The sequence below is a fragment of the Oncorhynchus nerka genome, linkage group LG5, assembly GCF_034236695.1.
Source record: "Oncorhynchus nerka isolate Pitt River linkage group LG5, Oner_Uvic_2.0, whole genome shotgun sequence".
Taxonomy (NCBI): domain Eukaryota; kingdom Metazoa; phylum Chordata; class Actinopteri; order Salmoniformes; family Salmonidae; genus Oncorhynchus; species Oncorhynchus nerka.
The window spans coordinates 56,771,755-56,898,221 of NC_088400.1; the positions used below are offsets into that span (position 1 = coordinate 56,771,755).

Genomic DNA, 126,467 nt, shown 5'->3' on the forward strand with positions numbered 1-126,467 from the left:
GTGTCTATGATAGAGAAGCAGAGGCACAGAGACCTGCTTCTTGGGCTTAGTAGCCTCACACGTAGAGAACGTGTCTATGATAGAGAAGCAGAGGCACAGAGACCTGCTTCGTGGGCTTAGTAGCCTCACATGTAGAGAACGTGTCTATGATAGAGAAGCAGAGGCACAGAGACCTGCTTCGTGGGCTTAGTAGCCTCACATGTAGAGAACGTGTCTATGATAGAGACGCAGAGGCACAGAGACCTGCTTCGTGGGCTTAGTAGCCTCACATGTAGAGAACGTGTCTATGATAGAGAAGCAGAGGCACAGAGACCTGCTTCGTGGGCTTAGTAGCCTCACATGTAGAGAACGTGTCTATGATAGAGACGCAGAGGCACAGAGACCTGCTTTGTGGGCTTAGTAGCCTCACACAGAGAACGTGTCTATGATAGAGACGCAGAGGCACAGAGACCTGCTTCGTGGGCTTAGTAGCCTCACATGTAGAGAACGTGTCTATGATAGAGACGCAGAGGCACAGAGACCTGCTTCGTGGGCTTAGTAGCCTCACATGTAGAGAACGTGTCTATGATAGAGAAGCAGAGGCACAGAGACCTGCTTCGTGGGCTTAGTAGCCTTACATGTAGAGAACGTGTCTATGATAGAGACGCAGAGACGCAGAGGCACAGCGACCTGCTTCGTGGGCTTAGTAGCCTCACATGTAGAGAACGTGTCTATGATAGAGAAGCAGAGGCACAGAGACCTGCTTCGTGGGCTTAGTAGCCTCACATGTAGAGAACGTGTCTATGATAGAGAAGCAGAGGCACAGAGACCTGCTTCGTGGGCTTAGTAGCCTCACATGTAGAGAACGTGTCTATGATAGAGAAGCAGAGGCACAGAGACCTGCTTCGTGGGCTTAGTAGCCTCACATGTAGAGAACGTGTCTATGATAGAGACGCAGAGGCACAGAGACCTGCTTCGTGGGCTTAGTAGCCTCACATGTAGAGAACGTGTCTATGATAGAGACGCAGAGGCACAGAGACCTGCTTCGTGGGCTTAGTAGCCTCACATGTAGAGAACGTGTCTATGATAGAGACGCAGAGGCACAGAGACCTGCTTCGTGGGCTTAGTAGCCTCACATGTAGAGAACGTGTCTATGATAGAGACGCAGAGGCACAGAGACCTGCTTCGTGGGCTTAGTAGCCTCACATGTAGAGAACGTGTCTATGATAGAGACGCAGAGGCACGTGGGCTTAGTAGCCTCACATGTAGAGAACGTGTCATGATAGAGAAGCAGAGGCACAGAGACCTGCTTCGTGGGCTTAGTAGCCTCACATGTAGAGAACGTGTCTATGATAGAGATGCAGAGGCACAGAGACCTGCTTCGTGGGCTTAGTAGCCTCACATGTAGAGAACGTGTCTATGATAGAGACGCAGAGGCACAGAGACCTGCTTCGTGGGCTTAGTAGCCTCACATGTAGAGAACGTGTCTATGATAGAGAAGCAGAGGCACAGAGACCTGCTTCTTGGGCTTAGTAGCCTCACACGTAGAGAACGTGTCTATGATAGAGAAGCAGAGGCACAGAGACCTGCTTCGTGGGCTTAGTAGCCTCACATGTAGAGAACATGTCTATGATAGAGACGCAGAGGCACAGAGACCTGCTTCGTGGGCTTAGTAGCCTCACATGTAGAGAACGTGTCTATGATAGAGACGCAGAGGCACAGAGACCTGCTTCGTGGGCTTAGTAGCCTCACATGTAGAGAACGTGTCTATGATAGAGACGCAGAGGCACAGAGACCTGCTTCGTGGGCTTAGTAGCCTCACATGTAGAGAACGTGTCTATGATAGAGAAGCAGAGGCACAGAGACCTGCTTCGTGGGCTTAGTAGCCTCACATGTAGAGAACGTGTCTATGATAGAGACGCAGAGGCACAGAGACCTGCTTCGTGGGCTTAGTAGCCTCACATGTAGAGAACGTGTCTATGATAGAGAAGCAGAGGCACAGAGACCTGCTTCGTGGGCTTAGTAGCCTCACATGTAGAGAACGTGTCTATGATAGAGACGCAGAGGCATAGAGACCTGCTTCGTGGGCTTAGTAGCCTCACATGTAGAGAATGTGTCTATGATAGAGACGCAGGGGCACAGAGACCTGCTTCGTGGGCTTAGTAGCCTCACATGTAGAGAACGTGTCTATGATAGAGACGCAGAGGCACAGAGACCTGCTTCGTGGGCTTAGTAGCCTCACATGTAGAGAACGTGTCTATGATAGAGACGCAGAGGCACAGAGACCTGCTTCGTGGGCTTAGTAGCCTCACATGTAGAGAACGTGTCTATGATAGAGACGCAGAGGCACAGAGACCTGCTTCGTGGGCTTAGTAGCCTCACATGTAGAGAACGTGTCTATGATAGAGAAGCAGAGGCACAGAGACCTGCTTCGTGGGCTTAGTAGCCTCACATGTAGAGAACGTGTCTATGATAGAGACGCAGAGGCATAGAGACCTGCTTCGTGGGCTTAGTAGCCTCACATGTAGAGAACGTGTCTATGATAGAGACGCAGGGGCACAGAGACCTGCTTCGTGGGCTTAGTAGCCTCACATGTAGAGAACGTGTCTATGATAGAGACGCAGGGGCACAGAGACCTGCTTCGTGGGCTTAGTAGCCTCACATGTAGAGAACGTGTCTATGATAGAGACGCAGGGCACAGAGACCTGCTTCGTGGGCTTAGTAGCCTCACATGTAGAGAACGTGTCTATGATAGAGACGCAGAGGCACAGAGACCTGCTTCGTGGGCTTAGTAGCCTCACATGTAGAGAACGTGTCTATGATAGAGACGCAGAGGCACAGAGACCTGCTTCGTGGGCTTAGTAGCCTCACATGTAGAGAACGTGTCTATGATAGAGACGCAGAGGCACAGAGACCTGCTTCGTGGGCTTAGTAGCCTCACATGTAGAGAACGTGTCTATGATAGAGACGCAGAGGCACAGAGACCTGCTTCGTGGGCTTAGTAGCCTCACATGTAGAGAACGTGTCTATGATAGAGACGCAGAGGCACAGAGATACCTGCTTCGTGGGCTTAGTAGCCTCACATGTAGAGAACGTGTTTATGATAGAGAAGCAGAGGCACAGATACCTGCTTCGTGGGCTTAGTAGCCTCACATGTAGAGAACGTGTTTATGATAGAGAAGCAGAGGCACAGAGACCTGCTTCGTGGGCTTAGTAGCCTCACATGTAGAGAACGTGTCTATGATAGAGAAGCAGAGGCACAGAGACCTGCTTCGTGGGCTTAGTAGCCTCACATGTAGAGAACGTGTCTATGATAGAGACGCAGAGGCACAGAGACCTGCTTCGTGGGCTTAGTAGCCTCACATGTAGAGAACGTGTCTATGATAGAGACGCAGAGGCACAGAGACCTGCTTCGTGGGCTTAGTAGCCTCACATGTAGAGAACGTGTCTATGATAGAGACGCAGAGGCACAGAGACCTGCTTCGTGGGCTTAGTAGCCTCACATGTAGAGAACGTGTCTATGATAGAGAAGCAGAGGCACAGAGACCTGCTTCGTGGGCTTAGTAGCCTCACATGTAGAGAACGTGTCTATGATGATAGAGACGCAGAGGCACAGAGACCTGCTTCGTGGGCTTAGTAGCCTCACATGTAGAGAACGTGTCTATGATAGAGAAGCAGAGGCACAGAGACCTGCTTCGTGGGCTTAGTAGCCTCACATGTAGAGAACGTGTCTATGATAGAGAAGCAGAGGCACAGAGACCTGCTTCGTGGGCTTAGTAGCCTCACATGTAGAGAACGTGTCTATGATAGAGAAGCAGAGGCACAGAGACCTGCTTCGTGGGCTTAGTAGCCTCACATGTAGAGAACGTGTCTATGATAGAGACGCAGAGGCACAGAGACCTGCTTCGTGGGCTTAGTAGCCTCACATGTAGAGAACGTGTCTATGATAGAGACGCAGAGGCACAGAGACCTGCTTCGTGGGCTTAGTAGCCTCACATGTAGAGAACGTGTCTATGATAGAGACGCAGAGGCACAGAGACCTGCTTCGTGGGCTTAGTAGCCTCACATGTAGAGAACGTGTCTATGATAGAGACGCAGAGGCACAGAGACCTGCTTCGTGGGCTTAGTAGCCTCACATGTAGAGAACGTGTCTATGATAGAGACGCAGAGGCACAGAGACCTGCTTCGTGGGCTTAGTAGCCTCACATGTAGAGAACGTGTCTATGATAGAGAAGCAGAGGCACAGAGACCTGCTTCGTGGGCTTAGTAGCCTCACATGTAGAGAACGTGTCTATGATAGAGACGCAGAGGCACAGAGACCTGCTTCGTGGGCTTAGTAGCCTCACATGTAGAGAACGTGTCTATGATAGAGACGCAGAGGCACAGAGACCTGCTTCGTGGGCTTAGTAGCCTCACACGTAGAGAACGTGTCTATGATAGAGAAGCAGAGGCACAGAGACCTGCTTCTTGGGCTTAGTAGCCTCACACGTAGAGAACGTGTCTATGATAGAGAAGCAGAGGCACAGAGACCTGCTTCGTGGGCTTAGTAGCCTCACATGTAGAGAACATGTCTATGATAGAGACGCAGAGGCACAGAGACCTGCTTCGTGGGCTTAGTAGCCTCACATGTAGAGAACGTGTCTATGATAGGGACGCAGAGGCACAGAGACCTGCTTCGTGGGCTTAGTAGCCTCACATGTAGAGAACGTGTCTATGATAGAGACGCAGAGGCACAGAGACCTGCTTCGTGGGCTTAGTAGCCTCACATGTAGAGAACGTGTCTATGATAGAGAAGCAGAGGCACAGAGACCTGCTTCGTGGGCTTAGTAGCCTCACATGTAGAGAACGTGTCTATGATAGAGACGCAGAGGCACAGAGACCTGCTTCGTGGGCTTAGTAGCCTCACATGTAGAGAACGTGTCTATGATAGAGACGCAGAGGCACAGAGACCTGCTTCGTGGGCTTAGTAGCCTCACATGTAGAGAACGTGTCTATGATAGAGACGCAGAGGCACAGAGACCTGCTTCGTGGGCTTAGTAGCCTCACATGTAGAGAACGTGTCTATGATAGAGAAGCAGAGGCACAGAGACCTGCTTCGTGGGCTTAGTAGCCTCACATGTAGAGAACGTGTCTATGATAGAGACGCAGAGGCACAGAGACCTGCTTCGTGGGCTTAGTAGCCTCACATGTAGAGAACGTGTCTATGATAGAGACGCAGAGGCACAGAGACCTGCTTCGTGGGCTTAGTAGCCTCACATGTAGAGAACGTGTCTATGATAGAGAAGCAGAGGCACAGAGACCTGCTTCGTGGGCTTAGTAGCCTCACATGTAGAGAACGTGTCTATGATAGAGACGCAGAGACGCAGAGGCACAGCGACCTGCTTCGTGGGCTTAGTAGCCTCACATGTAGAGAACGTGTCTATGATAGAGAAGCAGAGGCACAGAGACCTGCTTCGTGGGCTTAGTAGCCTCACATGTAGAGAACGTGTCTATGATAGAGACGCAGAGGCACAGAGACCTGCTTCGTGGGCTTAGTAGCCTCACATGTAGAGAACGTGTCTATGATAGAGACGCAGAGGCACAGATACCTGCTTCGTGGGCTTAGTAGCCTCACATGTAGAGAACGTGTTTATGATAGAGAAGCAGAGGCACAGATACCTGCTTCGTGGGCTTAGTAGCCTCACATGTAGAGAACGTGTTTATGATAGAGAAGCAGAGGCACAGAGACCTGCTTCGTGGGCTTAGTAGCCTCACATGTAGAGAACGTGTCTATGATAGAGAAGCAGAGGCACAGAGACCTGCTTCGTGGGCTTAGTAGCCTCACATGTAGAGAACGTGTCTATGATAGAGACGCAGAGGCACAGAGACCTGCTTCGTGGGCTTAGTAGCCTCACATGTAGAGAACGTGTCTATGATAGAGACGCAGAGGCACAGAGACCTGCTTCGTGGGCTTAGTAGCCTCACATGTAGAGAACGTGTCTATGATAGAGACGCAGAGGCACAGAGACCTGCTTCGTGGGCTTAGTAGCCTCACATGTAGAGAACGTGTCTATGATAGAGAAGCAGAGGCACAGAGACCTGCTTCGTGGGCTTAGTAGCCTCACATGTAGAGAACGTGTCTATGATAGAGACGCAGAGACGCAGAGGCACAGCGACCTGCTTCGTGGGCTTAGTAGCCTCACATGTAGAGAACGTGTCTATGATAGAGAAGCAGAGGCACAGAGACCTGCTTCGTGGGCTTAGTAGCCTCACATGTAGAGAACGTGTCTATGATAGAGAAGCAGAGGCACAGAGACCTGCTTCGTGGGCTTAGTAGCCTCACATGTAGAGAACGTGTCTATGATAGAGAAGCAGAGGCACAGAGACCTGCTTCGTGGGCTTAGTAGCCTCACATGTAGAGAACGTGTCTATGATAGAGACGCAGAGGCACAGAGACCTGCTTCGTGGGCTTAGTAGCCTCACATGTAGAGAACGTGTCTATGATAGAGACGCAGAGGCACAGAGACCTGCTTCGTGGGCTTAGTAGCCTCACATGTAGAGAACGTGTCTATGATAGAGACGCAGAGGCACAGAGACCTGCTTCGTGGGCTTAGTAGCCTCACATGTAGAGAACGTGTCTATGATAGAGACGCAGAGGCACAGAGACCTGCTTCGTGGGCTTAGTAGCCTCACATGTAGAGAACGTGTCTATGATAGAGACGCAGAGGCACAGAGACCTGCTTCGTGGGCTTAGTAGCCTCACATGTAGAGAACGTGTCTATGATAGAGAAGCAGAGGCACAGAGACCTGCTTCGTGGGCTTAGTAGCCTCACATGTAGAGAACGTGTCTATGATAGAGACGCAGAGGCACAGAGACCTGCTTCGTGGGCTTAGTAGCCTCACATGTAGAGAACGTGTCTATGATAGAGACGCAGAGGCACAGAGACCTGCTTCGTGGGCTTAGTAGCCTCACATGTAGAGAACGTGTCTATGATAGAGAAGCAGAGGCACAGAGACCTGCTTCTTGGGCTTAGTAGCCTCACACGTAGAGAACGTGTCTATGATAGAGAAGCAGAGGCACAGAGACCTGCTTCGTGGGCTTAGTAGCCTCACATGTAGAGAACATGTCTATGATAGAGACGCAGAGGCACAGAGACCTGCTTCGTGGGCTTAGTAGCCTCACATGTAGAGAACGTGTCTATGATAGAGACGCAGAGGCACAGAGACCTGCTTCGTGGGCTTAGTAGCCTCACATGTAGAGAACGTGTCTATGATAGAGACGCAGAGGCACAGAGACCTGCTTCGTGGGCTTAGTAGCCTCACATGTAGAGAACGTGTCTATGATAGAGAAGCAGAGGCACAGAGACCTGCTTCGTGGGCTTAGTAGCCTCACATGTAGAGAACGTGTCTATGATAGAGACGCAGAGGCACAGAGACCTGCTTCGTGGGCTTAGTAGCCTCACATGTAGAGAACGTGTCTATGATAGAGACGCAGAGGCACAGAGACCTCGTGGGCTTAGTAGCCTCACATGGGCTTATGATAGCCTCACATGTAGAGAACGTGTCTATGATAGAGAAGCAGAGGCACAGAGACCTGCTTCGTGGGCTTAGTAGCCTCACATGTAGAGAACGTGTCTATGATAGAGACGCAGAGGCACAGAGACCTGCTTCGTGGGCTTAGTAGCCTCACATGTAGAGAACGTGTCTATGATAGAGACGCAGAGGCACAGAGACCTGCTTCGTGGGCTTAGTAGCCTCACATGTAGAGAACGTGTCTATGATAGAGAAGCAGAGGCACAGAGACCTGCTTCGTGGGCTTAGTAGCCTCACATGTAGAGAACGTGTCTATGATAGAGACGCAGAGACGCAGAGGCACAGCGACCTGCTTCGTGGGCTTAGTAGCCTCACATGTAGAGAACGTGTCTATGATAGAGAAGCAGAGGCACAGAGACCTGCTTCGTGGGCTTAGTAGCCTCACATGTAGAGAACGTGTCTATGATAGAGAAGCAGAGGCACAGAGACCTGCTTCGTGGGCTTAGTAGCCTCACATGTAGAGAACGTGTCTATGATAGAGAAGCAGAGGCACAGAGACCTGCTTCGTGGGCTTAGTAGCCTCACATGTAGAGAACGTGTCTATGATAGAGACGCAGAGGCACAGAGACCTGCTTCGTGGGCTTAGTAGCCTCACATGTAGAGAACGTGTCTATGATAGAGACGCAGAGGCACAGAGACCTGCTTCGTGGGCTTAGTAGCCTCACATGTAGAGAACGTGTCTATGATAGAGACGCAGAGGCACAGAGACCTGCTTCGTGGGCTTAGTAGCCTCACATGTAGAGAACGTGTCTATGATAGAGACGCAGAGGCACAGAGACCTGCTTCGTGGGCTTAGTAGCCTCACATGTAGAGAACGTGTCTATGATAGAGACGCAGAGGCACAGAGACCTGCTTCGTGGGCTTAGTAGCCTCACATGTAGAGAACGTGTCTATGATAGAGAAGCAGAGGCACAGAGACCTGCTTCGTGGGCTTAGTAGCCTCACATGTAGAGAACGTGTCTATGATAGAGAAGCAGAGGCACAGAGACCTGCTTCGTGGGCTTAGTAGCCTCACATGTAGAGAACGTGTCTATGATAGAGAAGCAGAGGCACAGAGACCTGCTTCGTGGGCTTAGTAGCCTCACATGTAGAGAACGTGTCTATGATAGAGACGCAGAGGCACAGAGACCTGCTTCGTGGGCTTAGTAGCCTCACATGTAGAGAACGTGTCTATGATAGAGACGCAGAGGCACAGAGACCTGCTTCGTGGGCTTAGTAGCCTCACATGTAGAGAACGTGTCTATGATAGAGACGCAGAGGCACAGAGACCTGCTTCGTGGGCTTAGTAGCCTCACATGTAGAGAACGTGTCTATGATAGAGACGCAGAGGCACAGAGACCTGCTTCGTGGGCTTAGTAGCCTCACATGTAGAGAACGTGTCTATGATAGAGACGCAGAGGCACAGAGACCTGCTTCGTGGGCTTAGTAGCCTCACATGTAGAGAACGTGTCTATGATAGAGAAGCAGAGGCACAGAGACCTGCTTCTTGGGCTTAGTAGCCTCACATGTAGAGAACGTGTCTATGATAGAGAAGCAGAGGCACAGAGACCTGCTTCGTGGGCTTAGTAGCCTCACATGTAGAGAACATGTCTATGATAGAGACGCAGAGGCACAGAGACCTGCTTCGTGGGCTTAGTAGCCTCACATGTAGAGAACGTGTCTATGATAGAGACGCAGAGGCACAGAGACCTGCTTCGTGGGCTTAGTAGCCTCACATGTAGAGAACGTGTCTATGATAGAGACGCAGAGGCACAGAGACCTGCTTCGTGGGCTTAGTAGCCTCACATGTAGAGAACGTGTCTATGATAGAGAAGCAGAGGCACAGAGACCTGCTTCGTGGGCTTAGTAGCCTCACATGTAGAGAACGTGTCTATGATAGAGACGCAGAGGCACAGAGACCTGCTTCGTGGGCTTAGTAGCCTCACATGTAGAGAACGTGTCTATGATAGAGACGCAGAGGCACAGAGACCTGCTTCGTGGGCTTAGTAGCCTCACATGTAGAGAACGTGTCTATGATAGAGACGCAGAGGCACAGAGACCTGCTTCGTGGGCTTCGTAGCCTCACATGTAGAGAACGTGTCTATGATAGAGAAGCAGAGGCACAGAGACCTGCTTCGTGGGCTTAGTAGCCTCACATGTAGAGAACGTGTCTATGATAGAGACGCAGAGATGCAGAGGCACAGAGACCTACTTCGTGGGCTTAGTAGCCTCACATGTAGAGAACGTGTCTATGATAGAGAAGCAGAGGCACAGAGACCTGCTTCGTGGGCTTAGTAGCCTCACATGTAGAGAACGTGTCTATGAATTGGCACATCGAAACAACATCCCTGTCGCAGACTTAAAGGCTTCAAAATCCTTCTTTAACCTCTCCTCCCCTTCATCTACACTGGTGGAAGTGGATTTCACAAGTGACATCAATAGGGGATCGTGGCTTTCATCAGGATTCACCTGGTCAGTCTATGTCATGGAAAGAGCAGGATTCACCTGGTCAGTCTGTCAAGGAAAGAGCAAGTGTTCTTAATGTTTTGTATTCTCAGTGTATGTCTGAATGTTTATATATTAAAGGCATACATTTAAGATATACAATATACCACCCCCCCCCATTCCATCAATTAAACTTTGAAGCTACCTCCCCTACTGACACAGGACACCATCGCCCACTTACTGGGGTAAGTCAATGAAAGAGGCAGCTTTTTTTGGACCACATTTTTTTCAAAACTGTTATGTTTCCGGGTTATTATTTCCGGGGATAAACAACATCCTGAAATATATGTAGATATCTTTGTTAGAAAGAATAATGTATCTCCCTAGACGTAGTGATGCTGAATGTAAAACATGGCTCAACAGTCCATTCGGAAAGTATTCAGAGCCCTTGACTTTTATCACATTTTGTTACGTTACAGCCTTATTCTAAAATGGACTAAATGTTTTTTTCATCATCATCAATCTACACACAATACCCCATAATGACAAAGCAAAACCTTTTTTTATTTTTTATGTTTGCTCATTTATCAAATAAAAAAATTGAAATTTGACATTTACATAAGTATTCAGACCCTTTACTCAGTACTTTGTTGAAGCACCTTTTGGAAGCGATTACAGCCTTGAGTCTTCTTGGGTATGACGCTACATGCTTGGTATACCTGTATTTGGGTTGTTTCTCCTATTCTTCTCTGCAGACCCTCTCAAGCTCTGTCAGGTTGGATGGGTAGTGTCGCTGCACAGCTATATTCAGATCTCTCCAGAGATGTTCGGTCGGGTTCAAGTCCGGGCTCTTGCTGAGCCACTCAAGGACATTCAGAGACTTGTCCTGAAGCCACTCCTGCGTTGTCTTGGCTGTGTGCTTAGCTTCATGGTCCTGTTGGAAGGTGAACCTTTGCATAAGTCTGAGGTCCAGAGCGCTCTGGAGCAGGTTTTCATCAAGGATCTCTCTGTAGTTCACTCCGTTCATCTTTCCCTTGATCCTGATTAGTCTCCCAGGCCCTGCTGCTGAAAAACATCCCCACAGCATGATGCTGCCACCACCTTCCTTCATAAGGATGGACCCAGGTTTCCTCCAGACGTGACGCTTGGCATCAAGGCCAAATGGTTCAATCTTGGTTTCATCAGATCAGAGAATCTTGTTTCTCATGGTCTGAGAGTCCAAGAGGGCTGTCATGTGCCTTGTATTGAGGAACGTCTTCCGTCTGGCCACTCTACCATAAAGGCCTGATTAGTGGAGTGCTGCAGAGATGGTTGTCCATCTGGAAGGTTCTCCCATCTCCACAGAGAAACTATGGAGCTCTATCAGAGTGCCCATTGGGTTCTTGATCTCCCTGACCATGGCCCTTCTCCCCTGATTGCTCAGTTTGTCTAGGCAGCCAGCTCTATTCCGTTGACCTCATGGCTTTGCTCTGACATGCACTGTCAGCTGTGGGACAGGTGTGTGCTTTTCCAAATCATATGCAATCAATTGAATTTACCGCAGGTGGACTCCAATCAAGTTGTTGAAACATCTTAAGGATGATCAATGATCAACAGGATGCACCTGAGCTCAATTTTAAGTCTCAAAGCAAAGGGTCTGAATACTAATGTAAAATAAGGTATTTCTGTTTTGTATTTTTTTCGCTTTGTCATTATGGGGTAATGCGTGCAGATTGATAAGGATAATTTAAAAATAAAATGTTTTAGAATAAGTCTGTAACGTGACAAAATGTGGAAAAAGTCAAGGGGTCTGAATACTTTTCGAATGCACTGTACGCACTAATTTATTAGAATTCTATTTTGATAAGATTTCCTTATGCTCCTGTAAATGGATATGAAAAACATCTCATGAACATGATCATGTTGTGTATCATAAATAATCTGTTTCTATCATGACACAGAAGACATCATGTTCAATGTCTTCTGGTTGCCAAGTGTCCTATGGCTCGTTACTGCTCTCTAGTGTCAATAAAGTTGGCTCCAAACTGAGTATTTTTACATGTATTTAACCAGGCAAGTCAATTAAGAACAAATTCTTATTTGCAATGACAGCCAAACCCTAACGATGCTGGGCCAATTGCGCGTCGCCCTATGGGAATCCCAATCACGGCCTGTTGTGATACAGCCTGGAATCAAACCAGGGTCTGTAGTGACGCCTCCAGCACTGAGATGCAGTGCCTTAGACCGCTGCGCCACTTAGGAGCGAGCAGACACTCAGGAGCAGAATAGAAAACATTAAGAACAGAGTCCATGACAACTGACCAGGTGAATCCAAGTAAAAGCTATGACCCCTTGTTGATTACACTTGTTAAATCCACTTAAATCAGTGTAGATGAAAGGGAGGAAACAGGTTAAAGTACGATTTTTAAGCCTTGAGACAATTGAGACATGCATTGTGTATGTGTGCCATTCAGAGGGTGAATAGGTAAGACAGAAAATGTAAGTGCCTTTGAATGGGGGGTATCATAGTAGGTGCCAGGTGCTGCTGAGTTTGTCACGCTCAACAATTTCCTGTGTGTCAAGAACTATCCACCACCCAAAGGACATCCAGCCAACTTGACACAACTGTGGGAAGCATTGAAGTCAACATGGGCCAGCATCCCTGTGGAACACTTACGGCACCTTGTAGAGTCCATGCCCCGACGAATTGAGGCTGTTCTGAGGGCAAAAGGTGTTCCTAATGTTTGGTGTTTATGGCCAATTATAGCCACATACTAAATTGTTTTGATGTATAGTAAGCCTCTCTATACTTCAATCCAGTAATCAACTAAATTTTATTCTAGCATTTGGGGCGGCAGGGTAGCCTAGTGGTTAGAGCGTTAGACTAGTAACCGGAAGGTGGCAAGTTCAAATCCCCAAACTGACAAGGCACAAATCTGTCCTTCTACCCCTGAACATGCAGTTAACCCACTGTTCCTAGACCGTCATTGAAAATAAGAATTTATTCTTAACTGACTTGCCTAGTAAAATAAAGAAATACATTTCAAGTCCTTGCAGTTAAAGTTTTGGGTTTACCTTGTGATAGCATCATTGGTGGTCGTGCTATGATGGCTAGCTGTTGGATAGGCCTCAGAACTCAGACCATCGCTAAAGCCAACTCAGATCTCCATAACTTCTCCTTAATAGAGTCAACAACGCATAACTATTAGACTATCCCTAAGGGTTGACAGAGAGAGGCACTGTCTGAAAAGCTTCAATTAAAGACTTTTTCAATGTATAGTTTGTAGTATTGTTATGCCTACATGAAACAGTTTACTTTATATACGCACCAGTGTGATGAGCATTATTTTGTTAGTTTGATGATTTACTTTAAATCGCTCAGTGTAAAATACTTGTACTACACTAAACTTATTGAGTTATGTCTCCCCCTGCAGCTCAAAATAATGCAATACCAGTGATGCCTAGTGTGAAGAGACAGGTGCAATTTGTTGCATTCCTGCATGTGGGCATTCCTGTATCTGCAGGAACCCCTCTTTAAACTAGCATTTTTAAGCTGGACTCCGGTACACAGGCGGGGACACTCCAATGGGTGGCGGTAATGCACCATAACGTTGGATGCCAATCGCCGATAAACCCCACAGAAGAAGAAGAGGCACTGGCAGGCCGTGCTTTCCCGCAGTTCTGCGAGGGCAGATGTTTGGCAGACGGAGGCAAAGGACAGACGGAGGCAAAGCACAGTGTCCTTTGCTTCCACCTGCCGAACACCTGGCCTCGGCGTCGTTCAGAGAACTGTGTTTGATAGCTAGGACTCCGGTAAACAGCAGGAGGGAGACAGGGGTGACACCGGTAGCTAGCTAGGACACGGGTAGGCAGTGTCCTTCGCCACCCAAAAACTCTGATAATACTTTGATTTTCCTTTATGACCCACATTTTAATTGCATCGACAATCGGGAAATCCAGAAAATCAAAATGCCACACAAGCGTGATGATGTCGTGCTCGGGGGGCGTTCATGCAGGAACCAATGGGATGCAAGAACGCCCCGAATTGCGGGCCGCAATCACACACTACTGGGGGTGAAGATAAAAAAAAAAAACATTACAAGTTTGGATACGTTGCGGTGAAACTGCCACAGTTGTTTGTGATATTACAACAATGAAACGACTTCAAACAACAATCACGGTCTTACTCCCTCGGACATCACTGCACATGCCACAGAACAGCAGAGTGTGTACTACTCCTATTCAAAAACGATAACAAATGTGCCTGGGGTGACCAGTGGCAACGTTTCACCTTTCACAGATCCCAGCTTTAATTATGCAGTTCTACAAAACACTACACTATTACATTACACTCAGAGCACCACCAAGAAGTGCCCTACCCAATACCCTGAAGTAAGAAAATGAGGTAGCCTAGTGGAATCTGCAGCCAAGCTCTAAGGGCTCACAGTGGAGTCTGACTAGATTTGGGGAGACTCATACTCACAGTAGTGTGTCTGTAGAGTGATGTCACAGGGTCAGCTCTGCCGCCGAAAGGATTCCTGATGCTGTGAGCCTCTGAGGACGTGCAACTCTCCTCTCAACAATGAGCAGCCGGAAGACCTTCCACTGCTGCGTGGAAGCCGTATCCCCACGTCAGCCCCGCACAATGACCAGCGACCTGTCTTCCTCAACAGGCGTTAATCCCCTTTCTCTCCCCCGGGTCGTTCCCTCGCCGTGGACTCGCCTTGCACCATTCAGGGCCTGGCCCTTTCCACCGCCACAGCCCGCGATGCAGCTAGCTTGGCGCTAATAACAATGGCGCTAATAACGCCAGCGAGTTTCCCATCCCTAAAACAAGGCTCTGTCAAATGGCCCCCGGTTCAAGTTCTGTGTCCTGTGTCTGCTCAACAGAAGAGCTGCTTGTTGATATCAAAGAAATAGAGAGAGGGAGAGAGAGAGGGCTTTTCTGAATGAATGCAGAGGGAATGGCAATTGAATAAATGAAGACAAAATGAAACAATGAGGCGTTTATTGCTTTCCTGAATGTGACAAATAAACACTTATTGAATTAGCAGCACACAGGCCTAAGCCTGGGACAGAATAGAGAGGAGGGAGTTCACTGGAAGCTCTGGGCAGGCAGGCCTTTTACTGAGTGTTTATGGGGGCAGGACAAGGACTGGAACGTCTTAGTCCACTGAGATGTGACTGGACCAAAACAAAAGGACTCATCTGGATCACTTAAGTGTGACCTTCCCTTTTCCCTGGTCCAGTGTGGTGTCTCAGACTCTCAGTCAGGATAACAACAGTGATATGGATTGTCTGGTGGTCGCTGGTTCTCACACTGAAACACGTGTATGCAACGGGATGAGACAAGTGGTCCAGCGTGTTGCCAATGCATGTGAATGAATAAACAGCCTTTAGGGTGTCAAAGAGAAACAGACTCTCTGTAGTACCAGGAACAAAAGAGCACATAAGAGTGGCTGAGTCCATCAAGAGGTTGGCAACAGGTGAACATGATGCCACCATCAATCTATGCATGTGATCATGGTTCCTTTCTAGGGGTCTTCTTAGGTTCCTGCCTTTCTCGGGAGTTTTTCCGAGCCACTATACTTCTACATCTGCATTGCTTGCTGTTTGGGGTTGTAGGCTGGGTTTCTGTATAGCTCTTTGTGATATCTGCTGATGTAAAAACAAAGAAGAAGAAAAGTGCTTTATAAATAAATTTGATTGATTGATCATTATAAAACTACTGGCTGAGAATGTTATCATGGATATATATATACAGTGGGGCAAAAAGGTATTTAGTCAGCCACCAATTGTGCAAGTTCTCCCACTTAAAAAGATTTTCCACCATAATTTGCAAATAAATTCATTAAAAAATCCTACAATGTGATTTTCTGGATTTTTTTATGAATTTTGTCTGTCATAGTTGAAGTGTACCTATGATGAAAATTACAGGCCTCTCTCATCTTTTTAAGTGGGAGAACTTGCACAATTGGTGGTTGACTATACTTTTTTGCCCCACTGTATTTTACTAGGCAAGTCAGTTAAGAACAAATTCTTATTTTCAATGACGGCCTAGGAACAGTGGGTTAACTGCCTGTTCAGAGGCAGAACAACATATCCGTACCTTGTCAGCGCAGGGATTTGAACTTGATTTGAATCTTTTTGTTACTAGTCCAACACTCTAACCACTAGGCTACCCTGCCACCCCATATGACAGCCACAATACTCTAAGACAGTCCACACATCAAACTATGGTGTTCAAGTATGTTTAAACAAACAGAAATGCCACTGAAAATGCCTGGTGGTTACCGACACAGTACATACACAAGAACTAAAACGTTGTCCTACTTGGTGCTGGTCGAAGATACAGTACGAATGACAAAGTGCCATCTCACGAGTACAACGTCATAGATTAAAACCGTTCATACAGTAGTCCCCATCTTGTCCCTGCAGACTGCAGCCTCCACCTGGTCTAGCAGGCTGAAAGAGAAGACAAAAGGAGAGGAGACAGAGTGTGTGTGTGACAGAGCCCAGGCCAGCCAGGCTGAGTCAGTCAGTCGGTGTGTCAGCACCCATTGTCTCTGGTCTCACTGGGCTGGGCCTGCCGTCCCTTGTCCTCGTCCCTCAGAGTGGCAGCTCTGCCCGTCCTGGCGTGGCGCCAGCCGGCACACTCAAGGGGGAAAACAGAGAGTGCTCTCTGTGATCTGTGGGAACTGTATTGCTGGCAGGAAGTTGAATAGATGATGGCAGCGGAGGGCATACTCCTTTCACACCCCTGAGGACACCAATGCGTCATTTGTGTCTTTGTTGCTGAACGCCCTGATCCGGAGGTTTTGTAAGAATAAATCTGAATCTGAGGTTGAGATTTCTGTGCATAATGTGTATAGTGTAGTAGTCTGAGCGTCATGATCTAATACAAAATACATCATGAACGTGTGCTAATTGCATTCTACTTTACAAAAGAGGACAGAACAGAGAAAAAATATACTGGACAGTGAAGGATGCATTCATTCCTTGTGTCTTTGAACCACCTTGAAGAGAATGTACCCATTCAGCAGATTTCACTATTCTGTATCTGGTTTTCACAGTGACGTAACATCATCCCACCCTGGTGAAATGACACCACACAATCAAATGGTACTGTGCTGTGGGTCTGCTGCATGGTGGATCAATCTCAATCCTGTGCCAGCGTTAAGGTCAACAGTGTGGCTCACTCATAACAAACATGGCTGAGTCAATTACCAATTACCATGGAAAATGTGCAGGTCACCTGGGGTCAAGTAAGACAGGGTGTTATCCATGCAGCCTGGCCAGGCAGCATATCTGATACAAAACACACTCGGCCAGGGCGTGCGTGTATGTGTGTGTCTGTCAGGGGCACAAAGAAATCTCTGCGGATATTAAAGGTCAGAGGTCATCCAGCATGTGATCAGGATCTAAGGTTACTGAAGACTAAACTCTACCCATCCATCAGGTAAATTAGCCAAGATTCATTACAGATTTACATCTTTGATCACAGATCCACCCTTATTTCATTTAATTGCCATTTTTCTATGTGAATTGGAACATTTAGTAAACGTGTTTAAAGAACTGAAGTTATCTTCTGAATACCCACTTTAAAATGGCCAATGATGTCATTCAAATTGCAGCAACCGTATATTAACTTCACTGTACACCTATTGCCATTAGTGTCCTTTCTCTGTGCACTGTGAGTGATTGTAATACCACTAGATGGAGACTTACTAAAGGATTTCAGGGACTATTCAGTTCATAGAACTTATAATAGTCTGTCTGGATTCCTGCTGCATTACTAAGATAGTTCATCTAACCCTTTCACCCTCTCACCATGGCTTACAAAAATGATCACTCTAGGCTACCATAATGGACAGTGCCTTCGGGAAGTATTCAGGCCCCTTGACTTGTTCCACATTTTGTTAGGTTATAGCCTTACTCTAAAATGGATTCAATAGTTGTTTCCTCTCATCAATCTACACACAATACCCCATAATGACAAAAGCAAAAACAGGATTTTAAAGATTTTTTGCTAATATATTGAAAATAAAAAACAGAAACCTTTACTCAGTACTTTTTAGAAGCACCTTTGGCAGCAATTACAGCCTGGAGTCTTCTTGGGTATGACACTACAAGCTTGGCACACCTGCATTTGGGGAGTTTCTCCCATTCTTCTCTGCAGATCCTCTCAAGCTCTGTCAGGTTGGATTTGGAGTGTTGCTGCACAGCTATTTTCAGGTCTCTCCAGTGATGTTCGATCGGGTTCAAATCTGGGCTCTGGCTGGGCCACTCAAGGACATTCAGAGACTTGTCCTGAAACCACTCCTGGATTGTCTTGGCTGTGTGCTTAGGGTTGTTGTCCTGTTGGAAGGTGATCCTTCGCCCCAGTCTGAGGTCCAGAGTGCTCTGGAGCTGGTTTTCATCAAGGATCTCTCTGTACTTTTCATCTTTGCCTCGATCCTGACTAGTCTCCCAGTCTCTGCCACTGGAAAACACCCCCACAGCATGATGATGCCACCACCATACTTCACCGCAGAGATTATGCCAGGTTTCCTCCAGACTGGACACTTGGCATTCAGGCCAAAGTGTTGAATCTTAGTTTCATCAGACCAGAGAATCTTATTTCTCATGGTCTGAAAGATCTGAAAAACCTATTTTTGCTTTGTCGTTATGGGGTATTGTATGTAGATTGCTGAGGATTTGTTTTTATTTTATCCATTTTAAAATAAGGTTGTAACATAACAAAATGTGGGAAAAGTCAAGGGGTCTGAATATTTTCCGAATGCACTGTATACTAATATATTCCATTTAGCAGACACTTTTATCCAAAGCGACTAACTCTAATGGGCATATACATTTGAATTGCACCCACTACTGGCATTGCAAGCGCCATGCTCTTCCAACTGAGCCACAGAGGACCAGATACTGAAGCAGTAGTAACGCACTCAAGAACAGAAATATGGTTAATGAATATCTCAGTAAGGGTCAACGTATCAACAACAGGAGACTTTCTGCCGCTACGTGGTGTAATATGGAAGAAACATGAGTAATTCAATTGTATCATGCGGTGCTAGAAACCATTTTTGCTTTTCATATTGTTTTCCAATACATGCTAAAAAAACACAAATGAACGGACTTTGAAAACCCACAGCTGCACGCAACATTGACTTCATTGGCTCTATCTGTATACAGGAGGCGGTGGTGCTGTTTTAGGAATGTGTGAGATCATACGGAAAAATCTCACAAGTATGATCTCACAATAACTTCACTGTGCAACCATCAACCACACCCCGACTCTGACACCTCTTTGCCTCTTCCCTCCCAAGGCCTCTACCCCTCCTCTCTCTTGTTTTATTTTCTTCTGATGACAGGATGCCAAGATACTCATTAAAATTCCTGTCTTTACGATCTTCTGGCACAAGAACAAGGCCCGAAAGTCCCTTGGTACTTGGTGAACAAACCTTTAAAAACAGTCATGGACACACAGTGCACTGCTATGGCCTCTATATGAGTTCTAAAGTAGGCCCTGTGGATTGTAGAATGCACCGATCTCTACCATGATGGATGGGGTTACTTAGAATACATTGCATTTGATTTCAAATGTTCTGCACTGTAAACTACGGAGGCTCTAATTGCCTAAGGTAGACAGACCTATTGACAGCTCTCTAAATGTCTTTGTCCATGCAAGTTATCCATCGCTCCACTAGATGTCATTGTTTTATATGAAATGACCATATTCAGCTTTGCTACTGGACTATTGGTTAAATATATCAATTGATTAATATAATTTTTTAAAGAATGCGGTATGAAGGTAGCCTAGTGGTAGCCTAGCCTAGGGGTTAGAGCGTTGCGCCGCGCCAGTAACCGAACGGTTGCTGGATCGAATCCCCAAGCTAACAACAACAACAAAAAGCTGTCGTTCTGCACCTGAACAAGGCAGTTAACCCACTGTTCCCCGGTAGGTTGTCACTGTAAATAAGAATGTGTTCTTAACGGACTTGCCTGGTTAAATAAAGTGACAGACCGTAGGCCTACCTGTATGCTTGTTTTTGGAACACTGACTGAATTTGAGACTGGAACTCGTCTGAATGGTTAGAAAGGAAAAGGGCCCGTTCTGTGCTGTCAGCAGCAATCACGGCAGTTACTGGAAAATATGTCAATGACCACCAGGCCTATACACAATAAATACAGTTCTGCCATGTAAATAATAACATTTCAATGGTCTAAGAAGGGATGGACATCATACAATTTGAGTTAGAATCAATTCTAGAAATTACATAAGCCTATATTCTCCAAATGTCCAATATCTTTAGTTCGATTGATTAATAACTGCTCAACAAAAAACATAATCCAATCACAGGTTAATTATAGTATAGTTAGGGTAATTATCTTGTTATGGCAGATTTTTGTTTCTTGGCTCCAATATTCCAAATAGGCATTAATGATCATATTTGTTATAATTTATGTAATTAATTGAATGAATCGTTAAGTTAAATGGGGCTACACACGTTTCAGTGTCTGCACTTCGAGGTAATAAGAAGGGCTGGAATTCGGGTGGTAAGGACGTTGGTTGTTTACTGTTGAGGATAAAAACATTGCATACATTTCAGCACACAAAATGACTCAAGTTTGTTCATTTATCTAAATGTAATGTTATTATTATGCAATTATTTCGTATTTTTAAATCCTATCTACACATACAATATCCTACACATACAAACCCTAGTCTAATATGTTTTAAAAATATACATATAAGTATATTTAAAACATGTCTATTTTAATTGGCTGAGACACTAAAACCTTATGGGGAGCTTGGATGCAGGTCAAACTCTTAATATTAAACAATGGTGAAACGTTACACAACTTTTCCCTAAACCTTGAGCCTTAGTTGGTTTGGCTAGCCTGGCCCATCTGGTACAGCAAATGGTAATACTCACCAAAGAGCTAGCGAGGAGTGAGAGAAGAGAGAGAGGGGGGAGAGAGAGAACCAGATTGAAAACATACCAGCCTGGCGTCTCAATACCACATTTCTGACGAAGAACGAACCACCCTCAAACCTTTTAGACCTCTTCAGGCTACAAAGTTCGATATCGTGCAATGTTTTCTTAGTAAGGGAGGATCGATTTCAAAAACTTGTTTCGTTTATTCTCGGTGATGGATTGTAAAAAGTTGAGTCGACACACATAAAGTCTTACGGTGAACTTTTTGAGAAGTTGGGAAGAGGAATGTAGTTAGTCTTGATCGTGTTTAGGCTACTAGAATATAACTTATGGATTTCATCCTTGCATCGGAAGGAGTTTGTTACTTCTTGCTTTTTGACCGAGAAAGTTTGACCTAACGGTAATCTTCGATCGCGTTGCTTGTACAGAACTAGTGGGCAAACAGAACCGAGGGAGACGCACCGGGTCAGACCATACCGACCACAGGCATCACCACTGAGGTAGGTGGACTGGACATGCATGTGATGATGAACTCTGGAAATCATATTTCTTATTCATTATTAGAATATTATTCTTATTGTGAATAGGCTAGTCAGTCATTTGAAATATTCATTTCAGTGCAAATTTGAAATTGTTACTTTGAATTGCCTAAAAGGGTATTTAAAACGTAACCTATTAAAATAGCGTTTTCTTTGGAATGTTGACCATACAGAATAAATACAAAACTATGAAAAGTGGGAACATGAATCATATAGATATAGACAAAACGTCCCATTCGGAGTTACTTGAAACATCTCCACTTTCAACTTAACTGACTTCACATTGGAATGTCACAAACGCTGCGCGGCAACTTGATCTATTTGTCAGTAGATGCGCTCAGAGCTGTGCACGAGACATCATAGCCCTATGGTTGCATAGCGAGAATCCTTAATTGCTACATTAAAAAATGTACTTATATTTTTTTTAATGATATACCCATTGATTTTTGAAGAATATAAATTTTGTTCAACTGTCGTACCCCATCATAACCCCAAATATAAGCTTGTTTTAGTCCAATATTTAGTCCCTATATTTGTAAAAAAATGTAAATGTAAACAAACGCTGTAAAACCTCAGAACATGGTTCAAACTATAATGTTGACATCATGGATGGTCAGTCCTTGCATCCATAGCTGTGAATATGAATTTGAGCGTGGTTACATGTCTCCAGGCCCATCCCTCAGCTTTTTACCAAAACAGAGTCTGGATGTTCGCTTTGTTATTGTTTCAATGAAGGATTCTAGCTTTAACTTGAGCCTTCGTGACTTTAGCCTACTTGATTGAAAGATACCGTTCCTAAATCCCCTGAATCTGAAAGGTATCCAACTAGCAGAAAATGTGTGTGTTTACTACTGAGAGTCATTAGCAGTCACACTCAATGCAGAACATCTACATTGCTGTGCATGGGAATTTACAATCAAACTACACTAAATCACATCACATGACTAACCCCATCCCTCTCTCATATGAAATGAAATGTCATTTGTCACATGCTTCGTAAACAACAGGTGTAGACTAACAGTGAAATGCTTACTTACTCTCCCCTCTCTCTCCCCTCCCCTCCCCTCTCTCTCTCTCTCTCTCTCCCTCTCTCTCTCTCTCTCAGAGGTTCCCTTCTTCCCACACAGCAAAGAGTAGTAATTGCTGCCATACCCTCCATAAAACTAATATTTTGGTTTGTTCAGAGAGGCCCCTGACCACAGCAGTCTGCCCTGGAGGCTGTGTGTGTGTGTGTGTGTGTGTGTGTGTGTGTGTGTGTGTGTGTGTGTGTGTGTGTGTGTGTGTGTGTGTGTGTGTGTGTGTGTACTATGGCTCTATCGACAAAGGCAGCATTAACTGTCTCTGTCCTAAGGGGACAACACTAGAACCACTAAAAAACAGTGGCTCACCTCACATATTTCTTATGGCACAGTCCTTATGGATTACATCATGTGATGTGAGTCAATTTTGTCAGGTTGTGTAAACTATGCTTTCCTCTGTTTCAGAGGGAAAACTCTGACCGCAAAGTTTGAATCTGTCAGTTTTAATACCATGAATTTTCACCTTTGTGTAAATGGTATTATACCGTTATCCAGCTTGGCTGTTTCTACAGCTTTGGCTCAGACAAAGGCGTGAACATTGTTGTACTATTCCTCTCAACACCACATCACATCTGGCTCAGGTCAAACCAATTGCTATCTTTGGAGGGAATTTGAATATTAATCAAACTTTGTTTAATTCCATTGTTTAACTTAGCCTCCATCAACTATTTATCTGCTCGTTACACTGCCTTGTCTAATATAAGTTTTCTTTCATTTGAAAAAATGTTATTAAAAAAAAGAGGCCAATATCCCAGCCAGCACATAACGTTCTGAGAACCATATGTTTGTTAGAGCTTGGTGAGAGTGTGTTTGTCCTATGGTTATTTTGCGTACAACCTTCCCACAATGTTCTGGGAATGGTGCAGGGTGCCCAGCTAGTGCATAACATTCATGTTTCTTAGGTGTGAATTTCAGTACTTCAGCATAACTTTTCTTACATGTTTCCTTATGGTTCTATTTAAGTAATGTTCTCAAAATGTTCCGAGAACATTCCTGTGCGGCAATTTGAGTAATTCAGCATAACGATTTCTATAGGTTTCGTCATGGTTTTATTTAAAGTCGTGGTCTCAGAACATTTAGAAAATGTTCCATGAAAACCCACAAGAAAACGTTAGTATCATTCAAAGAACGTTCTAAGAATGTTATTTAAAACATTTACTTTCCGTTCTCAGCGTAAACAAATCTCTCTCTATCCTCTATCTTGTTAAATGTGTTCAGGAGTGTTGGCCACGCCCACTAATTGGCCACACTTGATCTTATAAGTGCTTGTTTCCTTTGAAATGAGGTCTGTTTGAATAGACAAAAATGACCAGCTCTGTATGAGTAAAAAAAAACACATGGCATGCTAGCTGAATATTATAGGTTCGAATCTCCCTGAAATCATTCCACAATAAAAAAAATACATGTGTTTGCATGATTAATACTTAAGCAGATTCATTTCTGTCGGAGATCAAAACTATTAGCTCAAGTTAGCAGTATTTTTAAGTCTTATTGAAACATGTTCTAAGAACGTTAAATGATTATCTTCAAATAACCAATAATATTCGTTCTCAGAACATGAATAAAACCTCCCAGGAAAACCTTCAGGGAACCACCGTAAAATGTTCCAAGAACTTCCCTGCAACCTAAAAATGTACTTTCCCAGAACAGGCCAAATTTTCACTTCTGTTCTCAGAACATTTAAAAAACGTTCACTTTTACCAGTCAGGAAACTTATGGTTTCATTCCCAGAATCAATGGAAAACCAAAAATGTACGTACCCACAACTTCCAAGGAATCAAATGTGCTATCTGGGATGTATCTTGCATTATAAGACCATCTTAACAACACATTCAAATTTTAGCTCAATCACTGTAGATATCTACAGGTCATACTTATTTTATTTATTTAGATCAGACTGCCTCTATATTCTCTCTCTCTCTCTCTCTCTCTCTCTCTCTCTCTCTCTCTCTCTCTCTCACTCTCTCAATTTTAATTAAATTTGCTTTATTGGCATGACGTAACAATGTACATATTGCCAAAGCTTACCTTGGATATTTACAATATGAAAATAATAAGAATCAAAATTGTCAACGGGACAACAGTAACAACAATATCCAAGGGTCAAAATAACTGAACAATAACAATAAGCATACAGTAGAGTACATGTGCAGGTTGATTGGTCTGTCAAACACTGTCCCTCATCTTATGGCAGGCAGCAATGTAGTGCGCTGCCAACCCACAAGTCTCTGCGTCCTCCCCCAACAGGACTGGTAGCCTACTCTCATCACAGAGGTCTTTGAAACCTTGAATTAGGGTTTCAAATTTGGTTAAATGACACTCTCTAATTGTTTTATATTTTTGACATTTTCTCAGGAAATGCAGCTCTGTCTCAGGTTTCCTCTACAGGGAGCCAGGTTTTCCTGTGTCTACCCTTCTCAATGGCAAGACTGTGCTCACTGAGCCTCTCTCTCTCTCTCCATATACAGTATATATATATCTTTCTCTTACTCTATTTCTCTCTCTTTCTCTCCCTCTTTCTTGATTTCTTTCTCTTTCTCGCTCTCTCTTGCTCTCTCTCTCTCTCTCTCTCTCTCTCTCTCCCTCTCTCTCACATATCTTTGTTTTTGCATAATCTAGATTCTAATTGTTATTAATCAATCCCAACCAGTTGTGCCCCTCATACCAAGATACTGTATCATATGCAGAAAAATCTATTTTAACACAAATGCAATTATACATGATGAAAACAGAGCTCCGTTTCATGCAATGGCATCACAGATTACACACACACACACACACACACACACACACACACACACACACACACACACACGAGAAATCAAAGGTCCGGACCAGAGGGCCACAGGGGACATGGGCCTCTCTCCTCCTCTCATCCTCTGCTCCTCAGTACTGTATTTAATGTAGTGTGACTCTTAGTTCCTATGGCTCTGCTTTGATTCACCAGTTAATTCATTCCTGAAGGGACGCTATAACCCTGATGATCTCTCCTCACTCCTTTTGACAGCAACAGGGAGTGTGTGTGTGTGTGTGTGTGTCTGTGTGTGTGTGTGTGTGCGTGTGCGTGTGCGTGTGTGTGTGTGTGAGAGAGAGAGACCGATATCAGTAATAGAAATGTCCTCGTGCAGTGAAAAGAAGTAAGCAGAATCAACAACACCAACCATTTCAAATGCAGCCTAAAACCAGTGACTGGTGCCAGGGAATCAGTGGGCTTTGAATGGTGTCAGAGGGTAAGGGGTCGTTTTGATTTCGCATAAAGAAGTGCATTCATGATTTGGCCATGGCAAGGGAAGAAACTTGAGATGTGATAACTTATTTGTCAGCGCTGAATAGCTTCAAAGCAGGCAACCCAAATCCTGCCTGTAGGGGTTCTGTATTAGATCAGGGCGACAAGTGATGACATTGGAAAAGAGCTGAAACGCTGCCAAGCCACAGACTCCTTACTGACAGACTAGAGAACCCAGGACAGGGCTTGTCTTACATGTTGTATACACCCAGCCCATGTGTTATCCCTTAGCAATCAATCCCCTTTACCATCTTCTCCCCACACGGCAGCACACTCAGCTCCCAGCTCCTACAATCAGGCGCAGGGTCAGGATCTGGTTGAGGCTCTCCGTGGGCCCTATGAGGCCTCGCTCCTCCCTGTAGAAGTCAAGGACTGCATCCTAAAGGGGCGCCCTATTCCCTATTTACTACTTTTGACCAGGGCCTATAGGGTAGTGCACTATATCGGGAGTAGGGTCTCACTTGGGACGCAGCCAAGGACTGTCGGGGGCAGTAGCAGTCTTCATCCTGTGGGCCCTCATGCCTTCACACTGAGCACCAGAGCCTCGCTGGGGTCACTGGGCCTTCCACTGTGTCAGTAGCCATTAGTACTGCATGGATTTTAAGGTGAGCTGTGTGTGTTTCACACTGTTATGCCGCTGTTTGGCAGCTGTGGCTGGTGGACTGGAGAGTGGTTACAGCCATGGCTTAAGGGTGTTTGAAGAGATCTCTCTGGCTGTGGCGTTTCCCTGTCATGGCGACAGCTTCCTCTGAGCAGGAGCTTACCGGTTGGTTAAGAGGTTAATGTTGTGCTAAATAGGGAGATCAGGGCGTTGCTGATCAGGGTGGCGTTTTGGGGATAAACAGTTACTCACCCTTTTAGAGCCTCAGCTGCCAACAGCAGAGATGACGGAAGGAGTCCAAACTGTGGCTGTAAAACATGAGGTGTGTAACACGGTTTAACACACCATTTGGCATCCGGATAAAAAGACAGCGGTGATACCAAGTGGTTAATCAATGCCCACATGCCACTTCACTGTTGCTCAGGGCGCAACCCTCGTTGCTCTGGGTAATACACATAGCGGAGCGAGCCCTGTTTGCTACAGTGAATCTGTGTTAGTCATGCGAGTGCCTCCTCCTCCTCCTCCTTTGCCTGAAGAGGCCTCTATCTCTAGCAGACGAGAGAGGAGCAGTCATTCTTTGGGCTGAGTCACGGTGACAGGCTAAATCCTCTAGTAGGTGGTTTCTCCTCTGAAGTGGAGTTGGAGCCGTAAGCTCAACATCTGTACGACATTGCCAGGACCTGAAGGGATCGCCCACAGGATACAATACTTACAGGCAGGGGATGGGTTCTTATCCACGGGGCTGCTCTCTTCGTCTCGCCTCCTCTCTGCTTCGTCTGACCACAACAAGCCAACCAACCAATTTCCTCTGATCCTATAGAGAGAGAGAGAGAGAGAGACAGAGACAGAGACAGAGACAGAGAGAGGAGCATCGCTGCCCCTCAGGACCACTCAGTCTCAGCCATTCTCGGCATGAGGACTGTGACTTTTACTTTGCTTCGTTTCTCTATTGTTTCACTTCACTAATTGAAGTGAAACACCAATTGAAGTGAAATAATCATGATATGTATCGTGTGATAGTGAATAGCGGTGATTCAGTGTGGATTCCCAGTGTGGGTAAAGTCACTGGGGAAGCCAAGCCAGGGGAAAAAAGCCATATTACAACCTACTGTATGTGTTGTGATAATTGTGTTGTTTGCTCTATATCCTGTTAGTTCATATGCCTTGACACCGTGATACATAGGCCTAAGGCTGAGACAATAAGAAGACACAGTGGCAGAATAAATTCAACCACACCTGTGTTTCATCACATAACCGGAGAGCAACCTCTTTTCGGTGAAGTCCACAAACAGTTACATGACCTACAGCATGTTCAAGTAAGTTCATGTTTTTGACATTTTCGGACGACTAAACAACTATTGATTTAGAACCACAGAGAGTTACCGCAAGTTGCAAAGAAAACATGAGCCGCCACCGCTATTCCCGCACCATTTACACTTCATCAAATCACCTCTGCTTAGTCTAATACAGTGACATCTAAAATATACGAAAACCTATTTAGTCCAATCAACATAAGCTAAATATGATGTGGCTGTCCATGGTTCTGATTTCTGTGTGTGTGTGTGTGTGTGTGTGTGTGTGTTGTCAAGCAGAAAAAACACGTTGACTCACCCTACATGTAGAGAAATGCCAATTACCATCCTCCTCTCTTTCATGTTGACGGAACGATCTGTGATCTGTGACTATTTTTTTTGTTCCATCCTCTCGGGCCAGGGGCACAATGTTTGAATTTATGGTTGAATCAGAATCAATGTTACATTAATTGGCCAGTATTGAGAATTAAGTAAAACCATAAGTCCAAATCCCTATCTCCATCCATGGCTAATTTAGAAAGGGCCAATTTTAGCTAGCTAGCTAGCCACCGGACAACAACGCAACAAGATGCAACAATTCAAGTTGATTCTGTATGCTCTCGATGTGACGTGATTGGAGTGAAGCCAAATCCAAACTGGCTTCCCTTGACACTTTTTGTTTTGGTTTTGCCAGGACCATTCACGTTTGACCTCTCTCAATTTAGTTCAACGCTGGTTGGCTATTATTATAACTTCTTTTTATCAAGGGAGGCCGAATGCTCGCTGGCTTCCCTTGAATTCAATGCTACGGGTGGCAACAATGTCCTTCTCTTTTTTGACCAGACAGCATCAGATAGATGGCCTACACGTACAGAGACAGAGGGGCGCCGTTTCGCTCGCTCGGATGCTTCCTCTGGTGAGATACATTCGGCCTCTTGCAAATTGAAGGAATATTATGAAACACGGAGAGACAAAAGATACATTATTTAATGGTGGGTTTTCAAAAAAATGTCATGGTAAATGTTTTGGGGGATGCCCGGCTTCCCTTGGCATCCTTGAATACACGCCACTGCTCTTGTGTCTGTGATAGCCCTTGTTGTAATGAAACGCTTCTAGGCTAGAGACTCATCCAGTGACTACTATACTCCTCAGAGAGTGTTCTCAGAAGATCCTTGGTGGGCCTTTTGAGAGGGGATTTCACCTATTCAAATGGTTTGGTCTCCATTGTTAGACACAACAACCCCGTTTAAACTTGAACATTTTCTGCATATAGTCTACGTTGCAAACATACAGCGAGCCAAATAGTAAAGATTCTTCACGCCACCACAAGTGATCTCCCTACTTGTGCCAATATTCATAAACAGTATGTGGGCTGCTTTTACGAGATTTAAAATTTTTCAGAAGGGGGGGACACGTAACCATAAATTCAAGAAAGTGCCCGACGCCCGGGCTTCAGTCCCTTCAGAGAGAGGCTCGGTAGTGGGCCTGACTCTGCTCTGTGATTTTACTGCACCACCGTGACCTTTCAGTGTTCAGTCACAGCCATTTGTTTGGCTGACAGCTCGCGGTGTAATAACTAAGCGTGGTGATGGTTTGCGGAAAGCTGTAAGTAATACTCTGTGATGTGCCAAACTGCACTCTGCTCCGGTAAAGCAGGAAACCAGCACCTGGAATGCAGAGACATTCATTTTTCAAGACACGGGGAATACCCTTTTCTCTCACGGCCATTTTGAATCCTAGGTTTTATTCTGGGTTTCTCACAAGAAAAATACATGTATGTCAGAGTAACTCAGAACGACAGTTAATACACCCAGATATTTTTGTTGCTCATAATTAACCATATGATACAATACTTTTTGTCCAAGACTCTTTTTCATACAACTATGGCTAACGGTCTAACGATCATGGCTAATGTTTATGTAACGGATGTGAAACGGCTAGGTTAGTTAGCAGTGGTGCGTGCTAAATAGCGTTTCAATCGGTGACGTCACTTGCTCTGAGACCTTGAAGTAGTAGTTCCCCTTGCTCTGCAAGGGCCGTGGCTTTTGTGGAGCGATGGATAACGATGCTTCGTGGGTGACTGTTGTTGATGTGTGCAGAGGGTCCCTGGTTCGCGCCCAGGTATGGGCGAGGGGACGGTCTAAAGTTATACTGTTACATTTAGTTCATATCTGCTCTTGGAATTAAGACCTTGTTAGTGAAAGGAGGATTAGAACAACAAGAGGAACGTCCCCATTGGTTTAGCTATGAGGGTTGAAGCTGTGTTTTGCCTACTTGAGTTTGCACACAGGAAGTGGACTGGACAGAGGGTTAACTAGATAACTGTACTCAATCAATTCTCAGTCTCTTAGAGGAACATCTTTCCATTCCAATCTTATTCAGACAGTTTCCCGATTATTACGCTTCAATGACTTGAAACTACAATGACTCATAAGTACCGAGGCCATGTTAAATACACAGTTGAAGTCTGAAGTTTACATACACTTAGGTGAGTCATTAAAATTTGTTTTTCAACCACTCCACAAATTTCTTGTTAACAAACTATAGTTTTGGCAAGTCAGTTAGGACATCTACTTTGTGCATGACACAAGTAATTTTTACAACAATTGTTTACAAACAGATTATTTCACTTATAATTCACTGTATCACAATTCCAGTGGGTCAGAAGTTTACATACATTAAGTTGACTGTGCCTTTAAACAGCTTGGAAAATTCCCAAAAAATTATGTCATGGCTTTAGAAGCTTCTGATAGGCTAATTGACATCATTTGAGTCAAATGGAGGTGTACCTGTGCATGTATTTCAAGGCCTACCTTCAAACTCAGTGCCTCTTTGCTTGACATCATGGGGAAATTAAAAGAAATCAGCCAAGACCTCAGAAAAAAGTTGTAGACCACCACAAGTCTGGTTCATCCTTGGGAGCAAATTTCCAAATGCCTGAAGGTACCACGTTCATCTTTACAAACAATAGTACGCAAGTATAAACACCATGGGACCACACAGCCGTCATACCGCTCAGGAAGGAGACACGTTCTGTCTCCTAGAGATGAGCGTACTTTGGTGCGAAAAGTGCAAATCAATCCCAGAACAACAGCAAAGGACCTTGAAGAAACAAGTACAAAAGTATCTATATCCACAGTAAAAACGAGTCCTATATCGACATAACCTGAAAGGACTTTCAGCAAGGAAGAAGCCACTGTTCCAAAACCGCATAAAAAGCCAGACTACGGCTTGCAACTGCACATGGGGACAAAGATGGTACTTTTTGGAGAAATGTCTTCTGGTCTGATGAAACAAATATAGAACTGTTTGGCCATAATGGCCATCGTTATGTTAGGAGGAAAAAGGGGGAGGCTTGCAAGCCGAAGAACACCATCCCAACTGCGAAGCACGGGGGTGGCAGCATCATGTTGTGGGGGTGCTTTGCTGCAGGAGGGACTGGTGCACTTCACAAAATAGATGGCATTGTGAGGAAGTTATTATGTGAAGTTATTATTATTATTAAGTTATTATGTGAATATATTGAAGCAACATCTCAAGACATCAGTCAGGAAGTTAAAGCTTGGTCACAAATGGGTCTTCCAAGTGGACAATGGACCCAAGTATACTTCCAAAGTTGTGGCAAAATGGCTTAAGGACAACAAAGTCCAGGTATTGGAGTGGCCATCACAAAGCCCTGACCTCAATCCCATAGAAAATGTGTTTGCAGAACTGAAAAGGGCCTGCAAACCTGACTCAATTACACACCAAAATTCACCCAACTTATTGTGGGAAGCTTGTGGAAGGCTACCCGAAACGTTTGACCCAAGTTAAACAATTTAAAGGCAATGCTACCAAATACTTATTGAGTGTATGTACACTTTAGGCCCACTGGGAATGTGACATTTTACATTCTTAAAATAAAGTGGTGATCCTAACTGACCTTAAACAGGGAATTTTTTACTATGATTAAATGTCAGGAATTGAAAAACTGAGTTTAAATGTATTTGGCTTAGGTGTATGTAAACTTCAGACTTCAACTGTACAATAGTTGAAGAGTAGGAACAGAACACAGCGCATTAAATCTTTACCTTTGTAGATCTAGTAGGGTGGGGGTTTAGTGACACATGGGATATACTCTGTACAAAATTGCTTGAGCTTCTTCTCCTCTCAGAGCTCCTGAAAGGAAATGAGAGCTGAACCGTATTGGAGGGAACTTCAGTTCAAGACCGAGGTGCTAAAACAAACAGGCATGGGTTTCAACACAAAGACAGAGGCTGAATGGGAAAGTAGTTTGAGGAGTTGCTGTTCTTCTGTCATAAATAACCTTTTTGTTAGGCCTTGCATTGTTCGATTTTCACGGTTAAATGGATCATTGTGTGTCGTGTTTAAAGGTAATGGCGGTTAACTATAGGAGGTAGAAGTTCATTATTTCTCACAGCTGTGTATCTAAATCTACTGCTGGGTTTATTATCATGGTAATTAACCATCTCCTAGCTTCTAAAATAATACTTGTCTATTCCCTCACATTTAGTTAGCTTTTCAACTTGAATAAAGGTATGGTTTATTGTTTCTACCATCAACAGATTTAGCCACGCCTCTCAAAGATAAGACATTCATACAGTGCCTTGCGAAAGTATTCGGCCCCCTTGAACTTTGCGACCTTTTGCCACATTTCAGGCTTCAAACATAAAGATATAAAACTGTATTTTTTTGTGAAGAATCAACAACAAGTGGGACACAATCATGAAGTGGAACGACATTTATTGGATATTTCAAACTTTTTTAACAAATCAAAAACTGAAAAATTGGGCGTGCAAAATTATTCAGCCCCTTTACTTTCAGTGCAGCAAACTCTCTCCAGAAGTTCAGTGAGGATCTCTCAATGATCCAATGTTGACCTAAATGACTAATGATGATAAATACAATCCACCTGTGTGTAATCAAGTCTCCGTATAAATGCACCTGCACTGTGATAGTCTCAGAGGTCCGTTAAAAGCGCAGAGAGCATCATGAAGAACAAGGAACACACCAGGCAGGTCCGAGATACTGTTGTGAAGAAGTTTAAAGCCGGATTTGGATACAAAAAGATTTCCCAAGCTTTAAACATCCCAAGGAACACTGTGCAAGCGATAATATTGAAATGGAAGGAGTATCAGACCACTGCAAATCTACCAAGACCTGGCCGTCCCTCTAAACTTTCAGCTCATACAAGGAGAAGACTGATCAGAGATGCAGCCAAGAGGCCCATGATCACTCTGGATGAACTGCAGAGATCTACAGCTGAGGTGGGAGACTCTGTCCATAGGACAACAATCAGTCGTATATTGCACAAATCTGGCCTTTATGGAAGAGTGGCAAGAAGAAAGCCATTTCTTAAAGATATCCATAAAAAGTGTTGTTTAAAGTTTGAAACAAGCCACCTGGGAGACACACCAAACATGTGGAAGAAGGTGCTCTGGTCAGATGAAACCAAAATTGAACTTTTTGGCAACAATGCAAAACGTTATGTTTGGCGTAAAAGCAACACAGCACATCACCCTGAACACACCATCCCCACTGTCAAACATGGTGGTGGCAGCATCATGGTTTGGGCCTGCTTTTCTTCAGCAGGGACAGGGAAGATGGTTAAAATTGATGGGAAGATGGATGGAGCCAAATACAGGACCATTCTGGAAGAAAACCTGATGGAGTCTGCAAAAGACCTGAGACTGGGACGGAGATTTGTCTTCCAACAAGACAATGATCCAAAACATAAAGCAAAATCTACAATGGAATGGTTCAAAAATAAACATATCCAGGTGTTAGAATGGCCAAGTCAAAGTCCAGACCTGAATCTAATCGAGAATCTGTGGAAAGAACTGAAAACTGCTGTTCACAAATGCTCTCCATCCAACCTCACTGAGCTCGAGCTGTTTTGCAAGGAGGAATGGGAAAAAATGTCAGTCTCTCGATGTGCAAAACTGATAGAGACATACCCCAAGCGGCTTACAGCTGTAATCACAGCAAAAGGTGGCGCTACAAAGTATTAACTTAAGGGGGCTGAATAATTTTGCACGCCCAATTTTTCAGTTTTTGATTTGTTAAAAAAGTTTGAAATATCCAATAAATGTCGTTCCACTTCATGATTGTGTCCCACTTGTTGTTGATTCTTCACAAAAAAATACAGTTTTATATCTTTATGTTTGAAGCCTGAAATGTGGCAAAAGGTCGCAAAGTTCAAGGGGGCCGAATACTTTCGCAAGGCACTGTATCTTGACACAAAGACACACTCAGGAACACGAATGCGCGCACACACACACACACACACACACACACACACACACACACACACACACACACACACACAAACACACACACTTGACATGAACTGAACTTTTTGTGCCATTCTTGAGAACCCATTTAGTTTTCACAGACTGAGTCACAAACAGTTGACATGGGGAAACAGTTAAACAGACCGGACAGACAGTGAGTTTGTAGGTCTACATTGTTAAAGCACAGTTTACTGCCCCTTGAACAAGCTGGGAGGGTTGGCAGGAGGTAAAGGCCTGATGGACAGCTTTGTCTACTGTCTTTACTGCTGTGGTGTCTCTTTGAGACAGTCTTGCAAGTGTGGGGGGCCAGGGGCCCTTTTTCTCCACTGACGCTGCTTTGTGGGGAAGGTGGTAAATGTGGCACATGAGAGCACTAGTGTCGTGTCATTCATTCATGCCCCTGTCAGCCAGTCCTTTGGTGTATTTTGGTTTTCATTAGTTAACATCAGTCAGTCGAGGAGAGGGGAGGAGAGGGGAAGAGAGGACAGGAGAGGACAGGACAAGAGGAGTCGAGGAGAGGGGAAGAGAGGACAGGAGAGAACAAAGGAGTCGATGAGAGGGGAGGAGAGGACAGGAGATGAGAGGAGAGGAGAGAACGATGAGTCGAGGAGAGGGGAGGAGAGAGTAGAGGAGTGGAGTGGAGAGAACAAGAGGAGTTGAGGAGAGGGGAGAGGAGAGGGCCCTGGTGACCAACAGGAGAGATCAAGCGTGCCCCTGGTCATTTGTTTACCTTGGTTTCCATCTGTCAGTGTGGTGTCTGACACCTGTAGCGTCCCATAGCCCTGGCTCTTCTGTCTCCTCTGCCTCCCGTCTGTCCGGCCAGTCTACGCTGGGGGAAGATACGACCATGTGTCGCAGCACTTCAGAGGAGGGACAGTTTTACCGCTCCTCCTCCCCCATCTCCACATACCTCCCACATACCCCACTTACACCTAGTCTTGGCAGGAGTCTTATTAATAAGACAGCCATTACGATCTAAATACACTACTTGAACACGTTCAAGGAAAAATCTTGCCTATATTGTGTAAAGCAGGTGTTAGCAAACTACAACATCAACTGAACTGAGGCCAGCCTGCAGTGTGCAAATCTCTCAAACAGCCATCTAAACGTAGAATGACTTGGCAGGCAGCGCGCCGCTTGTTTACCTTTGTTGAACCTAGCCGCTTATCCTTTGCACTGTAACGTGCAAACATGTCGTGGTTTTGTCCTGAGCGAAGTCTCATTTGAGTTGCTGCTTTCTTCCAGGACCCCAGTGATTCGTGCTACGGTTTGCTGTCTCCAAAGGTGGTTTGGCGTTAAACTAGCCTGGCTGGCATCCAAGTTTATTTAGCTGTGGATCTTTTCATCCAGCGCTATTTGACCTGATTGTTCAGCCTCGCTTGCAAAGAATAATACACCCTTATGTTCAAACGTGTTGCGAAAAAACAGTGGATTTCTTCAGAGGATGCGGCCTACAGTATAATGTGTCCTGCTGTATACATATCACTGGCCTACTATGTATACATGTCATATGATGATATGATAATGACAATGCCACCTCATGTCGTTTCCTTCAGAGCTTCTGATGTCCAGAATGGAGACCTCTGCCCCGACGACCACAGAGAAGAAAGGCTCTGGACTGGATGGAAACGGCTTCACTGGCCTCCCGAGGAAACTCTCACCTTCAGCTGTCACCAGAGGTACTGTACACTTTTCTTCAATGACTTTTAAAGAAGAAGGGAGGAAACGGTTTTAGTTTTACTGTAAGGATAAGGGTCCCTGCATCCCTACATACTGTAAGACTGTCACACCAAGCCAAGGACTTACAGAGACTGACAGGGCCCGGGGGTAAGGAGGAGGTTTGAGAGAGAACATGCACACGAACTATACATATCAAAGATAAAACGCTGTCTTGGGAGAAGTTGCTCTGGGCTCTAATCGTCCCCGATAAGGCTCTTCCTGTAGCACCTGGAGCAGTCAGAGGTGACTTACAGTAGAGCTGATAGGAATCAGTAATGTAACGTAGGGCCCTGTTAAAGAGCATCATTAATACTGAACAGGTATTGTAGCATAGCTGTGTGTGTGTGTGTGTGTGTGTGTGTGTGTGTGTGTGTGTGTGTGTGTGTGTGTGTGTGTGTGTGTGTGTGTGTGTGTGTGTGTGTCACGGGGAGAAGTTCATAAAGACTAAAGACAGTGACGTGGCTCGATTTGGGGGCATAATCTCTGATTAATGGTTTGTATAACTACATGGGGCTGGCCTGGGAAAGGTCAATTGGCTGTGTTTGTTGAAATTAATGAAAAGTAGCAGTGTGCCTCTTTCATCGGGCGGTCGGGAGAGACAGAGAGAGAATGCATGTTTTAAAGATGTCAGTGAATGTGTGATGAAAGGCCAGTATAATGAGGTTGAAAGACCTTGTTCTTACCTCCAGAGTATCACACTGATAAATTACTAAAAATGTCTGGTAGAGTAGAGTTGCAGTGTGCGACATGGCCCTTCCTTCAAAGATTGACAGAGATGCAGATTGACGGCTACCTTTGAAATGGTAATAGAACTTCTTGTGATTTAGTGACAATTTTACTCTTTAATGAAGGGCTTGGTGGCCTGCCATGATAAAGAAATATCCATTAATTGTTTAAGGAAGAACAAAGATAAAAATAGGCCATTCATTTTTTTGTCCCTAACGACTGACATCAGACCCAATTTTTTTGAAACCTTCTATAGACCTCAAGTTTGTTTTCATAGCCTTGTGGAGTTTGCAGAGCACGGCCCGTTAGTCCAACAATAATTGAAGGATTTTGCGTGAGAATATGGAAAGACAATTTGAGTTGACAAAGAGTTCAAATAGTAGGGGTCTATAAGGGCGATTCTGTGATGTCCTAAACGTCTACTAAGAATTCTTGCTACAGAATCCAGTAGTTTTTCTCCTAATTTAATTCAGAGTGAATCCTAATCTTTAACCTATCAGAAGGGCCAAAGCTAATTCGTTAATTAGACCCATTTCAAGATGTCACTGATAACCTCAACTAATACACATGTATGAGGACACTAATAACACGGATAGTTTTGTCTTTGAAATGACGTTCAAGACTAGTGTCCACCGCGATGAGTAGAGACAGACAGACAGAGAATGCATGTTTTAAAGATGTCAGTGAATGTGTGATGAAAGGCCAGTATAATGAGGTTGAAAGACCTTGTTCTTAACCTCCAGAGTATCACAGTGCTGGTAGAGCAAAGCTCCGTGGACAACATAGCCCTTCCTTTAGAGATTGACAGAGATGCAGGTTGACAGAGGTGCAGGTTGACAGAGGTGCAGGTTGACAGAGAAGCAGGTTGACGGAGATGCAGATTGACAGAGGTGCAGGTTGACAGAGATGCAGGTTGACGGAGATGCAGGTTGACAGAGGTGCAGGTTGACGGAGATGCAGAGATGCAGGTTGACGGAGATGCAGGTTGACAGAGGTGCAGGTTGACGGAGATGCAGGTTGACAAAGGTGCAGGTTGACAGAGATGCAGGTTGATGGCTACCTTTGAAATGGTAATACTACTTGTGATTTAGTGACATTTGTATTATTTAACGAAGGGCTTGGTGGCCTGCCATTATTAAGAAATGAAAGATTAATTGTTTAGTAGGCTAAATCAATCTAGGACGTATTTTACATACACTATAAATGGGACATGAATCAAGTGGGACTTTGTTTTCAATAACTTATTTCATGTCGACATCTATATAGTTAATTCAATTCTATTTTATTTCCAGCTAACTCACTCATTTTGTATTGCTCTACAATGACTTAAATCATATGACTGGCCATGAATAAGCATTTCTAATATGGAGCTTGGAATGTCTGAACAATGGTTCTTTTGTCGTGAAGGAACATGGTTCCAGACCTGAGCCTTCTGGCAATTAAGAAAACGTTTGATCGCCTACGAACCCGAAAATCCTAATCTGTTAATGTGATCACCCTCTCGAATTTAATCTCAGTATGCCTTCCTCAATGGAGCCAATTCACACACGCTGAGGTCATATGTTAAAAATACTCTCGGCCGCAGCGAGCGATAGAGAGGCCCTTCTGTTTGGGCCAATCGTCTTCTGTGGATAAGCTCCCTCAGCCCCGTAGAGAGGGTCTTGAAAGTAGGTTGATTTCCCTTTCAAAGGGGCCTGGAGAGAGGTAACAAGGCAGGCCCCCTGTGTCACCCCACCCTCTGTCTCCTCCCGGCCCTGCTATAACTATGCTTTCCCCTGGTCTGCAATGGCTCAGGTTCTGCTGGGTCTCTGCCTGGTGCTGTGTTCCAGGCTTGTGTTTCTCTCTGTCCTCCCTGGCTGCGGATCTAAAGTGGAGCTGCTGTGTTAAACCCGCATCCATCGGCCTCTCTCTTCCATTAACTCCTTTACCCTATCACCATTAGAATAGTGTCACGGTCCATATTTGAATCGTAATAACACCACACACTCACACCCTCAGTCCAATAGAATCCGGTCTGGGTAGAACCAGCTTACCGAGTTACAGCTTCATAGGTCTCAAAATCTGCCAGCACACCAAGACAGGGCAATTACTTATCTCAATAACATGCATTATTATTCCTGTTTGCCAGACACAGATAAGTGAGTATGCAGTGTGAGCGCAGCCAAAAGAGACAAGGTCCTTGAACTTAAAAAGCACATTCCCGAGCAGAACCGCCTCCTGCTTTGGAATGAAAAGTAGACCATTGTAATATACCGCCCCTGTTCCCGGCGCTGTAGCTTTATTGTCCGTGTGTAGTTTACTACGGGCTGGTGGATCCTTGTCAGCTAAGTCGGGCCCACCTCAGAGGACCAGACATGGCCGACCGGCTCCATTATAGAATCCCCCCTGTTTTATTCTCCTGTCTGTGTTATTTATTCACAACAATATCTTCTCTATCAGAGGACAGGGCTAATGCAGAGTTTTAATATGTTATTTACGCGTAAAATAAAATGTAAAAAAACAAGCGCTCTATGCGTGCAGGCCGGAAGCGTGGGGGTGCAATGAATGGGCCGCTCCGCGCTCCCATCTTTTATATCAGAGTTTAACAATCTGGATTGCTAATAGAACCATTTATCACGGAGCGGTCATTTATTTGATGTGAACATGCAGGCAGCCCAGGTCTGGTCTCCGATCCCAGAGGTCTATGGAAATGCGTGCACACATTGGATCTCAAGTAGGAGTCACTTTGTTTAAAATGGGGGCCCAGGTGCACCGACCGACCAGCCTGGTCTCTGTCTGGTCCTGTTGATGGGGGGGGGGGGTAGTTGCTGCTCCTGTCCACAGTCTGTATTTTATATTGGTGGAAGGACCAGGAAGGTGATGTTAACTGGACCTATAAAAAGTCTGGAGTTGAACTTCTGGACTGCAGCCCACGTTGTTTACTGAAGCATGGCTGGCCTCACTTTCTGTGTGTGTGTGTCTGTGTCTGTATGTGTGTGTTCATTGGTAACTGCCGGGCCTGGACACAGCACAGCTAACCCTCACCACTGGGCCGTGCACAGGGTTTTGGTTCAATTTAATGAATTGAAATGAGCTCCTGTATTTTCTGTGACAGCCCGCATCTGTCTGGTTAGCGGTTATAAAGGCTGCCGGCCCGGGCAGACCGGGTGTATAGGTTTATGAGGTTTCATGCATGACTTTTATGATTTCAAATCCGTTTCATAATTTGCAAGGCATTTACAGACATCATACATTGTCGAAATTGTGCTGAGATTTTCGGGAAGAGGTGAATATTTGCCTTATAATGTTATTCAACTCTTATTGATATGTGTTGATAAATATAATTTTGTTATTTGAATTAAAAAATTGAAAAAAGAGTTGTATGCTGGTGAAATATAGGAAGGTCTGTAACAGGGGCTGAGAAACCGGAAAAGAGCAACGTTTTTGTTTTCAAAGGATTAAGCTATTTGTATACCTTTCTCACCTCTCTATCCATGCTTTCTAAACTAAGCCATGGGGGCCAGAGCTGGCGCTATTCTGCTGGTAATGTTTGATTCACTGGCTTTGGTGGCTGGTGACATACATCTTGCTGAGAGTGAGTTTGTCATTGGAGAGGGTGATTGATGTGGCGCGGCGAGTGCCTCTCGGCCCCCTGGTTCCCCCCTGCAACGCTCCGGCTCTTTCTGCTGAGTCGGGCCGCCCGTAGGGAGGATGCCAAGTACTTAGCACCTCCCGGTCTGGCCCCCTGGACCCGGGGCCAGGCCTAAACAGAGTCCCACAGCCCCCACAGGCCAGGCCTAAACAGGCTCAGAGAGTCCCACTGCGCCAGAGGAGAGGAGTGGAGAGGGAGAGGAGCGGAGAGGGAGAGGAGAGACCAGGGACAAAACAATGAGATATATTTTCTTCTGAGCCTGTTTCCTCTTACAGACGATGACTTATGCCTATGTTATTCTTGAGGTAATGAACAGAGGTAATGGTCAATGACGGGCGGCACTGTCGTAGCTATCTTTACTGGGCTAAACATTGCTGGCTGTTAAAGTGCTTAGGTCCTATCATGCCTTAGTTGGTATGAAGGTGGCTAGAGCTAACAGTAACATTATTTAGATTGGATAGGAGAAATGGAATCCCAGACCCTGGTCAATGGGTCCTCTGCTAGATGGATGGAGATGGAGGATGGGTCTGGGCTGTGTAAATAGTGTTTTAAAGAGAGTTGTGTTAGCGATAAGGACGCTTTCTTTATCACCTCCTTGATGTCTGGTCCTAGGGCCGGGGGCTGCCTGGCTACAGCAGGGAATAATTGATGGGGGCTGAGGCTGGATCGAGGATGTACGGGCCCCAGCCCCCGGCCCCCACCACTGGCTCCCTCTGCAGCAGCAGCACATGAGCTACTGGGGGACAGGCAGGGAGCACTCGGGGGTCAGGCCGCTGGCAGAGAGAAATGCGGCAGAAAAAGCCTCTGCGTCCCCCAGTCCACCTCTTCCTACTAGTCCAAAAGGATGGCCACTCTCTCTCTCTCTCTCTCTCTCTCTCTCTCTCTCTCTCTCTCTCTCTCTCTCTCTCTCTCTCTCTCTCTCTCTCTCTCTGTCTAAATGAGGCCTTCTCAGGGAGAGTTCAGAGAGGAGAGACAAGCCCCCTGACACTGGGAACTAAGGTTTACTTACAACTCAGACAGACTAGGATCTCTCATTCTGAACATCCTTGTGGCATTTTATATCCATATATCCATATCCAAAAATGCAATTAACAGTGAACAGTAACATATACTGTGCTTTTGAGAGAGGATAAAGAAACAGGAAGTCACACTGCATCGGTAGTGTCTAATATGAGCATGTACTGATGAAGAAGTCAATGGAATGAATTACAGTGCTCTCAGGTAGTAGTGGCTGTAGTCTTTCAATAGAGCGTACAAGTCTTTCCACATGGAAACGCTCGGTTGTTCTGAGGACAGAATAATCGGGCTTGGTAATGGGATTTCTTTCTGCACAAATACATTTCTGTGGCATTTTATGTAAACATTTAGCTAGTTGGCTTTCCAAGATGCCGTCTTCCTTCTCCCTTTTATGTGAACTTGGATCTGGGGGACTGGCTAGCCATGAAGATTAGGTAGACTAAGTGAAAACAGAAGTGTTTTCTTATTTTTTTTACAGGCAGGGCAGTAGATCGCCCAGATAAAACCTACTCTCTCTCTCTCTCTCTCTCTCTCTCTCTCTCTCTCTCTCTCTCTCTCTCTATTTCAAGAAGTTGTTTCTTGTTGTGCTGGGATATGCTTGTGATTAGAGCGAGTTAAAAGTTTAAAGATGAATGGCCTAGATACTCAAGATATCAGATATATGTTATGTTGTGTGATTTTTGTTTCCCTCAAGCGAAACAGCTCATGGAAACAAAACCATAGCCACTGCAGCTGTATTGAATGTCTAAGACTGTGAATTATTTCAAAATGTGAGACCTCTGTTATTAAAATACAACTATGCCAAGGTGACAATAGTAAACTATCAATCTAGGTATTGTTAGCTGAAGGCTTGGTTTTCCGGTTTATCACTGTGAATAAAGAGGATCTTTCTAGACCTTCTTAACAGTCCCTGTAATAATGTGTATCAAACAATACTTGTCCCATTGGTTTACTTCTATTCCAAGTTCAAAGTCTAATGTAATAGTGAGCTTTGGGCAACAACGTCTATCTCTCAAATCCATTAGACTTAGTTAGCATGCACTGAGCACCAAAAACAACATACTACATTCCTGGAGATTTACAAGTGTTGGAGGAGAGGTTGGGAGAGGTTGAGAGAGGTTGGGAGAGGCTGAAGAGGTTGAGAGAGGTTGGGAAAGGTTGAGAGATATTGAGAGAGGTTTTGAGAGGTTGGGAGAGGTTGAGAGAGGTTGAGAGAGGTTTTGAAAGGTTGGGAGAGGTTGAGAGAGGTTGAGAGAGGTTTTGAGAGGTTGGGAGAGGTTGAGAGAGGTTGAAAGAGGTTGAGAGAGGTTTTGAGAGGTTGGGAGAGGTTGAGAGAGGTTGGGAGAGGTTGGGAGAGGTTGGGAGAGGTTGAGAGAGGTTGAGAGAGGTTGGGAGAGGTTGAGAGAGGTTGAAAGAGGTTGAGAGAGGTTTTGAGAGGTTGGGAGAGGTTGAGAGAGGTTGAGAGAGGTTGGGAGAGGTTGAGAGAGGTTGAGAGAGGTTTTGAGAGGTTGGGAGAGGTTGAGAGAGGTTTAGAGAGCGATATATGGATGCTTCAGGGGATTAAGAGTCTAACTCCCCCACTTTTCCCCCCCTTCTTCTTCTTCTTCTTCTTCTTCTTCTTCAAGAAGCGGCATACCATTCCCAGCAGGTTCTGATTTAGCGCTGCTTTCCCTGCCGTGTGTTGTGTTCTTATAAGTTCAAATTACTGCCCTTGTAGGCTGCAGTACAGGCCCAGTGAGCTACCCTTCTCAGACAGAGAGGAGAGGGTTCTGCAGTCCAGAACATGGGAATCTGCTGCCACTACCAATGCTCCAGTGATCCCTAGCCCACTGCTCTGAGTTAGGGATGCAGCCCAGCCCTAGACTGCCACTGTTAGCTTACTGTCTGACAGTGTAGCCACAGGGCCTGTGGATTACCCAAACCATAATAAACAGATACAGGGGAAGGGGAGCACGTGGGAAGGGAGACGGTACACACACACACACACACACACACACACACACACACACACACACACACACACACACACACACACACACACACACACACACACACACACACACACACACACACACACACACACACACACACACACAGACACACACTGGACCGGGGACAGCTAGCGTGGTGCACTCCTTGTGTAAACAGATCAGGGCGTGGGATCCTAGCGAGGGGCAGACGGGTCATCTGGGCTCAAACCAGACTGACTAAAGTTCTCATAACGGACCTCAGCTTAGACACATCTGCCCTCCGCAGAATTAAAACACAACACGTGTGTGTGTGTGTGTGTCCGATTAGCTCGTAACCTCATACGGTCAACTGAGGTTCACTTTACCATGACGCTGTGTGTTTATCTGGAACATGGAGTCTTCATTGCAGTGGGCTGGGTCAGTTGCTCAAAGAAGAGGCAAGCTGAGGCTACACCTCTCTCAGCCTCTCCCCCACAGAGCCTCTCAGAGCTCCCGCTCCGCATGTTCAGTAGTTAACTGTTGGGGTCAGGACTGGAGCACCAGGCAACAGGACAGCAGATGTACTCATGTGGTACTGATCTGTGATACTCACTCATCCAGAAGAGAACACATCAGGAGTTATTGAGCATTGCACATCACTGTGGCTGCAGCAACAGTCTGTGTTTCAGGCGCTTTTGTCGTGTGCGGGTGCTTGCCCTGCTGCACACATTGCTCATTTGCATGATGAGGGGAGGATAAATGGGGTAAAGGGGAAGAGAGTGAGAGGGAGGAGAGGAGGAGACAAGAGGACAGCCTTGGGTGAGTCCTGACTGGGCCGTGCGAGACACCATCCGAGTGTTTGTGTTGTGGTGTAATATTGCTTTGTTTTTCTCTCCTCCTCTGTTTTTCTTCACTCGATCGTGTTGTGTTTTGTAGACATTACCCTGCCAAGAGTAGTCTGGCTGGCAGCCAGTTGTCCCTGGGCTCCAGGTGAACCCTCCCTGCCTCCATTAGTCAGTCAGGCAAGCCTCACCCTGCTGGGGGAGATGAGGAGAGGAGACTCCCAGGCGTCTTGGCTCTGTGAGGGCCGTCACGGCTGTGCCAAACCCCCAAAACAAGCTCCCGTCCCCCCACATCATTCTGCCTGGTGGTGCTGGTAGGATCAGTCTGACAATGCTAAGTGTGGAGTGGATCCGTTCACACCTTCATGCACACTACAAACATTGAGGTTAATACAGTACAGTGAGGGGAGGAAGTCTAAACATACATAGACACATGTAATCACATTAATGCAAGTAATTTAAAAAATGTATTTTACCTTTATTTAACTAGGCAAGTCAGTTAAAAACATATTCTTATTTTCAATAACGGCCTAGGAACAGTGGGTTAACTGCCTGTTCAGGGGCAGAACGACAGATTTGTACCTTGTCAGCTCTGGGATTTGAACTTGCAACCTTCCGGTTACTAGTCCAACGCTCTAACCACTAGGCTACCCTGCCGCCCCATGAATGAATTAGGGCTCCCTACATTTTGTTAATTGGACCTGAAAGAGTTTCAATTCACTTGATAACTGGGTACTTTGAATAGCTTGTGGCTTGACCCAAGTCATTGATTAAATCCCCCGATACTTTTACAAAGATTTAAAATGAACAAATAAAGAAATGCTTATTCATTTAAGCAATGATAATAAAGGCCCAAAGTGTTGACATGGAAATATTGCCCATCCCAGCATGGGCCCGTTCCTAACTCCATCTGACAAAAGAGAGAGAAGGAGGAGGGAAATAGAAGGAAAGAGGCGGCAGGACATGAGAAATCTGTGGGCTGAAGCAGAGAGGCAGAGAGAGAGAGAGACACAGGAGACTGGATGGGTGGGTGTGGAGCAGGGTGGCGAGTCGGAGGGGGTTCCGTTTGGATCAACAATGAGACCCCCTCACATCTATTCAGGCCTCCTGCTTCAGTTGTCCATCATAATGACATGTGATTTTGTTTGGATTTAAGACTGGTTAGTGGTAACACCAGTGTTTCCCATGCGTATTCAGCCCCATACAGTGAAGAAAATGTAGCTTCTATGAAGCAATTTGTCTTTGTAATGTTATCAAAAAGGAAAATATGAGCTATGAGGTGGGATATTGGATATTTCATTAAATAAATAAGGTCATTTTTTGGGACATGTATCATCAACTCCTAGCCACTTCAGTTCCCTCAAACTCCTTTTTTGAGGCATTACCATTCATAGGAAAATAAATATTGTAGCAAAGAAATGTGGGGGACCTTTTTTATACAAAATAATAATAATTTGTCCCCTTTTGTGTTTCAGTTGCAATATTTAACTGCTTTAGTAGTAGTGCAATAAAGTTGACCTATTATCACACTGCTTAAAGGGATTTGAAATAAGAGAAGGCGGACTGATTGCCTTGTGACTATGGAGACAAACAGCTGGAGATGAAGCAATAACATCTCATTAAGACAGTCAAGAGTTTACTACGCAAATCAAACCTCAAGTTAGGATAAAACACCACAGCAGTGTATTTGTCCGCTAATTATGAATCGTTACAAAAAATACCAGGTAACAGTACATTTATGGATTTGAAATCAAATATTATAACAGTGAAACCTTAGGTGTTCCACCTCTGTTAAAAGGTCTTGTATTTTTAAAATAGTTTTACTGTAAAACCTATAACACGTCCAGTCCACACATCACCAGTGGCCCTTGGCCAACTGCTAATGACTATAAACAAGTGCAGGTGGTTAAATTCCCTGATTGAGCCGTATTTTCCCTCATAAGCACAACGGGCCCCTATTAGCAAGCCTTGTTCTCTCTCTGAGAGAAACAGAGAGAATTTAAAAAGACTTCAATAAAAGGCTCTTAGTAGGAGTAGGAATCCAGACCAAATCCAAATGGATATTTACTATACATTTCTTGAGCACACAATTCAATGCTCTCACATACGTGTATAATGCACACGGATAATGTCAAAGCAATCATCTGATAGTTTAGTTCATCAATCGAGCTGTAGTCCATGAAACACAGAACAGGAACACCCTTGCAAGTATTGGAACTTCAAGTCAGTCAGTCTCCAAAGTTACAGCGAGACCCCAGTAGAGCTGGGAAGTCCCACCAACCTCCAGTGGAACTGCCAGAACTAGACCCCAGTAGAGCTGGGAAGTCCCACCAACCTCCAGTGGAACTGCCAGAACTAGACCCCAGTAGAGCTGGGAAGTCCAGTGGAACTGACAGAACTAGACCCCAGTAGAGCTGGGAAGTCCCACCAACATCCAGTGGAACTGACAGAACTAGACCCCAGTAGAGCTGGGAAGTCCCACCAACCTCCAGTGGAACTGACAGAACTAGACCCCAGTAGAGCTGGGAAGTCCCACCAACCTCCAGTGGAACTGCCAGAACTAGACCCCAGTAGAGCTGGGAAGTTCCACCAACCTCCAGTGGAACTGCCAGAACTAGACCCCAGTAGAGCTGGGAAGTCCAGTGGAACTGACAGAACTAGACCCCAGTAGAGCTGGGAAGTCCCACCAACATCCAGTGGAACTGACAGAACTAGACCCCAGTAGAGCTGGGAAGTCCCACCAACCTCCAGTGGAACTGACAGAACTAGACCCCAGTAGAGCAGGGAAGTACAGTGGAACTGACAGAACTAGACCCCAGTAGAGCTGGGAAGTCCCACCAACCTCCAGTGGAACTGACAGAACTAGACCCCAGTAGAGCTGGGAAGTCCCACCAACCTCCAGTGGAACTGACAGAACTAGACCCCAGTAGAGCTGGGAAGTCCCACCAACCTCCAGTGGAACTGACAGAACTAGACCCCAGTAGAGCTAGGAAGTCCAGTGGAACTGACAGAACTAGACCCCAGTAGAGCTGGGAAGTCCAGTGGAACTGACAGAACTAGGCCCAACGAAGGTGACCGTATTCCCCTCCGGTAATGAACGTCTCTTCCCCTCAGGGTTGACGAAAGACTTGCCTCTCAATGAGACCCTTTGTACTTCCCCCAAATGGGGGTTTCTCTCCCTCTCCTCTCCTCTCCTCCTCCCATCACTGCCACTTCTCCTGATCCCCCATCATCAGTCAGTCTGCCTGCCTTAAAAAAAGGCCTGGGACGAGAAGGGAAGGGGAAGGAGATTCCAATGAGGACAGAACAGACATGGAGAAAGTCTAAATACCCAGTGGCCCTTGAGTGAAGTGGCAGGGAGGGCAAACCGAGGCAGAGGGGCATCCCAAAAGGCAGCATTTTCCCTATTTAGTGCACTACTTTTGACCAGGGCCCATAGGGTAGTAGGGTGCCATCTGAGTCGCACACAGGGTTTCCAATGACGGCGGTGAAGTGGAGGATGTCGAAAGTCAGAAGGTGAAAGGAGACTAAATAGTGAGAGATTGATCTGTTTTCACTAGCTAATGACTTGGCTAGCAGTCCTGCAGGTTTCACTGAACAGTGTGCTAAAAACAGGGGAGGGATGGATGGACCTTTTCTACATTGGCTTGAGTTCAAGATCAACTGCCGATACGCAAATTTAACAAAATAATTTGACCAACAAAATCTGTCTGATTTAACTTACTTCATATGCTAGCTTTTTCATTTAAATATTATCTCTACCCCATGTGGTTGGAACTCAACTTAAAACACAGCGGGAACACATTTTAGAAAAACTCGTCTCTGAGCTGTGGGTGTCATGACACATTTCTCATTGAAGGCTAAACTCAATCATATCTGACAACCTGTCATCTCTATTACCTTGTAGTGGTTGGAGGTTGTAGTTGTACAGAGCCGACCCAGCGTCTGGGGTGTAACAAGAGTAGAACTGATGGTCCCGCACAGCAGCACTCTCTCTGCTTTGGCTGTGGCCCCATACTCATGCACACACACACACACACACACACACACACACACACACATGCATTCACGCACACACACACAGGTGGGATGCAGCAAGCAGGGTTTAGGGAGACGCGCTCTCCACGTCAGCAGGACCCATGCTTGGCCCCTCATATCACAATCAAGGGGATTCCTTCCTCTCTCAAATGATACTGGAATCACTGAGCTCTACTGCATGTAATTATGAGAGCCTGGTACCCAGGCTTGGTAAGATTGATAGTAGCTGAGTCTGAGGACAATTCACAATCAGGGTCTCAGTTGGTAAAAACCTTCACTGTTCTGTTCTTTCTTTTGAGAGTGCAGCTCAAGATTATAGTATTATTTGGAAAACTTGGATGAGGCTACTCCATTGTAGCCCTTTACTGCAGTCAATGACCAAAATTATAAAATGATAAAGATATATTTTTTTAAACAACGAAAATCCAGTGTTTCTATGTCAAACCTTTTTGTTATATTTCAGCCTTCGGTGATGTATATAAAGTATACTATTGGGATGCAAACTCAACTCTATATCTGACATGGTACAGGTGTCTTCTTTGTTCAAGCCCTTAACCATGTGTGTGAGGCGTACACTTCTGTTTTAAAGTAGATTGGTTCAAGACTCCCAAGAAACACTCGGAGACCCCGATTTAGCCCACTGCAGTAAAAGGTTAAAGCCCGAGCAGCAGAATTCTGAGTGTCTTTTATTTGACCATGGGATTATACATGTCGTTAATGTTCTTTCTGTACAGTAGGCATGTTAATTAAGGTATCCGACAAATGGACGAAATGAGTGTAGTGTTTGTTGTTACTGTCTCTGATGCGCTCAGTAGGCCAATGGTCCTTCTGTAGACTAATTGTTGGTGTAACATGGTTTGTCTTCCACCCAACGCTTGAGCGTGTACACACTAATTAACTAGCTAAGCAGGCCCGGACTAGAATAAGGTCACAAATCACGTTGTTCATTTATCCTTTTCTAACGGCGGAATTTCACAAGTCATGGATACATGGTCTAATTATAATGACTGAGGGAAGAGGTTTTCAACAACGTCTCACTTTAATGACCACACAATGACACAGTCTATCATACTGCATAGCTTGTCTCATGGGCAATGGGTGGCCATTGTGTTGTTTGCCTCGGGATGTCAAAAGCACTAACCTTTTAGTTCAGGACCAGGCAACCCTGCGGGACTTCGTGCCTTTGATTTAACCGACCGGGAAGACCAGGTGTGTTGAATTGAGGCAATCACTGAACTGATCATTTAGCTCAGTTGGTCAGGTGTGGTGCCGAGTTGAAACAAAAGCCGGCAGCACCCACAACACTCCAGGAACAGGGTTGCCTACCGCTGCTTTAGTTGATTGCTTAATAAAACGGAAATTCAAAACGGTGATTTCTCCACGGATTGAATTCCTTGTTAAAATATCCCTTATCTGATTGTGACTCGTTCCGATCTCCGTTAATCTCATACTCGGTTAGATGTTAGAGGCTTGAGTTTCGTGTTTGACTGTGTACTCTTCTCTCTTTGTGTGGGCGACGACTTTCCCAGGCTGAGCACTTTATCGTTACACACTGCTCTATTTGCCTGGGTTGTTTGCGCCCCTTGCGATTGGTATTCAGCCCCTGAATTACAGGGGTCAGGGGTGTCCTATTGGGGATGTGTAAGAGAGGGAGAGAGAGAGAGAGGGAGAGAGAGAGGGATGGCTGGAGAGGGTGGTGGAGTCAAGTCACTGCAGCAGCCTTAAGAAAAGAATGGCCCCAGCCTCATCCAGGCCCCTCAGCCGACAAACAGGCGTATTGTCGCAAGTGTGCACAGGGCTTGTTCAACAATATTTGCCAGAACGTTAAAGAGGTTTTGAATAGTCTAGTGTGTGTGACCAAAGGAAAGCTAGGTGGGATGTAGCTTACTGACACACAGAGACAAGCAGCTGCTACTGCAGACAGACTACAGAACATGTCAAAGGATGTGACTGAAGTTCTTGGCCAGGGGTCTGAGACTAGAGTGGAGATATCCTCCTGGCTGAGCCCTGTTGGCTGTTGCAATGTGTGGCCTGGCCTGCTGCTTAGTGCGGAAGTGAGAGCGACGGCAGTGAGCGCGACATAGGTAGAGCTGGAGCAAGAATGGAGCAGGCTCCCGTCGCGACGTCGAAAAAGAAAGGGGGATGAAAGAAAGGCAGTGGGGGAGCAGGGTCAGGGGAGTGATATTTGGTCCTATTTGGTCTGGGATTCACAGGCTCGTGAGGCTACAGGCTTCACAGACTCCTGCCGACCATCTCTCCATAAAAAGCCTGGCTGTGTTAAGTGTTTGTTCTTTCTGTTCATGCTAACTCTTTTGTGGCGATTTTCACATGTGAGGGGAAAAATACTTGAGTGAAAAATGTTTTGGCATTGGTCATCTTTAAATAAAACAACAGACGTTCCTCATTAACTGTTGTGATAACAACAGCTGACGTGTGGTGCAGGCGAGCCTCTTTTTAGTGCCAATAAAATAGTACGTTTAGGGTCTTTGTGTTTTTTAACAGAGTTTTGTTTCTCGTTAACATTGTGTGTTTATTGTCTTTACTCTGTCCTGTTTGTTTGAAAACGTTCCACGAAGGGCATTAAACTCTCTTTATTCTCCTGTTCCTTATCAAGGTCGTTGTTATGACCTTGGAACGTTTCCGTTCTATGTTCAGTTACGTTCATACCTTCTCATTGTAGACTTGTGTGATTTTCTTCTGCTGAGAGGAGAGGAGAGCAGAGGACAGCACCGAGCGGAGATCTAGGAGGGGCAGCCAGCTGATCTCTGGACCGTATTCAAATTATTTGGGCATCGCGCGCCCCGTCCTGGGGGTACCAGCGGGAGTTGCATTATAGGGTGATCTGGGAGCAGAGAGTCAGAGGGGTCAGGGCCACAGATCGTTATCTGTACCTGCCATGCACACTAGGGGCCTCTGGGACCCGGCCGGCGCCCCACAAAGCACAGTGCAGGGACAGAACTTGTGTGAGTCAGCATTCCAAGGCCATTCCTCTCACTTTGTAGTCTGACAACATGACGGACAGGCCCGTCCCCACGACACAGGAAATGGCCCCACTCCAGCAGGTCTGCACAATGCCACAGAGTATTGTGATTTAAGAGGAGTGGTTATTTGAGGGTATATGCTTTTGTCTCAAGATGGCCAACGCTTGTTTTAACCTTTCCTCTCTCTGGTGTCTGAGCTTTATTTAGTTTTAGAGACTAGCAACAAAAAAAATGCAAGCTCTGGTGAAAAAACATATGGCTTAAGAAATGTAATTGTGTTCTAGAATAAGGATGGTAACTTGACTGATCGATCGTATTGTCATTGCTTTTCAATTGAAGTAGGCGATTTAGTCCGACAGCCACAGCCAGTCCGACAGCCACAGCCACTGTGGTGTTTAGTAATGCAGTCTTCTAGTGGGGTTCTACCACAGAGTGGGCCTTTTTAAAGCTGTTGTGTGAGTGACTCATGCTTGAGTCATATTCCCCCTCTGAAGTGTTCGTCACGGAAACATGCCCGGGGTTCTGTTTTTATTGGCCGAAAACACCATAAAGCAAAGCACACCTGACATTCAAAACTCCAGCAGACAGACAGGCAGGCAGGCAGCACAACAACAATGCTCCACAGCTGTTTTAAACACAACATGCTGAAACAGAGGAGTGTTGCCTCTGTAACTAACTGACTCCCTTCCCCTCAGCAGATCACTGTCCGTCTTCTCCGTAGTCTTGTAGCAGTGGATCTATCTGTGTGTCTTTCTCCCCTGTCTGTGGGACAGGCGTTTTCCCCCATAGTGATGTTTTGTCACCAGAATAATAGGCCTCTTTGTGTGACTGCGCAGGGTGGTTGAGTGGGTGCAAACCAAAACAGGCTCATTAACAGTGTAGGCCAAGTTAATGCAGCATTAATAATGGTAGGGGGTGAATTACGGGAGGGGATAATGGGGGAGAGAGGGGTTGAGGGGTCGGGGAGGGACAGGAGACAAAGAGTAGCCAGGACTGGGTCACCTAAACATGACAGAGTGAAGCGGATCCCAACACCCACACCATGATGTGGCCACACTCAACACTCACTGACCTATTCCGGAAAAGTGACTTCATCTGTGAGAACGGAGGATATTGATCTTTCACAATGGGAAACTCACATTGACAGGTGTTCATAAGTATGACAGAACACATCAGTAAAAAGATTTCATCTGACCTGGGCCCCTGTTTTTAAACATAGGACTCGGATGACTCTATATAAGTCCGCTAGAATCAATCACACATGAAAATGACTGCAAGCTGCTATTTTAATTCCACACGCGTACATATTAGCCACTAATTCCATCCCTTACGGGACACCTGCCATTACATTTCTCACATATCAACAAAAGGCTTCACCACTCGGGGGGACGTTGTCAGTAGCGTAGCCCAAAGAGAGCCCCGAGGCAGGCAGAAGAGGCAGCATGGGCGTCCTGAGCCAGTCAACCCAGTGGACCAGTTGGGGGATTGGCCAACCCTGAGCAGGGTTTATTCCATCACCCAGACAGGTCCATTGTTCACACGCAGCGGGGGAGAACAAAAGGCGAGCGCTCTGGAGAGTTCAGGAGGCTGCATGTGTTCACCTGATTCACTGACTGGGTCCAATCCCCCCCATGGGGGAAACAGTGTTGGAATGTCCCGGTGCTTAGGCCCTCACATCTATTAGTCTTTGGGTGATAACATTTGTTTTTACATCTGGTGGAGCACCGCAGCAGGCCCTCTCACTTTCTCATCGTCACACACACACCCCTCCACACATACACACACACACATGCAGAGACACTGGGTTCTAATGGGACCATACTGTACATTGCATTGCCTGATCTGGACTGGCCTGGAGGACTAAACCACATTTGATGGTAAAAAAAAAACAATCCAACTCTTCATGCTATTTCATCCACTCAGGGACATTCCCACAATTATACAGAGTGGAATCCTTTCTGTGTCTGTCTTTAAGTCAGAATATACTTTCATCCGGTGTTGACAGTCCTATTGCTTTTCTGTTATACAGGCAAAAATAACATCCCTCTTGTTTCAGGTCCAAACTGATCCCAGATCTGGATGGCGTAATGAGCTCACTGGGATTAATGGATATCCTGAGAGGAGAGACCTCAGCAGTGAAATTAAAAGCTTTTCTGTTTGACTAGCAGAATGACAGGGGAAATTAGCCTCACGCAAACAGGAAATACCTCCAGTACAATCTGCCTGGGGTCCTAACTACAAAACCCCATGCCAACTGCTGCTACACACAGGGCCTCGTGCTGCACGGCACTCTGGGAGATGGCAGGGGAACAAGCGGCTTTAGATTTTCAGATTGGCTTTCGGAATAGCTGTCAGTAGCCTCTCAATTTAAAAGCTTTGAAAATACAAAATGTGATTCTAAGGAATTACACCGAAAGCTCCACCGTCCTCCCTGTTACTGGTCAATTTGAATTGTTAACCTCAGTGTAATATTTACGGTAACCCCACCATGAGCTGCGGGACAGGGAGTGGAGGGGGAAGATATCAGAATTCGTCAGCTAGGTCCTGAGCCACCTACCAATAACCTCCATGCATCACTGTGTGCAGAAGGTGAGCATGCTGCGTTGTGCCGGTGGCTGCCTGGCTGGTATTAACAAACATCCCGATGGGCCTCCTCTGTCCTCCTCCACGGCCTCGCGACAAGCACCGTGTTGTTAGCACGCTGTTTGTGTAATTTAGGTACTTAACGACCGCAAGGGTCTCCCAGAGACTGATTAGACCGTGGATGTAATCGCCCAGCAGCATCACACCATCGACTACAGCTCTGATTTATCACCACACCACTTAATAGCGCTGCTTAACACACAGGTTTGTCCTGATTAAGTAATTACCTTAAACCAGAAGTTTATTATCTGTACGACTGAGCCCGGTGATAAAAAGAAAAAAAGGAGACTGTCGAGAAAAGCCAAGGAAGATGGTGTACCTGGTGAATGAGGGACATAATTCAAATACAATACATTAAATATGGAGCTGCCGCGGCTGTCAGAGTGCCGCCCTGCTAACATTCATTTTACCCCACTGGAACACTTTACAGGGGGCGGGTGGGATTATGCCTCACTGAAGGGTGTAGGTACCGGCTGAACGGAGGCCCATTAGATCTGCAAATTAAAACAAGGTCCTTGTTCATCTCAAACAAAAGGGGGGCGGGGGGACTTTTTTTTGGAGCTCTGAAAATAACACCCGAAAACGAGTGACTGTTTTACGGAAAAGACTGTGACCATGTCAGCTGATTAATGGTGTTGTGTGAAGTGGCGCCTCGATGAGGTTGGATCTCAGTCTGGGAGTATTCTCTTTCCATGGTGTGGGACGTTACTAAAAGGAGGGGGGAGCTAAATAATGGATGCTGGGAATGTTTAAGAATGATGCACCATTCTTCTCCTCTTCTTCTCCTCATTGTATACAGCCCTGTCGGTGGCGGACGGCTGTAAGCCGGAAATAGCCAGCGCTTCCTGCCTCCTCCTCCGCGCTTCCCTAAGCTCCTCTCCATGCTTCCTAGTCTGATCCCTCTAACAACGCTAAAATAGAACCAGTCTTCCAACAGCCCTGTCCTTTCAGCACTTTATAAACAGTCCCTTCTGACTCGGTGGGACGCTGCCCAGTATCTATGACCTGTCAAGTGAAATGTGCAACTCTGTAACTTCTGTATTTGCAAACAAGGAAACGGTCTTTGTGACACACATCCCGTGACCTTTACTATTGCTGCCTAGCGGTTTGACTTCTCGCTGTTTGTTTGTCCGAGGTACTTTACTGCTGGTTGTGATGTGACGCAGGTCCCCTCTCGCTGGCTTTCATACAGGGATGTTTAGAAAGAGCTCCAAGTCTTCCCAAAAATGGGACGCTCCACAACAACGAAGCCTTTTCAAACAGGCCAACAGTTGTGGTCGCTACAGAAACCACTCTGTGGTGGTGGGTGGACAGAGAAGCTCCTATTTCAGCCCAGATTACCAGAGGTCTTCTCTGTGAATGCTAGTATAAGACGTTTGGCCTGGCTCCTCTCCGCCCACATTGTCCTCTGACCTCTGTGTCCTTAGCTTATACAAACTCTGTACAAAGAACTTGTTCAGCAGGAGTGACCTGCCTGCCCAGCACTCTCTCCATTAAAGAGGTGTGGTCAGGAGAGAGACAGAGGGGGACTTTAGCTTCTAAACTCCTCACTGAATTCCATTTGATCACCCTCAGGCCAGAGTCATCGAGGGTTGCTTTCGAAATCGCTGCAGTGAAACACAGCAAGGCTGTTGCAATTGACGCAGCATAGCGTTCAGTTCAACAGGTTCTGGATGGAGAAACAATCTCAGCCAGGGAGTTTCTTGTAAAACATAAAGTAGGACCAGCTGCTGCGGGGTACGGCCTGGAGAGGGATGCCCCCTGTTGCTTTGGATCCTGGACCGACCGGTGCCTTAGTATGGGGGGGGGGGGGGGTTCCCGATTGGAGACGGTCCTTCTCCTCGACCGTCTGCTTTTGAGGCCCTCAAATTTGTCTTGAAATACCTTACATCAAAATGTTTTATAATGACCTGAGCCTCATAAAACCTACATTTCATTTCTTGCTTTTTTTTTTTTCAATTTTCCATGCGTGGCCAGCTGTGCTCTCTTGTGTTTCCGGACATAAATAATACAATCCCTGTGTCCCTGGGTCTGGTTTTGGTTAAGAGACTGTAAAGCTGTTGTTAAAGCCGTTTCATGCTAACCCTAATACAGTAACGTGACATTGAAAAGTACCTTAAAATGATCTGTGTGTCTTACACAAAAGTCTGCGCAATCAGGTCTCTTCCAACAGCCCTGCTGAGAAAGGACCTTCAATTACAAAATATTGACTATATTTTGTAAATGTACTAATATATCTTAAGTAAATTAAACTAGAATTGATTTAATGTGTGTTTCATTGGGCTCTGTCTCTGAGCCTGTAATAACCCTGAATAATGATTTCTCTCTCAGCTAAATAATACTGTGCCATTTCGGGAATTTGATTCGACTAGACTAGAGTGTGACTGAGTGAGTAGCTGGGTACACTATACTACCCTGTCAGTGCTGTCTACAGAGTCTGCTGTCTACCACCTGCTCAGACGTCTGACGAGGCCCGTGCTGTTACTGTTTGAATGGGTAGTTGTTGTCGCAGGGGGCTAGAAGAAGAAGCCTCTTCCCAATGCTGTCAGGCCCGGTTTGCGTCGGGCTCCAGTTCTCCTTGATGCAGTCCATCATCCCCCTTAGTTCAAAGACTGACTAGCTGCAGGTCTTTGTCAAAAGCCCAGTTGGAGATCTTTTATGTTCAAGATGTAGGATTTCTTAGGATGACTTTGATTCTTTATTTATTCCACTCCTCTTGTGCGATAGAGCCAATATTTTAGGCGAAACTGCTCAGCTTGCTCTGAAATTCATGTTGCTTTATTGTAGCCGCGTTTTGCCTTTTGAAACGTAGCTTTTGAGAAGCCCAACTCTTATTTTTGAGTCTGAACTATTTTTCTCTCCGTCTCACCCTCTTCTTCCCTGTTCTGCAGCCCCGCACCACGTCTTCCCGACGTTCCACACGCCCATCCCGATTGACATGCGTCACCACGATGGAAGATATCACTATGAACCCCACACCCTACATGCCATGCATGGGTAAGTCTTCTTCAGGCTGGTCTCTACTGTATACACAAGCTGTTTACACTAATACATAGCAATTAGCTATTAGATAGCCTTGTTTTAGCCAACGCTGCATAGCATTTAAAGGGCAACCTTCCATTTGGAAGGATGAGAGCAAAAGTGTTGCCCAGATTTAATATCACAGATTAAATATTATTATCTTTAAAAAGTACAAATGACTATCCAATGTCAGTTAATACAGAATGTTACCATTCTTCCTCACATACCTCATTTCCTATAACTGTTGATGATTATGGGGGACAGCTTTGCTTTTTGCCAAGTATCAACCTACTAGCCTGTGGCAAGCCAATACACATCCTCTTTCCATTAGTTAGCTATACAGTGCTGGATCCATCACAAATGACATGACGCACACACACACACACACACACACACACACACACACACACACACACACACACACACACACATACACAACTTTCCCCCTCTACCTACAACAGTCCTCTACATTCATTACTGTGTTATAGTGGTCCTAATCTGTTTGGTCCCAAGAAAACAGCATCATTAGGCTCTCACACCGTACAGAGGTCTCCAGTACAGCATAGTAATTGGTTCTATGACGGTTACATGTACATTCATTCAACTTTCAGGTTACTGTGCCGTCCGTTGGATGATTAGCTTGGTTAGTAGTGGCCACGATTGGTTTGGTAGCGACATCTCAGTTCTTTCACAAGTTAAATTGAACCAGAACGTTTTTTGTCTTTGCTATAGTAAAGACGTTACCTTTATCTTAAAAACGATAGTGGTAAAACACAAAAAAGTCAATTGAATTCTGGAAATAGTGTTCGGCTTCATTTCCATTTCAATTCAGTAGATTTGATGGTGATACATACTGTTTGCCTGGCTTCGGCAGGGCTATTTATCACAGCACCAGGGAAGTAGAGGGGGTAGAAAAACCTGTCTCTACACACGGCCACCTTGATTAATGTGATTTGATCTTGACAGTGGACCCCTAATTCATCAAGACCTTGATCTAGCTGTCTTTCCCCGTGCCTGTGCCAAATTCACTCTAATTACAGGAACATTGCACAGCAAATTAAGTGTGGTGTCATTTGTCGAGGAGACGCGGCAGTCAGGCCCACTTTATTACACGCTGGTGGCTGCGTGTCAGAGGTCCCCTGCTTGATTGTCGAACATGACATCTCCATACAGTCCCCTTTCTCATTGTTTACACATAACATAATGAGAGGGCTGCTTATTTTGTCACAGCTGTCATAAAGTGGGGAGGAAGCAGCGGCAGTGGGAGGAAGTGGGAAGCGGAAAGAGACGCTCAGAGTCTCTTCTTCTGAGCTTTTTCTACTGTAATAGAGGAGAGATTTTTAATCACTGTCAAATGGGAGGACAGGAGCAGTCCTGGGCTCAAAGCAGTGGTTCAGCTAGAGACCGAGAACAGTAGGGATGGGGATGCTAACCTCCTTTGCTGTGCCGGGTAGCTATGTAGGAGCTTGGACTGAAGCTATGATATAAACCACCCGCATGGAGTGTGTGCGTCGGCACAAGCTGTCCCGGCTTTCATAGCACTATGACAAATCACGCTTGTTCTAGAAACTTCCCAAAAGTTATTACGAGTTTAGTTTTCCACCCGAAGACCTGTTGTAAGAGACAACCACAGCTACAGCATAGTTAGGTACTTTCCAACGGATTACAATTCAGAGAGAATATGATGTCTTTTTAACATGCATTATTCCCAGAGAGAATTTTTTTGTACTTTTATCACTATGATCATTCAAAAACAAAGTGCACAAGTTGTGGCCCAAACAGATATTTTTGCTCCCATGCTGAGTATTCCAGACTAGGGGGGGAAAAAACAACACCGTGCCTCAGTCTGCCCATTATTATCTATGAGGAGGAGGATTGCGTTAAATCTACCAAACAGCCCAGGGCTATAAGAACAGATCAAGTCACTGACAGAGGCTGCCAGTGAGTGCAACATTCCCATTAATATCCTAACACTGTAGCTTCTGGCTCTGTTGCTCTGTGACTTCAGTTCTAACGACTCTATAATCGCTGTCTCATTCCCATTTCCCATCTGTTTGTTTAGAGCTGTCAGGAACAACTCTGCAGAGATTACTTGTTTGGTTGATTGGTAAAGTCATTGTCAGCCCAGAAGGTACATATTTAAGAGGCTAATCATGTAGTTTCTTCCCATTGTGGATCGCTATGAGTCAGGCAAGCAAGACTATTTATAATGTCATTACGGCAGTACTGTTTCTACAGTTGTACCTTTCAGCTGTAGTTTTAATGTTACAGGTTGGCCAGCTTTCCTAGTAGGTAGCAATCAGTGGAGGCTCCTCAGAGGAGGAAAGGGAGGACCATCCTCCTCAGTGAATTTAATAAAATAAAATGTTTAAAACATTTAAAAAGTTACTTTTTAGATAAAACTATACTAAATATATTCACATGTCAACAAATAATTGATTAAAACACTCTGTTTTGTAATGAAGGTGAGAGAGAGTGAGAGAGAGAGAGAGAGAGAGAGAGAGAGAGAGAGAGAGAGAGAGAGAGAGAGAGAGAGAGAGGATAGTTGAACAATTTTGAGCAAATACATTTTTTTTAAATGAAGGAGAAGCAAGGGAGAGAGAGATTTCATCATTTTTTTTCACTTTAAGTTTTACTTACTTGGCAAATGCAGTTGGCTAATTTAGCCTACTCAAACACCCGGCTCAAATAGAGGGATACTATGTTAGCTAGCTGGCTATGACTATCCAACACAACACTGGAAGTCTTCCAAATCAAGGTAAGCTTTTGATTTGATGAATTTATTTCCCCCGGGACCCGCCGGTGTAACTGCCAAACTGCTTACTGACTATACACTGTAATGTTACTGCATATTTGTAGCGGGTTTACTAACACATTAGTTCTATTAGCTATGTTGACTAGGAACGTTACTTTAGTTAAAATGGGGACTACGTTGTAGGCTGTGTGTAGCGGTTATGGTTACATGGTTTGGCTTGGAAAAGTTTTTTCGCCTGATCACACACAGCTGATGTGTTGTGCATTGAAGTCCACAAAGGAAGGGAAAAGGTGAGAGGAGGAGAGTCCATAGAGGTGAGAAGGAATACAACAAGGATGCTATGAAAGTGAACCGTGTTTAAGGTGATCAGGGGTGTTGTCACACCCTGACCTTAGAGAGCTTTTTATGTCTCTATTTTGGTTTGGTCAGGGTGTGATTTGGGTGGGCATTCTATGTTCATTTTTCTGTGTTTTGGTATTTCTTTGTTTTGGCCGGGTATGGTTCTCAATCAGGGACAGCTGTCTATCGTTGTCTCTGATTGGGAACCATACTTAGGTAGCATTTTCCCACCTGTGTTTTGTGGGTAGTTGTTTTCTGTTTAGTGTTCTGCACCTGACAGGACTGTTTCAGTTTTGTTTCTCACTTTGTTATTTTGTTCTAGTGTTTAGTGTTAATAAAAATCATGAACACTTACCACGCTTTGGTCCGATCCTTATTCATCAGACGACCGTTCCAGGTGTAATCATTATGCTGATTCTGTGGAAAAAAGAAACTCTTGTTTGCCACTGTTGGACTAATGATTACACCGTAGTTAAACTCTCTCGACCTGTGTGCACCTACCTTTGTGTAAAAAAATAATAATTAACGTCCTCCCTCATCATAAACAGCACTGACTGCCACTGGTAGCAATACTGAGCTGACCAGAGTCAACAAAGGATGGTTGTGGCCACAGAAATAGTGATATGTTAACATTTCGTTGTTTCAGACCCTCTAATCCAATTAACTGTTTGTTGTAAGTAATTTCTCCCTCGTTCTGCATATGTGGAACTGCTGAAAGTATTACATGTTAAATTTAAGCCCAAACCATCCATATCATGTTGCAGTCCAGGCCCATATAAATCTACAGCAGTTCATTCTAGCCCTGAAGTGGACGATGTGATTTATCTAAATCACAGCTCCAGCCCTGAGGTAGCTACAGACGAGACACCGTCACATTGTAATTCATCTCTAGTGTCGCTCACCGCAGTGGCCCAGCGCAGGTACATGACACACACAGACAGGCACACACAAACACACACACCAGCCATACATGCACCACACACACAAAGCATACACACACATATAGTTATCCACACCTCATTATACAAATTATGTCATATTGAGCACACTTTAAATCCAGACAGCCTATATAAAACCACTGAACACTTACAGTACAGTAGAATTAGGTCATGTCTGCGGAGGAGGCGTGTAAATTAAATCATTACCCAAAGTGTTTCAGACAGAACACTAAGTGGACTAATTAGAACAAGTATACATCTGCTCCAGCTTTAGCGCTCTCTGCTGGGACTATCCTTGTCTCATCGCTCACTAGCGACTCCTGTGGCGGGCCGGGCGCAGTGCATGCTAACCAGGTCACCAGGTGCACGGTGTTAGGCTAGCAACTCGTCGGTCTAGTCCTGCATTGTGCAGCATGCCTCCTGCTCAACATGCCTCCTTGATCTCACACCCGCCGGGCGCCAGGCCCAGATCTGCATAGTAATGATGAAACCTTTCCACGGGAGGGCATTTGAATATTGTATTAGTTATGCTCTCTCTACATCCTATCTTTTTCTTTTTTATATATATTTTTTTTACCCCCTTTTCATGGTATCCAATTGTTAGTAGTTACTGTCTTGTCTCATCGCTACAACTCCTGTACGGGCTCGGGAGAGACGAAAGTCGAAAGCCATGCATCCTCCGAAACACAACCCAACCAAGCCGCACTGCTTCTTAACACAGCGCGCATCCAGCGCACATGTGTCGGAGGAAACACTGTGCACCTGGTGACCTGGTTAGCATGCACTGCACCCAGCCCGCCACAGGAGTCGCTAGTGTGCAATGAGACAAGGATATCCCTACCGGCCAAACCCTCCCTAACACAGACGACGCTAGGCCAATTGTGTGTCGCCCCATGGACTTCCCGGTTGCGGCCGGCTGCGACAGAGCCTGGGCTTGAACCCAGAGTCTCTGGTGCCACAGCTAGCACTGCGATGCAGTGCCCTTGACCACTGTGCCACCCGGGTGTCCCTTTACATCCTATCATTTCTCGTTTTTGCATGCAAAAACTGACTAAAGAGATCAATATTTATGTGATTCATATTTAAAAGTCATTAGTAAATAGCTTACTGTAACCCCGGCAACCCCGGGGTTGTCTGTTCATGCAGATGACGTGTTAATAGTTAATAGTGGTGCGAGGGTTAATAACTTTGAGGCATTTTAAATATCAATTAGATTGTTATCTCCATCAAATCAAACAACTGGTCTTGCTTCACTCGTGACGCAATCACAATGTATTGCTGCAATAGAATACGACCGTCGGTTTCTCTTTCGCGTCGCAATGTTACATGGACTACATGACCAAAAGTAGCTGGACACCTGATCGTTGAACATCTCATTGCAAAATCATGGGCATTCATATGGAGTTGGTCCCCTCCTTGCTGCTATAACTGCCTCCACTCTTCTGGGAAGGCTTTCCACTAGATGTTGGAACGTTGCTGCGAGGACTTGCTTCCATTCAGCCATGAGCATTAGTGAGGTAAGGTACTGATGTTTGGCGATTAGGCCTGGTTTGCAGTCTGCATTCCAATTCGTCCCAAAGGTGTTCGATAGAGTTGAGGTCAGGGTTCTGTGCAGGCCAGCCAAGTTCTTCCACACTGATCTCGAGAAACCATTTCTGTATGGACCTCGCTTTGTGCACAGGGGCATTGTCATGCTGAAACAGGAAAGGGCCTTCCCCAAACTGTTGCCACAAAGTTGGAAGCACAGAATCATCTAGAATGTCATCGTATGCTGTAGTGTTAAGAGTTCCCTTCACTGGAACTAAGGGGCTTAGCCTGAACCATGAAAAACAACCCCCGACCATTATTTATCTTCCACCAAACTTTACAGTTGGCACTATGCATTGGTGCAGGTTCTCCTGGCATCCACCAAACCCAGATTCGTCCATCTGACTGCCAGATGGTGAAGCGTGATTCATCACTGCAGAGAACGCGTCTCCACTGCTCCAGAGTCCAATGGCAGTCGAGCTTTACACAACTCCAGCCAACACTTGGCATTGTACATGGTGAGCTTAGGCTTGTGCGCGGCTGCTCGGCAATGAAAAGGCTTCCAGAGGCAGTTTAGGACTTGCTAGTGAGTGTTACAACTATGCACAGACGGTTGTTATGTGCTACGCTCTTCAGCACTCGGCAGTCCCGTTCTGTGAGCTTGTGTGGCCTAACACTTTGCGACTGAGCAGTTGTTGCTCCTAGACGTTTCCACCTCACAATAACAACACTTACAGTTGACCGGGGCAGCTCTAGCAGGGCAGAAATTTGACTAACTGACTTTTTGGAAAGGTGGCATCCTATGACGGTGCCACGTTGAAAGTCACTGAGCGCTTCTGTGAGGCCATTCTATTGCCAATGTTTGTCTATGGAGATTGCATGGCCCTGTGCTTGATTTTATACACCTGTCAGCAACAGGTGTGGCTGTAATAGCCAAACCCACTCATTTTAAGGGGTGTCCACATACTTTTGGCCATCTGTTTGGCTCTCTGGACCTAGTAGACTCCTTCCCATGGTGCAGGTAGGTAGACTCAGGGAGATGAAAAGGTCTGTGGCTAAAGGCCCAGAGCGACAGACTGAGCTATAGGCAGACAAGAGCATTTTGCAGCCAGGTTCCAGTCCATAATATCAGGTTGAAGTTTTAAGTTGCCCAGTAATCTAAAGGCTTTCTGTGAATGGAATATCTGTTTCTTCTCAGGCCTCAGACAGAGAGCATTTTATGGTCATCCGTTAGCTAAGGCCCATGGCAGAAAGTTGGCTTTGAGACAAGCCTTGGTCGTCTGGGGGGCATTTACTGGAAACGGAGTGGACTCACTTTGGGTCAAGCACGGACCAACCGGCCCCTGGAGACAGACAGTACTGGGGATAACTGAGAGATTGAGGTCAACCTGGGTCTCTATTCAAAAAGCATCTCAGAGAAGGAGTACAAATAGACAAAAGATTCCAGCTTCAGACACTAAACTGTACAATCGTATCTCATTGGGTAACTAGAGAAACTCTTAAGCATAAAGTTTTGTGAGATTAAGTTGTTTTCAACCTTCTTTAAGTCTTCAGTCTGGGCATATCTATATTTGAATGGGAGATCGAATGTACTAGTTTCTGGTGTTCTGAAGGAAAATGTGTCTGGCGTCTCCTGCGTAGTGTGTAGTCTAGCTTTCCAGACTCATGGCTCCACCCCCAGTGGCTGTAGGAAGAGACTACCTGGTGTGTGCTGCTGTATCCTCTGATCTTCAGCCTGTCAGAGGATCTGTCTGTACAGCTAGCAGCAACCAGGCAGGAGACACACCTCTCATTGACATGCCATGAGTTCCTCACTTCCTCCTCTCCAGGTCAGGTTAGAACTCATATCAGGCACAGTGTGACTATCTTCAGTATCATCCCTGTCTGGGGTTAAAGGAACAATGACTGATGCAATGCTGAAACCAGCTACAGTGCCAGAGCCAGACTAGCATCTTTTTATGTTGAGGGTTGAACCGTCTATCTAGCTGTCTGTCTAGCTGTCTAGCTGTCTATCTATCGATCTGTCTGTCTGTCTGTCTGTCTGTCTGTCTGTCTGTCTGTCTGTCTGTCTGTCTGTCTGTCTGTCTGTCTGTCTGTCTGTCTGTCTGTCTGTCTGTCTGTCTGTCTGTCTGTCTGTCTGCCTGCCTGCCTGCCTGCCTGCCTGCCTGCCTGCCTGCCTTAGTGTGACATCAGGTAATGCCGTAGGGATGTAATATCATTACATTGCATGGTTGCCTTCCACACACACAGTCTGCTCTATGACCCCATCTCTCGCTAATGTATTTCCAGATCAAAGCCCTGATAGGATGAGGAATGACCTGTGTCCCAAATGGCACCATATTAACCATGTAGTGCACTGCTTTTGACCAGGGCCTATAGTTCAGGAGGGGATAGGGTGCCCTCTGGGACGCCGACCATGATATTAGACGTGATCTCATTCTCATTCCAGTCTATATACACAGAGCAAGGAGACAGAGCGTATCAGATTCACCTTAGATTCATTATTCAGGCTTAGACCTGGCTGGCTGACACACTTGGCCTGCCTGCAGAGTTTATACAAATGTCTCAGGTGTGTGTGTGTGTGTGTGTGTGTGTGTGTGTGTGTGTGTGTGTGTGTGTGTGTGTGTGTGTGTGTGTGTGTGTGTGTGTGTGTGTGTGTGTGTGAACGAGTGCTCTGACTGCATTGTGCAGCACGGTCGGCACCACTCTGTAGTATCAGATGGGAAAATGGTTAGGCCTTAGGTTATGTCATGTAAGGACTTAGGTCAGGTGAGATACAGCAAAGGTCCCATTGTTTTACTTTCATTTGTAACTGTTTTTCTTCCCCTTGTAACTTTAAGAAGATCACAGGAACTTGAGATTTCTGGATAAAAGAAACCGTTCAAAGGTTTCCGTCTGTCACAAGAGACAAAATACGTCATGAACCACAGTGTACATGAACTAAGATGATAACGCACTCTCTCTCTCTCTTTCTTTCTTTCTTTCTCTCTCTCTCTCGCTCTCTCCTGCTATCTCTCTCTCTCCCTCTCTCTCCCGCTCTCTCTCTCACTCGCTCTCTCCCGCTCTCTCTCTCTCTCTTTCTTTCTCTCTCTCTTTCTTTCTCTCTCTCTCTCTCTCTCTCGCTCTCTCTCGCTCTCTCCCGCTCTCTCTCTCTCTCACTCGCTTTCTCCCGCTATCTCTCTCTCGCTGTCTCTCTCTCTCCCTCACTCGCTCTCTCCCGCTCTCCCTCTCTCGCTCTCTCCTGCTATCTCTCTCTCGCTCTCTCCCACTCTCTCTCTCACTCGCTCTCTCCCGCTCTCGCTCTCTCTCTCTCTCTCTCCCTCCCTGCCTCCTCCAGTCCTGGACTAGGTGGCAGCCCGGTCATGTCAGACATCTCTCTGATCCGTCTGTCCCCCCACGCAGCCGGGACAGGGGAGTCCCCCTTCAGCCCCGCTCACCCCTACTTCAACCCTCACATGGGGCACTACCTCCGCTCCATTCACAGCAGCCCAACCCTGTCCATGATCTCTGCGGCCCGCGGACTCAGCCCTGCAGACTGTGAGTTCAACTGCATGTCTAGATTGTGCAACACCCAAGGTCATTCACTGCCATGAGCATCACCTTACTTTGTGGATCCCCACCGAAGGAATTGTGTCATTGGTCTATTACTGAAAGCTTGGTGGAGAAATTAAAGGATTGTTTTCAGTGTGGAGAGGGGATTTGCGGGGGTGATTGTCAGTAAACAGCATGTTTGAGTGGGCATACAGATTAAGTTAGATACGTAGAGCCGGTGCTACAACGTTGCGTGAATTAGTCTTACATGCGACATATTGCTTTTTGTGAAGCTCTGACCTCCCTCTTCTCACCACGTGTTCAATATACCAAGGGGGTTATTGGAAAGCCATGGAAATTGATCAAACTAAACAGTCCCCATGGAACTCCCCCCAACTTTCCCCCTTTACCTCAGAGTGACGTGATGACAACTCTTTTTCAGAGCTGAATTACAATAACGGGTGGAGGCGAGGAGCCAGAATAGGAAATAAATCACCTTTTACAGTCTGTCAACAGTAATGTGGTCTTGCTTTTAAAGTGAAATAAGCAGTGCAGGGTTGGAGATCCCGCGGTGATAAAGCTATGGGAAAGAGGGAGAAAATGAAGGTGGCTATTTTTGGTTGAGGGAATTTCAAATAGGTGGTTCGGAGAGAGAGAGGAGAGACGGCCTTGGATTTCATTGAGAGACGGCAGACGTTTAGTTTGACGTTTGATGTTCCCACGTGACCCTTTTGGAAAACAACTGTTATATCTTCTAGGACTTTTAATAGGACTACCTTGTTTCGGGATGGATTTTGTTCTGAATTTGTTCTGAATACTACTTATGGAAATGAAATGGTTTCAGGAAATTATCTTCTTTGTCGCGGGCCAACACATAGAACAGAGGTATAAACAGGCAGAGGTTCTGCTGCTCTTTTCTTATTGTCGTTTCTGCGCTACATCACATTAGCATGACATTAGCATTGACAGGCCTCAGGATTCCTTTGGGCCCAGTCCGCTGTGTTCTATTCGTCATTCACATTCTCTTTCTATGGACTTCCTGTTCATTTGATTGAAAAAAAAACAGTTGGACGGCGGGGGACGGCTCAGCTCTGCTATGGCCTTCATCGGATCGCTTCAAAAGACGTGTTCCTCATTGTGCTGATCCAAAGTGACTCCCTCCATTTAAGTGGTTATGTGATCCAGGAGAGAGAGAGAGAGAAGGAGAAAATAAAGGTCTGGTTCTGCTGTATGTAGTCAGTACAAGCACACGTCTGTTCTCTTTTAGCGCAGCACGGCCTAATTGTGTCTGAAAGATCACTTCCAGTGGGAGAGGTGACACATTAGAGAGAGAGAGAGAGAGGGAGAGAGAGAGAGAGAGAGAGAGAGAGAGAGAGAGGGAGAGAGAGAGAGAGAGAGAGAGAGAGGGAGAGAGAGAGAGAGAGGGAGAGAGGGAGAGAGAGAGAGGGGAGTCCTGGTCTCTTCCTCGTCTGGACCCTGACCCAAACCATAAACCGAGTAGATATTTCCTCCTAAATTCCTGGAGAAACAGATGTACTTTGGAAGACTCTGGGACAGAGTGCTGCTATTCAACAGCAGCTATAGGCCATATCCCACTCTTATTGCCCCTGACACTTTTAAAAGGGCTTTACTGGGTGTAGTTGTTAACAGAGTAACACCGTAGGATTCAGGGTGCTCCTTCAGGGTGTGTGTGTGTGTTCGTGCATGCGTGCGTGTGTGCATGTTATCAAAGAGAGAAACCCCAATACTACTTTGTTTCTCTCTCTCTCTCTCTCTCTCTCTCTCTCTCTCTCTCTCTCTCTCAATCTGTCTATCTGTCTTCTTAATCTGCAGGACTACTGACACGCCTCACTGCACATCACTAACCTCCCATTCCTCTTGTCCTGCATCAGTGACTGCATCCCAAATGGCACCATATTCTCTATATAGAGCCCTGGTCAAAAGTAGTGCACTATGTAGGGAATAGAGTGCCATTTGGGATGCAGGTAATGTCTCCCTAGGACAGTGCCATCATGTCGCCAGTCCTAACCCTAACCCTTTTCAAACGGCTCCGGCAGCATGTGGTGAGACCAAGTCGACCGACCGGGGCTGGAATCTGGAATGTCTTTCTCCCCCCCTCACTCATTCGCTCTCTCTCACTCTCCATCTCATTCATCCCTCATTCCCCCTAAACCTTCCTTCCTCTCCCTGCAATGTTCTTGTCTTCCCTCACTCATTCTCCTCCTTCCTCTGCCCCCATGCAGTGGCGCATGAACACTTGAAAGAGCGGGGTCTGTTTGGGTTTCCCCCTCCCCCTCCTGGAGCCAGCCCTGCTGAGTACTACCACCTGATGACCAGCCATCGTAACCCCTACGGAGAGCTGCTGATGCAGGGGGGTGCGGCGGCAGCTGCACACCTGCCAGACTACATCACCCCCATGGATGGTGAGTTAGACTGGGACCACAGAGACCCACTCCTCTTTACCGTAAACCTGTTGTATCTACACAACAGGTTGATACTGTCTGTGTGGGAAGGGGTGGAATGCATGGGAACACAGTCTCAAAAGTGGAAACATTTTTACGAGTATTTCTGAGCTAAATTCCTGGTGATTTACAGTAGGGAGTTCTCAGACTTCACCAGTTCCCAGACTTACACCCTTGGAAGTGTGTGGGTATGAATTGTAACATTCATTTTAGGGGAAGGATTTTATTTGGTGTCCCCTGCCCCTTCCTCTGTTGGTATCGGTGTGTACTCTAGGACTATAACGTGGTGGCATTTTTATTGGAAAGTATGTAACTTTTAAAAGCAACCCTGAGATTGCAACAACCTCACCGTAGGAGAATGATGAAACCCAGATCAATGGATCTGTAGACAGCAGAAAAAAATAAAAAAAATAAAAAAGGCTTTTTATACATTTTTCATTACAAACAACTTCAAAGGGCGGGCCAGCAGCCCTCAGGTACTCTAACCACAGTATAGGTTCAGTAAGTATTTTCCCTCTCTCAAGTCTGTGCCAGCACATTCCATAAACAACAGACCTGATTGTACCGAGATGACATTTTACTGGAGGAGGGGGACAGGGGGGAGGAGGGGTGAGGGTGCCTGGGCCAGAAGTCTGTTTAATGTAATGAACACCCACTTTCATCCTCAACTACCTCTGTCACCTTAAAAGGGTAGTGGTGTCTAAGGGGGAGACGAACTATTATACACAGGGATAGTGTTACCGTGCAGTGGCGTTACCCATTAGGCTATGGTGTGGTGTGAGGGAACACGACATCAAAGACCACCCGATACAGAAGCTTGGGTATCAGGCGAGTTGACCGTGTTCGTCGTAACAGATGGGTTCAGATTAGGACAGCCACAGATATTCACTTGCCTTTTACTGCGTTGCTGCGTGATATTTACAGGAATCCCGGCAGACGTTAAGGCAATGGGAGATACAGCCGGCCCTTATCCGTCACCGTATGAGGCTCACGGCTACCGGTCTTCCTACGGCAGCTGCTGCCACTACTGCTTCCTCTGCCGATAAAACACACAACTCGCCCCACCGATGTCGCCTCAAGCAGCTCGCACTTCGCTCCAAACACTCCCGAGAAAGAGAGATCGGGCCCCTCTGCCCCAGGTGAAGGGTAGGGTTTGATTTGACACACGGACAGTGAGTTTTGCTACCCGTCCTGTACAAGTTCAATTATTGCTCTGACGCTAGTCGGTCTACCTGGGTCGCACAGTGAGAGTGTAAACATTGTCCTCCAGTCTCTTAGTTGTACCGCATCCAGCAGGCCCGGGGTTCTGAATGAGCTGTTGTGTTGCATTGTGTCTGGGCCAAGCTTCTGCTTGCTCAGGCTAGCCAGGGGCAGGCAGCCAAAGGCCTCAGCCTGCTGTGCGTATAAAAACTGTCATAACAACTCCCAAACAGTGAAATACACTGTGCAGGCCTCTCTGTAGCCCAGCTCCCAAGACAAAGGGCGGGGGACTGAATGATGCGGTTGGCTTGTTGGGAGTGTAATATCTATGCTACACAGAGAAACAATGGACCTTAACTAACAAAAAAGTTGAAGCAAGACCACAGCCACTTTGGCTCATACAGCTTCTCCACCACTGAAATCATAGTCCTCCTCACAGTGAAGTTAAACCCAGCACAAATAGATACATCCCTCTGTCTCTCATAGGGAATTTAAACCCAGCACAGATAGATACATCCCTCTGTCTCTCATAGTGAAGTTAAACCCAGCACAGATAGATACATCCCTCTGTCTCTCATAGTGAAGTTAAACCAGATAGATACATCCCTCTGTCTCTCATAGTGAAGTTAAACCCAGAACAGATAGATACATCCCTCTGTCTCTCATAGTGAAGTTAAACCCAGAACAGATAGATACATCCCTATGTCTCTCATAGTGAAGTTAAACCAGATAGATACATCCCTCTGTCTCTCATAGTGAAGTTAAACCAGATAGATACACCCCTCTGTCTCTCATAGTGAAGTTAAACCCAGAACAGATAGATACTTCCCTCTGTCTCTCATAGTGAAGTTAAACCAGATAGATACTTCCCTCTGTCTCTCATAGTGAAGTTAAACCAGATAGATACTTCCCTCTGTCTTTCATAGTGAAGTTAAACCAGATAGATACACCCCTCTGTCTCTCATAGTGAAGTTAAACCCAGAACAGATAGATACATCCCTCTGTCTCTCATAGTGAAGTTAAACCCAGAACAGATAGATACATCCCTATGTCTCTCATAGTGAAGTTAAACCAGATAGATACATCCCTCTGTCTCTCATAGTGAAGTTAAACCAGATAGATACACCCCTCTGTCTCTCATAGTGAAGTTAAACCCAGAACAGATAGATACTTCCCTCTGTCTCTCATAGTGAAGTTAAACCAGATAGATACTTCCCTCTGTCTCTCATAGTGAAGTTAAACCAGATAGATACATCCCTCTGTCTCTCATAGTGAAGTTAAACCAGATAGATACACCCCTCTGTCTCTCATAGTGAAGTTAAACCAGATAGACACATCCCTCTGTCTCTCATAGTGAAGTTAAACCAGTTAGATACATCCCTGTCTCTCATAGTGAAGTTAAACCAAGCACAGATAGATACATCCCTCTGTCTCTCATAGTGAAGTTAAACCAGATAGACACATCCCTCTGTCTCTCACAGTGAAGTTAAACCAGATAGATACATCCCTATGTCTCTCATAGTGAAGTTAAACCAGATAGACACATCCCTCTGTCTCTCATAGTGAAGTTAAACCAGATAGACACATCCCTCTGTCTCTCATAGTGAACTCAGCTCAGGAAGCCTGGCCAGAGCAGCCTGTGAATGTGATAGCCAGCCTTACCTAGTGACATGGCCACTCAGGACTCAAGGCCAGCCCAACCTCTGGAGGAGGAGGGGTCCACTCCACACACACAACCTAGCAGTTGGTCATCCACACACACAGCCTAGCAGTCGGTCGGTTGCTGCCTGGTGCCTGGCTTGCTGACATAAATCACCAGGGGAAAAAAGAGGCGAGGCGCTGCGAGAGGAGGGGGGACGAGGAGAGGTGAGGTGAGCGCCAGCCCCGGCTTTCCATTACCTCATTTATCAGGGGAAGTGGCACATTAATAAACACATCTCCCCCGAGGTGAGCCGCTAACACAGATAAATAAGGCTGCCATTTCTGAATGGCTTGTCCCAGTCACTGAAACTATAGAGCCATTAATGCAATGTAAATACTAAGGGCTAAATTCACCTCAGCTTTTCTTTTAGGATGAACCTGAGTTAGTAACTAGTTAACTGCCACTAAGTTACAACACGTATTCTCCAACGCGAACCCCCTCCCCCGATCGTGTGCCCAATGTCTTTAACAGCTCATGTAAGAAATGTATTTATATTAAGTCTCACAGCAGAAATATCCCCTGGGAGACAGTGGTGGAGTCCCTTTCAGGGCTGGGGTCAATTTGAATTTAAAAGTGATTTTAATCAAAAAAATCTAAATGGAATACTTTTTAAATAAATAGATTCGACTCATCAGTTTATTCAGAAGTCATTGAAAATAGATGCTTATTTCAATTATTGTTGTTATTTAAGTTTGCTTCCTGAATTGACCCCAGCCCTGGTCAATATGTCCCAGGACATTTCGGAAAGTCCCAAAGCACTAAAACTGAGCACATGTGTGTTACTTATGGGACTGTATTGGAGAGAGAACATTTTGAAATGACAGTTAGCCATTAGCTTCTGCTAAGAATAATGGCTCAGGAAGCAAGAACACTATTCTCTGTGGTGGTAGCCTGAGTTTAATCAGCCGAGGCACTGTTTGTGTAGAGTTGCTGGTGCAGTGCCTGGTGTTGGCACCACATGTTATCGAGCCATTATGGACGTCCGGTTGCAGTGTCTTTGGTTATTACCCCACAGGTCCTAATGGCACTGCTGCTCTGGACTGGCTCCACTAACACCACTGCTAATGTCTAGCACCTGTTGAGCCCTGAACAACTGGCTGACTGGCTCTCCTGCTGACATCACTGGCTCCCCTAGAGCAACGGACTCCAGAAACACACCGGTTACATATCATAGGAAATTAGAGGATAACCAGCTTTATGAATTCCATCTGTGATTTGGTGTTTTTTTTGTTGTTTTTTTACAAAATGCCATTACCCATACAGTTTAAGGCTTTAATTCTTTAAAAAATGTTTAAACAGCTGGTTACAGTAAATGCTGTACCTGGCTGGTAGTAGATTATACATAGTGGCACTTTTTCATGAAGTAATTATTGGATAGTTATTACGTAATTATCATCCTACATTGTCATCCTACATTTTTCAAAGTAAGACCAGGTAGCTCAGGGACTTTCAAAAATAAACTCTGACAAAATGTACATTGTAAACCATGGACAAACGAGCGATCAAAAACACTTTGCATACATTTCAGTTGAAATCAATTCTCTAAATTGGCCTCATTTACCAAAGTGAAGTACAGAATGTTTTCGATCGCAGTGAGGTTTTTATCTGTTTTAATTAAAGTACATTATTTAGGCTTAGATTTATTATCCTTTACACTGAATCTTAATGAGGTCACCGTGGCCTATGTGTGCATCCCAAATAGCGCCCTATTTCCCTACATAAGGTTCTGGTCAAACGTGGTGCACTATGTAGGGAATAGGTTGCCATTTAGGATGCATCCATTTTGAAAGACAACATAGCTAAGATCTTTTCAAACAGAATAGAAGCCGTTTGTTTTGCGCATTTTGCTTTATTTTAATTGTAGATCGTGCACATTGAAAATGTGTGTCACTAGGGCACATTAAAGAAAGTTGTTTGAGGATTGTTGTTTTAGGTTTTTTATTTTCATCTTTCATCTCCATCCCCGTATCCCTCCTCTGCTTTACTTCCTTCCCCTGCTATAATTCCAGCACCGGATAAGAGATGAGTTTATTTTACTGCAACAATATCTTCTGCCAGGCTCGGTTTCCATCACCTCAGACAAATTGTTTACTGTATTAGCTGGGAATCAATCTTGAGCACTTATTGATAGTGCTGCTCTATTTCCAGGGGGGTTGGGTGTCGGAGGGAGGCTGCGTTAGCATCCATCACCCAGTCCCAGGCTGAGCTAGAGGCTAGGCTGCGCTGGAGCGCTCCTCTAGGTCTGTCTCTCGCTCTGGAGCTCCAGAAATAGCACAGAGTTGGGCAGGGTATGATGGGGAAATGACACAATGATAGTGAGAAAGAAAGATTGACTTGATATAATTATTTTTGCCTGTATGAAATAAATACAAATATTTGAAAACATTCTTAATATCTCACAGTGGTAAAGTGGGTGCCCTCACTTAAGGAGAGAGAGAGAGACACTGGGTTTTTGACTTGGCTTGGAGTGAGTGATAGTGGGGCTATGAGTAGGGGCACAAAAGTTTGGACACACCTACTCATTCAAGGGTTTTTCTTTATATTTACTATTTTATACATTGTGGATTTATTGTGAAGACATCAAAACTATGAAATAACACATAAGATATCATGTAGTAACCAAAAAAGTGTTAAACAAATAAAAATACATTTGAGATTCTTCAAAGTAGCCACCTTTTGCCTTGATGACAGCTTTGCACACTCTTGGCATTCTCTCAACCAGCTTCATGAGGTAGTCACCTGGAATGCATTTCAATTAACAGGTGTGTCTTGTTAAAAGTTAATTTGTGGAATTTCTTTTCTTGTTAATGCGTTTAAGCCAATCAGTTGTGTTTTGTCAAGCTAGGGGGGTTTACAGAAGATAGCCCTATTTGGTAAAATACCAAGTCCATATTATGGAAAGAACAGCTCAAATAAGCAGAGAAACGACAGACCATCATAACTTTAAGACATAAAGGCCAGTCAATAGGGAACATTTCAAGAACTTTGAAAGGTTCTTCAAGTGCAGTCGCAAAAACCATCAAGCGCTATGATGAAACTGGCTCTCATGAGGACCGCCACAGGAAAGGAAGACCCAGAGTTACCTCTGCTGCAGACGATAAGTTCATTAGAGTTACCAGCCTCAGAAATTGCAGCCCAAATAAATTCTTCACAGAGTTCAAGTAACAAACACATCTCAACATCAACTGTTCAGAGGAAACTGCGTGAATCAGGCCTTCATGGTCGATTTTCTGCAAAGAAACCACTTCTAAAGGACACCAATAAGAAGAGACTTGCTTGAGCCAAGAAACACGAGCAATGGACATTAGACCGGTGGAAATCTGTCCTTTGGTCTGATGATTCCAAATGTGAGATTTTAGGTTATAACCGCTGTGTCTTTGTGAGATGCAGAGTAGGTGAACGGATGATCTCTGCATGTGTGGTTCCCACCGTGAAGCGTGGGGGTGCTTTGCTGGTGACACTGTTGTGATTTATTTAGAATTCAAGGCACACTTAAGCAGCATGGCTACCACAGAATTCTGCAGCGATACGCTGCATCTGGTTGGGGCTTAGTGGGATTATCATTTGTTTTTCAACAGGACAATGACCCAACACACCTCCAGGCTGTGTAAGGGCTATTTGACCAAGAAGGATAGTGATGGAGTGCTGCATCAGATGACCTGGCCTCCACAATCACCCAACCTCAGCCCAGTTGAGATGGTTTGGGGTGAGTTGGACTGTAGAGTGAAGGAAAAGCAGCCAACAGGTGCTCAGCATATGTGGAAACTCCTTCAATACTGTTGGAAAAGCATTCCAGGTGAAGCTGGTTGAGATAATGCCAAGAGTGTGCAAAGCTGTCATCAATGCAAAGGGTGACTACTCTGAAGATTGCAGTGCTAGAGGCGTCAGTACAGACCTGGGTTCGATCTCAGGCTGTGTCTCGACCGCGAGACCCTTAAGGCCTAGCCCCTAGGCCTATATATTTTGATCAAGTTTGTATCACAACTAAAAGTGGCCAAATAACTTCATAAAATAAAGCACATGAATCCGCTTTACAACGGGTGTAGAGCCTAACTGGCATAGTTTCAATCAAATGTATTTTAATGAGTTTTTTGGTTACTACATGATTCCATGTGTTATTTAATAGTTTTGATGTCTTCACTATCATTCTACAATGTAGAAAATAGTACAAATAAAGAAAAACCCTTGAATGAGTTGATGTGTCCAAACTTTTGACTGGTATGGCAGGTGGTTAGTGGTTAGAGCATTGGACCATTAACCGAAAGGTTGCTAGATCAAATCCCTGAGCTGACAAGGTAAAAATCTGTCGTTCTGCTGCTGAACAAGGCAGTTAACCCACTGTTCCTAGGCTGTCATTATAAATAAGAATTTGTTCTTAACTGACTTGCCTAGTTAAATAAAGGTAAAATAAAAAACAATAATACTGTATCTAATGCATGTGTTACAGGTCCCAGTTTTGGGACTGGTTCAGCAGACAAAAGTTCCTGTAACACAGGATAAATGATGAAACAGGAGAACGTGGCTTCTCATTCAAAGGTTCTCTCAATTATCTTATTCAACATTCTCTCAAGTGCAAATCGTATTTTTCTGTCTTTTCATTTATTTACATTTTTTGTTTTGTTTTCTTTAAAGTGTATTTATTTGTCTCATAAATCCCTGACATATTTCATAAACATGTCAAAAATACATCAATTCACGCATCAAAAATATTCAATTCCAATCCAATTCACATCCTAAAATTCCTTACGTTTATACCCCAAACACATTTACTCTTAACTGTAATTCACCTGTCTAGGTTATAATTATGTAGTTGACTGTTGCCGACTATAGCCCTATAGGAGATTCTAAAACACAAAAGCCTTTAAAGACTGGTATTATCCGGAATCAAGGTAAGACCCAGATGCAGACATGTCGAATTGACAATGGTTTAATGTTCCAACAGGGGCAGGCAATAGACCAGGTCAAGACAGGCAGGGGTCAGTAAACCAGAGGTGGGACAACGGTACCGGACAGACAACAGGCTCAGGGTCAGGGTAGGCAGAGGTCAACAATCCAGAAGTGGGGCAAAGGTATAGGTTGGCAGGTGGGCTCAGAGTCAGAACAGACAAGGGTCAAAACCAGGAGGGCGAGAAAACGAGAGTCTGGGAAAAGCAGGAGCTGAGAACAAAAATGCTGGCTGACTTGATAAACAAGACGAACTGGCAACGAACAAATAGAGAACACAGAACACAGAAGATGTGTGTCATGTGACACCTGGAGGGGGGTGGACAGGTGAAACAGATCATGGTGTGACAGGTATAACTCATTAGAAGTCACTTTATACCCATGCTCAAAACACATTCACCCAGTGTAAGAAGGGCTAATAGAACGACAAGACTATTGCAAATGACATTAATGCTAATTTCCGAAAAATTACTGAACAAGCTAGCATAGCGCCAACCGAAGCTAGCAACCAACTGACCGGAGCTAGCTCTAAGCGAGCGGTAGTATCAACCCATCGCAATGGCGAAACCTTGGAGGACTGACAATTCAGTAAAAGCATTCTTCCCCAATACAAAGAAACAATACATAAACACAAATGTGACCATACATTTTGTCTGCGTCACACATGTACTGTATGTATTCAGTATATGCAAACTACGACAATAAGTCTCTGCATACTTGAATCAGATGCAGCTATGCCAGGAGGAGAAGCCGAGAGGAGAAGTTCAGAGGGTGTCAGACTAACGGTCTGTATGTGTCTGTGTGTTTTTCTTTTCCACAGCGTCACGGTTCCCCAGTCCCAGACTGACCCCCAGGCTGAACAGAAAGCGAGCCCTGTCCATCTCGCCTCTCTCAGACGCCAGCATCGACCTGCAGACCATGATCCGTACCTCGCCCAACTCTCTGGTGGCCTACATCAACAACTCACGCTCCAGCTCTGCAGCTAGCAGCTCCTACGGACACCTCTCTGTTGGAGGCATCAGGTACCCTAGCCAGTAACTAGTCAATATGTAGTAACGAATGATTGTTCGATCTCAGGCTGTGTCCCGACCGGGAGACCCATAAGGCCTAGCCCCTAGGCCTATATATTTTGATCAAGTTTGTATCACAACTAAAGTGGCCAAATAACTTCATAAAATGAAGCACATTAATCCGCTTTACAAGGGGCGTGGAGCCTAACTGGCATAGTTTCAAATTTGGGGAAGATCATTTTCACCATAAAAATGCACCTTTATGATAAAAGCATTACATGCATAATCACATTTGTGGTCCCTTTTGAGAATGGCGTTTTCCTGCTAGTGGAACATTCACGCTTATTGCTGTTCATTAGGCCTACTTATTACTCGTTAGGCTGACGAAAAGTAAATGTGGACAGTTCTTCCAATATCTTCAATATGCGCCTCGGAATTGGATAAGGACGTGCGCAGTTGTGTCCCCGATTTGTCTGTCTTCACTTGTAGCCTGTGAGAAAGACCTGATCACTTGACAGAGAGCAATGTGAGTGAGAGGTGCTTCAGCACGCAGCCGGGAGAAGGGAATTATAATTATTATATTCAGCCCAACGGCACAACGGCCACTTTGGGCGCAAAAGGAATGGATTTGTTAGGGGACATTGCGGCCACACAAAGGATATGCAGCCGGGAAATTGAAGGCATTATCAAGTTATTGTCAAATTGTGAATGAGAGACTGATGAAGTGTGTATATCCTGCGTAAAAAACAAAGCAGAGTTCATGCTTTTCATGCAACTTTTTTCAAATCATCAATAGAGTTGTTTAATTGCAATATTGTAATTACTTTGCCACCATGGCCTATTCATTGCCCTACCTCCCTTATCCTACCTCATTTGCACATGCTGTATATAGATTTTTCTACTGTATTATTGACTGTATGTTTGTTTATTCCATGTGTAACTCTGTGTTGTTTTATGTGTCGAACTGCTTTGCTTTATCTTGGCCAGGTCGCAGTTGCAAATGAGAACTTGTTCTCAACTAGCCTACCTGGTTAAATAAAGGTGAAATAAATAAATGAATAAAAGAGTTGCATCATGCAGCCTTAGATTGTATTAAAAATTGAAACAAACACATTTGTAACACAACTAAAGTTACATTAATAACTCTAATTTAAGCATATAGGAGTACCTGTTTCTTTGTTAATGTCACGATCGTTGGAAGAATAAATGGACCAAGGCGCAGCGTACATAGAGTTCCACATGTTTAATAAATATGAAACTCACCAAAACAATACAGACGAAAACTAAAAGTGACGTTCTGGGCTGCTCATAGGCAGCTACACAAAAAAAAACAAGATCCCACACACAACAGGTGGGAAAGGCTGCCTAAATATGATCCCCAATCAGAGACAACGATAGACTCTGATTGGGAACCATACCAGGCCAACAAAGAAATAGAAAACATAGACTACCCACCCTAGTCACACCCTGACCTAACCAAAATAGAGAATAAAAAGGATCTCTAAGGTCAGGGCGTGACAGTTGTTCACTCAACACAGAATAGCCACATGTGCGCACTTCCTCAAATCGTTTGGAGAAAATATCCTCTCTATTTTATTCAGCTATGTTCAATTGTATTCTTCATAATATACAATAATATAAAATAATGTCATGGAATTCTAAGCAAATCTTGTCTGCTAAATGAACTAGTGTAGCCCACAGCCATATGGTATAGCCAGATCAGGGCCGAACATAAGTACAACTCAGATTATACTATTCTATTCTACTTTTTCTTCATATCAAGTTTCTTTAGACCTGTCTAAAATAAATCATGGATTTATTGTGATAGTGTAAGCTACATTTCGAGGATTTAAAGGACATTTTTAAAATGTAGATGTTCCAAAGGTCTGCCATCAGTGGCTTGTAGACTATGTGTGGAAGCCAGGAGATGCTAAATGTGTTTATGGTAATTCATGTTCAGTTACCGTGAGACGGACAGTTATTGGCTTGAAAATCACTGGCTGACAGAACTTCATGGCTGCCACAGCCTTATACATGACTAACATTGAGTTCAGGTGAAAAGTTGTGACTTACATTTGAGTCATTTAGCAGACTCTTGACTTACAGGAGCAATTAGGTTTATGTGCTTTACTCAAGGGCACATCTATATATTTTTCACCTGGCCAGCTCAGGGATTTGAACCAGTGACCTTTCAGTTACTGACCCAACACACTTAACCTCTAGACTACCTGGGTTGCAAGTGGAATTTTGTGTCACAGTTGGAGATAAGAGACACATCTCTCATGTGCGTTAATGTCTTGTGTTCCAGTCCGTCCTTTACCTTCCCCCATCACATCAACCCCATGGCCTACCAGCAGCTCCTGTCCCAGCAGAGAGGCCTGAGTGTGTTCGGCCACACCCCTCCTCTCATCCAGCCCCCACCCATCTTCTCCAGTCGCCAGTCTGCCCTGGGTCTCTCCTCTCTGCCCCCCGCCTCACACAACCACAACAATGGCTCACAGTCAAAGGTGAGACTGCTCTTCTTCTTTGGTAACGGTGGTATGCAAACCAGCTTTGATGTGCGAAGACTTTTCTCCTTGAGTTTGTTCATCTTCTTCCTGAACTGTGCCTACATTGTCTGGTACGAGGTAGATCTTCTCATTATCCATAACCGCCAAATGTGAGCCTTGCCCTGTGGCCTTCTGGAAGTTCTGGTAGTGTGTGGGACGCTCAAATCAAACCAGCATGACATCTATAGCCGTACAATTTTCTTCTGTTTGTTTGCGTTGTCAGTGAACTTGTTTTAAGATGATTTAAAACATAAATACTGCTGTCTCCTTCCCTCATCCCATTGTATACATCCACTGTGGTTTGTGGTCGTCTCTGTGGTTCTTATCATACCATTCACTGAAATGCCCCTCCGTAAGGTAAACTCCATACCCATGAATAAGGGGATTGGGGACATTAAACCCTCATTGTCCAAACACACACGATCCCAACCCCACGGTTCTGTTACAGACCACAGTAAACACAAGAGGGATACAAAATCTTCCTCTGATTAGAAACACTTTGCTGTGGTTTAGTGCAATCCCAGAATCACAGTCTAGCATGACTATTAAAGCCAACGGACAGATACTGCCTGTGTCAGCTTATAGTGAAGCATTAACTGTGTAGGTGGTGGGGTGTGCCTACTCTCGTCTCCAAAGTTTTTCCAGGAGTCACCAGAGGTTTACACTGAAGCCCCAGGCAGTGGGCTCACTCTGTAGATGGATGGGATGTTTTCATACTGTACTCCACCCTCTCATCACAAAAACACTCGAAATTGTTTAGTCTCTGTGGTGGCTCACCTCTGATGTATGAATGTCTATTTGACCCGAGTCCTGTATTAACCCCTATCTTTTCTTCTATTTTATTCTCTCCCCTCCTCTCCTGTTCTCTCCGCTCCTCGACTCCAGAACACATGTGGGGACTCGGCAGTGAGCAGTACAGTCAATCCCATGATCACCAAGAGGTCAAAGGTGAAGACAGAGGTGGAGTATCCGAGGCCGCTGTCCCCATGCTCTCCGGTAAGAATGGGATTGGGATCTACTACTTTATAAAACAGTTGTCATGATGAACCTTGTTGCCCTGTACAGTAAGTGAGAAGTACGGGTTGATAGGATGTAAAGAGAATGATGTGTTGAGGGTAGAGGTCGCCCGATTAATCTCAATGGCCGATTAATTAGGGCCGATTTGTTTTCATAACAATCGGAAATCGGTATTTTTGGGCGCCGATTTCCGATTATTAAACAAATATAAAAATATATATACCTTTTATTTAACTAGGCAAGTCAGTTAAGAACACATTCTTATTTTCAATGACTGCCTAGGAACTGTGGGTTAACTGCCTTGTTCAGGGGCAGAACAGACAGATTTTCACCTTGTCAGCTCAGGGGTTCCAATCTTGCAACCACACAGTTAACGAGTCCAACGCTCTAACCATTGCACTCCACGAGTAGCCTGCCTGTTACCCGAATGTAGTAGAAGCCAAGGTAAATTGCTAGCTAGCATTAAACTTATCTTATAAAAAAGTATTAATCATAATCACTAGTTATAACTACTAATCCAGTTTAGCAGGCAATATTAACCAGGTGAAATTGTGTCATTTCTCTTGCGTTCATTGCACGCAGAGTCAGGGTATATGCAACAGTTTGGGCTGCCTGGCTAATTGCAAACTAATTTGCCAGAATTTTACATAATTATGACATACATTGAAGGTTGTGCAATGTAACAAGAATATTTAGACTTATGGATGCCACCCGTTAGATAAAATACCGAACAGTTCCGTATTTCACTGAAATAATAAACGTTTTGTTTTCGAAATGATAGTTTCCAGATTCGATCATATTAATGACCAAAGGCTCGTATTTCTGTGTGTTATTATGTTATAATTAAGTCTGATTTGATAGAGCAGTCTGCAGCAGGCCCGTAATCATTCATTCAAACAGCACTTTTGTGCGTTTTGCCAGCAGCTCTTCGCAAGCACAGCGCTGTTTATGACTTCAAGCCTATCAGCCTAATGGCTGGTGTAACCGATGTGAAATGGCTAGCTAGTTAGCTGGGTGTGTGCTAATACTGTTTCAAACGTTACTCGCTTTTAGATTTGGAGTAGTTATTCCCCTTGGCTTTTGTGGAGCGATGGATAACGATGCTTCGAGTGTGGCTGTTTAAAAAAAATATATATTTTACCTTTATTTAACCAGGCAAGTCAGTTAAGAACACATTCTTATTTTCAATGACGGCCTGGGAACAGTGGGTTAACTGCCTGTTCAGGGGCAGAGCGACAGATTTGTACATTGTCAGCTCGGGGGTTTGAACTCAATACCTTCCGGTTACTAGTCCAACGCTCTAACCACTAGGCTACCCTAGGCTGTTGTCGATGTGTTCCTGGTTCGAGCCCAGGTAGGGGCGAGGAGGGGGACGGAAGCTATACTGTTACACTGGCAATACTATAGTGCCTATAAGAACATCCAATAGTCAAAGATAAATGAAATACAAATGGTATAGAGAGAAATAGTCCTATAAATACTATATTAACTACAACCTAAAACATCTTACCTTGGAATATTGAAGTCTCATGTTAAAAGGAACCACCAACTTTAATATGTTCTCATGTTCTGAGCAAGGAACTTAAACGTTAACTTTTCTACATGGCACATAATTTACATGGCACACATTTTTACATGGCACATATTACTTTCTTCTCCAACACTTTGTTTTTGCATTATTTAAACCAAATTGAACATGTTTCATTATTTATTTGAGGCTAAATTGATTGTATTGATGTTTTATATTAAGTTAAAATAAGTGTTAATTTAGTATTATTGTAATTGTCATTATTACAAAAATAAAAAATAAAATTGACCGATTAATCGGTATCGGCTTTTTTTTTGGTCCTCCAATAATCGGTATCGGCTTTGAAAAATCATATTAAAAAATGATCAATCCTCTGCAACTGATGGGGTAAATAAATTTTTAAAATTCCGTTGCTTCCTTTCCTCTGCCATTTCCCCCCAAATAGTCCTCTGTCCTGAACTGACACAGACCCCTGGGAACCAGCCAGTCCCCTGACCCCCTTTCTTTCTCTGCTACGGCTGAAAGAAGAAAAACTCTGTGTGATAAGAGCTTTGCATCCATTCGTTTGTTCCTCCCCGCTCTTCTTTTCTCCCTGGCTGCTGTAAACTGTGCCACAGCACTTCATTTCAATGAAATATTGGCCAGACGTTATTGTCATCGGAGGTGCATCTCTCTCTCTCTCGCTCTCTCTCTCTTTTGACAAATTTGCGGAGCCCTCCTCTCCGACTCAGAGGCAGGTTTGGGTTTGTGCCTGATGCATGGGGATGGCGGTGTACACAGTCGTCTTGGGGCCAGTAGAATTGATGAAGATAGTGGCGCGGGGCAGAGATAAACATGCTGCAGTCAGCACATTGGAGCAGGGAAGGATGGGAGGCTGGAGCTGTGGAGAGAGAAAGAGGAGACCAGGGGATGGGCTGCACATCACACAAAACACACACACACACACACACAGCCTGCAGGCCTGGGAACTGTCTTAGACGTGTCAACGAATCCCTGCCTGGTCAGAAAAAAAATTCTGTCTGTTACATGTACATTATTTGTCACTCTGTTCCTCCAGGCTAGTCAATCTGGGCTATCTCGGATAACGTCAGGGTGTCCCCTCCCCACACCAGTAGCAGTTAATAGTTGAACAGGGACGCAAACTGCTGAGGGCCCAAAAAGGTGACACTTTTTTGTTGTTGCATTGAAACATGCAAAAAATCCCTGCTAGGGGGAAATGCAGGTTCTAACCAATTAGACAAGGCATATGATCTACATGATCAGTCCCTGTGTGTAAAATAAAAAGTGCTTAATGTGATCCTAATGTAACAGTGCCCTCGCCCATACCCGGGCGCGAACCAGGGACCCTCTGCACACATCAACAACTGACACCCATGAAGCATCGTTACCCATCGCTCCACAAAAGCCGCGGCCCCTGCAGAGCAAGGGGAACCACTACTTCAAGGTCTCAGAGCAAGTGACGTCACCGATTGAAACGCTATTTAGCGCGAACCACCGCTAACTAGCTAGCCGTTTCACATCCGTTACACTAACTCACAGCTAAAAAATGTAAAGAAAGCAATCCAATGTTATTTGTTGCCTAGACTTTACTGCAAATGAAAAAACAATACACTAATATTGCAGTTAGCCATGACAGCCTTTACAATAGAATGCTTGTTGCCACACACACACACACACATCTAAATATTGCACTTGGGGGAAAAAACATCTTAAAGTAGAATGAAACAAACAGGCATTCTATTTTTGTTCTATTATTACATTTACATTTAAGTCATTTAGCAGACGCTCTTATCCAGAGCGACTTACAAAATGGTGCATTCACCTTATGACATCCAGTGGAGCAGCCACTTTACAATAGTGCATCTAAATCTTTTAAGGGGGGTGAGAAGGATTACTTTATCCTATCCTAGGTATTCCTGAAAGAGGTGGGGTTTCAGGTGTCTCCGGAAGGTGGTGATTGACTCCGCTGTCCTGGCGTCGTGAGGGAGTTTGTTCCACCATTGGGGGGCCAGAGCAGCGAACAGTTTTGACTAGGCTGAGCGGGAACTGTACTTCCTCAGTGGTAGGGAGGCGAGCAGGCCAGAGGTGGATGAACGCAGTGCCCTTGTTTGGGTGTAGGGCCTGATCAGAGCCTGGAGGTACTGAGGTGCCGTTCCCCTCACAGCTCCGTAGGCAAGCACCATGGTCTTGTAGCGGATGCGAGCTTCAACTGGAAGCCAGTGGAGAGAGCAGAGGAGCGGGGTGACGTGAGAGAACTTGGGAAGGTTGAACACCAGACGGGCTGCGGCGTTCTGGATGAGTTGTAGGGGTTTAATGGCACAGGCAGGGAGCCCAGCCAACAGCGAGTTGCAGTAATCCAGACGGGAGATGACAAGTGCCTGGATTAGGACCTGCGCCGCTTCCTGTGTGAGGCAGGGTCGTACTCTGCGGATGTTGTAGAGCATGAACCTACAGGAACGGGCCACCGCCTTGATGTTAGTTGAGAACGACAGGGTGTTGTCCAGGATCACGCCAAGGTTCTTAGCGCTCTGGGAGGAGGACACAATGGAGTTGTCAACCGTGATGGCGAGATCATGGAACGGGCAGTCCTTCCCCGGGAGGAAGAGCAGCTCCGTCTTGCCGAGGTTCAGCTTGAGGTGGTGATCCGTCATCCACACTGATATGTCTGCCAGACATGCAGAGATGCGATTCGCCACCTGGTCATCAGAAGGGGGAAAGGAGAAGATTAATTGTGTGTCGTCTGCATGGCAATGATAGGAGAGACCATGTGAGGTTATGACAGAGCCAAGTGACTTGGTGTATTGCGAGAATAGGAGAGGGCCTAGAACAGAGCCCTGGGGGACACCAGTGGTGAGAGCACGTGGTGAGGAGACGGATTCTCGCCACGCCACCTGGTAGGAGCGACCTGTCAGGTAGGACGCAATCCAAGCGTGGGCCGCGCCGGAGATGCCCAACTCGGAGAGGGTGGAGAGGAGGATCTGATGGTTCACAGTATCGAAGGCAGCCGATAGGTCTAGAAGGATGAGAGCAGAGGAGAGAGAGTTAGCTTTAGCAGTGCGGAGCGCCTCCGTGATACAGAGAAGAGCAGTCTCAGTTGAATGACTAGTCTTGAAACCTGACTGATTTGGATCAAGAAGGTCATTCTGAGAGAGATAGCGGGAGAGCTGGCCAAGGACGGCACGTTCAAGAGTTTTATTTATTATAGTGGCCACTATAGTAGACATCGATCAAGTGCACAAGGATACGTGTGCAAAAATAACCATCACTGAGTAAAACATTTAATAATCCCCCCCCCTCACTCACATACACAAGTGTTACTGTCAAATTCAACACAACAAAAGTCATATATTTGGCCTACACTGCACATTATAACATTGTACACTTTCTGCCTGTGGACATCGGTTCTACAATGTGCCATCAGAGCATGATACTCTTTGTTGGCATAATTGATCTCTTTCAGGCAGAGAGTACACCTAGCATACCCCTTTTTATCCACTGTATTGAAAATGTGAGAAAGAGTGGACGTGTGTGGTGTTCCTTTAACCTCTATAGTGGCATCCAGTTTAAACCAGGCCCAGCTCCAGCTACACTTGATCCCTGAATCCACTTGTTTAACAAGCAACGCCTCATTTTCACCTAATTCTCTCATTCTGTAAATAAACCACAAATTGTAGAGGGAAAACATTAGTTCACAGATAGTAGTTAGTTCGTTAACTAGTTAGCCAGTTAACATTTCACACAGATTGCCAGGGTCCAGTAAGCAACTAACGCGTTATAACTTGAGGAACGGCAAGGAGTCGTATACCAGTTAATACTAAAGCGAATTGGTTAGGCCACGAATGTTAGCTCATCTGATGTTGAAACGTTAGCTATCTAACGTTAGCTGTCTGATTTTAATAGCCATCTAATTTTCACACCATAAACTAAATTATTTGATCAGATAAATTGGCTAATGTTGCTCAACATTTCTCTGGCTGGCTAACGGAGAATTCGATCCAGCTAGCAAGACACTTGACAATGCTAACAATACTTGTTCCACCACACTTTCTCCCTCACCTCAAACTTTCCGAATACCAGTTGTTTTTCGGTTCCAGCTCATGAAGTACGCTTCATCATCTTCTCACCCGGGTCTCCATGGTCGGGCTTCGTTCAGGGCAAGCTTGCCTTCCCACTCTCCACTGTAACAGGCACGTTGGTTGCCTCTTCAGTCGCCTGCTGCGCTGCATTCTGCTGTTATGTGAACGATAGGCTGAGCCTTGGATATACAGACAGTATTGCTCCAAACGCGCAGCACTCGTTCGCTTACAGCCAGTAGTGATCCAAAGCCCTCCTCCCATCCTAAACTTTTCTTATTGGATCTAGACGAATTCAAAACGGCGACTTCCACCAAAAGGTGACTAGTTTGCATCCCTGGTTGAAGTGTTGTTGAGTATAATTTCGGCAGGAGTGTTAATGGCTTGTGTTGGGTTAAAATAAATAAGACATATTTCTTAGACTGTAAGAGAGAATGGACTATAAAGTCTTCTTCTCTTTTCTCGTGTTCTAACTCTAACAGGATCATCTAGGTGGGATGCTGGGCCTGAAGGAGGACTTGGATAAAGATGAATGCAAGCATGAGCCAGAGATGGTGTATGAGACCAACTGCCACTGGGAAGGATGCTCCAAGGAGTACGACACGCAGGAACAACTGGTCCATGTAAGGAGGGGACGGGGGACAGGAGGGGACAGGGGGACAGGAGTGGACGGTGGACAGGAGGGGACGGGGGACAGGAGGGGACGGGGGACAGGAGGGGACGGGGACAGGAGGGGACGGGGGACAGGAGGGGACGGTGGACAGGAGGGGACGGGGGACAGGAGGGGACGGGGGACAGGAGGGGACGGGGGACAGGAGACAGGGATCAGACCAGCATTTCCTTTTTCTTTAACTAGCTCAGAAAATGTTCCTGTGTGTTTTAAAACAACCAACCCGGAGCTTGTTTCCTAAAAGCACCTTAAAGCTAAGTATGTTACCTGTGGTTCTAACGAAGAAACCGGGCCCTGAGCCAAGAGCAGAAGAAGGTCGCTATCTAATGAGTGTGTGGTGAGAGAGAGGAGGTCAGCCTGTCAGTGCAGCTGGAATAGGTCCAGAATAAATCCCACAGACCTCTAGGTCTATATGAGCTCCCTAACCTCTGACCTCTGAAGCCCAACATAAAGCCATCCTGCCAGGAACACTAAACCCTTAACCCCTCCCTGATTTAGTCTTCACAGTAACCTCTAACAAACTAAGAGTCCATATTTTAGTGCTGCCTAAGACTAAGGCTTGTCAATGGACTTCAACTGGGGTCCTGTTTTATTATGCGTTCCTCCAGATAGATACTGAGAGTCAGGTGATTCATTGGTTGTTCACATAAAGTAAGCTTAGCGTTTAGCTTCCATGAGACTGGGATTGTTTTACTCTTTTGAACTTTTCGGCATGTAGAGTCTTGGTCGAGCAGGGGCATTCCAGCCTGTCACTGAAGCAGAAAGAGAGGGGGACAGACAGACAGAGAGAGAAAGAAAGAAAGAGAGAGTGAGAGGGGGGCAGAGTGAGAGAGCGAGGGGGAGAGATAGAAGAGAGAGAGAGAGACAAAAAGAGAGAGTGAGTGAGTGAGAGAGAGTGGAAGAGTGTGTAAGAGAGAGGAAGAGGAAGAGAGAGAGAGCAGGTTACCGAGATAGAGGAAGCGAGATAGAGAGGAAGAGGGAGAGAGAGAGAAGGGGGGCACTGTAACACAGAGGAGCTTTGACTATGGCCTCCATTATCTATCCTCATTGTTTCACTCAGTCACCGACAGGTACACTCCAGCTGAACGTGAAACCTCCGAGATCCTTCCTAATGATAGGCACACATACACACAAACACCTTCCTAATGATAGGCCAGGATGGTTTAGGTTAGGCAGTTACGGACAAAGAGCTGCTTGTCTGAGAGAGCAGTCAACGCACGCTCAACCGCCATGTGTCTTTGGCTTAATTATCATGGGCCAGACATTTAACCAACATGTAGAGAGAGTAGCCTAAGGAATATGTACAATGATGGTCCTTGTCACCAAAGTGTGTGTGTGTGTGTGTGTGTGTGTGTGTGTGTGTGTGTGTGTGTGTGTGTGTGTGTGTGTGTGTGTGTGTGTGTGAATGCAAATATGCTTGTTAGCGCTAAACTCTTGCAAGGAGAAAGGTTTATTTAGTTGCTGCACGGTTGAAACTCAAGCATCCTATTGGTTACCTTGTTGTTAGTCATTCCTGATGTTCTCAGGGTATTAAGTCATTTTCTGCAGATGTGTTCATCAAAGGATCCCAGGAAACAGCGGTGTTTGAGTTGTAATCCCTCCACACTCACTGGGCCCCTGCACTCAAACACTACAGCCCTAATGAGGGAGGTGCACAATACCTGTCCAGACCCATTCGTCCTAGGCTATGCACGCCAGCCAGCGGGATGCCACATCAATCTTGGATAAGAGAGTTGGAAATCCGTCACAGGGCAATTCCATTAAATGAAAGTGTTGAGAGGCTGCCCTTTCAGACACATACAAACAGAGCGGAGCAAAGGAGCATTTGCCTGTTGGACGATTGATTTTAATTTCCCTAACCGTAGAACCCCTCTTGTGGAAAAAAGTAGACTAGTGGAACTCATCAAACAGAGCCACACTGCCTATTGTGCGTCCCGACAACACAAGCACGTCTTTTTCCTTCACTGTCTGACAAACGGAAAGTTAACGGCAAACTTTGATTGATGGCGTTACTCCTCATTTCTTTGATAGGGGCAAATGGCTGCTCCGCCTCTGTCACAACCTGAAATTGAGTTGTTCTAATAGACCTCTGTCACAGAGAGAACCTCTGTCTCCTGTTGATAGTGTGTTCTCTAAGTAGTACAAATACACTCAACGACAGACAGAACAGAACACAGCTAGAGACCTAATAAAAAAGACAACCTCAGAGGGACTTCTGTGGGGAGAGAAACATCAAATCAACTTGTATTGGTCACATACACGTGTTTAGCAGATGTTATTGTGGGTGTAGCGAAATGCTTGTGTTTCTAGCTCCAACAGTGCAGTAATATCTAACAAGTAGTATCTAACAAGTAATATCTAACAAATTTCACAACAATACACACAATACACACAAATCTAAAGTAAAGGAATTAAGAATATATCATAATTGGACGAGCAATGTCGGAGCAGCATAGACTAAAATACAGTAGAATAGGATACAGTATATACATTTGAGATGAGTAATGCGAAATATGTCAACATTATTAACATCGGGAGAAGTTACAGGCCATGCACAGAAAGAAAACCCCGCCCCTTCCCCTTCGGCACTTATGTAGATTTAAAATAATTACTACAACTGAGTGACGGTTGCTCTACACCTATCCAATCCCTTAGATCGACACAAGTGTTTAGGGAGTAGGGGCTGGGGGTTGTTACTGGTCGGGACCGCAAGTCTCACAGGCTGTAGAGATCCAGAAAGGTATTAACACGTGTCATCCGGGGCGTGTCTCCCCCACAGCACATCAACAACGACCACATCCACGGGGAGAAGAAGGAGTTTGTGTGCCGCTGGGATGAGTGTTCCAGGGAGCAGAAGCCTTTTAAGGCCCAGTACATGCTGGTGGTTCACATGAGGAGACACACGGGGGAGAAGCCACACAAGTGTACCGTGAGTAACTGATCGTCGCCAGGCTCGGCCTTTCGCTGAGCATTTGCCTCTCTAAACATTTGTAGAGTGTACCGTCACACACACACAAACACAAACACACTCACACTCACAGAGAATCACACACAGATGTGTGCAAGCTTGCACACACACAAATCTAGAAATGCCGTTTGGGCTTTTCTCCATATTTCACGTGATCATTCTTGAAAGGGAATAAAAATATGCTTCTAGTGTGATTACGTTACATATTCACATAGAGGATGTCCCTAAGCTGGTTAGTAGGGTGTTTGTTAGTAGTTTCAGTAAGGGCAATGGGTCCTTCTTACAGTAAGACCTAGATATATCCTCTACGGTACTGTATTGTAAGTCCCTCATGTACAACATCTAAGACTTTTCTCTCTTCAGGCCAAATCCTTAAGTTTTCTCATAAATCATGCACTGATGTCAAGGGGAAATTTGTTTCTAAAGTTAGGATTGGTGACTATAAACAGTGCATTCGGAAAGTATTCAGACCCCTTCACCTTTTCCATATTTTGTTACGTTACAGCCTTATTCTAAAATGGATTAAATCGTTTTTTCCCATCACCAATCTACATACAATACCCCATAATGACAAAGCAACAATCTGATTTTGACATTTTTGCAAATGTATAAAAAATGTAAAACTCAAATAACACATTTACTTAATTATTCAGACCATTTACTCAGTACATTTGGTATTTTATTAGGATCCCCATTAGCTGCTGCAATGCAGCAGCTACTCTTCCTGTGGTCCACACAAAACATGAAACATAATACAGAATGACATAATACAGAACATCAATAGACAAGAACAGTTCAAGGACAGAACTACATACAGTGGGGAGAACAAGTATTTGATACACTGCCGATTTTGCAGGTTTTCCTACTTACAAAGCATGTAGAGGTCTGTAATTTTTATCATTGGTACACTTCAACTGTGAGAAACGGAATCTAAAACAAAAATCCAGAAAATCACATTGTATGATTTTTAAGTAATTAATTAGCATTTTATTGCATGACATAAGTATTTGATCACCTACCAACCAGTAAGAATTCCGGCTCTCACAGACCTGTTAGTTTTTCTTTAAGAAGCTCTCCTGTTCTACACTCATTACCTGTATTAACTGCACCTGTTTGAACTCGTTACCTGTATAAAAGACACCTGTCCACACACTCAATCAAACAGACTCCAACCTCTCCACAATGGCCAAGACTAGAGAGCTGTGTAAGGACATCAGGGATAAAATTGTATACCTGCACAAGGCTGGGATGGGCTACAGGACAATAGGAAAGCAGCTTGGTGAGAAGGCAACAACTGTTGGCGCAATTATTAGAAAATGGAAGTTCAAGATGACGGTCAATCACCTTCGGTCTGGGGCTCCATGCAAGATCTCACCTTGTGGGGCATCAATGATCATGAGGAAGGTGAGGGATCAGTCCAGAACTACACGGCAGGACCTGGTTAATGACCTGAAGAGAGCTGGGACCACAGTCTCAAAGAAAACCATTAGTAACACACTACACTGTCATGGATTAAAATCCTGCAGCACAGGCAAGGTCCCCCTGCTCAAGCCAGCGCATGTCCAGGCCCGTCTGAAGTTTGCCAATGACCATCTGGATGATCCAGAGGAGGAATGGGAGAAGGTCGAGTGGTCTGATGACACAAAAATAGAGCTTTTTGGTATAAACTCCACTCGCCGTGTTTGGAGGAAGAAGAAGGATGAGTACAACCCCAAGAAATCCATCCCAACCGTGAAGCATGGAGGTGGAAACATAATTCTTTGGGGATGCTTTTCTGCAAAGGGGACAGGACGACTGCACCGTATTGAGGGGAGGATGGATGGGGCCATGTAGCGCGAGATCTTGGCCAACAACCTTCTTCCCTCAGTAAGAACATTGAAGATGGGTCATGGCTGGGTCTTCCAGCATGACAACGACCCGAAACACACAGCCAGGGCAACTAAGGAGTAGCTCCGTAAGAAGCATCTCAAGGTCCTGGAGTGGCCTAGCCAGTCTCCAGACCTGAACCAAATAGAAAATCTTTGGAGGGAGCTGAAAGTCCGTATTGCCCAGCGACAGCCCCGAAACCTGAAGGATCTGGAGAAGGTCTGTATGGAGGAGTGGGCCAAAATCCCTGCTGCAGTGTGTGCAAACCTGGTCAAGAACTACAGGAAACGTATGATCTCTGTAATTGCAAACAAAGATTTCTGTACCAAATATTAAGTTCTGCTTTTCTGATGTATCAAATACTTATGTCATGCGATAAAATGCTAATTAATTACTTAAAAATCATACAATGTGATTTTCTGGATTTTTGGATTCCGTTTCTCACAGTTGAAGTGTACCTATGATACAAATTACAGACCTCTACATGCTTTGTAAGTAGGAAAACTGCTAAATCAGTTAGTGTATCAAATACTTGTTCTCCCCACTGTACATACATTAAAATGGCACATGTAGCCTACATATCAATGCATACATACAAACTATCTAGTTCAAATAGGGGAGAGGCGTTGTGCCGTGAGGTGTTGCTTTATCTGTTTCTTTAAACCAGGTTTGCTGTTTATTTGAACAATATGAGATGGAAGGAAGTTCCATGCAATTAGGGCTCTATATAATACTGAACGCTTTATTGAATTTGTTCTGGATTTGGGGACTGTGAAAAGACCTCTGGTGGCATGTCTGGTGGGATAAGTGTGTGTGTCAGAGCTGTGTGTAAGTTGACTATGCAAACAATTTGGGATTTTCAACACAATGTTTCTTATAAAAATAAGTGATGCAGTCAGTCTCTCCTCAACTCTCAGCCAAGAGAGACTGGTATGCATAGTATTTATATCAGCCCTCTGATTACAATGAAGATCAAAACGTGCCGCTTGGTTCTGGGCTGCAGCTTAACTCGGTCTTTCCTTGCAGCACCGGACCACACGACTGGACAATAATCAAGATTAGACAAAACTAGAGCCCGCAGAACTTGCTTTTTGGAGTATGGTGTCAAAAAATCAGAGCACCTCTTTATTACGGCCAGAACTCTCCCCATATTTACAACCATTGAATTTATATGTTTTTGACCAAGACCGTTTACAATCTAAAGTAATGGCAAGTAATTTAGTCTCCTCAACTTTTTCAACAGCCACACAATTCATTACCAGATTCAGCTGAGGTCTAAAACGTAAGGAATGATTTGTACCAAATACAATGCTCTTAGTTTTAGAGATGTTCAGGACAAGTTTATTACTGGCCACCCATTCCAAAACAGACTGCAACTCTTTGTTAAGGGTTTCAGTGACTTCATTAGCTGTGGTTGCTGATGCGTATATGGTTGAATCATAAGCATACATGGACACACATGCTTTGTTTAATGCCAGTGGCAGGTCATTGGTAAAAAATAGAAAAGAGTAGAGGGCCTAGAGAGCTGCCCTGCGGTACACCACACTTTACATGTTTGACATTAGAGAAGCTTCCATTAAAGAAAACCCTTTGAGTTATATTAGATAGATAGCTCTGAATCCACAACATGGCATAGGTTGAAAAGCCATAACACAACAACAGGTTATGGGCAATAATATCAAAGACTGCATTAAAATCTAACAGTACAGCTCCCACAATCTTGTTATTGCAATTTATTTCAACCAATCATCCGTCATTTGTGTCAGTGCAGTACATGTTGAGTGCCCTTCTCTATAGGCATGCTGAAAGTCTGTTGTTAATCTGTTTACAGAGAAATAGCATTGTATTTGGTCAAACATAATATTTTACAACAGTTTGCTAAGAGCTGGCAGCAAGCTTATAGGTCTGCTGTTAGAACCAGTAAAGGCTGCTTTACCACTCTTGGGTAGCGGAATTACTTTGGCTTCCTTCCAGCCCTGACAAAGACTTTCCTCTAGGCTCAGATTAAAAATATGACAGATAGGAGTGGCTATAGAGTCAGCTACCATCCTCAGTTGCTTTCCATCTACGTTGTCAATGCCTGGAGGTTTGTCATTATTGATCGATAACAAAAAATGTCCCACTTCTCCCACATAACTTTACAAAATTCAAACTTGCAATGCTTTTCTTTCATTATTTGTTTTTTTATGCATGAATACAATTGCTTACTGTTCATTGTTGACATTTCCTGCCTACGTTTGCCCACTTTGCCAATGGAATAATCATAAAAATAATTGACAACATCAAATGGTTTCGTGATGAATAAGCCATCTGATTCGATGAAAGGTGGAGTTGAATTTGTCTTTCTGCCCATAATTTCATTTAAAGTACTCCAAAGGTTTTTTCCATCGTTCTTTATATCATTGATATTGGCTTCATAATACAGTTTATTCTTCTTTTTTGTTGAGTTTAGTCACATAATTTCTCAATTTGCAGTAAGTAAGCCAGTCAGATGTGCAGCCAGACTTATTAGCCACTCCTTTCGCTCCATCTCTTTCAACCATACAGTTTTTCAATTCCTCATCAATCCATGGATCCTTCACAGTTCTAACAGTGAGTTGCTTAACAGGTGCATGCTTATCAATAGTTGGAAGAAGCAATTTCATAAATGGATCAAGTGCAGCGTCTGGATGCTCCTCATTAATCACATCAGACCAACAAATATTTTTAACATCGTCCGCATAAGAGTCACAGCAAAAACTTTTGTATGGTCTCTTATACACTATTTTAGGTCCAGCTGTTAGAACTTTGGCTCTCCTGGATGTAGCCACTATATTGTGGTCACTGCATCCAATGGGTACGGATACAGCTTCAGAACAAAGTTCTACAGCATTAGTAAAAACGTGATCAATATATTTGGATGATCTTGTACTTGTAGTGTTTATAAACACCCTGGTAGGTTGGTTAATAACCTGAACCAGATTACAGACACTGGTTACAGTAAGAAGCTTCCTCTTGAGCGGACGTCTTGATGAAACCAGTCAATATTCAGGTCCCCAAGAAAGTAGACCTCTCTGTTTACACCACATACACTATCAAGCATTTCACACATACTATTTACATACAGTAAGTGGCCTATAGCAACACCCCAAAAGAAAAGTCTTTAGATGTGCCAAGTGAACCTGCAACCACAACACTTCAATAACACTTGACATAAGAACTTCTCTAAGCATTACAGGGATATGGCTCTGAATATATACAGCAACACCTCCCCCATAAGCATTTCTGTCTCTTCTATAGATGTTATATCCTTGTATTGCTACTGCTGTATTATCAAATGAATTATCTAAGTGAGTCTCAGAAATGGCTAATATTTGAATGTTATCTGATGTTAGCAAGTTATTGATTTCAGGAACCTTATTTCTAAGGCTACACATATTAATATGGGCTATTTTCAGCCCTTTCCTGGGTAGCTTATCAGAGACAGACATTATACTGGAGAGAGCAAACAAAGTAAGAGAAAAAAATATACATTTAGCAAGTCATTAATCAATTGGTGTGTGTGTGTGTGAACCCATAGGTTTGGCTTTCTCATCCCTTCCAGGCTTCTGGGAGGGGGGGTGGACAATGAGCCTGTCATAGCGGATGTAAGCAATGTCCCCGCGAGCTCTGGCAGCTTTCATGGCTGGGATCAGTTCTTTCCTCTTCTGGCGCACAGCTACTTTGTTGAAGCACCTTTGGCAGTGACTGCAGCCAAAATCCAACAGGACTGTCATGTTCCTTTTACTGAGGAGTGGCTTCTGTCTGGCCACTCTACCCTAAAGGCCTGATTGGTGGAGTGCTGCAGAGATGGTTGACCTTCTGGATGATTCTCCCATCTCCACAGAGGAACTCTGGATCTCTGTCAGAGTGACTATCGGGTTCTTGGTCACCTCCCTGACCAAGGCCTTTCTTCCCTGAATGCTCAGTTTGGCCAGGCAGCCAGCTCTAGGAAGAGTCTTGGTGGTTCAAAACTTCTTCCATTTAAGAATGATGGAGGCCACTGTGTTCTTGGGGACCTTCAATGCTGCAGACATTTTTTGGTACCCTTCCCCAGATCTGTGCCTCGAAGCTCTTACAGACAATTCCTTCGACCTCATCGCTTGGTTTTTGCTCTGACATGCACTGTCAACATTGGGAACTTATATAGACAGGTGTGTGCATTTCCAAATCATGTCCAATCAATTGAATTTACCACAGGTGGACTCCAATAAAGTTGTAGAAACAACTCAAGGATGATCAATGGAAACAGGATGCACTTGAGCTCAATTTTGAGTCTCAAAGCAAAGGGTCTGAATAGTTATGTAAATAAGGTATTTCTGTTTTTTATTTTTGATTACATTTGATTCAAAAATCCCGAAACCAGTTTTTGCTTTGTCATTATGGGGTATTGTGTGTAGCTTGATGAGATTTTTTATTTTTTTAATCAATTTTAGAATAAGGCTGTAACGTAACAAAATGTGGAAAAAGCGAAGGGGTCTGAATACTTTCCGAATGCACTGTATGTGCCTCCACACAAGAGTATCATTCATTACACAATAATTGCAAAGGACATCTTTATAGAAATTAAACAGGAATGGAAAACAAGGATAGATGTGATACACTGTACAAAGATCCTGTGTTTGACTGCTTTGGTGTTTTCCTTTCTCTCTCTTGCAGTTTGAGGGCTGCTGTAAGGCCTATTCTCGCCTGGAGAATCTGAAGACCCACCTGCGATCTCACACCGGGGAAAAACCATATGTGTGTGACCACGAGGGATGCAACAAAGCCTTCTCCAATGCCTCGGACAGAGCCAAGCACCAGAATCGCACACACTCCAACGAGGTGCGCTCACGCGCACACACACTTCAATGAGATCCTACTGGGGCTGCCTCCCAAACACCACCCCATCCCCTTCATAGCGCAGTACTTTCAGGGCCCTGGTCTAAAAACAGCGTACTATGCAGGCAATCGGGCACCATTTTGGATGCTGTCAAGCTCCCACACTGCACAGCACTGCAGCTCCATTCTGCCCTGCCAAGACTTCAGACAGACTCACTTATAAAGTCCATTAGATATTCTCTTAGACAGACATGCGTAGGATCAATACTCTTCTACCTTTTGTGACTTACCTTAAGGTCCTGGGCCAAAAGATTGTGGCATCAAGAAAATATCGGTTGTCGGTTGTCTGCTAGCCTTTTACATATTCAGGCTGAAATGAGATGTGTGGACCTTTTCTCATCACGCACAGGGATTGTTCTTGGACGTCTATACTTGCCTCATTAAACCCACGGCCGTGTGTGTGTGTGTGTTGTGTTCGTTTGTGTGTGTGTGTGCGTGCGTGTGTTCCTAAGTGTGTGTGTGTGTGTGTGTATGCAGGCGTGTGTGTGAGTAAATAATGATGTACGGAACTAATGAGCATGGCAGCCCCACAGTGCATTAGTGTGAATCAAGCGTAGGCATCCCTAATGGAGATCCAGACCACCTGCAGATCACCAATACAAAATGAACCCTGGATCCGTTCCAAGCCTCCTACTGGCCTATCCATCAGGAGATAGAGGAGAGAAGTGTAAGGGGGAGAGCACAGCATCCCATGGATCCACACGCACGCACGCACGCGCACACACACGCACACACACACCAGTATAACTGTAACTTTATTACTGGAAACCGCATAAATCTTAGTGATATTCTGTGGCTGTAAGCAGAACCAACAAGTCACTGGTCTTGCATACATAATTTATACACTCTAATTGCGTGTTTACAACAACAGCTAGTCACAGCTAATCTGAGTAAGTAGGAGGGGATGGATATTCTAATTCCCAGTCATGTATTTGAATGTTATTAAACAGAATATGAACTGCATGATATTGATCTCCCTCTGGATCCTGTGTGGCTCACTTGGTAAGAGTGTGGTGGTAACCATGCCAGGGTTGTCGGTTTGCTTCCCGCTGGGGCCACATTTAAATGTATACACTCACTGTACTGTAAATCGCTTCGCATTAAATACACACTACCGTTCAAAAGTTTGGGTCCATTTAGAAATGTCCTTGTTTTTGAAAGAAAAAAAACATTTTTCGGCCATTATGGACAAAAAATGTGCTTTTCTTTTATCCCATCGGAGTATAACCTTTCTAAATAAAGATGAAATAAATACACTTGTATCCACAGAAACCCTACGTGTGTAAAGTCCCCGGCTGTACGAAGCGCTACACGGACCCCAGCTCTCTCAGGAAGCACGTGAAGACAGTCCACGGACCAGAGGCCCACGTCACCAAGAAACAGCGCAGCGACCTGCCGCCCAGCAGACCCGTTCCACCCAAAGAGAATGGAGAGAACGAGACAGGCCGGGGCACGGAGGAGAAGATGGACAGCACCTCGAGAGGCATGGAGGACTACCTGCAGGTCAAGTCTATCAAGACGGAGAAGTCTGTGGTAAGAGATCATCTGGTGAAAGAGAGATCATTTGGAGTAGAAGTGGAAATATAATTCAGCAAACACAGACCGTTTTTGGGTTACCGTACGGTTATGTGTGCCCTCCCAATCTATGGTTTAGCCACTTTATAGATTTGTGCAATCAGATAAGGGGCGGCAGGTAGCCTAGTGGTTAGACTGTAGGGGCGGCAGGTAGCCTAGCGGTTAGACTGTAGGGGCGGCAGGTAGCCTAGTGGTTAGAGCATTGGGCCAGTAACCGAGAGGTTGCTAGATTGAATCCCCGAGCTGACAAGGTAAAAATCTGTCGTTCTGTCCCTGAACAAGGCAGTTAACCCACTGTTCCTGGGCTGTCATTGTAAATAAGATTTTGTTCTTAACTGACTTGCCTGGTTAAATACAAATAATGCCCTTCTACTTTCTCACTCAGAGCCCCTACTAACAATGGCATGCAAATCTTACCTAACAAACTTTTATCCTTCCTATCTAACACTCTCTGCACGTTTCCTTTCCATTTCTCTTCTCTTTGAAACTTTCCTTAAGGACAGACCTTACTAAGGTGAGCACAGCTTCAGTTTGAGCTTCAGTTCATTACAGAATATCTTTCATAATATCTCCCTTCATTTTATCATCATGTTCTGCTGCTGTATGACAAGCCATAGCCAGTAAGGAACACAGTCCAAATATGTGTATAATAGTTATTACAGAATCTGAAGTCCTCATACTGTACACCATAAAGAGGGACTGGGGAGCCCCACAACCCAGAGAGCCACAGATTCATAGCCCCGTGTGCTGGCCTAGCATGTACTCAAGCATCCTTTCATCTCCCCCATTTCTAATTCACAGACAAGTCTAAAGAGCGCTGTAATCTGTAGCCACCCCAACCAACACTCGTTATTTACAATTAAAGTTGTGGAGAAAAGAACTTGCATGATTCACTGTACATCTCCTTATGTTGTTCTGTTATCACTGTTCTACTTCCTCTTCGTTAGATGGCGATCCCTTTCCTTTTTAGATATAAACATGTTGTTTCTCTCTCTCTCTCTCTCTCTCTCTCTCTCTCTCTCTCTCTCTCTCTCTCTCTCTCTCTCTAGATGTATCAGTCCAGCCCTGGTGGTCAGTCGTCATGTAGCAGCGAGCCGTCGCCACTTGGCAGTTCCACCAACCATGACAGTGGAGTAGAGATGGCCCTCCACAGCGGCGGGGGCAGCATGGGGGACCTGACTGGACTGGACGACCCCTCGGGGCCCCTCATGGACTCCTCCTTCTCTGGCCTCTCGTCTGGGACAGCAGGGGTCGGGGTGGGCCTCCACCTACGTCAACACCTAGGCCTCAGCCACATCCATGGACTAGAACACCTGAAGAAGGAGAAACTGAAGACGGCGAGGGACTCCTGCCAGTGGGCCAAACATTATCCAGCTCCTCCAGTCCAGAACACCAAGCTACCGCCCATACCAGCAAGCGGTGAGTAAACATAAAAAGAAAGAAGTAACCAGTGTTTTCATAATTATCCTTTTTGAGTATTCAGTACATTCATAAATCTATTCAGGCTACATTCCTCCTGTGTGAAATCAATTCTTCTTCGCTTCAGGGTCCCTTTTGGAGAGTGGAAATATGTGTGGCGGGCCTGGATCGTTCAGCCTCAGTGAGCTGTGTTCCAGTAAGGTGACTGTCCTGAACCAGCTGGACCATCTGATGGAGCGCAGGGACAGCGCCACCAGCACCATCTCCTCTGCCTACATCAGCCGCCGCTCCTCTGGCATCTCCCCCTGCTACTCCAGCCGCTGCTCCAGCGACGCCTCCGCGTTTAGTGGCCACCACAACATCAGCTCCACCGGCTCCTACGACCCCATCTCTGCAGACCTGTCCCGCCGCTCCAGCGACGCCAGCCAGTGTGGGGGTGGTGGAGGAGGGGGACGGCTGCCCAGTCACCTCAGCCTCACCCCCGCCCAGCACTACCACCTCAAGGCGAAATATGCGGCGGCTACAGGCGGAGCCCCACCCACACCTTTACCCAACATGGAGAGGATGAGTCTCAAGACCTGCTTGGCCCTCTACAGGGACGCTTCCCAGGGAGACTCGTCGTCTTGTTACTCCTCCTTCGACCCCGTTGTCCCCAGTGGGGTTCCCAGGCGCTGCAGTGGCGATATGGGAAACTATAACGGCCGCAGCATGATGCCCCACGAAGCTCCGTCCAACATTCCCCGTCGGGCTAGCGACCCCGTCCCCCGGCGGCCGTCCCTGGACCCGCTGTCCCCGCTGTCCCATCAGCCTCAGGTGCAGCACTACAACAGCACGGGCAACATGCAGAACCTCCACCCACACGCCTCCCTGCCGAACCAGGCCCTGTCTGCAGCCGAGCGGCGCCACCTGGTGCTCCAGAGCCACCAACCGCACTCCGACGACAGCCTGCAGCGATACCCCTACTGCCCCCGGCCGCCCAGCATCTCTGAGAACGTGGCCATGGAGACCATGGCCGGCGATATGAGCGGTAGACGCAACAGCAGTGAGGAGGAGATGATGGTACTTCCGGATGACGTCGTTCACTACATCACCGCTCAGGGCGGAGCTGGTGAGTCAGACTGTGCCAACGGTACAACCGACAAGCACAATGTGGTTTCCGTGGAAACACAATAAACCCTAACCCCCAGCAACAACAGCAGTTTTACCACCAGGGAAGGATGGCTATGAGTATGAACCCTTCGTCTGCACCACAAACCAAGCGCCTCTCCTGTGCCCTAAGCCCAGGCCATCCGAAGCAGTCTTTCCCCTCCTCACTCAGCAAGACGAGCACCATGCCGGTACAGTGGAATGAGGTCAGCTCAGGGACTGTGGAAGCTCTTCACAACCCAACCCAACATCTGCCGTTCGGTCGAAGCAACTCAAACCTCGCCATGGTCCAACAGAAACAGAACTTTGTCTCATTCCAGAAGCAGAATCTTAACTCCAACCAACACATTGCACAGATTAACCACAACCTGCCTCATGCAGCCCAGCAGGGGAGATACATACAGCAGCAGAAGACAGACTCCAGGCTGGGCTGTGTCCAGCAACAGAGCCTACAGCAACAGCAGCCCGCTAATGCTAACCTCAATGAACGAGTGAGACTTGAGTATGGGTTTAACCAGGGTCTTGGTCCTATTGATGCTAACGCTAACCAGCGGTCCTCCTGTAGTAGTATGGCAGTTGGTGGCACAGTGCACAGTGTAGACACGCAGAACAGCCGACTGAGGACGCAGCCAGGGGGGAGTCAATCGTCTCAAGTCACATTTAAGGATAGCGGTGTGAATTCTTCGCGGATGATCTCACATCAACAGAAATATAATATAGCGTCCCAGGTTCAGCATCCTATACAGAATGGAGGTCAAATACTCATCAGCCACGACCACCCACAGAACATAAGTCTCTAAGCAGACAGCATTCAGGGTCAATGACAATCCAGCGACAAAACTCAATTGGCAATCACTGCAGCAATGGCAACAACACAGACAACAATGTTATGTTCTACACAGGACAGATACACGTGTTTGGGCCAAACGGGAACGTCAACATGCAGATGATGACATCACCAGTAGTGGATGTTCTTCAATGTCCCTCAGACAGTACTGAGACCTCCATGACCTCACCGGGAGTAAACAACCAGGTCTCCAGTACGGTGGACTCGTCCAATGGGACAGGGGCAGAGGAGCCCCAGATTGACTTTGACACCATGCTGGATGACGGGGACCACTCCAGCCTGATGTCAGGCACCATCAGCCCCAGTATCCTCCAGAGTCTGTCCCAGACCTCCTCCAGACTCACCACCCCCCGGAACTCTGTCACCCTGCCCTCCCTGCCCCTCCCTGCAGGGGGCAGCAACATGGCCATCGGCGATATGAGCTCCCTGCTCACCGCGCTTGCAGAAGAGAACAAGTTCCTCAGCATGATGTCACAAGGATGATCCCAAATACGCTGAAGGCAGACACAGGTAAAGCACACGGTACCTACCTTGGTGTATTTGGCCCAGGACGTGTGTTAAAAGAAGTGACCTATTGTAACCCAAGCTCTAAGAACGATAGTTTATCTGCCACCAAGAGTTTAAACTGGCTGTGTGAATGACACGAGGGGAACCTACTAGTTAACATTGTTGCAGAGGTCCTCCTGACCATGTGATTGAACACTAAGCACCTCATTGGAGAACTTTGACGACCACCAGAGACTAAGGAACCTCTGAGATTCTGAAGACTTCATGCTGAAACACCACTATGTTTGTGCTACTTATTGTATTGTCCTGTACAGTATCATTATGGAGCTAATATGGCGATTTCATATCTATTGAGAAGCCATATGTTGCCTTAGATGAGTAAGTAAGTACAATGTAATCCACAGCACAATTCTGTTAATGTTGTACATGAGATAGTGTACAGTTCTGCAGTAAAACAAGTTTACCAAGTGCCTGGCTATGCCGCAGAATATGCAAGACACGCATATGACACAGATCGCATTGAAGTGCAACCAGATACCGCTTTGGGGATTTTTCTATCATTTAGTTATTTAAAGACACACATATATGTCAATTGTGTAAATGACTTGATCTAAAAAAAAACTACGATTTGATTCTTTCTCTCTGATCTTATCTGAAACTCATTCATCTGTGCAGATTAGATTTTTTTCTTCTTCTGTCAGTGAAGTTGCAGCAACAAAAGAATCTGGGAGAAAAATGATTCAATCATTCAATAGAGTCTATTTAGTCATGTCAGGTCTACTTCCACACAGTGAGCCGTCGTCTTATTTGTCTGCCGCGTTGAGTTGGACTATTGAGATGAACAGTGACGTCTCAGTGTCGGGGACAAGTTGTGGCTGGAATTAAGCAACCATTTCTGAAGAATATGCAAACGCTTGATATGATACATATTCTGGGGGTGACAACGTTGCTATTAACTCTTGGTGATGAATTAGGAAAAATCTAAACGGGAAAGAGAATCCTCCTTTTCGGTGTCAAATGACTTTTTCTCCAGTGCCGCCCTTGATGATGACGAGGATACTAAGATATCATAGTGTATTAGGAATCTACGTTTTGTTTTTGTACACTGCCATGCAACTCTGTTGTGTTGGATATGTATATATCTTTTGTACATTTTTATGAAATACAATATTGTTTTTGTTGTTGTTTTTTTTTAACTTAATTGCTGTCTGGTGAGTTATTTCAAACCGTGGGTGTTTTTTCTCATGGAATATGACATGTTTGAAATTAGGTTGCGTTGTTTTAGGTCTCCAATATACAATACCAGGCCGATTTTGAATTCAATTGGCCTATAAAATATATAAAGAAAAGTCCCATGTACAGAAATCCCCCCCACAATATAAATGGTACGTTGTTATATTTCCCACTCCTTGGTTCAAAACGGAACATAGAGACAGTAGACACAATAGACAGTAGCCAGTACATCAGAGAGTTGAACTGTTCTTTGAAAACCTCTCCTTTAATCTTAGAAGTATATGAGTGTTGATTGCTTAAATCATTCAGGAGGAAAACGGTCTTCTTTTGAAGCCACACAAGTTCTCTCTCTCTCTCCTTTGCTGCTAACAAAGCATTTTTCCTCATATCAGACATTTCTAAGACTATCTTTCAAGGTAATTATGGAGGCTTTGAAATAGGTTCTTCTGACCCCGTCTTGCCCCCCCGCTTGCAATGTTGACCTGGACACAATGCTAGTTTCACTCCAGAAGCTGATGAGAAAGGGCACACTTGTAAAACCGCAAAGTGCATACAGAGCAGTTGCTAACGTTAACCTGTGTGTCGTCCAACAGGGACAGATTGGCCCAAAGGAAATGGCTGTTGAAACCACATAAAACACACACACCAGTTAGAGAGAGAGAGTGAGCAAGAGAGAGAGAGAGACAGAGAGAGACAGACAGAGGATAAAGAGAACTAGAGAGAGAGAGAGAGAGAGGTTCAAGGGAGGGACGTCAAGCAAGAGTGTTAGCGCTGAGGAACAAATGATTTCATTCTGACAGGGAATTCAGCCGAGAATACGTTTGATCTGAGGTTTTTGAGAGCTTTTGCCACTGGAATTCCTTATTCTCTCAGAGAATTGAAAGAGAGAAAATAGCCCGAGGATATGAAATCGTATCAGTAAAGGGGTTAGTGAGACTCAAGTCATAAATTAGCAACATCTCAATTTATTGGCACTGTAGATCCAATAGGGTGATAATAGGCAGATGTACTGACTTGTGTAGCATGTATAGACTACAAACACATTAGGCAGACATTGAGGGGGTTCTTAAAAATCTGGAAATGTTTTAAAAGAACCCAGGTTTATTACAGGAGGCACCCGCCTTAACCTCAACCTTATCAACCCTAACCCTAGCTTCATGTCCACATCCTGGTTCAACCCTAACCCTAGCTTCATGTCCACATCCAGGTTCAACCCTAACCCTAGCTTCATGTCCACATCCAGGTTCAACCCTAACCCTAGTTTCATGTCCACATCCCGGTTCAACCCTAACCCTAGCTTCATGTCCACATCTCAGTTCAACCCTAACCCTAGTTTCATGTCCACATCCCGGTTCAACCCTAACCCTAGCTTCATGTCCACATCCAGGTTCAACCCTAACCCTAGCTTCATGTCCACATCCAGGTTCAACCCTAACCCTAGCTTCATGTCCACATCCCGGTTCAACCCTAACCCTAGCTTCATGTCCACATCCAGGTTCAACCCTAACCCTAGTATCATGTCCACATCCCGGTTCAACCCTACCCCTAGCTTCATGTCCACATCCAGGTTCAACCCTAACCCTAGCTTCATGTCCACATCCAGGTTCAACCCTAACCCTAGCTTCATGTCCACATCCAGGTTCAACCCTAACCCTAGCTTCATGTCCACATCCCGGTTCAACCCTAACCCTAGCTTCATGTCCACATCCAGGTTCAACCCTAACGCTAGCTTCATGTCCACATCCCGGTTGAACCCTAACCCTAGCTTCATGTCCACATCCAGGTTCAACCCTAACCCTAGCTTCATGTCCACATCCCGGTTCAACCCTAACCCTAGCTTCATGTCCACATCCCGGTTCAACCCTAACCCTAGCTTCATGTCCACATCCCGGTTGAACACTAACCCTAGCTTCATGTCCACATCCAGGTTCAACCCTAACCCTAGCTTCATGTCCACATCCCGGTTCAACCCTAACCCTAGTTTCATGTCCACATCCAGGTTCAACCCTAACCCTAGCTTCAGGTCCACATCCAGGTTCAACCCTAACCCTAGTTTCATGTCCACATCCCGGTTCAACCCTAACCCTAGCTTCATGTCCACATCCAGGTTCAACCCTAACCCTAGCTTCATGTCCACATCCCGGTTCAACCCTAACCCTAGATTCATGTCCACATCCCGGTTCAACCCTAACCCTAGTTTCATGGCCACATCCAGGTTCAACCCTAACCCTAGTTTCATGTCCACATCCCGGTTCAACCCTAACCCTAGTTTCATGTCCACATCCCGGTTCAACCCTAACCCTAGCTTCATGTCCACATCCCGGTTCAACCCTAACCCTAGTTTCATGTCCACATCCAGGTTCAACCCTAACCCTAGCTTCCTGTCCACATCCAGGTTCAACCCTAACCCTAGTTTCATGTCCACAACCCGGTTCAACCCTAACCCTAGTTTCATGTCCACATCCCGGTTCAACCCTAACCCTAGTTTCATGTCCACATCCCGGTTCAACCCTAACCCTAGCTTCATGTCCACATCCAGGTTCAACCCTAACCCTAGCTTCATGTACACATTCCGGTTCAACCCTAACCCTAGCTTCATGTCCACATCCAGGTTCAACCCTAACCCTAGTTTCATGTCCACATCCAGGTTCAACCCTAACCCTAGCTTCATGTCCACATCCCAGTTCAACCCTAATCCTAGCTTCATGTCCACATCCCGGTTCAACCCTAACCCTAGCTTCATGTCCACATCCCAGTTCAACCCTAATCCTAGCTTCATGTCCACATCTCGGTTCAACCCTAACCCTAGCTTCATGTCCACATCCAGGTTCAACCCTAATCCTAGCTTCATGTCCACATCCCGGTTCAACCCTAATCCTAGCTTCATGTCCACATCCAGGTTCAACCCTAACCCTAGCTTCATGTCCACATTCAGGTTCAACCCTAACCCTAGCTTCATGTCCACATCCAGGTTCAACCCTAACCCTAGCTTCATGTCCACATCCAGGTTCAACCCTAACCCTAGCTTCATGTCCACATCCCGGTTCAACCCTAACCCTAGCTTCATGTCCACATCCCGGTTCAACCCTAACCCTAGTTTCATGTCCACATCCCGGTTCAACCCTAACCCTAGTTTCATGTCCACATCCCGGTTCAACCCTAACCCTAGTTTCATGTCCACATCCCGGTTCAACCCTAACCCTAGCTTCATGTCCACATCCCGGTTCAACCCTAACCCTAGTTTCATGTCCACATCCAGGTTCAACCCTAACCCTAGCTTCCTGTCCACATCCAGGTTCAACCCTAACCCTAGTTTCATGTCCACAACCCGGTTCAACCCTAACCCTAGTTTCATGTCCACATCCCGGTTCAACCCTAACCCTAGTTTCATGTCCACATCCCGGTTCAACCCTAACCCTAGCTTCATGTCCACATCCAGGTTCAACCCTAACCCTAGCTTCATGTCCACATCTCGGTTCAACATTAGCTTCATGTCCACATCTCAGTTCAACCCTAACCCTAGCTTCATGTCCACATCCAGGTTCAACCCTAACCCTAGTTTCATGTCCACATCCAGGTTCAACCCTAACCCTAGCTTCATGTCCACATCCCGGTTCAACCCTAATCCTAGCTTCATGTCCACATCCCGGTTCAACCCTAATCCTAGCTTCATGTCCACATCTCGGTTCAACCCTAACCCTAGCTTCATGTCCACATCTCGGTTCAACCCTAATCCTAGCTTCATGTCCACATCTCAGTTCAACCCTAACCCTAGCTTCATGTCCACATCTCGGTTCAACCCTAACCCTAGCTTCATGTCCACATCTCGGTTCAACCCTAGCTTCATGTCCACATCCAGGTTCAACCCTAACCCTAGCTTCATGTCCACATCCCGGTTCAACCCTAACCCTAGTTTCATGTCCACATCCAGGTTCAACCCTAACCCTAGCTTCATGTCCACATCCAGGTTCAACCCTAACCCTATCTTCATGTCCACATCTCAGTTCAACCCTAACCCTAGCTTCATGTCCACATCCCGGTTCAACCCTAACCCTAGCTTCATGTCCACATCCCAGTTCAACCCTAATCCTAGCTTCATGTCCACATCTCGGTTCAACCCTAACCCTAGCTTCATGTCCACATCTTGGTTCAACCCTAACCCTAGCTCCATGTCCACATCTCAGTTCAACCCTAACCCTAGCTTCATGTCCACATCCCGGTTCAACCCTAATCCTAGCTTCATGTCCACATCCAGGTTCAACCCTAACCCTAGCTTCATGTCCACATTCAGGTTCAACCCTAACCCTAGCTTCATGTCCACATCCAGGTTCAACCCTAACCCTAGCTTCATGTCCACATACAGGTTCAACCCTAACCCTAGCTTCATGTCCACATCCCAGTTCAACCCTAATCCTAGCTTCATGTCCACATCTCGGTTCAACCCTAACCCTAGCTTCATGTCCACATCCAGGTTCAACCCTAATCCTAGCTTCATGTCCACATCCCGGTTCAAACCTAATCCTAGCTTCATGTCCACATCCAGGTTCAACCCTAACCCTAGCTTCATGTCCACATTCAGGTTCAACCCTAACCCTAGCTTCATGTCCACATCCAGGTTCAACCCTAACCCTAGCTTCATGTCCACATACAGGTTCAACCCTAACCCTAGCTTCATGTCCACATCCAGGTTCAACCCTAACCCTAGCTTCATGTCCACATCCAGGTTCAACCCTAACCCTAGCTTCATGTCCACATCCAGGTTCAACCCTAACCCTAGCTTCATGTCCACATCTCAGTTCAACCGTAACCCTAGCTTAATGTCCACATCCCGGTTCAACCCTAACCCTAGCTTCATGTCCACATCTCAGTTCAAACCTAACCCTAGCTTCATGTCCACATCTCGGTTCAACCCTAACCCTAGCTTCATGTTCACATCCCGGTTCAACCCTAATCCTAGCTTCATGTCCACATCCCGGTTCAACCCTAATCCTAGCTTCATGTCCACATCCCGGTTCAACCCTAATCCTAGCTTCATGTCCACATCTCGGTTCAACCCTAACCCTAGCTTCATGTCCACATCCCGGTTCAACCCTAATCCTAGCTTCATGTCCACATCCCTAGCTTCATGTTCAACCCTAATCCTAGCTTCATGTCCACATCCCGGTTCAACCCTAATCCTAGCTTCATGTCCACATCTCGGTTCAACCCTAACCCTAGCTTCATGTCCACATCTCGGTTCAACCCTAATCCTACCTTCATGTCCACATCTCAGTTCAACCCTAACCCTAGCTTCATGTCCACATCTCGGTTCAATCCTAGCTTCATGTCCACATCCAGGTTCAACCCTAACCCTAGCTTCATGCCCACATCCCGGTTCAACCCTAACCCTAGTTTCATGTCCACATCCAGGTTCAACCCTAACCCTAGCTTCATGTCCACATCCCGGTTCAAGCTTCATGTCCACATCTCAGTTAACCCTAGCTTCATGTCCACATCTCAGTTCAACCCTAACCCTAGCTTCATGCCCACATCCCGGTTCAACCCTAATCCTAGCTTCATGTCCACATCCCGGTTCAACCCTAATCCTAGCTTCATGTCCACATCTCGGTTCAACCCTAATCCTAGCTTCATGTCCACATCTCAGTTCAACCCTAACCCTAGCTTCATGTCCACATCTCGGTTCAACCCTAACCCTAGCTTCATGTCCACATCTCGGTTCAACCCTAACCCTAGCTTCATGTCCACATCCAGGTTCAACCCTAACCCTAGCTTCATGTCCACATCCCGGTTCAACCCTAACCCTAGTTTCATGTCCACATCCAGGTTCAACCCTAACCCTAGCTTCATGTCCACATCCCGGTTCAACCCTAACCCTAGCTTCATGTCCACATCTCAGTTCAACCCTAACCCTAGCTTCATGTCCACATCCCGGTTCAACCCTAACCCTAGCTTCATGTCCACATCCCAGTTCAACCCTAACCCTAGCTTCATGTCCACATCCAGGTTCAACCCTAACCCTAGCTTCATGTCCACATCTCAGTTCAACCCTAACCCTAGCTTCATGTCCACATCCCGGTTCAACCCTAACCCTAGCTTCATGTCCACATCCCAGTTCAACCCTAACCCTAGCTTCATGTCCACATCTCAGTTCAACCCTAACCCTAGCTTCATGTCCACATCTCGGTTCAACCCTAACCCTAGCTTCATGTCCACATCTCGGTTCAACCCTAGCTTCATGTCCACATCCAGGTTCAACCCTAACCCTAGCTTCATGTCCACATCCCGGTTCAACCCTAACCCTAGTTTCATGTCCACATCCAGGTTCAACCCTAACCCTAGCTTCATGTCCACATCCAGGTTCAACCCTAACCCTAGCTTCATGTCCACATCTCAGTTCAACCCTAACCCTAGCTTCATGTCCACATCCCGGTTCAACCCTAACCCTAGCTTCATGTCCACATCCCAGTTCAACCCTAACCCTAGCTTCATGTCCACATCTAGGTTCAACCCTAACCCTAGCTTCATGTCCACATACAGGTTCAACCCTAACCCTAGCTTCATGTCCACATCCCAGTTCAACCCTAATCCTAGCTTCATGTCCACATCTCGGTTCAACCCTAACCCTAGCTTCATGTCCACATTCAGGTTCAACCCTAACCCTAGCTTCATGTCCACATCCAGGTTCAACCCTAACCCTAGCTTCATGTCCACATACAGGTTCAACCCTAACCCTAGCTTCATGTCCACATCCAGGTTCAACCCTAACCCTAGCTTCATGTCCACATCCAGGTTCAACCCTAACCCTAGCTTCATGTCCACATCCAGGTTCAACCCTAACCCTAGCTTCATGTCCACATCTCAGTTCAACCCTAACCCTAGCTTCATGTCCACATCCCGGTTCAACCCTAACCCTAGCTTCATGTCCACATCTCAGTTCAAACCTAACCCTAGCTTCATGTCCACATCTCGGTTCAACCCTAACCCTAGCTTCATGTCCACATCCCGGTTCAACCCTAATCCTAGCTTCATGTCCACATCTCGGTTCAACCCTAACCCTAGCTTCATGTCCACATCCCGGTTCAACCCTAATCCTAGCTTCATGTCCACATCTCAGTTCAACCCTAACCCTAGCTTCATGTCCACATCTCGGTTCAACCCTAACCCTAGCTTCATGTCCACATCTCGGTTCAACCCTAGCTTCATGTCCACATCCAGGTTCAACCCTAACCCTAGCTTCATGTCCACATCCCGGTTCAACCCTAACCCTAGTTTCATGTCCACATCCAGGTTCAACCCTAACCCTAGCTTCATGTCCACATCCCGGTTCAACCCTAATCCTAGCTTCATGTCCACATCCAGGTTCAACCCTAACCCTAGCTTCATGTCCACATCCAGGTTCAACCCTAACCCTAGCTTCATTTCCACATCCAGGTTCAACCCTAACCCTAGCTTCATGTCCACATCCCGGTTCAACCCTAACCCTAGCTTCATGTCCACATCCAGGTTAAACCCTAACCCTAGCTTCATGTCCACATCCCGGTTGAACCCTAACCCTAGCTTCATGTCCACATCCAGGTTCAACCCTAACCCTAGCTTCATGTCCACATCCCGGTTCAACCCTAACCCTAGCTTCATGTCCACATCCCGGTTCAACCCTAACCCTAGCTTCATGTCCACATCCCGGTTGAACCCTAACCCTAGCTTCATGTCCACATCCAGGTTCAACCCTAACCCTAGCTTCATGTCCACATCCAGGTTCAACCCTAACCCTAGCTTCATGTCCACATCTCAGTTCAACCGTAACCCTAGCTTAATGTCCACATCCCGGTTCAACCCTAACCCTAGCTTCATGTCCACATCTCAGTTCAAACCTAACCCTAGCTTCATGTCCACATCTCGGTTCAACCCTAACCCTAGCTTCATGTTCACATCCCGGTTCAACCCTAATCCTAGCTTCATGTCCACATCCCGGTTCAACCCTAATCCTAGCTTCATGTCCACATCCCGGTTCAACCCTAATCCTAGCTTCATGTCCACATCTCGGTTCAACCCTAACCCTAGCTTCATGTCCACATCCCGGTTCAACCCTAATCCTAGCTTCATGTCCACATCCCGGTTCAACCCTAATCCTAGCTTCATGTCCACATCCCGGTTCAACCCTAATCCTAGCTTCATGTCCACATCTCGGTTCAACCCTAACCCTAGCTTCATGTCCACATCTCGGTTCAACCCTAATCCTAGCTTCATGTCCACATCTCAGTTCAACCCTAACCCTAGCTTCATGTCCACATCTCGGTTCAATCCTAGCTTCATGTCCACATCCAGGTTCAACCCTAACCCTAGCTTCATGTCCACATCCCGGTTCAACCCTAACCCTAGCTTCATGTCCACATCTCAGTTCAACCCTAACCCTAGCTTCATGCCCACATCCCGGTTCAACCCTAATCCTAGCTTCATGTCCACATCCCGGTTCAACCCTAATCCTAGCTTCATGTCCTAATCCTAGCTTCATGTCCACCGGTTCAACCCTAATCCTAGCTTCATGTCCACATCTCGGTTCAACCCTAACCCTAGCTTCATGTCCACATCTCGGTTCAACCCTAATCCTAGCTTCATGTCCACATCTCAGTTCAACCCTAACCCTAGCTTCATGTCCACATCTCGGTTCAACCCTAACCCTAGCTTCATGTCCACATCTCGGTTCAACCCTAGCTTCATGTCCACATCCAGGTTCAACCCTAACCCTAGCTTCATGTCCACATCCCGGTTCAACCCTAACCCTAGTTTCATGTCCACATCCAGGTTCAACCCTAACCCTAGCTTCATGTCCACATCCAGGTTCAACCCTAACCCTAGCTTCATGTCCACATCTCAGTTCAACCCTAACCCTAGCTTCATGTCCACATCCCGGTTCAACCCTAACCCTAGCTTCATGTCCACATCCCAGTTCAACCCTAACCCTAGCTTCATGTCCACATCCAGGTTCAACCCTAACCCTAGCTTCATGTCCACATCTCAGTTCAACCCTAACCCTAGCTTCATGTCCACATCTCAGTTCAACCCTAACCCTAGCTTCATGTCCATCCCGGTTCATCCCAGTTCAACCCTAACCCTAGCTTCATGTCCACATCTCAGTTCAACCCTAACCCTAGCTTCATGTCCACATCTCGGTTCAACCCTAACCCTAGCTTCATGTCCACATCTCGGTTCAACCCTAGCTTCATGTCCACATCCAGGTTCAACCCTAACCCTAGCTTCATGTCCACATCCCGGTTCAACCCTAACCCTAGTTTCATGTCCACATCCAGGTTCAACCCTAACCCTAGCTTCATGTCCACATCCAGGTTCAACCCTAACCCTAGCTTCATGTCCACATCTCAGTTCAACCCTAACCCTAGCTTCATGTCCACATCCCGGTTCAACCCTAACCCTAGCTTCATGTCCACATCCCAGTTCAACCCTAACCCTAGCTTCATGTCCACATCCAGGTTCAACCCTAACCCTAGCTTCATGTCCACATACAGGTTCAACCCTAACCCTAGCTTCATGTCCACATCCCAGTTCAACCCTAATCCTAGCTTCATGTCCACATCTCGGTTCAACCCTAACCCTAGCTTCATGTCCACATTCAGGTTCAACCTTAACCCTAGCTTCATGTCCACATCCAGGTTCAACCCTAACCCTAGCTTCATGTCCACATACAGGTTCAACCCTAACCCTAGCTTCATGTCCACATCCAGGTTCAACCCTAACCCTAGCTTCATGTCCACATCCCAGTTCAACCCTAACCCTAGCTTCATGTCCACATCCAGGTTCAACCCTAACCCTAGCTTCATGTCCACATCTCAGTTCAACCCTAACCCTAGCTTCATGTCCACATCCCGGTTCAACCCTAACCCTAGCTTCATGTCCACATCTCAGTTCAAACCTAACCCTAGCTTCATGTCCACATCTCGGTTCAACCCTAACCCTAGCTTCATGTCCACATCCCGGTTCAACCCTAATCCTAGCTTCATGTCCACATCTCGGTTCAACCCTAACCCTAGCTTCATGTCCACATCTCGGTTCAACCCTAATCCTAGCTTCATGTCCACATCTCAGTTCAACCCTAACCCTAGCTTCATGTCCACATCTCGGTTCAACCCTAACCCTAGCTTCATGTCCACATCTCGGTTCAACCCTAGCTTCATGTCCACATCCAGGTTCAACCCTAACCCTAGCTTCATGTCCACATCCCGGTTCAACCCTAACCCTAGTTTCATGTCCACATCCAGGTTCAACCCTAACCCTAGCTTCATGTCCACATCCCGGTTCAACCCTAATCCTAGCTTCATGTCCACATCCAGGTTCAACCCTAACCCTAGCTTCATGTCCACATCCAGGTTCAACCCTAACCCTAGCTTCATTTCCACATCCAGGTTCAACCCTAACCCTAGCTTCATGTCCACATCCCGGTTCAACCCTAACCCTAGCTTCATGTCCACATCCAGGTTCAACCCTAACCCTAGCTTCATGTCCACATCCCGGTTGAACCCTAACCCTAGCTTCATGTCCACATCCAGGTTCAACCCTAACCCTAGCTTCATGTCCACATCCCGGTTCAACCCTAACCCTAGCTTCATGTCCACATCCCGGTTCAACCCTAACCCTAGCTTCATGTCCACATCCCGGTTGAACCCTAACCCTAGCTTCATGTCCACATCCAGGTTCAACCCTAACCCTAGCTTCATGTCCACATCCCGGTTCAACCCTAACCCTAGCTTCATGTCCACATCCCGGTTCAACCCTAACCCTAGCTTCATGTCCACATCCCGGTTGAACCCTAACCCTAGCTTCATGTCCACATCCAGGTTCAACCCTAACCCTAGCTTCATGTCCACATCCAGGTTCAACCCTAACCCTAGCTTCATGTCCACATCCCGGTTGAACCCTAACCCTAGCTTCATGTCCACATCCAGGTTCAACCCTAACCCTAGCTTCATGTCCACATCCCGGTTCAACCCTAACCCTAGCTTCATGTCCACATCCCGGTTCAACCCTAACCCTAGCTTCATGTCCACATCCCGGTTGAACCCTAACCCTAGCTTCATGTCCACATCCAGGTTCAACCCTAACCCTAGCTTCATGTCCACATCCCGGTTCAACCCTAACCCTAGTTTCATGTCCACATCCAGGTTCAACCCTAACCCTAGCTTCATGTCCACATCCAGGTTCAACCCTAACCCTAGTTTCATGTCCACATCCCGGTTCAACCCTAACCCTAGCTTCATGTCCACATCCAGGTTCAACCCTAACCCTAGCTTCATGTCCACATCCCGGTTCAACCCTAACCCTAGCTTCATGTCCACATCCAGGTTCAACCCTAACCCTAATTTCATGTCCACATCCCGGTTCAACCCTAACCCTAGTTTCATGTCCACATCCCGGTTCAACCCTAACCCTAGCTTCATGTCCACATCTCGGTTCAACCCTAACCCTAGCTTCATGTCCACATCTCGGTTCAACCCTAATCCTAACTTCATGAGGACCACTTTGGAAACAAGGATTTTAATTAATACTTTGAAGTGCTATACTCTGAGACCACATTGTACATATTGTTGTATATGTCTCTTACTCAAATAAGTTCAATTCAATTCATGTCCACATCCTGGTTCAACCCTTACCCTTACCTTACCCTTAGCTTCATGTCCACATCCTGGTTCAACCCTTACCCTTACCTTACCCTTAGCTTCATGTCCACATCCTGGTTCAACCCTTACCCTTGCCTGAATCACAACCCCCCTAACCCTAACACTAGCTCCATGTCCACAAGTACCAGTTCTGTTCTCAGAAACAGAAACAGTAACCAACGGTTCAGTAAATCCACAGCTTACACCTGATATTTTTAGCGCAAGTCATTTTCAACCCTTTGTCATCACAGGGCCCTCAAAGGAAAGCATCCCCCTCTAAACCCTGCAGTAAAGCAGACATGTCTGTTGTGAATTAAAAGGGCTTTCGAGGTATGCATTTTACAGCATGTCCTGCATTCTTCAGTCCCCAAGGGGAGAGGAATGTGATTTACAGGGTCTCTGTATGAGTGACAAGGTATTCAGGACACACACACACGACTCTACAGCTGCCCACAGACATCAGCCACAGACAGTCTGGCACACGGCACAGCGGGGGGGGGGGCAGCTGCATGTCGACAAACACTGGCACTGGTCTGGACTGGTCTCCTCCGCTGCTGACAACTGGACCAGGAACAACTCAAATGATACATTGGCAACATCCACAGGCTGATGAAAGGGTAACCCGAGATACATCATCTCCATCCAGTCAAACCTGTGGGACATGGGACTAGTGCTGGAGCAGTGTACTGAGCCACAGGCCCATAAGAGGGCTAATGATGTTCTAATATAACGCTGCTGTCCTCTGGAACAGGCCCTTCACTGATTGGATGAGCAATGAGAGCAGGGCAAAGAGCTGCAAGTGCCATGCTGTAAAATCAATCAATTGGCCAAGCAGGCAGATCCAGGCTGGCTGGTTTACAGGGTGCAGGCAGGCCCCCCTAATTACCACACAGGGTTAGGTCCTTACATCGCTCAGCATGAGGTCTAAAACAACCACCTTTGGGTCATTGATTAGAACAACAATTGCATAAGATTATTCAACCAAATTAAACATTGCAAAAGATTATGTACAGTATGTAATGATTTGTCAATTTAACCTCAGTAAAATGGTGCTGTGACAGTTCCCTAAACCATCCCTGCCTGATAAAAATTCTGAACACCTAGTTTGTCTTCTGCAGTACCCCAGACCTTCATCAGAGAAGGCTTTCATCCTGTGTCCCCTAGTCAGAACATCACCATCCACGATGGTGCATCAGATCAGCCTCAACACACACACACACATGCACACACACACACTTCCCCCTGCGGAGGGGCCTACACATGTCTGTTAGTGATCTGCCGGAGATCTGAGGGTCTCTCCGTTCTCACCAGCCCCCGTGAGAGCTTCCAAGAGGGGCAGCCAGCCCCCCTTCCCCTCGCCGCTCCACTCTGCTGGTGCTTGCTCTCATTTAACTTCCAGAGTGAAGAGCATTTGCTGCATGAGACACACCCGGGCCAACACACTTGAAGTGCCTCTCCTACATCTCCTGGATGTTGTTAATTAGATATAGCACAATACCAAAGCGCTCCTCTCCGAAAGTGGTGTCAGGGGCTTCTGTCAGAGAGAGAGAGAGAGAGAGAGAGAGAGCACAAGCAGCCACAAAGTTGTCAGCACACGCACTCCCAATGAGGGGGGGAGGGGAGGAGATGATGGTTTTCCCTGCATTTTGGATGTAGCAGTGCCTGGGCTGGTCCTTATTGGGGAAATTTTTATTGTTTGAAATGGGATTGTCCCATGCCTGCTCAGTTGGAACAGCACATTTTATACATGGGCAGCCAGTCTACCCGACGACAGTGTTGCTCACTGTTTGACTGGTCGCATGGGGACTCAAATTGATTCATAAATGAACGTTGTCTTTCAGTGGCAAAGAGGCCCGGCTAGAATTCAGAGAAATGTGCATGATATTATTTTAATAAAAATGAATGACCTATCAGGGATTTTTGTGCATGATCCATTAAGGATGGCATCACAAGCAGGAACTAGGGCTGCGGGGCTATTTGTGGGGAAGATTCGGCCTTGTTAGCATGTAATATGTAATAATATGTGTGATAATGCACGGCTGGGGCTTTAATGGTGTAATGTAGTGTTTTATAAGCAGCACAAGGGAGTGTAAGGGGGGGGGGGGTTAGAGGACATGCAGTCTCCTTCACCATCTCATTTGTGACAAAGTAGATTTGACTGACAGGGTGGATCCGGTGCTCATTGGACCAGCAACATTTCAATCATTCACTTAATCAGAATTTTCCATCGGTCAGAGACACCATTCAACCCAGCAACTAGCATTGGCTTTAAGTGTCACCACGTCTCCTTGATATCCCTGGTCATTATATGATCTCAATGATGGTTAAACAACCACATTACAGGAATAGTCAAAACAGCACATGAATATACAGTTGAAGTCGGAAGTTTACATACACCTTAGCCAAATACATTTAAACCCCGTTTTTCACAATTCCTGACATTTAATCCTAGTAAAAAGTCACTGTCTTAGGTCATTTAGGATCACCACTTTATTTTAAGAATGTGAAATGTCAGAATAATAGTAGAGAGAATTATTTATTTCAGCTTTTATTTCTTTCATCACATTCCCAGTGGGTCAGAAGTTTACATACACTCAATTATTATTTGGTAGCATTGCTTTAAATGTTTAAACTTGGGTTTAACGTTTCGGGAAGCCTTCCACAAGCTTCCCACAATAAGTTGGGTGAATTTTGGTCCATTCCTCCTTACAGAGCTGGTGTAACTGAGTCAAGTTTGTAGGCCTCCTTGCTCGCACACGCTTTTTCAGTTCTGCCCACAAATTGTCTATAGAATTGAGGTCAGGGCTTTGTGATGGCCACTCCAATACTTTGACTTTGTCCTTAAGCCATTTTGCCACAACTTTGGAAGTATGCTTGGGGTCATTGTCCATTTGGACAACTTCCTGACTGATTGTCTTGAGATGTTGCTTCAATATATCCACATAATTATCATTCCTCATGATGCCATCTATTTTGGATAGTGCACCAGTCCCTCCTGCAGCAAAGCACCCCCACAACATGTTGCCACACCTGTGCTTCACGGTTGGTATAGTGTTCTTTGGCTTGCAAGCCTCCCCATTTTGTCTCCAAATGTAACGATGTAAGACCAAACAGTTCTATTTTTGTTTCATCCGACCAGAGGACATTCCTCCAAAAAGTAAGATCTTTGTTCCCATGTTCAGTTGCAAACCATAGTCTGTCTTTTTTTATAGTGGTTTTGGAGCAGTGGCTTCTTCCTTGCTGAGCTGCCTTTCAGGTTATGTCGATATAGGACTCGTTTTACTGTGGATATCGATGCTTTTGTACCTGTTTCCTCCAGCATCTTCACAAGGTTCTTTGCTGTTGTTCTGGGATTGATTTGCACTTTTCACATTAAAGTACGTTCATCTCTAGGAGACAGAATGCATCTCCTTCCTGAGCGGTATGACGGCTGCGTGGTACCATGGTGTTTATACTTCCGTGCTATTGTTTGTAAATTGCTCCCAAGGATGAACCAGACTTGTGGAGGTCTACAATTTTTTTCAGAGGTCTTAGCTAATTTCTTTTGATTTTCCCATGATGTCAAGCAAAGAGGCACTGAGTTTGAAGGTAGGCCTTGAAATACATCCACAGGTACACCTCCAATTGACTCAAATTATGTCAATTAGCCTATCAGAAGCTTCTAAAGCCATGATAATTTTCTGGAATTTTCCAAACTGTTTAAAGGCAGTCAACTTAGTGTATGTAAACTTTTGACCCACTGGATTTGTGATACAGTGAATTATAAGTGAAATAATCTGTCTGTAAACAATTGTTGGAAAAATGACTTATGTCATGCACAAAGTAGATGTCCTAACCGACTTGCCAAAACTATAATTTGTTAACAAGAAATGTGTGGAGTCGTTGAAAAACGAGTTTTAATGACTCCAACCTAACTGTATGTAAACATCTGACCTCAACTGTATATTTTAGTGATAAGTGCTATTGACAACTGCACAGTTAATGTGAAACGCTTAACTTGCATGTTCTACCTAACAGCGCAGTAATCAATATAACAAATGTATAACTAATTAAAAAATATATATACAATAAAGAAAACATGAGAAATAAGAAATGAAATAGGAAGCTATGGTGGTGCAATGTAAAGTGAGCGCTGTCTCGGAGTCAAACCCAAGATGCAATTTTTTTTAGAGCAGAGTTCCCCAACTGGCCCCCATGTTCTCTGAGCAATACAAAAAAAAGTTTATATTTTTTATTGTTGGGCATAAGACTGTCAAAACACCAGCAAATCCACTCCAAGTGATTTCAATATTGGAAATATGTTCCAAAGTATTCCCAAGCATAATAGAGACATACATGTATGTGCTCGTAAACAAATGTAAGCAAGGTTTTAAATTATTATGTTTTAGTCAAATAGGACATCTGTTTGGGCTTCTTACGGTCAATTTGCAGTCCACAAATGATTGAAAATTGAGTTCTGGCCCCCTGACACTCCCCTCAATAAAATAATTGTCCCGCGGCTGAATCTAGTTGATGATCCATGTTTTAGACCGTCCAAAGAGAGAGAAAGATCTCATTGAATAGTATTCTCCTGCGGCACTGAGGTGAGCGGTGCAGCAACCTGGGAGTCATAAACCCTTCTGAGGTTGGTTTATAAGGAGTATTAATAATATATGAATAACTCATGGGGATGTCCTACTGACTTCCTGACTTTTGATCCGCTCATTACAATAGGACCACCACACAGCCAATAGGAGAAGGGCTAGGAAGAGCAGGATGTCAAGGGCCATGTCTCTATACCTGGTGAATATTAACAATGCTTCCTGCATAATCTACTTCTTCCGAAAGGTTACAGAGTGGAGTGGGAAAGAAAGACACCCACTGGCTAAGTTAGTGAGGGAGAGGGAGTCACTCACTTCAAAAGCTGGTGTCTTACTCATGATAAAGTGTTATAAAAAGGCCAAGTTAAAGATTTACATAGCTGCAAACTTGTAAACTCAGCAAAAAAAGAAGTGTCCTCTCACTGTCAACTGCGTTTATTTTCAGCAAACTTAACATGTGTAAATATTTGTATGAATGGCCCTCACCCTCCGATCCAAAAGGACCCAGACTTGCTCAATGGGATTGAGATCCGGGCTCTTCGCTGGCTATGGCAGAACACTGACATTCCTGTCTTTCAGGAAATCACGCACAGAACGAGCAGTATGGCTGGTGACATTGTCATGCTGGAGGGTCATGTCAGTATGAGCCTGCAGGAAGGGTACCACATGAAGGAGGAGGATGTCGTCCCTGTAACGCACAGCTTTGAGATTGCCTGCAATTTTTTAATTTTTAAAATTTTTTTTTACCTTTATTTAAATAGGCAAGTCAGTTAAGAACAAATTCTTATTTTCAATGACGGCCTAGGAACAGTGGGTTAACTGCCTGTTCAGGGGCAGCTCGAGGATTCGAACTTGCAACCTTCCGGTTACTAGTCCAACGCTCTAACCACTAGGCTACCCTGCCGCCCCCAATGACAACAAGCTCAGTCCGATGATGCTGTGACACACCGCCCCAGACCATGACGGCCCCTCCACCTCCAAATCGATCCCGCTCCACAGTACTGCCCTCGGTGTAACGCTCATTCCTTTGACGATAAACGCGAATCCAACCATCACCCCTGGTGAGACAAAACCGCTACTCGTCAGTGAAGGGCACGTTTTGCCAGTCCTGTCTGTTCCAGCGATGGTGGGTTTGTGCCCATAGGCGACGTTGTTGCCGGTGATGTCTGGTGAGGACCTGCCTTACAACAGGCCTACAGGCCTACAGTCTGAGCACTGATGGAGTGATTGTGCATTCCAGGTGTAACTCGGGCAGTTGTTGTTGCCATCTTGTACCTGTCCCGCAGGTGTGATGTTCAGATGTACCGATCCTGTGCAGGTGTTGTTACACGTGGTCTGCCACTGCGAGGACGATCAGCTGTCCATTCTGTTTCCCTGTAGCGCTGTCTTAGGCGTCTCACAACACGGACATTGCAATTTATTGCCCTGGCCACATCTGCAGTCCTCATGCCTCCTTGCAGCATGCCTAAGGCACGTTCACGCAGATGAGCAGGGACCCTGGGCATCTTTCTTTTGGTGTTTTACAGAGTCAGTAGAAAGGCCTCTTTAGTGTCCTAAGTTTTCCTAACTGTGAACTTAATTGCCTACCTGTAAGCTGTTAGTGTCTTACCGACCGTTCCACAGGTACATGTTCATTAGTTGTTTATAATTCATTGAACACGCATGGGAAACAGTGTTTAAGCCCTTTACAATGAAGATCTGTGAAGTTATTTGGATTTTTACAAATGATCTTTGAAAGACAGGGTCCTGAAAAAGGGACATTTCTTTTTTTTTTGCTAAGTTTATGTTATATGTGTTTGAATGTGTGTGTCTACCAATACTGTACGCCGTGTGTGTGTGTTTGTGTGTTGTGTGTGTGTGTGTGTGTGTGAGTTTGAACTTACGTGTACTGCGAGCACCTCTGTCACGCAGTCATGCGGTAAAGCTTTGTGGGGAATGTCAAATCAGATGGCGTGGTTTAAAGTTGAAAGATTTACTGAAAATGGATTCCAGATGCAGGCTTCAAAAACACCAAGTCCCAGTTGTGATGCTCTGAGCAGCTCAGCAGAACTCTGGTGGCAGACAGCCCCTAACCAAGCAGCCGCTGAGCAGTAGGCACCCTCTGCTTACCAGCCCTGCGCCCCAATAAAAGTTCATTTCTCCTGCAGCGTGTACTTGTTAACCTCACTTCATGGATTTGATCGAAAATGACTGATGGAAGAAATAGGCTTTTAAAATTGTGGCGAGTAGTTCACGAATGCAAGAAAGGACAGGTTATTAGAGGGAAAGATTGTCTTTGCGCTAAGCAGAGGCCCATCAGTGCCCATTATGGTCCCATATCAACTGCCCAAAAACATGCTCGTTCACCTGGGACCCACCTATTTACACAACAGTCAAGAAGGAGTCTCTCTGCTCTGCAGCTTAAATGCAGCGGTTTTGGGGGAACTTATTCATCATAAATCCTAGACAATAGGGGCGGGGAGAAAGTGTTAAAGGATGCAGGGCGCGTCAAGTGAAGTTGTTGTCCGTGTTAATCACTTGATGGAAATGAGGACATACAATGGGAAGGAAATAAGTACTTCAGTTCTGAACATTTTTTCTTCTAAATCAAATGTGGTAGAATACGATAACACACTTTTCCAACAAAAGCAGTGTTGGGTTTAATTTTGATGAAGAAAAAACATTAGAGCAAATTTTTACAAAATATTACATCACAAACATTACAGCACAATTGAAAATAATGTATATCGCTATAATCCCGGATATGTATCCTAGTATTTCAAAAACAGTTGAGAAGGCTTATCCAATCGGTTGCGAGGCCATCAGTGTCATTAACTAATATAACATACATATTCATGATGTGTTGCTATGCAAAATAGCAGCTGTCTTTCAATAGCCTACCATCTGTTTAAGGGACTGTAATATTAACTGTTTAGTAAAGAAATACCACACAATAAGGCGTTTGGAAAACAATTGTGATGCTCATTACCTTGAAAGTTTATACACAAAAATAGGTATTAGTGGTATTTTGATGCGCAGTCATTTGTTGATGTGGATGACGGAATGTCCCCTTTCGTATTCGTTCAAAAAGGAGAGGAGAGGAGAGGATGAGGGGGCAGTGAGGTGAACCTGAAGCCAGGCTAGGTTTTTTTTAATGAGTGCTTCCTGAAGCCCCAGAGAGGGGAGACCTGGAGGTCCTGTGAACAGCAAGGTGGCATTTCTGACCTCCCTCTGCTGCTGCCACTACCCTGGCTTCCTGACTCTCATAGACCCCGCTATCTGCAGAGTTTTAACACGCTCCATCCCTCCCTCCCTTCCACCTCTCCCTCGCTGTGTCAGCCTTGAACTTTCCTGAAATGCTACTAAGGGCCTGGATATTAGAGTCCAACAGCTGATCACTACTGAGCATCACTGCAGTGGACTGGGATAGAGATGCTCGAGGTGCTTTGACAGTGGTCCTACTCTCCCTCCCTCTCTCGCCCTGCACTACCCAGGATGTCAAGCGGTGCCTCTTGCCGGAGATGTTTTCCCACCTAAAATGATGAACACCTTTCAAGTGCTAAAAGCGGAGGTTTTGCTGTTATTGTCAGGTTCACCATTCAACTAAAAGGGTATCCAGTGTTTTACCACTCTCTCATGGACAGACTAACGGTGGATGGTGATGTTTATAGGGCCAGGATGGTGGCAGTGTTGTATCACTAGCAGGGGAGACGAGGGCTAATGCCCTTGATGGCGTGATTGTCCCTGGACTGTGATGAGCAAGGACACAGTAGTAACAAGGCCCGGCGATGGAACTAATTCAATGAGCAGGACTGATACAAAATCAGTTGAACTTGAATTTAATTTGAGATACTTGCAAGACAGAGGATTTTACTTCTGTGTACTTGGGCACCGATTGCATGTATTTGTTTGAATGTTTCTTACTTTTTTCATGAACAAATCTATACTGAAAGGGATGTTTCATAAGGCCTCAATAAAATAACTTCTATATAACCTACCATTTGCCATACAGTATAAGTCTGTAGCAGTACATTGGTTTCTACATCTAGTGCTGGCTTGAGAAGGTGAAGTAACAAAGGTTTGACTGGGAATGCAGTTGAGACACAGAATATCTTAACCATGAAGCTGTCAAGACAACCTCTCCCAGAACAGACCCACTTACCCCATAACGGCGCAACGGAGCAAGCCTCCCCCAAAACACTGAAGCGTTCACTCAGAGAGCAAAGACCCGCACAAGAACCATCCCTCTTTGATCTGCATGGCACACAAGGTCAACAATGTAACGGTGGTTTGGTTCAAACATAAATAATATATTTCTACATCTTCACAAAGAAAAGCTGGTTTGAAGATTGCATTCCGTTGCGGTCTGAGAAGACAGGTTCTCCTGAAGGGAAGTTCATCTCAAGCCAGAATTTCAAAACAAAAATGTACTGTAGTTAAGGCCCAAAATAACAAAGGAGCCCTGTGTTGGCTACATTGGGTGAAAGTACATGTCCCTGTCGACGATGGGTCTCCAGTGGCAAAGACTATACTGTTTAAAGTAGAGTTTAAACTATTGTAGCCATTGAAAATAGATACAGTTTGTCTCCATGAAAATGATCTTATTTCTGAAAAGGATTTAACAGTGACTAAGCTACTGATATCATGGATTTACAGACTGATGCAATAACTCCACAGTAACACATGCTAATGGTTTTCCTAGTGAGAAAATAATTCACGCCTGCCAAAATCTATCAAGTAAAAAGGCTCCAAATCATTATTATTTTCCTTTTTTTTTAAAAGAAGAAAACCTGCAGTCATTCTCAGTTTATAAATCACTGTGGCAATTAACACGCCTTTTCAATAAGCAGGAAAATGCAACATCATTTTCCACAGCAATTAGACAGCCTGATGTAAAGTAACTTGGCTGAGGCACCAGGCATGTTGTATGGCTCCTTCTAGCCTTGCTGGAAGGACTTAACAGGGCTACAGCGGCTGAGAAGCGCATGCTTTGGCTGGGAAAGCAGGACTGGATTTGGACAAGAGGACATGGTGATGCAATGCTGCCACAGAGAGCGAGCTGGCCTCCTCTCCCCCTCTCCTCTCCGTTCCTCTCTTAACCCCTTACCCTTTCCTCTTCTCTGCTCTCCTGTCCTCTCATCACATCGCCTCTCTCGCTAAAGAAAACCCACTCCCTTTTTCTTCTGTCTGATTACCAGCACAGTAATAACCTCACATAAAGCCTCTACAGACAGACAACATCTGCAGACAGACAACAATCGCTCTCTCCAACCCTCACCCCTCGTTCCTCGTCCGGACTGCCCGGCATTAGAACCCAGATATGCAAAGCAGCCAGAGCCCGATGCCTGTCACCGGCTAATCACCACAACGATGATAGATTATGTTTATTTTGTGATGATGAAACGCAGCCCCCCGACTGATGATAATTGTAATAAAAAGGACAGATCAAGCCTCTAAAGTTAAATAATCAGGCAATAATTTGCATTAATGTCTGGTTGGGGTGTCGGGGGCCTTGACGGCTAGCTAGGGCCCCCGCGCCGCTCTGGCTTGTTAGGACGAGTCCACCTTCAAGCGCACCCGTTGCCCTTGGCCTCCAGAGAGCGATTGTCTTACATCCCATATGATGACGGTCACTATCATTAGGACTCATTACTAACCTTGAGAAAGATAGCCTGGACTTTGCGTCAATCTCACTGGGCACAAGACGTCAATTCAACGTATATTCCATGTTGGTTCAACGTTTTGTTTTTTTCATTCAAATGACGTGGAAACAACATTGATTCAACCATGTGCACAGTGGGAGGTATTCAACATAGTATCCTCAACAGCATAAAGCGTCTTGATATCTGGATTTACTGAATTGCTCATATCTGTACTCCATTGGTTAGTTAGTTTCCAGCCATTATTATGAGCCGTCCTCCCCTCAGCAGCCTCCACTGCTGTTCTCATTTTATACCGATTTAGTAGATATTTCCAACGCGCACAATTGTCAGTAAGCACGTCCTTTTCTACAGTTGTTTCTTTCGATAAATATATACAGTAGTATCATCCTACCAAAGCTAGACACTGACGATTCATCTGACTCTCCATCTGTCCAATACCACAGACGAGAGTGACCTGAACCACAGACGTTCCAGTTGAACAAGTCCTTGAACCCCTTGAGCAGAGCAATGTTCACTAGATGACAAAGCAGCCAAGGACTTGGAAACATTTGCCTCAGTCAGTTCAGTTGTCCTGTTTTTACTAAGTGTTTGAACCGAGGGGTCTCCAAGGGAAACGGAGCCTCTGGTGGAGGGCCAGCTGGACTAAAAAGAAGAAGACATAAAAGTTAGGGAAGAGGCTAATGGGGCTCCACTCCTTTTAAGTGTGAAGTACCAGAGGAATAGACGAATGTGGAGAATTCCCCACATGCACCAATTGACATTGAGGAGGAACACTGTTAATTTTCTCCTTTTCGGTCTTTTGGCTGAGGAACTTTCAAACCTGTGTTTAAATAGGACTGAGGCTGAAGTTAAACAATATCCTAAAATGAATACAGTGTTGACATCCATCAACTAACGGAGATACTGGATTGAGACAAAATAATGTTTTTGTTTTGTTTTGTGGTGTATCAATTATGCTTCTTTTTAGATTATTCTCTTGAAGATAAGAATAGTGTGTGTTGTACTCTATGCATAATACATGAGGTGAATTTATACTTTAACTAGCATCAATTCGTACACATTTCCTCGGAGAGATAAGAAATTCTACAAATTAAATGAAACAAAATGGTCCTTTTTGTCCTTTCTATTTTTACCACAGATGTCGATGTCATAGGGAGGATTTATGTGTTTGCATTCATTCAGAGGATTGTTGAAACAAAATGTGATCCTCCTTCCACTCATATCACCCCCATGAATATTCAGTAGCCTCTGAGCACTGAGGGGGAAAACAAACAAAAAACAAACACAATTATCACAAGTGGCAATTTCAACCAGATGTCTGTA

At 45.4% G+C, this 126,467-nt stretch overlaps 1 protein-coding gene across 1 annotated transcript; it reads left to right on the forward strand.

The window, feature by feature from the left end:
• Window positions 1-20,924: 20,924 nt before the first annotated feature.
• On the forward strand, window positions 20,925-103,215 carry LOC115129690 (zinc finger protein GLI2-like). The gene is given in 16 exon segments (XM_029660315.2): window positions 20,925-21,391; window positions 35,538-35,660; window positions 56,419-56,524; window positions 65,445-65,644; window positions 67,882-68,061; window positions 76,767-76,968; window positions 79,265-79,463; window positions 80,391-80,501; window positions 86,606-86,746; window positions 89,573-89,722; window positions 96,305-96,469; window positions 97,796-98,059; window positions 99,151-99,520; window positions 99,648-100,646; window positions 100,649-101,428; window positions 101,431-103,215. Coding segments are annotated over 15 exon segments (4,548 nt in total). The 5' UTR covers window positions 20,925-21,391; window positions 35,538-35,545; the 3' UTR covers window positions 101,997-103,215.
• Window positions 103,216-126,467: the final 23,252 nt, after the last annotated feature.